The sequence below is a fragment of the Hippopotamus amphibius genome, chromosome 7, assembly GCF_030028045.1.
Source record: "Hippopotamus amphibius kiboko isolate mHipAmp2 chromosome 7, mHipAmp2.hap2, whole genome shotgun sequence".
Lineage (NCBI taxonomy): Eukaryota > Metazoa > Chordata > Mammalia > Artiodactyla > Hippopotamidae > Hippopotamus > Hippopotamus amphibius.
The window spans coordinates 45450900-45595078 of NC_080192.1; the positions used below are offsets into that span (position 1 = coordinate 45450900).

Genomic DNA, 144179 nt, shown 5'->3' on the forward strand with positions numbered 1-144179 from the left:
AAATAAACATGCTTATATAAAAATAAATCTACCTAACAGTCTTTTGGTTTGGATGTATTGAAGCTAATGTAGTATAATAGAAGTTATGAATTAATCCTTCGACCTTTAGTATTTAATAATTTTTCCTCTTATAATACCTAACACATGTATTAAATATGGAATGAGCAAATTCTGTTCTTGACACCAAGTGGGTTGATCCAAAGATAACATAGCTAAAACCAAACTAAATAAACAGGATAATATGTTCCCAAGTTTCTGTTGAGTCAAAAGTGGTTTCAGACATCGTTGCTAAAGCTACCAGAGATACATGTGAGAAGTTATGTCCCTGGACTTAATTTATGTTGTGTCTGCATGTGATTATTACCTTATGATGCACATCAGTTTGAATCAAGTGATAAACCCTCCAGTGAAAAATGTGCACTCACCCAGGGGGAAAAACATCTCGGGTTGCTTACCATCTTTTCTAAGTATGTCCATTGCCGGCAATGGAGTCTTCTTCTGATCTCTGGGCGCCAAGGAGTTAAAAATGAATTAGACAAGCAAACCTCATCTGTACATGATTGCCTTCATGGCAATTTAAGAACTTAAGTTCATTTTCCTTTCAAAATATTTGTAAGCAGTTTTACTCCACTGAGGGTGGAACTGTCTAGTGCTGGCACATAAAATCTAGCATCTCTGAAAATGATGTGAAAGTGAATGAATTAATAGTGCCTTATGTTATCCATTCACAGGGGGCTGGTGACCTGGAAGGATCCTTTCTTGAGGGAAGGTGAAGCAGTACTAAAACATCTCCGCATTGTCATTAAAATGAAATCCTATTGGTCACAACCATTACTTAGTAATGTAGGCCATGTAAAAATTCTTATTTTCCTAATATCTCCAACCATATCTTAAGGGGTTTTCTGGTTTAAAACACCTTTTGTAAGCAAGTGAGTTGAAAAAGAATTCAATAGAAATCATGGAGAATTTTTTGAACATTTAAATCTGTTTTTTAAATATATATATGATTTTTGGGGGGGCTCACCTGAATACTGTGACTGATCTATCATAGCTGAGCAAATTATATAAGCAGCATTTAGACTTATTTTTCACTCTCTAGTATCAATAAGTATCAGCTTTTGGACACTGAGAGGTCTTTTTTTTTTTTTTTTAAATCAAGTTTCAACTCAGCTCTTTTTAGTTCCTGCTCTGATGTACTCAACCTCACATTTTTGGGTTTCCAATTTTTGAAAACTTTTTCTCTCACATATTAATTAGAGACATGGGACAAATGCCACCGACGAAAGATGACAGCTTTCGCTCATTGGATAAGCTGGTGGTGACTCGGAATTGGAAGGCAGGTCGTAGGCTATGCTGGCACTGGTGAAGGTTACCAAGGCTTGAGTTGAGTCACAGGACTGTTTCTCAACATCATCAGAGTTAACAGACATCAGGCTTGCGTGTTTCGATCTTGTCCAGAAATGGGTTTGCTTTCCCAGGCCCCCCAGATCCTCCTTAAAATGGGGATTGAAGAGGATGTAGAGAAGGGGATTGAGACACGCAGGAAGGGGGACAATCACCAGAAGGATAAACTTAATTACGTCAGGGCTGATGAATGTGAGGTTCAGTAAAGAGGAGAAGGACAAGAAAGCCACCGGGCAGTAAAGGATACAGTTGGTGAAGAGCAACAGAGCAACGTGCTTCACCATCGAACAGTCCCAAATGTTCTCCAGGTCTCCCTTTTCCAAATTACAGTAGAGCCTGGTGTAGGCAATGGTCATCACGAGGAAGCAAAGGGAATTGAGCAAGACGAGGGCCACCATGTAGCCCGTGGCGCTGGGCTCCCCGAAGGGCAGCGGCAGGCAGAGCGGGGAGGCGCTGTACTCACTGCCGCCCAGCAGGGGCACCGTGGCGATGGTCGCGGCCAGCGCCGCGCACAGCACGATGATGGCGTTCAGACTGGAAAAAGGAGTTCTCGTTTCGAATTTTGCAGAGCATTGCACAGAGAACCCACGCTCTAGGGCTGCCAGGGTAAGCAAGAAAACCGAGGATTCCGAAGCAAAAATGCACAAAAACCCGACGACCTGGCAGCCGACCCCCTGCTCCCACCACGCCCCGTGCTGCGCAAAGCTGCCAAAAGTAAAGGCATCCACGCCTGCCAGCACAGCACTGGACACCCCCATGAGCATGTCCACCACGGCTATTAGCCCGATCAACAGTTTTACTGAGGAAATGTACACAGGGGCTCTGAACACTGTTGAGGTCACCAAGGCATTACAGGTAAGTGCCACAACTGCTATGGTCCACACTCCAATTCGGATCAGCCAGCTACTGAACAGGTATTCACAGAGTTTGAAAGGGCCTAGAAGTCCAAGGAAGAAAAAGACTGGGTATCAAATTAGGGTTCACAACTTTTGCCAAATTACCTTTTTGTTTCTCTTATTGGGACACCCCAGAGATAGAGGCCAGTAGCAGCCATGGTAACACACAGTTCCCTCACGGCACACTCTACTTTATTTAACCACTATTTAATGTAAAGGTGAGCATACTGGCTGCCTAGGTTTTCAAGCTATACCCGGAGAAATGGAGCCGGGGAGTTTAAATCACTGGATTCAGGTCCCCCAAATACAGCATTGTGGGGGCCGGGGAACAAGCCAGATCTCCTGGCCTTTTTATGATAGTTTTCCAGAATGCTTCAAAAAGGTTCTGTAAACAGGGAAGGAGAATCCTAGGGAAATACTCTGTGGTGTTAGAAGAGGACGTATGAGTCATGTGAAGGTGCATTTCATGAGAATGTTGTTTTAGGCTGAGATTGACATTTGATGTTTAGGAGCAAGGAACCATCAAATTGTTGAAAATAAAATATCTACCCTCCCCAGCTGCCTTTTTTTTTTCAACGGGTCTATCCTATTTCAGAGACTGGGACAAACAATTAAGTAAATAGTATTTAGAGACATTTTTTTACTTATCTCTAAAACTATTATTTGCTTTAACCAAATAGCTATTTAGAGAAGACATAAGAAATCACTGTCAAAAACCAGTGATTGCATGAAGCAAGGCTGTTGCATACCAGTTCAGACTCAATTACTAATATTATTTTAAAAATTACATATACTTCTAACTACAAAATTTGTTCTTTAATTTCCATTAATCTGAATCAAAAGTCTCCTACAAAAATCCTATTTATGGGTGGAGACCAGCTCCAGGGAACGAACATTTGTATTTTAAAGGTCCCCATGGGGTGAGATATTGATGAGCTGCAAAGGTGGCACAGAGTTTGCCTTGGAGTGTAGCCAAATGTCACTGATGGCCTCAGAGTTAAGAGTGGGTACTGCTGCTGAGGCGGTTCTGATGCCTTGCTCACCTGGGGAGGGTGAGCATTGCACTGAATGAAGGGCTTTCAGGTCCTCCTCAAAGTCAAGCAGGAAATCTTCAAGATCACGCTCATCTGCAGGAATGAGAAGTTCTGGAATGATTAGTTCTGTCTCTCTTGTCGGGGACCAACTCCCAGGGAGGAGAGTCCTGGATTGCTCTGGAGACATGAAATGCCACAAAGGGGACTGAAGGTCAGACATCTCACTTCTTCCTGGGCTTTCTTGCAAGTCTATTATAAAGTTGCTTTGAGATGTTCTACTTAAGCTACTATATGACACAGTATTCCAGCAGAACTGGGGACAAGGAATAGTAACCCTGGATTCCCTGTCATAATATTGAAACTCTCTCATTCTGTTCTTGTTCCCTGGAGCTCACAGTGGCCCCACATTGCACTGACTTAAATTAGAGAGAGAGCGTGGGCCTCTCCATTCAGTGGAAGGACCACTTAATCCAATCTTCTAATACTTAGATGGCTATAGTACAAACATTCTGGGCTGTGTTTTCTGAGCACATCAGGGAGAATTAGTAAGTTTCAATCTTTCTGGGGAATTCTGCTTAACAGAGGACAAATCAAGTAACTGCTTGGTACTTGGATTAGCTACCCATGAATTAGGAGTTTTGTGATCTAACACACCTTCCCCAAGATGCTGATTTAATTGGTCTGGTGTGGGGTTTGGGCATCAGTGTTTTTTAAAAGCTTCTGTGTGATTCCAATATATGGCCCAGGGTTGAGAATCACTGTCCTTGAAAATAAACTTCATGAAGAACCTTGTCTCTCTTGTTCACGGTGTGCCTCTAGGGCCTAGAACAGAGCCTGGCACATAGTAGACACTATTTTTTTTTTGGGGGGGGGGTGAATAAATATAGTAGAAATTAGGGTGGGTGAGGCAGGAAAAGCAACATTAAAAGCAAGAACAAGAGCAAGACACATGCTGTAGCCTAAAACAAAAAAGCCAGCAGCCATAATATCAGCTCCTTAATCAGATTTGTATGCAGGAAGGAAAGCTAGTCTGCAGACAGACTGAATTATACTTGCTTGGGAATCAACAAATCATTAACACCCAAAGGAAGAAAAGCCACTCTGTTTAGACTCTGTGCAAACTTGCAAGGTTGGCAGGGAAAGGAAAGTGGGGGCTGCCCAGAGCGCCTCCTCGTTACCACAGGTGTGGTTTGAGGTGTATTGTCGTCTATTCAAGGAAAGCCAAGTGCTTTACAGACATGATCTCATTTCACTTTCCTAACAGATAGCCCTGTGGGGGGTAGGAGGGGAGAATGTTTTAGGATTAGTTGGATAAGAAGTTGGATTCTTAAGCCCGTCTGTTGAAATATGGAGGCATCTAAAATGTCTATATCCTCCACAACCCCCAGGGATATAAGAATAAAAATAGAATTTACTTTCTGGAGACAAAAGCTCAGAAGCATGTTTGAAAAAGGTATCCACAGGGATAAGGCCCCCTTAAAAGTTTATGAAAATATTGATAATCAATATTAATATTTACCCCTGAGGACAATATATGCTAAAGGGATCTAATTATAAATATAAGTATTAAGAATTCTCTTACAGAAAAGACAACGTTTTAGAATGAATCCTGCAGGAGATTTCTCTTTCTCTAAGAATCTTTAAAAAGTGGGATTGGTTCTCGGCTTGCTGGGGTGATTACACAGGGACTTGTCTGGAGTTCAAATGATCTCCCTGATGACTTTTTAAGCCCCTTTCAGACACAATTCCATTACAGTGACATAGCAGGTCTCACCTTGAACTTGAAACATTCCAGCATCTTTCTTATGAAGGTCATCTTCACTGCTGTTGTCGCCTTTATTCCATTGATTAGAAATTTTATAGACATTCTCACACACTCCAAATGCACAGCACTGATATGCATAAGGCATTTCTATAACCCTTTGAATGAACAAAACCAAACAAAAACACACACTTAAAGAAATAGATTGTTAAATATAGTGCATATCTTTCACTCAATAATTCTGCCCATGGATTTTAGCCTTAATAAGTCCTCTACAATTTTAACTATGTGCATAAAGGTGTTGATTACAGTGCTATTTACAATAACAACAGTTATTAAAAATTATTGCCATGAGATGTTAACAGTTGCTGAGGTTGAGTGATGGATATATTATTTTCTCTACTTTTGTGTTTGAAAATTTCCATAATTAAAAACATTAAAAAATGACTGCTAGAAAAACTGTAGCACCATTAAAAAGTGCTTATGGTATGACATAATGTTACGTGACAAAAACATGATATAAGTTTGTATACGTACTGTGATTCTAACAATTAAAAATACATTGGAAACAAAATCTGGAAGGAAATAACATAAAACGTTGTTTAAGGGTATTTGTAGACTCTTTTTCTCTCTTTTATTTCCTAAACTCTCTTATGGGGCTATGGTTTTTAAAGTATGTAAAAAATACTGTGGTTTACTATATATAGAGAATATATATATGTATATTACATACATATACAGTCTTTCAAGGGACTTCGTTATCGCTAATAAGTGTAAGGTTTTAAAAAGCATTACTTCCTCAAACAAATATTAATTTAGTACATTTTATTAGAACATATATATAAGCAGAACAAATTTAAGAATGTCAATAGGAGTACAGTTGTGTTATAATGTTATTTAATTACATGTCCTAGTTTATATCTCATGGATCAATGGTTTTCAAACTCTTTCCATGAACTCTATGGTTCCAGGAGGCATCTTTGAGAAAGGAAGGAAGTGTGGTCAGGAAGACACATTCTCCCACTCCAGGGCTTGTCCTAACAATGGCCCAGGGGTGGGGGACTTGAGGCATGAAATGCAATTCAAAAGAGTCCCATAAATTTTGAAAACCATTATAACACGTCTATTATTTCACATGACCACAAATGTATCTTATTAGTTTTAATGACAAACTCACTTGAGTTCTGGAAAGTTTTCAGATGGTATCAAGCTCTGTAAGGCATGATTTCCTGTTAATTTTAAGTGAGTTAAACCATGTAACCCAGTTACAGGAAAAGACGACAGGCGGTTGGACGATAGGTCCCTGCAAAACATCAAACAACAATTGGCTTTTAGTTTGTGTTAGCATAAAACGATTATGTTAAAAAAGCAACCTAAAGATTATTAAACTGCTCCATAAAAACTTCTAAGCAGGGGCCTTACTCTTAATGGTAAAAGGAACCATTTTGGTTTTAGGTCCTGACAACTTTTGTTCAGAATTGCAGGAGGAAAAATGTTTTAATAACACCCAAATTGTAATTTCTATATTTAGTTTAATTTTGCCAGATGGGGACATCTAAAATCAAGTGGAAGGTGCTGCATGTAATTTGAAAAGTGATGCTGACTGGATGAAGTTAGGGGTGAGGGAAAAGCATTGTTGGGGGTTTATTTTCTTCCTTCTCCCCGTAACTTCTGTCTGACCAATTCCTTCTTTCTCTATGAGAGATGGAAGAGGGGGAGAGGAAGGAGCGAGAGGTGGAAAGGGAGGAAAAAAATGGACAGGAAGATTTTCTATTAGTCAAGATGGTAAACTGTACAATGAAAGCCCTTTAGAACTGAACTAATGTCTTATTCCATTCCACCTGATAGCTCAGCCAAAATGGAAAACTTCATCTCAATAACCAGAACCAGCTGTCGCCCAGATCTTCAATTATCCACGTAAAGACCCACATGGCCTTGGAGGGGCAGTGGGGGCTCCTTTCTGGTTTGACCCAGCTCTCGTGTGGAGGACACTGAGGGCTGGGCATTCTGTGCACTGCAGGCTTTTTCAGCAAAACCAATATTTTTTTATTAATCTGATGGTGCCTAATTATTAAAAGACATGCTGTAAACAAGTCATGAAATACTCACAGCTTCCTTAGAGATGGCAATGTGGAAAATGCATTTGGGTGAATAATGGTAATTTTGTTCCAAGCTAAATTCCTATTGAAAAAACAAAAAGGCAAGTGAGAGGATTATATAAAAGAAGATTGTGTGAAGTTTTACCATATATATTAATTCTTCTAACAAAATGTAATTTCCATTCAGGATAGGAACAATTAACTTACCAAATCATCCTTCACATGCAGATATTAATAGTATAAAATGGTTAAAGAGAGAATTTTAAAGCAACCTTGTTTAAATCAATCCAGAAAAATCCTTCAGGTGGAGATTTTAAATTTTACTCTCTTCTTGCTAAAAAGTTGACTTTAACATGGTTGTAAAATTTTATTAGGGCATTTCTAAGATGAATGGGGGTCGGAGAGTTGGAAGAGAGGAACTTCTGGGGCTCTTCCTCTGACAGGCAAGTAAATTTTAAGTTATAAAATGTCCCCGGATATGTAATGAAGCGCAACAAGGAATTGTGTACATTGTCCATGTATGTCAGACCTTAAGAGAAACACAGAGATACTTTCAAAAAACTTCCCGGTAAAGAGAATGGACCTTTAAATTCTTAACTGGGAAATGAAGAAGAGAGGGGATAGCATACGTCGGAAATAAAACCCTTTAATAACAAAATCTACAATTTATTGAGAAATAAAATTCATTCACCCCTTCCCTCCACAGACGTATATGTAATGAAATGTAGATAATTTTATAGGAATAAGAACTTCCACATTTTAAAAAAAGAGCAATGAACTTAAAATTTGTATTTTTAAAATGCATAATTCATAAGGGGAATTAAAGTGTAGATATGTGAGGAAACTGAAAGAGATCACCGTCAAGTTTTCTCTAGCACAGGTATTTTATTCACGGTGTCCCGTCCGCCCCCCCGCCACCCCGAGTTACCTAGGATAAATGGTATTCACAGAACATTTACATTCTCATTTGAAAGGCCCCTAACTGGGGGAAACTGGAAGCCTTGTTAGTTTGCTCCTTTCATTGATCACAGAACAAAAGAAAATTCCAGTCTAACGAGGGGAAGGAATGGCACGGGAGGAGTGGCGAAGTTACAAATGGGCATCAGGTAGGATACTGCCTTCCACTGAGCTGCTCATCAAACACGTGTCCAGTGAGGGATGCAAGCCCTGCCTCTGTCAGTCTCCTTGGTGGCTCTGAGTAAACACGGTGCCCCAGTGAGCTTCACAGAGCAGCATGTCTGGAATGTAGGCCACGTTCTGCGCTGGGGCTCTAGAGCAATTTGACTGGGTTTTAAGTAAATATGGGAGCATTTATATACTCAGAGGATTGTAATTCCATTCCTAGTCCTGAACCTGTGTGCTGGAAGCCTCCCAACAGCCCTGCAGGCTGCATCCCCAGGGCTCCCAGCGGTCCTCTGTTGGGTTCCCAGTGGAAGCCCCCGGAGGAGAGGGGTCGGGCACTTGCGGTCTGCTCCTTTGTTCGGAATCTTGGCTGGTGGCAGCTGCAACAGTGTCTCAACCCCAGCATCCTCTCTCGGTGCCTCAGCTCTTCCGGGGTTTTGGAAACACCATTGATTCCTCTCTGTGTCTCTTCAGCAAGTCTTGGTCATGCTGCTGGTTTCTGCACACCCATCCCTTGCTTGCCAGCCCCTATGCAGGTGTCCCTTCACTTGAACCATCCGATTCCTGCGAGAACCCTCACTTATAGACCCTAAAAGGATATATACCTGTTCTAATAATGATAAAACAACAACAACGACACTGTTGCATATTTACTATGTGCCAGGTACCAGGTATGGTTATCAGGTTTTTCACACATATTATCTCATAACCCTCTACACAACCCTAAGAAGTAGGTACTATCATTAGCCTGGTTTTACAGGTGAGGAATGAAGCACAGAGTGTTAAGTGATTTGCCCCAAGTCATAGAGTAATCTCAGGACCTGAGATTCAAACCCAAGCATACTGACTTCAGAGGCCCCGATCTTTTGCACAGAATGTGTTTGGAATTCTTAAAGTAAATAATGAGAGAGCCACTGTGCTGGATGCTGGGGATAAGCAGATGACAAAATTCTTGTTTTCACGTAGGGCGTGGTCTACCTGATGGCAGTGCTGAGTGTCGAGTCCTGTAGCAGAGAATGTGTAAAGCACATCAGAGTGGAGAGGGCTTAGACACAGGACATCTTGTTCTTATGGGATGGACAGGGGAGGAATCCAATGGGCGACAGGACCAGGAGAAACAATGGTCCATGTGCCAGGCGCCTGGGAACTGGTGGGTGAGAGGTGAAGGTGTTCCAGGGGTTTGGGATCGGATTCTGAAGGGTGGTACTGGGAAGTTTGGTCTTGGTATTGAAGACAATAGGGGAATAACAGGAGATTTTTGAAGCAGGGAGGTAACATGATTCAATTTCTACTTAAGAAAGATTCTCTTTGGAAAATAACACGAATAGGTTAAGACTGATGGTGGAAAGGCTGGTTAGGAGGGTAATAACAGTGATCCAAGAGAGTGATTTCATGTGTCTTTGGTGAAGAATATTTAAGTTCTGCTCTCTTAGCAAATGTCAATTATACAATACAGTGTTATCAAATATATCAACTGTTGATGTATTTGAAAAAGAACTAACTTTTGGAAACAGCCAGAACTCCAACCTGGTGAATAAGGCAGGTAATAAAAGTAGGTAATGTACAATATTTTTGTTTTACGTTTATTTAAAAATGTTAACTTCACAAGCTGATTTTAGACTGAAAGTAAGGAAAGGGCAACACAAATTCAGAGCACGATGGTTTTCAAAGTAAACTTTTGGGAGAAAGTGATTCTTCAAGGTGAATTTAAAATGTTTTGAGGAGTAGCAGTATTTTATGAGGGTGTATAGTCTCTTAAATATTAAGAAAAACTTTAGGAAAGAAAAGGTCTTTAACAATATACTGCAGTTTAAACATTACATATTGTCACCATTGACCAAAATTACACTGAAATCCAGTTTCAGGGTGGAAAAAATCTGTCACACACACAAAAATCTGTTACTGTTTTTTTTTTTAAACTTACAGTTAATATACGGTATTGTCACGTAGGGTGTGGTCTACCGGATGGCAGTGCTGAGTGTTGAGTTCCGTAGCAGAGAATGTGCAAAGCACATCAGAGTGGAGTGGTATTTTCAATATATATTAATACATATATAATATACTATTATAGTATATAATAATATAGAATATATAATTATATAGTGATATATTAATATACAATAAATATTAATATGTTAATATTTAATATATATTTCAAATATGCGGTATTTTCAATCATAAAATGGAATTTAATATTTACAAATCTTAGGTCGTCTGAGCAACAGAAGCATTTTCCAGGACAGCTGTGCTTAAACCTTAGTGTACCTATTAAAATGCAGATTCTCAGGCCCCACTCCAGAGGATCTAACCCATGAGGCGGGTGAGAACCTGGACTCTGCATTTTTTACAGTTACCTCCGGGTGATTCTTAAACACTTTGAGAGACTCACATTGAAAAACTGTTTGACCAGGAAAGAAAAACAGGCAGGAAGAACTGGTGTGCGGTCACCCCAGTTTTGCAGGCAAAATAATCTCTGCCAATTCTCGGCTGGGAACAGAAACATTTTGTAGGCTGTTCAATAGCTTGGCCTCCTTCCTCTTTATTGAAGTTTCATGTCTGCTGACTGGCAGAGAGCAGATTGCAGATTTACTGCTTTTGAACTTGTTCCTGGAAATGATCATCAGCAAAATATTTGCCTTCTCATAGCAGATACACGTGCACAGGCCCAACAATACACGTATAGAGTGCAAAGAAAATACTAGGGGAAGACCCAAAGAGACAAACTCAGTAAGTGCTCTATGTTGGGGAAGGTGCTGGGAGGCGGTACTCACAGTGATCGGAGGCTAAGCAACTGCTGGAAAGTGTCAGCTTGAATTTCATAGATTTCATTATGTCGCAGGTCTCTGAAATGACAGGTTCCAAAGATTGATTTCAGAGTCACTGGTTTCAAAGTTTAGTCTTCAGAGAACTTTTACAGAGGGATTACCTGCCCTCACATCACAGGAACACATGAACTATGACTACCAAGTGACCATTGAAAAAAATTTCTTTTTATTTAAAAAAGAACATTACGATGTATGCACTTAAATAAATATTGCCTCTCTTTCAAAGCAGCTATGTCCTTTGGGTGAGTCTAAGCTGTATTCCAAATGTCAGCATCATTCAAACACTCTGAGGATGCCTCTCGCTGCCTTCTGAGCCTTTCTTACATTCTCTGAGGGTCTTCAGGAGTGTCAAATCTTTACTGTTCAAAGATGGATCTTTTTCCCTCCCTTACTTGCCTAAAGGCATTCAGAGAAAAATTAAGCAGAAGAGGATAGATGGTTAATATTGCTTTGATCAAAACCAAAGCATGACTATAAAGCAAAAAGGCTGATGTTTTATGGAGAAGGCAGTTTTAGGAGAGGAACTCTAAAAGGTTTCATGCATAAGTAGCATTAATGGCACCTGAAATATGACACGTATGGTACCTCCTCTGAAGGTTACTATTGTGATTTAGAATAATTTTTTTTTTGGCTGTGCACACAGCTTGTGGGATCTTAGTTTCCAGACCAGGGATCAAACATGGGTCCCTGCAGTGAGAGTGCCAAGTCCTAACCACTGGCCTGCCAGGGAATTCCTGTGAAGATTACTATTGTGAAGCAAACATACCAACAAACTCAAGTACCCCCATATTAAAAAATAATACCGTAACCTAGAGACTGTTATACGGAGTGAAGTGAGTCAGAAAGACAAAAACAAATATCATATATTTACACATATATGTGGAATATAGAAAAATGGTAGAAATCAACCCGTTTCCAAGGCAGAAATAGAGACACAGATGTAGAGAACAAACATATCGACACCAAGTGGGGAAAGTGGGGAGGGTTAGGGGTGGTGGTGGTTGGGGTGGGATGAATCAGGAGATTGGGATTGCCATGTATTACTAATAAGAAAAAAATATCAAATTGTACCCTTTAAATACATGCAGTTTATTGTATGTCATTTGTATCTCAATAAAAGTTCTTAAAGGAACAACAACGAAAAATAATACTATACATATGAGCTTCACTTGTGTTCAGGAAAAAACCAAGGCAAAACAAAAATAATGCCACTCACTGGAGGTGTTAAGTTTAGAAAAATTCCAAAGATTAGAAAAACCCAGTTCATTACTACACCCGGTTAGGGGAAAAAAACTATAATAAATGCTTTACTTATAGTATAATGCATGGTAAAATAATATTATCTATGTCTCCCAATTTTACAGCCATCCTATACAGTCGCCGCTCGTGTGTGCAAGAAAGGAAAGCATCACATGTCTCCCCAGTGAACCACAGGGTAAGCAAACCAATGACCCCTGGAAATGTGAGTTTTGGCTCTTGGTTTTTGCTAGGTGACTTAGAGACTCTTACTGACATACATTTTCTGAAGCTTTTGGCAGACTGAGAAACTGGGTAAATCTTCTAGCAGGTTATAAGACAGATCTCTGAAAAACAGAAGGTACAAAAGGGAAAATCTGTTACATATTAATTGTAAGGAAACATGCTTTGCTCTCTTTTCCCCTCCACTATGATCCAGTTCCCAAAGGCAGACTGTGAACGTTTCCCCAGCCCTGACATGCAGCAGGTAGTCATAGACATTATTGGATTAAGCAGTAGATTCAGATGTCGACCGAAATGTAACTGTTATACTCCTTTAATTGATTTAAATAATTTACTTAATGAATTTATTTATATTTTGTTAGTGATGATCTACAATGTTCTAGCTATTATCTTACAGAAACGAGTACAAATTAAATTAAATAATTGTGCCTCTGTTTCTAAGAGCTGCTATATCTCTGCAGCTCAGAGAATCATTGTTGGTTCTTTTCTAATCAACGGAAAAAAATCCCAACAACAATTCAAAACATAGCACTAACTTTGAAATCAATCATTACAAGGGGGAAAATAATCTAAAGAAAGTCTTCAGCCAAAACTCAACAAATTACAGAATAACAAAAACATCTGGACATATTTATAGTATAATATAACTAATCTAAGACAAGCCATGGTAATTTGCAGAAAGCTTAAAAAAAGAAAGCTGGTAGATAAAGTAACATATATATATATATATATAAAAAAAATCTTGTCTCATGTTTTAAAAGTTATCAGCTAATCAGCTAACTCATTTTCATGCCTGATTCTAATTCTTAAAACCAGATCACCACTATGCAACTGAAAAATCCATATTGTTTTCTGAGAGGACTTTATTTTATTCTTATAGTTGATCACTTTATCTTACATTTATTGAATAAATACAATCTAAATATAAATACAGTTCAATTTACTACACATGAATAATTCAGATAAAGCCGTGTGCAAACACAAATTTGTAGTTTACACTAGAGATATGAAAGACCAAACCAAAAAAAAACACACAAAAAACACCAACACCCCACACCTATGCACAAATACACAAATATACCTGGTTAACAATATGGTGTGTAGTTTTGAAAAGTAGTGATTGTGATAAAATGGACACCCACAGTATCAAGTTGATAATAATTTGGTTCACTCATCTCCACAGACTGCAAGGAGACCAGTCTTTTCTGTGTAGCTCTTAGTAGAGGGTACATGAAATCTTCTTCTATATAAAGACAGTGTCAGCTCCTACCTACCTACCATCTAATGATTTTCATGGCTAACATTGATCAAGTACTTATCAAATACAGACACCATGTTTACAGCTTGACCTGAATTATGTCATTTAATCCCTGTGGTCACCTTATGAGGGAAATATTGTGTTGATCCCCATACAAAGCAAAATGACTTGAGTAAGTGGGGAAAGCCACACACAGCCGAGTCATCCCCATGGAGGAGAAGAAATCTGGAGGCAAAATCACTCATGAACAGTGACATTGCCTCATGTAACAGGGACTCAGTGGATGATCCAGCCAAAGGAAGGGAGCTCTCAGACCTATACTTCCAGAACATAAAGCAGAGTGGAGTAAAGGTCACGACCCTAGGTTCTACTCTCAACTTTAATTCTACTTGGTTGATATGCCGGATGAAGCACTGATGCCTTTCTCAATTCTCTTCTTAAATGATGAGATGCTTGCTTCGCTGATCTTGCAGGGTTGTTGTAAAGAACAAATCAATACTACAGGTTGACACGCTTTGAAAATAGCCAGATACTGCTGTTCATGTAGTTGTGTTCTTTCAGGCCTTTTAAGGTTTCCACTCGAGGAAAGAATAATGGTGTAAAGGCAGTGAGAAAGATGAGGATAAGAGTTTACAGTGCTCCAGGGGCTGGTATAAGTGTTTGACCGGTAGTAACTTATTGAGTCCTCATGACGACCCCCTGAAGGAAGTGGCTACATCTCTATTTTATAGATTGGGAAATGGAGCCCCAGAAGGGGTAAATAACTCGCTCGAGATACTGTGATAGCACATAGGGAGGCCGGATCTGAACCAGAAAAGTAGACCCCAGAGCTTTTGCTCTTAATCAGTTTGCCAGCCAGCCTCCGTGTGTGCAGCGCTCGACCCGGGTGGTTTACCGTGCATGTGTGACATGGTGGAGACAGATGCATTTAGATACTGGCTCCCTGCTTATTAGTTAGAGTATGTGAAATCCTGGTCTGTTAGTGAGCCAGCTGTTTCAAGAAATGAGGATAATTATACCTATTCTGGGTGGCAGGCAGAGTTCGAAGGTGGCTCCCGAGATATCCACTACCTGGTGTCTATACGCTTTCTCCCACTTATTCAATCAAATCGCCTGCATTTGGATGAGAACTCTGCTACTTTCTTGCAGTGTGATTTTGACAGATGTACTTTACTCCCCTAATTCTCACTTCTCTCGCCTCTATCTACACCTTCCAGGGTGAGGTGGGATGAAGAAGAGGAGACTTGCTCCAGATCCCCTTCCTTCATACATGAACGACTGACTCCCAGGTTTATTGCAACTCCCATCACTGGGCACCTGAGGGCTGAAAGTGACGTAGGGGGCTGGGGATGGCGGAGGGCAGAATCCCTGAAGAATACTCTCGTTCTTCCACTTAACATCTGTAGAGCTGCTTGTGGTTATGCTACTGGGGAAAGCTTGTGGTGGAATCACAGACACTCGACCGCCACAGAAATCTACCACGTGAGAACAGAGCCATGCGTGAGAGGAAGGGTGCTTTCATTACATTCCCGCAGTGCTTGAGAGGATGGTAACAGGGCATTGAGGGAGAAGGCTGAAAATGGAAGGTCAAAACAAGGCTCTCCCAGTCCCCATCAATGACTGTCTGTAAAATGTGGGAAGGGCAGAGGAAAAAAGCCCCAGGTCAGCAGAAATAACATATGCAAGCTGTTTAGCCATTAGGTGAAACGTTAGAACATGGCACCCACAACTATACCGGAAGAATGTTTGGTTGCCTTTATCAAGGTCTGTGTGGGTCTGATAATTTTATTTTGGCATCCATACTGGGTTTTTGATCCATGATTTTTTTTTTTTTTCTGCTCTGCAGAGGATTTGGGGCGGGGAGAAGTGAACTTATTTTGGCTTGTTCATATCCATTTTCTGAAAGGAAAAGTGTGCCAATTCAAACTCTAACGGGAGACTGTTTGGGACTTGGAAACAAGGGGTGCACTGCCGTTATTACCAGAGAGCCACTTCCTTAGCTCAAAGCAGGCACAGGAGGCCTGACCTCCTGAAGACCTGCAAGGAAAGAACCTTCTCCTCTTTTAAAGGATTACTGAAATAATGTATGTTATTTCACCCCTGTTTACACAACATTATTGCCTTACTGACACGCACAGCACTTGGAGATTAGGTAACTGATCGCAGACAGTTTGAGGAAGAGATGAGATCTGTGCTCCAGTTAAAGTCCTGTTGAAACACAAACCAGACATCATTCTTATATTCAGGCATCACACAGTGACATATTTTGATTCACTGATGTTAAGAGTGATCAGGCTTGAAGGGTAGTGCATGTTCTGGGCAAAGTGAAGAGCCTACTCAAGTACTTACAGACTCTCCAGGCCCGCCGTACCAGTTAAATCAGGAAATTCAGTTATTTGTGAGGCACCATTCAAAGTCCTAGAAGGAGGAGTACATGAATATTACTGGGAAAAGATTCTAGGAAGGGGTCATTTTAATGGCCATTTCAAATGAAATGTTCATTTGTTCTTCACAGCAATCTTGCAAAGGGAAAATGATCTGTAAGAGAAATAAACACTTACAGTGTTCTTAGTTCAGGTAAATGTTGAAAAGCAGATCTCCCAACAAGCTGGATGGGGTTGTCATAGAAATGTCTGAAAAACCCAAACAGTGTCTTAGTATAAAACTTGAATGATCAATGAGTACCTGTTCAAAATTTCAAAGAATATTAAAATGTACTTATGTAATTTTGATTACTTGGTTTCAGGTAAACCTCAAAAGTATTTTCCCTCACATTATGAGACTTACGGTAAGAAATCCATACTATATAAAATTGAAAATTTCTGACAGCAAGGCAGATATGAATGTTAGTTACTGTGGAGAAAATCAAATGAACTGACTTAAAACTCTTCCTCTGCCTCTAACATCTGTGGAATAGCCATTGAGTGACAAAAGGTAATTTAAGGGGCTGGCAGTTAGTTCATTAGCTAAAGAAAGATTAAATTCTCTGTATTTATACAAGGGTCATATCCTCTGGTCAAATCTTCTACACAAAGGATTCTTTAAATTGAGAGGAAATTTGCTACTCTGGGTTTTTGTAATGTTAGATTTTTTAACATTAGTTATTGCTCTAAAAGGTAAGATATTATTAGAACTTAAAAAATATTTTGTTTTACAGATGTTCTCAATGTAGTGGTATTTGAACTGCCTGGTCAATGCAGCCCCACAAATAATTCTTAGCTGAGACATCCTTCCAGTTCAATTGAATTCAACAAATATTTATTGGTGTCTCTTTTGCTCAAAACATGAAGGTAGGTACTGCTTGCATTTAAAGACTGATTAATTAAGGAGGCTGTCGTTGGCTCTCTACTATGTGCCTGGCATTATGCTAGATGCTGGGGATTTGGATAAGAATGATAAGGTGTCCCTGCCCTAAAGAAGCTTGGAATCAGTTGGGATAAAACAAATAAATAAGGGGATATGCTTTCTGGTTGACTAAGCATTCTCACATACAGAGCTCAACGGATCCACCCGATAACTCTGTAAGACCCATGGCACAGACACTTGGACATTATTTTCCTCATTTTGGGAGGAAGAGGCTGAGGCTCAGATGCTTTGGTAAGTTCATTACCTCCCAGTGTGTCACCTTTCTAATTTGTTAAACTGATTTAATAACACTCAGTAGTAGGGTTTGTATACACATTAAAAGAGCTACTGCATATGTAACATCTGGCACAGTGCCTGGGATATAGTTGCCACTCAACATACTCAAATCCCCTTCTGTACTCCTGCCCTCTGACTTCTTATTTTCCCTGGATTAGACAATTGGTAAGCGAAAGGGCTAGAGCTGGACTATAGGTCTTTTTTGTTTTGTTTTGTACATCTTTTTGTTGTAAATCTTAAAAAAAATTTTTTTTCTTGATGTAGGGCTGAATTACAATGTTCTGTTAGTTTCAGGTGTATAGCAAAGTGATTTAGTTATATGCATATATATATGTGTATATATATTTTTTTTACCTTCTCTTCCATTAGAGGAGGACTATAGGTCTTACAATTTAAAAATTGAGTTTTCCTCAAAATATTACATTATCCTTTATCTACATTATATACTTGTTTGTATGTAATGGTGTTCATATACTTGTATGTATGGAAGTATACTGGGTAGCTATGAACATACATGCTTGTGCACCTGAGGCAGAAGTATCACAAACACAAAAGATGAAACTACAGGGTTCTCAGGAGGGAGCTCTCTCATGAGGTCAAGAAACATTCCAGGAAAATGTCATTTGAAAGGGACCCTGGAAAATAAAATTTCAACAAGCATAGTGAGTGGATGGAATCGTATGTAGGAGCAAAGGAAATAAAGAAAGAGCTTTGCTCTATGAATGTAGCTTAGTTGGTCTGGGTTATGGCGTAGGGTAATCGAGGAGAGGAATGGGTCAGGAGAGTTGGCTTGGGCCATGTGGAAAGCTGAGAAGGTCAGGGAAAGGAGTTGACGCTAAATGTAAATAGACAACCTTGACTGTATGTTTCCCATCACAAGAATGACAATATGGATGCTGGGCTTCCAGGTGACCACTCTGCTAGCGGCAGAGGCAGGCAGGTGAGCCTTAGGCTGTAAAAATCTAGAGTTAATGAATGGCTAGCAGAGGGGCTGGAGGCAGAGGGGCTGGAAAGAAGTTATGGACAGGATGGGGACGCAGAGTTAGAAATGAGGCCTGGGTAGCCAACGGGACAAGGAAAGCAAAGAAACTGAGTCAGGGGGAATATGGGTGGGGGGTGACGGTGACAAAAGATAGACATAGAAAGAAGCAAGGAGAGAAGAGTTTCCAGGAGAAAAGAGTCAAGGCCATCAAATAGTGGACAGAAGTGCTAATAAATATTGGGGGCTGTTAGTCCTCTTCAAGGGGTATTAACATATCAAAAGAGTGATTAAGAAAACCAGTCCTGTGGCTTCAAGATAAAAAAGGGGCAAAGAAAGGCAATGCGATCTGCCAACTTCTCAGTATGTAAATACTCCCTAATGAGAGCTAATGTTTATTGGCAATAAACTTTAACCCCCTTAGTTTGCCAACATACTGTCAGAACGTTTCAGAGATGATGAATGGTATTTTTTTTTCTCAGTTGTCAGGGCTAATTGGGATTCCAGCTCATTTGTGACAAATGCTACACGGTTCCAGAAAGCCTCTCAATCACGTTGGCACAGGTCGCCGGATATCTGCCAAGAAGTGTCCCTAGAGTCCTGTTCAAAAGTTGTCCTCACTCTCCTCCTCCATATTTCAGACCCCTTACCCATGACCTCAGGCCAGTGCTATGCCCCAAGCCTGCCAGCTGTTTTTTAATTAAGAGCCAGACTAATACTTACATATTTTCACCTTCCTATATACCTACACATGATCAGTTTTCTGTTTGTGCTAAATATGAAACATAGAATTAACCATACTTTGAAACTGGAACTCTATCATATGCCATTGGGGCATATAAATCCTCATATGCACCCTTCTAGAATTACGTCCCAGTTTGTATGACTATAACTCAGTGTTTGGACTTGAACATGAACGGATGTAGAGACTTAGCATAAAACAGGAGTCTCCTCATCTCCCCCTCCTTGCAGTAAAGGACCTCTATTATATATAATAACGTATAGATGTAGGTATGTATTTGTATTTCAGCTTTATTGAGGTATAACTGACATATAAAATTGTACATTTAAAACTTACGGTGTGGTGATTTGATATATATAGTGAGTGGATTCCTCCCATCTAGTTAATTAACCATTTATCGCATATTTATCTTTTCTGGGGTGAGAACATTTAACATAATAATTTATGTTTCTAGTATACTTGGGTTCAACTTCTGAATGATTGGGTGACCTTGACATGAATGCTCTAAAAATCAGTTTTATTTCTTAGAAAATAGAGATAAAAAAAATTCATCAGATTATTGTGAAGTGAGACAAGGCATTTGAAGATATGAAGCATAAGGCAATGCACATTGTAGGTCCCAAGAAAAAGAATCTTTAATATTACTTCAGCATTCAGCTAAAACCTAGCAAAACATCTCCATGTACGCTTCTCTGTATAGATTCTTACAGTGACTGAGACAAAACTTGGACAAATATGGAACATTTATTGTATTATGTTTAAAAGTGCAATACGTGCTATATTGCAGGATAGGAAGACTGAAAAGAACTATGGCCACTTACATTGTAATAAGAGAAGGGTTGCCTACGAAGGCTTTCTCAGGTATCGACTTGATATTGTTGCTATGAAATCCTCTAGAAGAGAGGAAAAGATAATTTATAGAAAATAACCAGTGGGGTAAAATTGTTTAAAATAGTCCCCTCCCCAAACCCATGGCAATAATCAGCATTTTTAGTAACTAGCGGAGGAGGTTAAATTCCTCTATGCATTTTAAAACTTTTGTGCCCTCACTCTCTAGGAGAAGAAGAAGTCACAAGCTGTCATCTTGAAAGAGGAACAAAGGATCTGAAAATACTAACTGTGCTTTTTGGAAACTTACAACCTAATGTTACAAAAAGAAAATCCATCTGTTGATATCCAATAGAGCATCACGGTATAACAACTTGAGACAGAGGAAACCATCTTTGGACAGAGAGTATTATGATCACTCCTCCTGACCCCATTTGAAGCTAGGAGAAGAGAAAATTGACTTAAGCTGCAGGGAAGTAGAGATTTAAGTAATCTCCTTATGAGGACAAAATTTCATGAGCTGAAGAAAGGTGCTCCAGCTCAGTGAGTCTGTAATAACAAATTGATTCTCATCTGTCGGTGCTAATGTTGTCCGACTGGCAGAGGGGCAGTCAGTGGTTCTCAGTCTATGTGGGTCTGTGGCTGAATGGCGTGAGTGGCGGTCTTGGGGCTGCCTGACCCAGACAATGGTGCCTTCCCAGCTAAGCCATGTGTGGGGTTTCCTGCGGCAGAACCCCATAGAGGCTTTTTCTTATAAACAAGCTCTGCTATCTACCTCCTTTAGCTGTGTGTCTTATTTCTCTCTGCCAAGAGAAGAGGCCCTGTGTTTATTTTCCTTTCCAAGTGTTAGAACATTACATAGGTTATTCATATTTTTAGGTACAAAGAAAAGTAATTAAATTATAATATATAAAAGAAAATATATGCAAGCTAATAGCTGAAAGTTTGCTTTACTGTAATAAAATGGTGGGTTTCTTTAAAAATTAAATAAGATTTATGAAACAATAAAAATATGAAATAATGTATATGAAGGCCTCTAGCACTATACTAGGCACATACGTTGTGTTCATCCAGTCCTAGACTCATGCAACGCAGAAAAGTTTCTTTTTCAAAATGCTCAGCAAATAATGGAATTCTGATATAGTTCTCTACAAACCTACAACGTATATAGATATCGGGAAAATGTGGCTTAGGAAAAGAGTATGATTTGGAGAAATAAGTCTCTTTTTTTCTAATATACATATGTTACAGAAATCCATTATAAATTAAAAAAGATTATCCGCTGTTTGTTGGTGATAGAATCAAATTAAAATATACTTTGGATGTAGTTAATCATTATTTATATGACCTGTTAAGGTTTTCCAGTAAGTTGTATTATGTACAGTCATCAAACAGATTTTAAAATAAATTCACAAAGAATAGTTCTCCCACTAAATTTGTCTTACTTACAGTTCTTTAAGGTTGGAGAGTGTCCTGATTGCAGTGGGGAATTCATCAAGATTATTATAATTTAAATCTCTGAAAATAAGTAAATAGTATGTTCAGTTTTTCACTTAAAAATTCGCATATACTACATGTACAAGGAACGTTACTGTGCTCTCCCAGTGGACCAGTATCACTGGTAACAATTCTCATCCCTTTTCTTAATGAAGAGAGATTTCGTTGGTTTGCTGACCACCATCATTCCACAAGCATCTGCATTAAAATCGTCATCAGACTGACCATGAGAAATTTCAGAGAGTCAAGGGCCAATGGCACTGGGTATTAAAAAAAATCGAGGGGACATATAGCAGTGTGAGTGTCCAAGCGGGAGGGACGCTTGGCCAGGTGTGGGCGGCTGGCTGATGCAGCTCTTCACCTGAACCCGGATCACCAAGCTGCCCGCTGGTCTGTGCCCTCCTTGGGGCTCCTGAGCCACATCCACTTTCCTGTCCCCTCCTCCACTCTCTGACTTTGTCCCACTGCTTTTCAGTCTTTCCTGAGAGGACATCTAGGAGAGTGGCTTCGTTCCTGACTCCGGTACAGTTCTATCTTCCTCCCAGCCCGAGGTCCAGAATGACAGCCTGCTTCTGGAGAGGCTTGTGTGATACGGGGTACTCTCAGGAAGGACCTCAGGTCTAGAATTTCTACACAGTCACAAATAAAGATTCAGATCTGAAAGGTGACATTTTCCTTGGTCTGTGAGGCAAAGCTCTCTACCATTCTTCATGCACAGAGACGGAATGGCCAAACGACCTCAAATCATTTCTCTATCTGTTATGGCACAAATGGCTTTTCAATTCCATTACTCACAAGCGCTTTATAGACTTACTTCACCTTATATCTACATCTCCATATGAAAAAGTAATTGCCTTCTGGTCTCTGGGAATGGCAGATTTCCCAGATGACGCAGAAAAACCTTTTGGTCAGGCAATCAGATGTGGTTAGATCTTCCTCTGTGGGGAAGAATTGCTATTTAATTTTAAGAGAGAGATAATTTGACCGAGTTAAACATGAATCAAGATTCCTACTTGTCTGGCACAAACCATCCTTAAGCTATACAGCAGGCAGGAAACTCATGTCTTTTGTGGACATAAATTTTCTTCCTGTTTGTAAATCTCTCCAGATGCTCTGTTTTGATTAAACGAGGATGGGGTCCTTATAAATTACCGGGCTTTCTAGTGAGGGAAAGGAAGAGGTCGGGAATAAGCACTTTACTGATCCCCTGTAGCCCCGGGCAAGGCGAGGGAAGAGGGGACACTGAGACTCACGTGAATTTGCCCTGGATGCATGAATTGCATGAATTTGCAATCCTGGTCCTCACCTCACACGTGGGAAAAAAAGAAAGGCTATTTATGGAAATACCTATCAAAGCCTGTCTTGTTTTTTGTTCTTGTTGTGTTGAAAAGGACTGGAAGGTGCTTTCCATTGCTAAAATTCCCCAGCCGAGCCCTTATGTACATAAGGCAGAAGTTCTAATTTTTCCACCCAGCTGATGGGACCAGCTTGCCTTTGCCATTACGTTGCCTTCAGAGTCCTGCCTGGACAAGTTCACCTTTGGCATCTGCTTATGAGGATAATTCCTCCCTTCTAAGAAGAAACACAGAGTGACTTAAGTAACCCTGGAAGGACAGCTGTTAGGTCCCTCAGGAAATGGGTAGACCCAGATCTGGTTAGAAGCGAAACTGACCAGGTACAAAGTGCTAAGCTCTGTATGCAAACGAACAATGGGCTCCAAGGCCACAGGAGATGTGGTCTTTGGTCATGTCCTTCTGCAGTTCTGGTCAGAGCCAGTGTTGTAGATTCAGGGGTCCTGTGTGGCTTATTACACTTGAGTGTCATTAATGGGGCTGAGGAGGGTACAGCTGAACCACCTTCCTCTCCCAGCACACACAGTGTCCTCACTGCCTGTCACCGCACCCTCATTAGACCCCTCACTCAACAGGGCTGTGACGAGCTGCTCCTCCCCTGGGAAACGGCTCAGCCCTGGGGAGGCCCATAAGAACTGGGATAGGCTCTGGGCAGTCAGCTGGCTGGACTCTATGTATTTTTATTATAGATGTCAACTCCGAACTGAGGTTTTGACCCACTCTTTGGAAGTAGGATATAGTGGTAAGCACTGGAGTCAAACTAGCGAAGGAAGCAAATCCCGGTTATGCTGCTGACCGGCTATGTCGTGTGGATAAAATAACTTAACCTTACCGGAGCCTAAAATGGGATCTTAGTACCTGCTCTCATGGGATGCTTGTAGGAGTGACTGAAACAATGTATGCTGAGAGCTCAGTACAACACTGGTTAGAGAGACACTCAATAAATGGTAGCTCTTACTATTTTTAGACTTTTGAGTTGTTTCAGCAGGAACCTTCACCCTTTGCTAATGAGATGCCTGTTCCTCTTGGACTAGACAGAGTTTGGCACTTGCTCCTCTGCATCCTCTTGTTCGGAGGGGGTTGGACCAGACTCATGAATAGTGAGCCTGAGTGACAACACAGAACTGACCCTTGACGGAGGGTACTCGTTCCTAAGCAAACAGTCACTGCTCAGTACAGGACATCTCATTTAGCTTATAATGATTCTAACTTATCACTCTTGTTAGATTAAAATAAAATCTCAGTTTTATTGTTCAGTTCTGTAGGGTGTGTGTGGGGGGCGGGGACGGGGGGGGGGGGTAAGATAAAGCCACTGTAAATATCTGTTTAAAGCTCAGGCAATTAACCAAACCAAATAGCAACTTTGACTTTAAGGCTATTTTGATTCTTTCAGAATAGTCATGAAAACACTGAAAAAAAGGAAACAAATAAGGTCAACTCACAAAGTCTCTAGGCTGTGGAGCCCTTCAAAGCATTTCTTTCCCAGGGAGTGGATTCTATTGTTATGGAGATGCCTGCAAGAGAACAGTCACGAACACGGCACATGGAAACTTAGGCACAACGTCTTGATTGCTGAAATCCAAAGAAACTTATGCTAAAGAATGCACTGATTATATTTAAGAAACTCTTTTCGTTTAATGTTTTTGTTTGTTTGTTTGCTGTAAAGGCTATGTGCCCCATTCACTCTTACCATAGATGATTCCGTACCACAGAATTTAATAGGCAGTCACAGTTTTACCTTTTGGGTTTGAGGCATCATGGAGTGTACAATCATCACGGAGTGAGCAACGAGACTGATAAAAGTAAATTCAGGTTGTTCACGATGGGTTTGGGATGTCGGATGTTAAATAGAGATTCCGACCAACATTGACAAATGGAGGATGGAGGGAAGGTCCTAGGTGTTCTAAGCACATTTTCTATTAAAGCTGATGGCTTGGACCTCCTAGGTGGCGCAGTGGTTGAGAATCTGCCTGCCAATGCAGGGGACACGGGTTCAATCCCTGCCCCAGGAAGATGCCACGGAGCAACGAAGCCTGTGCGCCACAACTATTGAGCCTGCGCTCTAGAGCCCGTGAGCCACAACTACTGAGCCCGTGTGCTGCAACGACTGAAGCTCACATGCCTAGCGCCTGTGCTCTGCAACAAGAGAGACTACCACAATGAGGAGCCCGGGCACCACAACGAAGAGCAGCTCCCGCTCGCTGCAACCAGAGAAAGCCCGTGTGCAGTAACGAAGACCCAACACAGCCAATAAAATAAATAAATAAATAAATTTATTAAAAAATAAATAAATAAAGCTGATGACTTATCATGGCTACATTCCCAGGGTGGGGCCACTGGTTAACAGGAAACAACAATTCCAGCCACAGAGAATGGGGATCAGATTTTTTGGCTGCCCAAGGAGATTAGTTATCTTGACATAGTATAAATGCATCTAATTATCATCTTTGGCTCAATGGTAAATCAGTTAGGTCAGGGCTGGTGAGAACAGCTGCGTGCATAGCTGAAAACTGGACCAAGTCCCAGAGGGGTTTTTGGAAAATGGGCTTAAGGAGGATAGCAGGGAAAAGAATAGCTGGATCTCTGTAAATCCATTCCCTCTAGTGGAGGGAAAAATTAAAGCACCTACCCAGCTTCTGGTGAGAGAGAAGCGTCATCTCTGTATGTGAAATTCAATGTAGAAATTTGTTAATATCGCCCCACCTGTCCTATCCTTTCAGACTAAGGTTTTCATTCTCATAACTGTATGTTCGTTTCATGTGAGAGCTTTGTGACATTTACTGAGGATCTTTTATATGCAACACGTGAGGAAAGGGGGTTGAGAGGAGCCTAGAAAGATGGATGAGATGCTGGCCAGCCCTCAAATGAGCATATACTGCAGTGCGAGAGACTGATGTGTCATCAAGAAGCGTGGAATGACTGAAGACAGCGATGGGCTGGTGGGCGGGCATGGAGCAAAGGCAGGAATAGTGCAGAAGACGCTTTCCTCGAAGTTCCCATGCAAGCTGATCTTATAGCCTTTCAAGTAGCTACCGTTGTCCTATATCGGCATTGGCTGACTATTAATATTATACACATGGGCTATGTTGCTACACTCTTGAACTGATTATTTTTCAAACTATTACTTGAGAATCATTTTGATTTACTTGAAATAATGAAATCTAGACCTCGAAGGGAAAAAGCCATACAAATGCAGAGCTCGCTGTCAAGTGTTCATGCCTTGCTTCTGTTCTCTTGGAAGGGGTTCAAGAACTACTTAGTGAGTAATTAGAAGGGCATATTTCAATTTGACCTGCATTATAAATTATTATCAGAAATAAGGGATTTTTTATTAACTTTGGTCGCAGGACTAGCCATACAGTGTGGTGATTACCTGTACAATATACAATGGCTTCGCTAAGACAGAGGTCATATTTTGTTATCTTTGAATGCCTAGCCGTGCTTGGCACTTGGCAGGTGCTCGATAAATGCTGTTTAATTCTTTTACACAATTAGAACATTTATGAGTCATTTTGGGGGGGTTTCCTCCCTTAAAATGTCCCCATTCAAAGTCTGAAGGGCTATCAGTTTAAGGTCAAGGTCTTACAGTGAATTACAAGGTCTTACAGTGAATTCAGAAACTGTTAAAAGAGAGAGGAAAAAAAAAATCAATAAAACTTACAGAACCACCAAGTTGGAGAGGTTTCCAAAGGCATAGTCTGGTATGTGGTGTATTTTGTTCAGGGCCAAGGTCATGGCCTGCAGTGCTGATAAACTTCTGAAAGCCTGCACAGGGATTTCTGTCAGAGCATTGTCATCCAGCCACAGGTGCCGCAGGGAATGCAGGCCGCTGAAACAGCTGGGGGGCACGTAGCTGATGTGGTTGGCATCCAGACGCCTGGGGAAGAAAGTGAGGAAGAGTGGGAAAAGAGAGCAAAGCCCAGGCAGCAGATGGGCCTTGCAGGAAGACCTCAGTATGCTGATGACTAAGGTCCTGAAACAGGACCCCCTGACATCTGGAGCTTCCCGCTCTCCTGGTAGCCTCTCCTCACTCAGGAGTAGAACCGTTGCTGTAAAATTCCACGGTGCTGTGATTCTCTTCCAGGCTCGTGGGTAACACGCTTTCCAGCAAGGAAGTGGCCTCCCTGGGGTATAATGTTTCAGCGTGATGATCTTTTAGCTTTCCTTGCTGACACCAGGAGAAAGACACCTTCTCTCCTCCTTCCCACCCCAAGCCAAACAAATGCTGCTGCTTTCCTGGACTGCTCTGAACGTACAAAACATACTTATTGACTAGCTCTGGGAAAAGATTATTTCAGTATTTGAAAGGGACTGAGTACTGTGTACAAGGCTGTTAGAGATATGCCTCAGGGAGAGGGGAGGCCTTCCCCGCCCCCCGCCTTTTTCTTACTCTTCTGCTGCAAAGCCTAAAACCTGCAGGCGTTCTTGCTCATCCTAACCAGTGGCATTGAGCAGATGCTAGTTTTTCTTGACATTTTAAATGAGTAATAAAATTAACAGCCTTCTCAGTTTTTGCTTGCTTTTTCTACACACCATTTTTTTTAAAATGGGGAAATACATCTAAAAAGAGGTCTAGTTAATAAGCTGTTGCAGCTTCAGAGCCAGCAGAGGGAGTGCAATACATTTATTTCACCCTAATCCATCATAAACAATGGCTGTAATGACAATGCCTTAACTTTTCATATTGAAGTGACCAGACAGACACAAACTGAAATTGTCTGTAAGGTACGTGAATGACAGAACCACCGACGTTCAGCTCTGCATCCAACAGCCCTCACTCATTTTTTCCAATTTCTTCTCAAGGCTCACACATTGGTTTGCATTTTCAAAGCTAAGACTGAAAAAGAGAAGAGCTGCATTTTAAGCAGCGCATGTATTAGGAAGGATTAGAAAATCACAAGTGGATTCTGAAAAATATTTTAGGAAGCATTTACGACTAAACAGATGCAGGAAGCACACGAGGATCACAAAATAATCCCCTGCAGACCAAATTTAAACAATTTAGAAACAGAGAGTTCTCTGTGGTAGCCAGCTCATCTCGGTGGAAAGCAGACCTCCTTACTTTTGGTCACACATGTCACTCCCCTCAGGCTCTGGCCCCTGCGTCCCCTGACTGGATGAGGAGGGATGCCCTCAAGGCCCTGGGCCAAGTTTTGATACTGAGATAAGGTCACTTGGAACAAACAAGTCCGGTGTCACAGCCCACTCACAATTAAATTTCCAGTAGAACAGCTATCAATGCAGGCAGCAGAAACGCAGCTTCTAAATATCTCAAGGTTCTGCCAACAAGTGGAACTGGAAATGTTTAGGTAAACTCGACACCGTCTCTTCTCCTTGTTCCAATAACAATGTGCTCGGCCCATGTTCAAAGAAGGTATAATTTCATCAGGACATGAGGAGGTGCTTGTCTCTGTTTGACTAAGAGTGATGCACAGGGACTTCCCTGGTGGCACAGGGGTTAAGCATCTGCCTGCCAATGCGGAAGACATGGGTTCAATCCCTGGGCCTGGAAGATCCCACATGCCGGGGAGCAACTAAGCCCGTATGCCACAACTTCTGAGCCTGTGTTCTAGAGCCTGTGAGCTACAACTGTTGAGCCCGCGTGCCACAACTACTGAAGCCCATGCGCTTAGAGCCTGTGCTCCGCAACAAGAGAAGCCACCTCAATGAGAAGCCAGCGCCCTGCAACAAAGAGTAGCCCCTGCTCGCCGCAACTAGAGAAAGCCTGTGCGCAGCAACCAAGACCCAACGCAGCCAATAAATACATAAACTTATTTAAAAAAGAAAGAGTAAAGCACACATGTAAACTCTCCTTAATGACTGCACTGATTAAAGCACGAAGACTTTATTTAAATAATATGAATTTCTGAGTTTTAGTTGACATACTGTCTGATGATTACCAGTTGCTTATGTGTTGAAACGACAAGTGGTTTCTAAGTCCTGAAAAGGACTGATCTTCAAGTTCAGTGTAGATGTCGAGGTACGTGTACAGAAAAGGCTCTCTCTGCATTGAGTGAGTCACAGGCTTGTCTTCTTTGCTATTTAAGTTACTACCAAAGTTTGCGATGGATCTTGAAGTGACCCTGGTATCAATTTCCAGTGTTAAAAAGTCCATTTCTCTGGAGAGATGTCTTTTATGAATCTCCTCCCACCCCCTGCCCTCAAGTAAAAAGGATGTAATCTGGCTTCTACACTGTAATCTTAGAACAATCTGCTATCTAAAATGGAATGAGTAGGACAAGGCAATTCTTCACAGTCCTGATACTCCAAATACTAATACATCCAGACCCGGTACTCAGGTATCCCAAGTGCAGCATTAAACGTTTCTCTTTCTCAACAGTTTCTTCTTCTAAGAAGCTCCCCATAAATGATATTCCTTCTCAATGCAGTGTTTTGAAATCCATGTCCACCTGGCTGCAGTAGTGCAAACCTACTTCAGAGTGCTATATTGTTCACGCTCAGAGGTATCATCTGATTCAATCTTAACAGAAGCTTCCAAGGCAAACGGGAGTGTGGAATTCATTATCCAGCCACTCATACAGGTGGTTCTTAAAGAACAAGGTTAAGGCTGTGGACAAAGCAGCTGGCAGGGCACGAGTTGTGCCTATTCAGTGAGGAAACAAAGAGCTCATATTATGTCAACCTGGTCTTGTGGGGCAGCTGGACATTTTCTATTCATATGGTTGAAAAATGCAGTATTTAAGCACTTGAGTGTAAGTAAAACACCAGAACACAGTACATGAAAACACACGTAGAAATGTGGTCTATATTTTCAGGAGCAACAAAAATAACTACGTTATACAGCTCCACTTTTTAAGGGTTTCTTTGTTATTATTTCTATTTCCTGCAAGTCACAAAAGGGTGTGTGTGTGTGTGTGTGTGTGTGTGTGTGTGTGTGTGTGTGTGTGTGTGTGTGTGTGTGTGTGTGCAGTCAGCTCAGAATATGTGAATCAGTGCAGAGATTTGGGATGAGAAATTTCGGGTCCAAGTCAGATAGCAGCTGTATGATCATGGCCAAGTCAACAGACCTCAGCTTTCACATCTGTAAATTGGGGGTAACCCCTCTATCTTATAGGTTGCTTGATGATTAAAGAAAATAATACAGCAAGACTCTGTGAGCTATAAAGCACCTTAATGATTTTAAATTATTGTTGCTTGAAGTGAATTAACAGTTTGCATTTTTGTCTTTTGACCATAGAAACCAGTCAGAAAAAAAGAAGTAAATTAAAATTTTCCCTTAGTCAAGAGTTGGTTAAAATGAGTGCCAGCTTGTCAGTGAATTTCAATTCTGAGACATGCAGACTACTTCTTTCATCCCTCATAATAGAAATAATGAAGAGATATCTGCATTTAGATTTAATAGAAGTTGCCCTTACTTTTCAGCCTTAAGTACTATCATTACATGTATCTGTGGGTATATGTGTGTGTGTATCTACATCTATCTATCTATCTATCTATCTATCTATCTATCTATCTATCTATCATCTATCTATCTATTTATCATCTATCATTTATCTATCTATATCTATCTGTATCTCAGTATCACAAGCGGCAAATAGTTTTGTTCCTGATACATTACTGAACATTACATCTTCACTCTGAAAGCAAAGGAGAAGTGGTGACATGTGACAGATGGCACATCCTCAGAGAAAGTTCCCAGGAATGATCTTGGCATTTAAATATCCATCAATAACGTGGCAGAGGCAGCATAAAGCCTGTGTGGAGTAAGGTGTAGCAAAATAAAACACTTTAACAATGGGAGTGGCCCCACCTTCTTTCAGACCTTCTTTCAGACAAACAAACCTCTTAATTATGATCTTGAAATGCAATCTAAAAAGTAATCACTATATGGGAAATGGTACCCATTTCATGCTCCATATGTTACTTATAACTTACAGAAAATGACAGATAAAATAAAATTTTATCCCACTTCCTATGTCACATGCAACCACCTACATAATGAACATGTGGTAAACTGGAAAGTGCACTGAATTAGAAGAATTAAGACACAAATTTAAGTCGACTGTCGCTTATTAATTCTGAGATTAGGGGGCATCCTGATTAATTTCTCTGAGGGTAGATTTTCATATCTGTAAAGCAGAATCATAACAGGTCACAAAATTGCTACGGGAATTAAATGAGAAAAATGTATGTAGCAGGATTTTCTGAACGGTAAAGCACTCTACAAATGATAGGCTTATTATTTGAGAAAAAGCTTCACATTTAGGAAGTGGTATCATTCCCACGCCCGAAGTTTCTTTGTTTTTTTCTGAAGGATCTTAATTCTTTGTAATTTCAAATCTCTCTATAGGAGATTGCCATTTTTATTTTTATTTTTTGTCATATGTACTGGCAGGACGGCTGATTTTCTACTCACTGTACACCCTTAATACATATGTCCAGCACTACATGTTTTGATTAGTGTTATAAGAAGGCTTCCTTCACAGAGAAAAGGAAAGGTACACATCTTTTGTGTTTTTCCAGCAAAGGTCCAAAAAGGCCCCAAAGGCCAAAGTGGTTGAGGAAAAATGTGATATTATCTGGTGCAAGAAGAGAATTTTTATGAAGTATGAGCCTCTACACTGTTACTTAGAGGACCACAACTGATGAGAAATGGATTTGTCATGACTTTTGGGCATATGCTGAAATAACTCCTCTGGCGGGAAGCCTGGAGGTGGGAGGGCTCCACAATTGTCGAAAGGGATTCTACTGCACAAACTGCTGGGCCAAGGGGACTGTTTCTTAGGGACTTTGGGTTGTCTCTCCTCACCAAGGGCACCTGGTCAGGACCACCCACTTCACCCTGACAGGCTTCAACAACTTTGAGTATCCAAGGTAAGTGTTTGGAGTCTGAATAACTTCACTCCCAGAAAGTTTCTGGCTTACTTAACCTATGAGAAATGTCTCATCTTCCCCCAAGTGATCTTCAAGATCTGCATAAAAGTATTTCTCTGGGGTGGGGGTGTCGTGCTGTCTCCAGAGCGGACATCCAAATAATGGATGTGCTGTGGAAAGGTCACTCTGATAGCTGTGTGCAAGAGGGGCTGGGCGGACAGGAAGTGACCAAGGCAGCGGCAGTCATCTGGATGAGAAAGGATGAGTGCTTTAAAGAAGTATGGGAATGTGGAGGTATGAAGGATGCTAAATAAGTGGGTCTGACCAAACATGGTGACTTGCTAGATGTGACCAGAGGGGAAGACAGGAAGCTATGGTGGCTCAGTGTTCTGGGCAGCTGGGTGGAGGGAACCATGCAGGGATGAACGGTACCCAGTATTATACAAAATAAAGATAAGACAGAACTGCATGTTCACTGTGAACACAGTCCTGTAATATCAGTGTACCTTATGTGAGGAAGAGCTGGAAGGCAACCAGCAAAAAAAAAAAAAGAAAAGATCAATGTTTTATGTCAGCCAATGGCCAAAAAAAAAAGCTTATTTTCTTACCTTTCCTTTGAAGGTTTTTGCCTCATTTTCATGCATAAAAGCTTAATTTTACATACCTATTAAGTCAATACTATAGGTTCAGCGTATTCTAGCACTTGAGAATGTAGAGATAAAAATGTTCTGCTTGCAGGTAGATTTTTTTTTTTTTACTTGAGAGGAGCATCAGATATCATAAACTCATAAATTAAATAATATTTTACATGTGAAAATATAAATATTTACAAGCTACAAAGGAAGAATATTGGGGCAGAATGGTGTGAATCTCTCGTGACTGTGGGATTTCACGTTCATTTAGTTGAAACACGTGCACTGAGCATGGGTTTCCGGTGCTCCAAACTGAACTGGGTTTACCCTGGGCATTCGCCGTGTTCATGCTCTCTTGCTGGAGGTCATTACCTGTGTCAACAAGACATGCATTTCTTCTCTCTTCTATCAGCTCCTTTGTTTATAGACTGAAGTTCCAGGAGGACTAGACAGAACTCAAAGAATTATAGAATTCTACTGGCTTACCTCCCAATTATACTCAGATAATAGGCAATGGAATATCGAATAAAAGCGTATTTTTTCCTTCTGGAAAAAAAAAAAAAAAAAAAAACTTAATTTTACACATTTCCTTTTTTAAAAGAAACATTTTGCCAGGCTGCTCCACACTCCTGAAAGGGATTTTTGCTTTATGGATGGCATTATGGTAGGAATTAGAGAATCTATGAGGTCATTCTTGCTATTGTTTCTCCAGAAAATAGCCCTTTACATACATCCTGTACATGGTACCTTGCCAATGTATCACACAAACTTACATCTTTGTTTGAGAATGTCTTTGATGAGCCCTTAACTACAAGGAAGAAAGCATCGGTGCACAGATAAGGCATCGATCTTGGCTAATTCCCATCTGAGATGACTGTAATATTGTCAATTATTAACATGGATGACTCCAGAGAAAAAAGGCAAAGGTGTGAAGAATGTTGCAGCTGCAGGTATAATACAGCTTATGGAGAGGCCTACAATAAACAGAACTAGGAAGTACAGCATCGACACAGCTATTTTATATTTAGATGAGCATTTTTCTCGATAAGTTCTAAAGAAATGACCCACTTTCTTGTACATACATTTGTACATTTTGTGAGACCGTTTTGAACAATTCCTGAAGAGTCAGACGAGCACAGTGATTTAGTTCATTTATAAAATTTTTAAGAAATGAAAGCAGTTTCAATTATTATCTTACTTTTGCTATGAAATGAAAAGCATGTAGTTCCAAGCCTGTATGTAATACAATTTGACCAAGTCCCTGAGTCTTTGTTATGGTGAAGTTTTACTGCTTGGAAATTTTATTGCACTGGAACCCGTGGATCGCTGGAATTGAATTTGTCAGATTATTATAATAATACTATCGGGATAGAATTTTATCAATATAAACTCTTCCAGATTGAATTCACGTTGATTTATATGAATTCTTCCTAATAACATGAGTCATTTTTATTGTTACTATTGTTTTTTAATATTTATGAAATCACGACAATGTGGGATTCCACCTTCTAATGAAATTTCCCATCTACAACCTAGGAAGATACTAAGCATATGATTTCATATAAACACCATGATTGCTTATACGGGAATTCCTGCTTCCACCTTTCTATTCTCCATCTTATTTACTGCTAAATTTACTGTAAACCAGGAAGAAAAATTATTGCTTTAGACTTATCTGTGAAAAGGTAAAAAATTTTTTTCCATCTTTGCAGCTTGGGGAGAGAGAAAGTCTACAGGTTTATTGAAGTGTAATAATTTAGAGTCTAGTCCCAACTCTAGTTTCTGTAATTACCTACAGATGGATAAATCCACTAATGGTGATTGAGGTCAACATCTTTCACCAAAAAACAAACCCTGGAGTTCTAATTATAACTTTTCTTGGGAAGGGTCAGATATTTCCCTGTTGGAACTAATAGTTATATCATTTATTCTTTCTCTGAGATGATTACCAGGAGTTTTTTTAGGGTTAAAAAATATATTTAGTTACAAAAAAATAATTTAGAGACTCGTCAGCTGGCTTGACTAGTAGCCAGATAAAGTGCCTAACAGAACCAAACCTCTGCCTTTTTGGCATTGTTGGGAAGTACAAGACTCCAATGAGAAATACATTTTAAAGTCAATTTACATGAAGTTGCTCCGTTTCTCAGAGGCCACCACTGCTGTGACTTTTTTAACAGGGAGACGATCTAGAGCCAAAGTAAAACATGAGCATTAACTTCTTTAGTTTCATTTTTCTCCACAGAAAACAAAGACCTACTTTTTGTCAGGGGCACTGTTAGTCTCTCAGCTACCACCAGGGTTTGAAATCCGGGGGTCATTTTTGCAGCTTCCGTTGCTTTCCAGACTATCATTTACCAAGGTCTCTCCATCTATCTTCATCTCCAAGATTGTCCACTTCCACTGCCTAGTTCAGTCTTTTATCTCTTCACACCTGCATTACTGCAACAGCCTCTAGCTGATCCTTTTGCCTTTCATCTCTTATCTCTTCAATTAATCCTGCAGGCTGCTGCCAGACGAGTCTCCCTACAACTGGGCTCTATGTCATGCCCGTTAGGAATCCACAGTTCTTCCACGTTACCATTCCTTTCAGACCCAAATTTTCCATTCTGATATTCAAAGCCTATCCGCCTTATCTAGCCAAACTCTTCCCTTATTTCTGTGTCCCCGTCAAGCCCGTTTTGTAGCTCCTCCCAAAGTACTTTTGAGCCTTGTGTTGGGAACATCCTTTCACTCCTGCCTACCCAAATCTCATCAATTTGAGATTAACATGGTTCTTCTCTAAACCCTATTCTTGAAGTGGGGAGTCCTCAGCTAAGCCAATGGGAAAGCTAAATCTTGTAGATAGATCAACTTCAAAATCCCTCAAGGGAACACTGGGATCCAACTCAGCTCAGGAAGAGCAGGTAGGAAAAACCAGGGTACAGAGATAAGAGCTGGGAGCCAGGGAGATCAGTGAATGCAGGCGACAGTCAAAGTGAGGGAGATTAGCTGAGCCTGAGCAGCTGTTTAGAACATCATTTAGAGTTTGATGCTTTGGTTCAGTTCAACAAGTATTTCTTGGGTGCTTTCTTTGCAGGTACAGTACCTGGTGCTGAAGATCCAGCAGTAAACCAGGCAGACATGGGTGCCAACCATTACAGAGCGTGTTTTCTAAAGGGCAGTCAATCAAATCATTACAATGAAGTGTTAGGTAACGGGAAATGTATGGCAGAAGGCCCTGACCTAAGTGTCACATTTCTTTGAGATCCAGATCTGGATTTCAAGCGGCCGATGTGACATCTCTACTGAGATGTTCCTCCTCAGACAAGACATTCGGCTTTGAAAATGTTCAGGGCCAAACTCATCATTTCCCCCAATGGCATCCTCTACCAGCACTTCTTATCTCAGTGATGGGCTTCAGTATGTATGTGATTATATAAACCAGGAACTTAGGGGTCATCCTCCACACCTCTTTCTCCTTCATTCTTTGTAGCCAATTCATTGCCAAACACTAGTAATTTCATCTAAATATTTCTCAAATCCATTTCCCTATCTCCATCTCCACTGCCCCGATCCTGATAGAGTTCTCCTTTCTCTCCTAGACTATTTCTTTCTTTTTTTAAAAAAATAATTAATGTATTTATTTACTGCATTGAGTCTTCACTGCTATGCGCAGGCTTTCTGTAGTTGTGGAGCGTGGGGGCTACTCTTTGTTGCAGTGCACGGGCCGGACCATGGCTTGAACCCATGTCCCCTGCATTAGCAGGCAGATTCTTAACCACTGCACCACCAGGGAAGCCCTCTCCTAGACTATTTCAGTAACACAGATCTGATCATGCCCTTTCCTGCTCAAAATCCTCCAGTGGATTCTCATTGCTTTTACAATAAAGACTAAAATCCACGACATGTCCCAAATTGCTTTCAAGGGGTCTGGACCCCACCCGCCTCAGCAGGCTCTTCTTGCACTTCTCTCCACCTCACTCTTCCTGCTTCAGCTACACGGATCTTGTTTCTGATCCTTGATCTACCCCCCCCCCCCCCACTACAAGGTTTCGCACTTGCAGTTCCCTTTGTCTGGAAAGTTCTTCCCTCTTGTCTTTGTCTAATCAACTCTTACCTTTGTGAAAGGGACAACAGACTCATTTCTCACCTACAGTTTCCTCATCAGGAAAGTGGAGACAAGTTCCACCCCCCCAGGTAATGAGGGAAGAGACAACCAAATGCAGAGGGAAACACCAAAAAAACCTTACTGGCCCACAGGTGCATATTGTTCTCTTCCCTTCTTCAATGTCTTGATTCCTGTCCTGCAGCATTACTACTCTTCCTCCTTCTTCTAAACCTCCATAATCACATGCCTGGAGGTAACAGGTGTTTCCGTCCGGCTCCTTTCCCTCACATTAGCACGTTCTGCTGTGCCCATTCTCTACAGTGGATTCTCTCAGGGAGGCAAGATGGTGTAGTGATAGAATGGGCAGATTTTGGAGCCAGGAAGACCAGAGCTCTTTCCCCAGACTCACCTCTAGCCTGACTCTACCTCAAGCCAAATGACCTTGAGAGGGTCAATTAACCTCTCTGAGCCTCTCCTTCCTCATCGCTAAGCAAGGGATAATCTCAGCTCCCACCTCACGAGGTTGCTTCGAGGGTGAGATGATGCAGATGAGTTTTAGTAAATATCGACCGCTGCTGCTTTTATAACCATGAGCGTTTCTGCTTTTGTCCTTGTCATATTCCTATAAGTGACTGCCTCTTTTTTTTCAAATTAATTTTTATTGGAGTATAGTTGCTTTACAATGTTGTATTAGTTTCTCCTGTACAGCAAAATGAATTAGCTATATATATGCATCAATTGCTTCTTCATGTGCCTTTTCACAACTCATCAAGACCCCATCTATCCTGAAGAGGGGGAAACACTTTGCCCCATTCACAATGTGCCTTCCCATACCTGTCATCCTTTCAGCTTCTCCCGAGTTCAACCTACTTTGCAAAGTTAACCTTTATTTCACGCCACAAGACTAAAAAAAGTTCATTTTACTTCTCATTCCATAACATCCATGTTCTCTTTTAGTTATCTATCTGATATGACTGTCATGTCTGTGATTTATCACAGCACGGGTATATAACCTGATGCAAGAATATTTCATGCCAGGGGTCTTGTTTAAAGTACTCACTTTTTTTTTTTCACCTGATTCTGAGGACTGTGCTCCAATTTGAGCTCTTTCTTCTTGTGGAAAAAGGGCTTTGCCTTTGAAAATAATTTTCTCCTAATGTTTACATGGGGGGAGGCGGACAAGGCAAAACTCCTCCCCCTCAGAACAATTCACTGGGGGGGTGTGAAATGAACTCTGAAGAGTGCAACAGACAACAGCCTTGGCCTCTAGACCGTCTCAGTGCTCCCCCGCCCCAAGACGTACCTAATCTGTTGGCAGTTTTGTGAAAAACAAAATAAACCAAGACACGTTGTACTTTTATTATGTAAGCTTAAAAGTTCTCTTTCTGGACACTATTTTAGTGGAAGGAATAATGTCACTAATACTAAACCCTTTGCTTTGTTTGTTTTTTCAACCCTTTTGATCTTTTAATCTTATCCTTTTGGTTACCTCCCTTTGCTTTCTTTTTGTCTGCTTACACCTCCTTGTCTTCTGTTACCTCCTTCCCATTCTTTATCCTGGGTCTGAAACCCAGTAGGCTCCTGGATATGAATAGGGGAGAACTGCTGCTGATTCTAGGCTTGCCTTACTTTCTGCTCAGTACCGTAAGCCCTGCCTTTTCCTCCTCACCTCCTCCTCTGGCTTACTCTCTCTTTGGATTATTAGTAGTAAAACCCTACTATGAAGAGTTGAGGTGAAGTTATGGACATTTCACAGGGTCCAGGGAGGGGTGTGTCTGTAGCCCCTAAGCTGATGTCACAGTAAGATGCTTAGGCAGATCTTGTTCCAGGCAGGAGTTATATATTCCTCTTGGCTTTTAAAATAACATCTTGTACTCTAAAGATGATTATTAACCAACTGGTGGGTGAATTGAGCCAGTGCTAAAGACATGTCTAATTCTCCTTTCATTTTCTATTTACCAACTCGTTATTTTTGTGATTGTGCATTTTCCACAATTAGTTTCGCTAATGCAGACTTGGAATGAAAATCAACATGTATTAAATAATATCCTGGTTAATTGGACAAACATGAAGGTGTCATTCTCTTTGATCATCTTGAGTTTCCACTAATGACAGTGAGATGCTTGAATATCATTAATGACTATCAACAAGTGAAGCCACGATATTTCTTCAAAGATCGAAAAATACACCTATTAATATAAAGGCGTGAGGTTATGGGAGGGTTAAGTTTTGAGTTTCCATCAAATCACTGTAATCTGATCCTAGTCCTCAAAAGACTATAATGCCAAAAGTTTCTTGGTGAAATCCAATTCACTGTGAATTCTGATTACATTTCCTATTCCTTTCCAAAAAAGAGACAGGAAATTAAGTTATATTTGATTACATTACAAAAAGGCCAACTGGTGTCTGGGCCGTCATTGCCATGTCAGAAACCTAAGGTACATATTGTACAGGGGCAGGCTCTGGGCTACTGGGCTCTGGCATATGGACTTGCCCTCTTATTTTTAGCTGAGCAATTTGTAAGCATCAGGAGAGAGTTCAAAGAACACAAATGTACCTATGTATTTTCACTGTGAACAAAGCAAAATACTTGTTTACATGGAGTCAATGAAAATTACATCCCTTGAAACATAAGTACAATTTGTTTCTTCCTCACAACAAGGTTACCAATTTCAATACATATCAAGTTTCTTAAAGTTTTATTCAATGAAGCCAAGTCTGTATGGGTGGGGCAAAGTATATCCATGATCTATTTCAGTAGTTCTCAACCACTTTTGGTTTGTAGACTACTTTGTTCACGTCATAGACACTAAAAGTTGTAATTCTCAAGTGCACCGTGCATGTAAATCCCCTGAGAATTTTGTTAAAATGAAGCTTATGATTAAGTTTGACAGAGGTGAGGCCCAGGGTCGGCCTGTCTTGGGAGGTGCTGATGTTGCTGGCCCACAGGCGCATTCGAATAGCAGGATAATCCAGCATGTGGCCTCCTAACTTTATCTGCCCCAGATTGTCAGTAGAACTAATAGGCACATGTGAGCTATTTCAATTAAGCACAGACAAGGCAACTTTTTGAATAAAGAGCCCCTGACTTTTATTTCATATTAGCTCATACTGGAACGTAAAATATGGACTTTGTTATTATTTCAAGTTTGAAAAGAGTTCAGGAGGATATTTGCAAATCATCTCAGGACACTCATCTTCCCAATCTTCATTTAAGAAGCACTTAACTCTATCATTAAACTGGTTAGAAAGCACTGATGTTTGGGTCTCCTACTCAGAGGTTCTGGTTTTAATTGGTCTGGGGTGCAGCCTAGGCTTCTGGACTCTCCAGATGATTCTTCTTTGCAGCCGGAATTGAGAAGCCCCCCTTTAGAAGCTGCAAAGCCAGACATGCATAGAGGTGATGCGCTCCCAGCCCCTGGGGAATGCAGAGTGCTCCTTAGAGCGTGAACGTATAATACAGGGAAAATAATAAAGTGGAGAAAAATAGAGTGAATTCAAGAGAGAGAAAAGAGGAACCATTAGAAAAAGGGCTAAGTGGAGGTCAAAGTATTGACTGTAGTCCAAGAAGAGCTGGATAGGATGCTGAACAGAAGCCTCCCAGGTGTCACAGATGAGACAGGTACCACCCACTTTGTTACTTGCACGGTTATGAAAGTAGCACGGAGGCTGAAGTACGCATGGAAAATGAATGGACGATTGATAAGGAATGCATGTTTGTAATGACCCTTTGACCCAAAACTGTTTTTATTTTTGGAACTGCTTGAAGGAAGCAGAAGAAATACTATTAAACATCTTGAATCTGGGACAACAGAAAAACTTTAAAAGGGCTCACAGTAGGCCAAACCTCCAAAGCGGGTTGGGGGCTCCGGTGGGTGGTACCATACGGAGTCTGTGTGAATGGTAGTTAAGTGTATGTTTTTTTGTAAAATCTTAATGATTGTATCAAAGCAGCACAAAAATGTAAGTGAGACAAAGTGTCATAGCAGCACACGGCCAACATTCAACACTTCACGTGGTCTGGCGTGCTCTGGGCAAAGGGACCCTGGACAAACATTACACAACCAGCCGATACAACGCAGGGGGCACTGGGGGCCGAAGATCTATCTCGATGCCTCAGTTTGGATGCGATAAGCGTCCGACTGGAAAGTTAACCCTTGGCTTTTTCACAGGGAACACATCCTTATAAGGTTTCAAACGTCATTGTTTTTGTGAACCAGACACCAAATGCAAGAGACACCTGGTGAACAGTAAATATCTAGACGGTAAGAAACTAAATCTGAACACCTTGATCAGGGAGGCACCACCCAGTTCGAGTGAACAAAAGATTCATGGTTTTCGCTTTCTCAAAGGGTTCACTTCTGCGTGTGTTCTGTTTGTGATCTTCTTTCAGCTGAGAGTGGCTTTGGGTTACAAACGCTTATCCTTCCATCTTCCGCCTGCCCCACAGCTGTTTAAAGTTCCTATTGACCACTGTTATTATCTGGCTTTTTAATTCAGCTGCTAGACCCCGTGCCCCGACACAGACAACCCAACTCCAGAGTGTTCTGCTGCTCCGGCTGCTTCTTTCCTTCAGGAAAAGGCTTGTGCAACAAAGGGGGAGTGATACTGTGCTGTCATTACAGAGCTCCCGAGGAGGCAGCAGCCCCATCCCTCCCACAAAGGGGCTCTTGTGGGCTTGTTTATCTCTAGGCTGGTGAAAACCTAAGAAGTCACTTTGTTTGACTGGAATAAAAAGCTTAAAATGGGCTCAAGCACAGATTTGCTTTCATTAAAAAAAAAAAAAAAAGATCAAAGGAAGAAAGTATCATCTCCAGATCTCACGTCCCTCCTTCTCTTGTGTCACCTCCGTAAAAGGCATTAGGCAAACTATGGGTAATTATTAGCCGATGGGATCTTTACAGTGACGTTCAACTTGAGTCTGCAATATTTATTTGCCTTTTTTTATGCATTTATCTCCCTCATCATTCTAGGCCAGAAACCAGTATTTTGTTTGACAGATGAGGACCTCCAGTGTAAGTAAGATGAAAGCATATATCACACATGTGTATATGGGGAATCATGAAATATATTGTAAACACTTATATATGCTGATGAGATGAAGATTTACTGATCAAGTACTCACGGCACCGTCTTGCCAAATAGTCACTGTGAACAATTGCTTACAACCCAAGCTCCAAAACATCTAGCTGGTAAGAGAGTTCTTTGTGTGACGAATAACTAATTTTTATTTATTCAAAGGTTTTAAATCAAAGGAGGGTGGAAAGTCCTGATAGAAAAGTTGTGGATTCAGAGTAAGGAATACCAACAGCACTGCTGTGTGTGTTTGTGTGCCTGTGTGTGGTGTGTGAATCTGAGGGGTGTGTGTGTATCTGTGGGACTGTTTGTGAATATGTTTGTAAGTCTGTGTGTGGCGGTGAGGACGCTCCTGGTTTGCAGGCCTGCCCAGTCTGACTTTAAGATGTACTATTAGATCTTAGCTTCCTGAACTGACCACCCGTGGCATACATACAGAACTTAAAAAAGTAAGCCTCTATTTGACTCAGCAAAATTGCATTGCAGGGCAGCTCAGATGATCTAAACGTAGAATAAACCGAAGATGCCAAGAGGTCTAGATTTTGACTCTCATTTTTTTTCTAGATAGAAGGAGAAAGTATTATTCCTGATTTGAATTCAGGAACTAAAATATTGTACAGAGGGGTGTAAGACAAGATACTGGATGTTTTGTCCTGTGATACCAACATATACAAGAGGCTTTTCATTGCGTGTCTTCTGATTAAGTCTCTGCCCTGAAACCTCAAACCCCAACACTGGTCCCTCTCACACATACTGTTTAATGAGGATGCAAAGAATTGTTGTTCTAATGGAAACTCTCACTGGCAACTTATTTAGGTATGGTCCCCAGCCAAGGAATTTATGAAAATGGTCATTTGGACATTTCAATGCTCCTTCCCAAATTGATCCTGAGAACATGTTGGAATTGCAACTATACTTACAGTGACTGCAGGCTTCGCAAATTCTGTAGAGCTTCTGTGGGTACCTGTCTTAGGTGATTATTCTGCAGCATACTGCACATTGAAACAAATGAAGAAAAATGTTAAAGACAGTTAACAGTAATTAATAATAACTGGCTGAGCAGTGTCAGGCACTGTTCTAGGTGTCAGCAAAACCACAGAGCATCAGACACAACCTTGGCTTGTGCGGATAACAAATGAGTATATAACTCGAGACAAGTGATAGGTACGATGAATAGAAAACAAAACATGGATTTGGGATAGATGGTAACAAGGGGTGAGAATTTTATTTTAAAGGTGGTCAGAGAAGATCTCTCTTAGGAGGTGATATTTGAATGGAGACCAGAATGGCATCATGGAGCAAAACATGTGAACATCTGGAGAGTTACTGAGGAAGAGGGAAGAGCACGTGCAAGGGCCCTGAGGCCGGAGCTTGCTTGACTTGTTAAAGGAGCAGCAAAGGATGATTGTGACTGAAGAGGAGTAAGTGAGAGCAAGAGATTGGGAGACAACCTAAGGCCACCTCAGGAAGGGCTTGCAGGCTTTATTTTAAATGTGGTGAGAAACTTGTTGAAGGGTTTAAGTGGGGGAAACAATGTGATGTTATTTATGTTTTAAAAGGATCACTGCAGTGACAATTCAATTAGACAAAATGGAAATAAGGATAACAGTAGAAGGCTATTAAAGATCTTCTCCCTTCTGTGTGGTCATATTTTGATATAAATTAAATGCTTTTTGTGAACTATAGCACTTTTGCTCATCTAGGTTCAATAGTTCTTTTCAGAACATGGGGATTACAAAATGGAAACAGCTGGCAACAGTGAAATAAAAATATATCGTTGCTAGTGGGAAATAGTATGGAGAAATTCCCACTAGATTTCTTATATTTTGCTACCTTACTCATGAATGTTTATAACGCAATAATTTTGCAGCCACTCTCCCCAACCCCCAGCCAGTATTTCATGGTCTATGTAAGCCAGAGGCAGGAGACTATTTTAGGAAAGCATTTTAAAAAGACATTTTAAAGAAATATTTCTACTTATCAGGTCACAAATTTATACTTGGATTTCAGAAACAATTTGCCCGGTTCTCTCATCTCCACCATTGAAGTCTCTTTTCATTAGATGACTAGCTGGGATTCAACGCCAGGTATGTCTGACTCCAAAGCTTGATGTACTTTCCACTGCTGCTTGCAGCATTCTCTTGAGGAATAGATGTACAAATTCTCAGGTTGTATGCCTTTTACAGTATGATTAAGTGCATGGGTTCTTGGATCTGACTACCTCTTCCCTGCCAGTAGCCTCATGGCCTCAGGGAATTCATTCAATCACTCCACGTCTCAGTGATCAGTAATAATACCCACCCCCAGGGCTTACTGTGATGATCTAATGAGCGAAAGTACATAGAACAATACCTGCTGCCTGGTGAGCATTCAATAAATGTTGGCCCTTTCTGTATAAATTGATAAGGCTCTTCTCAAAGCTAACGACACAGTGACGTTTTAATTAATGAGAAAATAAAATCGGCCAAAAAATCTCTATTCCAGTGGTTCTCAAACTTTAGGGTTCATCAGAATTCACTGGAAGGCTTGTTAGAACACTGTTTGCTGGGCCCCACCCTCGAAGATCTTGGGAGGGGCCAGAGAATGTGCATTTCTATCAAACTCCCAGGTGATGGTGATGTTACTGGGCAAGGCACTGCACACTGAAAACCACCCTATGCTCTGTTAAGTATTTCTAAGAATATTTTCACCTGAACTTGAGGGTACATAGAGCTTGGAAATACGGTCTAAGTTTTGAGTCTTGGCGAGCAAACCATTTACCCTTGTTGACCCTTGGTCTTTTTACTGTATGATGGAAATAGAATAATATCATCTGATTGATAAGGTGTTTGAGGATTACAATATGAAGTCATTTATTATACTTTCATATATGCAAATATGAGCTCATATCAAATAAGAGATGAAAAATATCTGGAGATCATAAAATTTATGCTTTTCTCACCGTGGCTGAGATTGTTTTCTAAGGAACACAATTTTGTCACTTGTAATCCAATAGTTTTAAACAAGTAATTTCATTATTTTAAACTTGGATTCAATTGACATTTCCTAAATCAAAAGTCTTAAAATATATTGGTTCCTTAAGAACAAAGTCAAGATTTAGAGAGACTTCACAATTCAATTACCGGTCAGGGAATTGGGAAAATTGCAGCTTGAATGGTATATTTTCCATAATTTACCTAAATGTTAAAAGTTTACATTTCTATGTTATTTTATACCTTTCCAAACAGTTTTCATATATCTTATAATTTTAACTTGACAAAAATGTTTTCAAAGTCACTCAATTGTGTGATAAATTTAAATGATAAGATACAGATAATAGACTTAATTGATGTGTAAACTTAGTAGGTAATATATTACTGGCTCAAAGTGTGTATTGAGTTGTCCTCCAATGCTTTGCTAACCAAACAGTGAAACTCTTACAACGTGGTCTTTCTAAAATATTGGAAAATTGGAGTAGAGTATCGATAAGAGATATTTAAATGGCTTTTCTTCATTAAACACTTGCAAACTTTCTCAGTAGTTTTATATATCTGCCTTCAGAACATGGAACTTAAGCTTTACCAACGATAACTTTTAAAGGTACCCCTGAGCTACCTGCCAGCAATTTAATTTTCAACCACTTCTACCAGTAAAATACCAAAATTAAATTTAAAAAAATCACTTAAGTCTTGATCTCTCCCTAAATAACTTTTGTTTTACTTTCAAATGACAAAACAAGAGCAAATTATCTCCATTATAGCCTTATAATTCTCCAGTGAGTTAATTAGAAAATTCTGTTTTTGTTTAAGATATTCCAGTGGGAGACAAAACAATTAAAGGGTTTACAGCACTATGGAGTGCAATTAAAACACAGCGTTCACAACACGATTGCTGATTTCTTTCATCAATAATACTTCATTCAACGCAGAGAATATAAGCAGAATATGTCACGAACCAAATATGGGTTTAGGCACTTGCAACTTCATTTTTATCATTCACATATGGATAAGAAAAGAAAATGAAACGCTTTTCTCTAGAGGCAAAGGATGACTTCATATTTTCTTAATTTCTTTCCCCGAGGAGCTTTAAAATATTCACAGTCTCTTAAAAAAAAAAAAAAAAATCACAGTTACATACCAGGTCCCCAAACTACTCTAACAATAAATTTTTTGGTTATCCTTTTTTTTTTTTCTTTTTCTCCAACAGGACTAAATAAGATCAGGTACAGGTACAGGGGAGAAGAAATTATATATTGAAAGGGGACTTTGTAACAATGGCTTGATCCTTAGGTATTCCCTCTGCCTACTTGTCTTGTGTTTAGATATCAAGTAGCTATGCAGGCTCTTTTCTGGGAATGAGAGAAAGGCTAACTGCGACTTTCCTATGGTTAGTTTTATCCATCACCTCCATGTGGCTTTGGTTCTGGTGCTGGTGGCAGGAGGATAAGCCATTCCTTGACTGAACGACCTACACAAGAAAATGAACCTTGGTTGAGGATAGCCTCGTTCACAATTCCATGGGACTGGGTAATTTTTTTCATTAGTTATCTATTTTATACATATTAGCATATATATGTCAACTCCAGTCTCTCAGTTCATCCCACCCCAAACCCCCTGCCGCTTTCCCCCTCTTGGGGGACTGGGTATTTTGCAATAATAAACCAATAACTAATTTTTGAGGAAGGCCAATATTTATGGGGATAATCATCTTAAATTTTAATGTTATTCCAGAGCTCACAGTAACAAGATTTCTGATACAAAACAGTCCTCATCAATGAGGGCTGTTGCTATCTTCATTTCCCATCTTCTCTGACTGGATTACTATTCTCTTTCTCTTCTTTTACCAGATGCCCTTCTTATATTACTTGCATATTATCTTTCTCACCATGCTACAATATAATCAGCTATGTCTTTCTTCCGATGATCTTTGGACTTTATAAAGCATTCCAGTCAGTTTCCATAATGGTAGGACCAGGCCTGTCTTGTTCAGCCTTTTACCTCTAGTACTGTGGTTTTCAACCCTATTAGACCCAATTCTCCCTTTAATACCAAATATTTTGTAATGCTTCATCCATTATATTAAGATAAAATTCATAAAAACGTAGCTATTTACACACATCATTTTAAAGAAAAAAATCCACATAATGTACTGCCCTAACTGTATCATAAAGGAGAAATAAAAGTAATTTGTAATAAAGGGATATATGTGTCATTATATATGTGATGCTCAGATGTGACCATCCTAGGAGGTATTTCTATGAAAGAGTCAGATGTTGCCTCCACTTTTAATGACTAAGGCAGGGCATGAGAAAAATCACAGGACCAGAAGTTTCTGTATAAGAACAGGGAAATGAGAGTAGAGGTCTACATGGGCACTAGAACAAGATCTTCAGTTAAGATATATAACAGATTATACTTATTTTATGTATATTTTATGGGAAAGAAGGAAATAACTTTTATTACAATGAAGATAACATGCCGAGACATATAGATGTTGCAGTGGAGAAAATAAAGTGTTACATTCTCACAAATGAGCATGGAGATTCTCACAAATGAGTGTTCCTTATAGATAACAGGGATATCAAAATAATTCTCTCTTTTACAAGATAGGATTGAACTACCACGGAGAACATCTATCCTATCTCAAAGTTTCATCACATGCTCAGGTGAGCATCTGTTCTCCAGTACTTCAAGAGGCCCAGGGGAGCACATCCCACCACAGATAAGGGGAATTTAGGCTAAATTAGAAAAAGAAATAGTCATGATACCACCTTCATAAAAGTTGGGTGGTAGACCCGGCCAGATAGGGGAAGAATAAGATTAAAAATGCAACAGGCTACCCTCAAATAAAGAAATCACTGTATAGTCATCACAGCATAGATTTTGTATGACTGTGCTCCCAATATTTTAAAAGGCTGTAACACGAAATATTTATAAAGCAATCTTTGTTAATGAAATTCAGTGAGAGCCCTGTGTTTCATGTTTCTCTGCTACTTTAATAATAAGTTATTTTTAAGAAGACGTTTTACAACTTCACAGTTACGTATCTTTAATTTGTTTTGTGGTTTCTGAGGTAATTCTTCTACTGCACTAATATCATTTTCAAATGAATATGTGGGTAGAGATCACAGGATGCACAAACTGTGTTAATTATTCCATGATTTTGAGAGACTATATTTATTCCACTTAATTTTTCCTGTACAGATTTTTAGGCTTATGCAGAACTTCTTGTAAAACCTTTCAGTATTATTACCTATGAAAGTATTATTGATTGACGTTTGGTGTGGAGGGACAGCAGAAGTCAAGAGGGATGTGGGGGGATTCTTTCTGCTGGGCTGAGCCACACATCACAGGACAATTTACTACATGGCAATCATCTGGAAAACCAAAGATGCCTCCGCCAATTTCCAAAGCATTCTGCGGCACTCGTGATGACCATGGTCGAGAAGCATTGCTCTAACACTAAATACTTTGCAAATATTTGACAATGAATTTGCTCATTGAATACTAGTCTTGAAGTCAGCGAAATAAAGGGAAGAGTGAATACAATTCCTGGCAGGGGTCTCGCTCCTCTTGAATCTCCCTCACATTGATAGTGATCCAGCTGAAGTGCAAAGTCTGAAAGTGTCATTCCCTTGTTTACATCTTTTTCTTGGCTTCTCATCATGCTTAGAACATAATAAAGTTCATGTTTTTCTGACATGACATACAGGATCCCTGTGACCAGGACCTTTTCTCTCCCTCCAGGATCTTCTCCAGATACTCTCCCCCTGCTCCTGAATGCTCAAGTACCACCTGCGCAGGGCTGCCTGTTCATCCCAGGTTCCTCCTGCCTCTGTGTCTCTATGTATATTGTCCCCTCAGTGGGCCACCTTATGTGGATGGTTAGTCCCTAGTTGTGCTAGGTTCAAGGTTTGGCTCCTAGGTCATCTCTTTGGAGAAACATCTCTCCTAGGAAGTCGAATTTGAACCGTCAGACTGGACAGAGTCCTTCCCAATCTCTGTAGTTCCACAGAATCAGAGTGCTCTGTTTGTCTGTCTTGGTCACATTATCCTGATCCCATAATCTACCACTAGACTGTAAGCTCTTCAAGGGCATGGCCATACTTATTGCTCTTTGTATTTCCAGCAATACAAAGTTTAATGCCACTTTGAGTGGTGCATGTGTGCACAAACACATTCTAGTTCAGTATATCCAATACACATTTTGTCAAGTGAATTAAAATAATTCATTCCAATATAATTTGTTTAACAAGTATCCAAAATACTTAGTGGTACCTAGCTCGACATAGGGAAAACATCTTAGTTGTCTCATCTAAACTTGATTTACGTGATGCACTTTGAATGGTTGCAAATATTTTGCTGGATTCATGGAAATCTAGGCAATTAGAATTGGTGCTATAACCTAGAATTTCACCACATAATGGATTAACATTAGATTTGGCAGTATGACAACTTAAAAATATTTCTACCTAATAGTAAATATAATTCAAAGATAGGGAGATCAAACCCAATCACCTAAGTAGACCAAGACCAAAGAACAGTTCTGCTTTTGAATTTAACTTTTAACAAAACATTAAATTTAAATAAAATTGCTTCTTAAAATAGGCTGTGTACCTCTCAGGCCAACGAAGTGCAGTTTCTATTAAGCAGAAATATATCAAACGCCTTTTTAGAGTTTGTAACTTTTATCTCAAAGGAGATAAAATTGGGTTATATTCTCTGAGATAAAACTTTCCTGGTATGACTTTCAACTTGTGTTCAATCTATATTCTCTACCAAGGTCCCCCCCTTTTTTTCTACACAGAATAAACTGAAAGAAAATTAAACAATGAGTACTAGAAGAAGGCAGTATCAATGATAATGAGTTTTCTGATAGAAAATTAGGAAGTTGGGCATTCAAGAGTAACAAAGCCCATTTTTTTTCATCTCAATGAATTAGCATTTCTCAGTTAAACAACTAATTGTACGTACTGTGTACTAGGCTTTTCTACATCTATGCACAAGTAGAACATAAACTTTATTTTTTTTTTTAGCTATTCAGCGCATCATAGGGAAACAAATTTTGCAAATGGTTTGAGGCTGTGATCTCATTATGTCAGCATAATAGTGATTTATTCAATTCAGTCAAAATAACTCAAGAAACTCTCCCCAACTTCATAGCACAAAAGGAAAGGGAAATACTCTTTTACAAGTTTGAGTTGACAAGTTGGTTATTAGGGACAAATTTTTGATATTAATGTTAGAAAAGGAGAGATGAAGTATTTTCACACACAAATCCAGCCAGGTATCACGTTTCTATGGTACCAAGGAAGACAGACAGGAATTTAGACGAATTATACCACGACTCTAAATAGTTTATTGGAGGAACTCAATCTTTACAAGTTAATTAGCATCCACTTGACACTAAAATCAGAATTATAACAAACAATACCCGGTTTACTTACAGAACTTTAAGACTGTAAAGGCCAGCAAATGCTCCCTTGGGAATGGATGTCAAAGCGTTTCCGGCAAGACGTCTGCGGGTTTCAAGGGAGAGGAGAGAGAGTAAGCATAGCTGTCTTCATGTGGAATTCATTTAGTTGTTAAAAATGCAATATGATTATGTTCAGACCACAAATGCCAAAAGCAACTCTAAAGAACCTGGTTTTGTTATATTTTGCAAAAAATTTCTGTAACTCTCTAACCAAAAAGCTGGCAAAAGAGGGGCTTAGGAAGAAATATAATAAATTACCTATTTTATAATAAATCACTTAATAGCTTACAGTATATATATAAAAAACTATCGATTCATCTGTTGATGCACATTTAAGTTGCTTCCATGTCTCGGGTATTGTAAATAATGGTGCTATGAACATTGGGGTGCATGGACCTTTTCGAATTATGGTTTTCTCCAGATATACACCCAGGAGTGGAATCGCTGGATCACGTGGGAGTTCTATTTTTAGTTTTTTAAGGAGCTTCCATACTGTTCAAAACAGAAACAGGGACTTCCCTGGTGGTCCAGGGGGTAAGACTCCATGCTCCCAATGCAGGGGGCCTGGGTTTGGTCCCTGGTCAGGGAACTAGATCCTGCATGCACTCTGCAACTAAGAAGTCTTCATGCTGCAATTAAAGATCCTGCATGCCAGAACTAAGACCTGGTGCAACCAAAAAAAAAAAAAAAAAAAAAAAACCCAAAACCCAAAACCCACCAAAAACCCCAACAACAACAACAAACCCACAGAAACAGACTCACAGACATACAAAACAAACTTATGGTTACCAAAAGGGAAAGGTTGGGGGGTGGGGGAAAGGATAAATTAGGAGTTTGGGATTAACAGATACACACTACTATACATAAAATAATCAACAGGGATCTACTGTACAGCAGGGAACTCTATTCAAGATGTTGTAATAACCTATATGGGAAAAAAACCTAAAAAGGAATGGCTATATGTGTATGTATAACTGAACCACTTTGTTGTACACCTGAAACTAATACAGCATTGTAAATCAACTATACTTCAACATAAAATAAAAATTAAAAAACCAAAACTCTCCTTTAAAATTTTTTTATACAAAACTAGGCAAGGGGATAGGGAGGGAGCCACGGGCGGTGGTCGTGAGGGTGATGGGCTGTTATCACAGACATGATAGTCGCTGGTTGGGGAAACCTCTCAGCAGTGGACTAAGCCATGCAGGGACCTATGTGAAAGGAACAATAACACAGAAGGCCTGAGGAGGGAGTGGTCCAGAAACTGCAAGAAGACCAGCATGGCTGGAGTGGAATGGCCAAAGGGAGAGAAGGAGCAGGAAAGGTTGGAGAAGTGTGCAGGGTCACTCCACACAGGGCTCTGGAGGCCACAGTAGGGACTTCGAACAGGGGAGTGATGAGATCAGTTTTGTGTTTTAAAAAGGTCTTTCTGACAGGACCCTTTTAAAGGGGGAATAGACTTTGGTGGCAAAAGTGGAAGCACAGGAGGTGACCAGAGCAGTTCAAACGGGAGCTGCTTGTAACACAGCCATGGTGGAGGAGGTAAGTGGTGGGACACGGTGGAGAAGAAAGAAAAATTCCACCTGGCAAACCATTAGTGTCAAGGTGAAACGTAGGGTAGCCAACCTTTCATATTTATGGTTATATTTTATATAACCCACATGCATTTGATTAGTTACAGGAAGTACTATACGTAATACCGAAGGACATGATTTGCGTAGGACTGTGCCATAAAATAATTGCTTATTGAATGAAGGCAGACACAGACTTGGTTGACGACCACAGGTGGCTTAACTATTCAGACTAAAGTGATCAGGAACTGTTATTTCAGCCAGAATATCCTTAACTTAACTATCCTGTTCATAGTCATAATTTCAATAGTACGTTTGAGTTCTAGAACTGAGCCTGAAAGTGGGGGCTTATCACCTCTTAATGCTGCTGTGGGATCAAGTAGCTTGATGATTTCTGAGTCATTGACTTTGGAAATGAAAAGGAGAAAGTAAAAACGTCCTATTTATTTATTTTATTAGTTTATATTATTGTTACATTTCCTGAAACATAGTCCACTTCACATGAATTGTTTTTCTTTTCTGGGCAAGGACTTTCAGAACCGTAGACTGTATTCAGAACTAATCTGTGTAACCACAGACCTGTGTTATCAGGGGAATTTGTCTTAAAACAAAGGAATTTATGATGGGCTATTAGCTATTTGCTGTGCTGGTGGAAGACATATCTCATTGTCAAAAAGTACAATTTGAGGAAATCGTTGCATTCTTCCCCTCATTTCTTTACTATGTGGGATGGTTTTAGCAATTTAAAAATTAAATACATATAAACTATAGAAAAAAAGACTTTTATATAAATGTGTACACAAATAGTGAGAACTGCACACAAATCTTTCCTGTGAAGATTTGAACTAACAAATCTCTGGGCAACTATGTTCCAATCCTATAGATCCACATATCATTTGGCTGGAAGGTTTTGTTTTTTGTTTTGCCCTCTGTTTCTAAAATTATTTCATGGAAACGTCTCTTTCATCATCTTCATTTCGATGATAAGATATAATTTAATAGGAAAAACTTTTGCGTCTTTTTATATGATACAAAAAAGTTTTTATCCTTAAAGATACCTCTCCACATAGAAGGCTCAAATTGTCCTATCATTAGTTTTATTGACTTAACTGCCATAAAAAAAAAATCAGTGTTACAGTAGACACTTTCCTCTTCAAATAAATCAAATAAGCAGATGTTTGGGTGCTGTAACAACCAACTAAAATATTTTTGAGAATGTGTGTTTCTTTGACTCTCTATAGCAATTTGAATCTCTAAAGGAATCTAAGTTTTTGGTTTGTTTTTGGTAGCTTCACTTTGTAAAATGGCATAAGAGCAAAGCAATCAGATGTGGGCCCTGATTTCTCCTCTATGGACATTGGTCTGGAGAGAGAGAGATGTGTGAACAAAATGGGATGAGCACTGAGAGTAGAAGGGGTACTTGACCTTCTTCTCTGATTGGGACTTGGGAAAATTACTGTGCAGGGAACCACTGTCCAAAATTGGTTCCTTTGGCTGAGTGGCATTTTCAGAGGTAAGTGAAAGGGCCTGGTGAGTTTCACCAGGCTGCCCAGGTCATGTCCTCCAAGAACCTGTTTGTCTTTTAACTCTTAGTTTTTGTTTGTTTATTTGTTTTCCCTTTTCCTTTTTGGCTTTCTTTTTTCTCACCATTAACTTGCTGCAAGACTTCACACAAATCATCTAACTTCTTTGGACCTTATTTCTATTATTATTATTATTATTTTTGGCCACACCAAAAAAATCTTAGTTCCCCGATCAGGGATTGAACCTGGGCCACCGCAGTGAAAGCACAGAGTCCTAACCACAGGACATCCAGGGAATTGCCTTATTTCACTTACTTTTAAAAAATGATAGGGTTCTTCCACTAAAGTCTTTCTCCGCCCTACGATTGTTTTTGTTACACATGCATTTCCTCCTGACCGTCATTCTTTTCTCACTTATCCTTCCTCCACCTGCCTTTTTCTTCTTCTTGTTTATCACGAAGATTTCTTTATTACAACACTAACATTTTAAAATCACTTTCTCATACTTTAGATCAGAGATTATTATGTCCATATTTTGAAGATAAAGACACCAAAGTTCAGAAAAGTTTTATGTAAAATGAAAAACATCGTCTCTTTCCTGATTTCATTTGAGTGCAATCTTGTCCTTCCTTTTGGAGCACAGAAGCTATCTACCAGCGGTGCTACGTAAATAATTAGAGCAAAATGAACTTGAATATGACAGTCCTTATAATTTAAAAGAAGACATTTCGGACTACTTAGCAATTCTATGCTCGTTTCTAGTAATTACTGCTTTATTTTCCAACTTCTACAAAGTACATGAGACAGAGGGCAGACACTCTGTACATGTTAAATTAATTTGTATCAGAAATTTGGTGAGGGCTAACATCAGGCTTAATGGTCATAGTTTTCCCCCTTTTCCCATTCTGAAGATCTGCCTTTTTCCAGTTTTCTGGTATTATTTTCCATCTCTGTGGTTTCCAATATTAATTTCAGTGGCTCCGTTCCTATTTCTGAATTTCTTTTCAGTCTTCTGATTTATAATTACCTAAATAATTGTAGTTAAACTATCACTTAAACATAAAATTTCTGAAGTGTCAAAATATTCCCACTTGAAGAAAAATTCTCCTAAAATAAAGTTAGCATAAACCATACTAATATTGTAATTAGTGACTTTCAAAAGACAGAGTGATGAAAACAAATGTACTAGTCAATTCATATGGACCAGTCATAATTCAATGTGAGTGACTAAAGCTTGGCTTTGAGTTCTTGCATACAGGAGTCAACTGTCTGGATCATTGCAGAGTTAGACACAAATAGGATGAAACTCATCCTCCAATGTAATCTCTTAATCTTTCCTCCACTGGCAGAAAGGCACCATCACTGTAACTGACTAAGTCTACCATGGTAGGTTTTCTTTTATAAGATGCCTGTGCTAGTTGGAAGGGCCCAGACAGAGTTTAACCCTCTGGACTTCATCTTTGGTAAGGTTGCTGAAGCCTATTCAGCAGCCTTGAATACAAGGATTATGACAATCCACCAATCTTCCCCTTGTAGAAAACTGTCTTTCCTAATATGCCTCAAGAAATTGCGATTTAAAAAAACCCTTTGTCCCCCAATAGGTTAAGCATATGTAACTGGTCAAATCCAGTCCCAAATCATTCCTTCTTAAACTGTGTATTTATAAACTGTCCACTTTGTTTTCATTATTACATAAGATCAAAAGCATCAGATTTCAAGGTTTAAGGGCTAAGCCCACTGGCCTGAATAAGTGAACTCTTCAGGTCAACAGGGAGATCTTTTAGTGGTTATATGCCCTATGGTTTCTTTAACCACAGACTAATGGAGTTCAACTTTCAACTCCTTTCTGAAGTATTCCTTAACTACCTCAGTCCACAGTCAACTTTCCCATAGGTTATATTCTATACAACACTGTCTATAAAGGTTCAGCTTCTACCATTTTATAGGTAGTCTACTTGATTTGATTACAGGCTCCTAAGGTCAAGAATATTATTGCCTGCCCAGAGCAGGGAGCTGAATTAATATTTACTGATGGATCATTTGATCTTGTTTCCAAAGACAGTTGGCCACAGTGCTAGAGTTGCTTCAGGTCTGGCATAACTATTGCAAGATCGCTGGCTAGCCATTACACAAACAGATCAGAAACAGCTGAAGAATATTCCTTCTTCATTATGCATCAAGTTTAAATTCGGCAATTTATTTGAGCATTTTCAATTTGCCACATACATTCCTTTGGGGCACACACATAGTACATACCTTTTGTAAAACAATTTATAAGTTCTAGGCACAATGTGAAGTACTTCATATACATTGTGTTATCTAATTATTTTAACAATCACATTAAAGAAGTGATATGATTACTCATTCCCCTTTCACAAGGACACTAGGTCTATGAGGGGTTAAGTTATTTGCTCATGCTTACATAGAAAAGTTTACACAAGAGAATTTGGTTCAGCCATAGCATTTGGGCTTCAACATCTGAGTTTTTAAACATTACTTTGGTCAAAAGTAGGTTGGTCTGGAGCTTGGGTTGATCAGGAGCAACCAATCTAAAACAGCAAAAACGCAAGGGTGCTAATGGTTGCATCACTTGAGGAACTGGCCATAAAAAACTGTTGCTCGCTGCCTCTGGCCCCAACTCAGGTTTAGTCAATTCGAGTTTCTGGGGGAAATGACTCAGGAATCTGCAGTTTAATAAGTTGCCCAGGTGATTTTAATATGGGTAGAGACCCACACCGGGAAACAGAGCCTCTGCCCTCTCTTGAGGTCCTCATCTGCCCCAGCATCTTCCACAATCACCTCTTTGTAAACAATTCCCCAATCATTATCTCTAGAACAGGCTCATACTCCAGACTCACATTACAACTTTGTTAGTGACATTTCCATTTGGATGTCCTGCTGGCACCCTGTGCTTAGTGTAACCAGAACCAGACATCCTCTTGCCTCCAAAATATCAGTTGTTCCCCTTGAAGTCCTTGTTTCTATTGACAGTGCCTCATCATTCTCCCAACACCTAATGTTTTTTTAAATTAATTAATTAATTAATTAATTTTTGGCTGCATTGAATCTTCATTGCTGCGGACTTCTCAGTGTGGTGGCTTCTCTTGTTGCGAAGCACGGGCTTTAGGTGTGTGGGCTTCAGTAGTTGTGGCACGTGGGCTCAGTAGTTGTGGCTCATGGGCTCCATAGCACAGGCTCAGTAGTTGTGGTGCACGGGCTTAGTTGCTCTGCGGCATGTGGGATCTTCCCAGACCAGGGATTGAACCCATGTCCCCTGCATTGGCAGGCAGATTCTTAACCACTGTGCCAACAGGAAAGTCCCCAACACCTAATGTTATACTCTTACTCACAGTCATCTCTCACCTTCAGGCCTCCTTTCAGTCCCTAGGTCCAGTCAACAATGAGTGCCTGACTCTCCTCTGCTGTAAAGCTTCCATATATCCCAGCGGGTCTCAGCCCCCAGCAGAGTTTTAAAAAATGATGTGTGGGTCTCCGCTGAGACCCGTTAAGTCAGAATCTCTGGAAACAGGCCCTGGTAATTAGCAGTTTTAAAAATTCTCTGGGTGATTCTAATGCCTATGCAAGGTGGGGAACTCTGAAATAATCCTCACAGTTTCATATTGATAATATCACCCAGGGACCTTCATGGTCTCCATCCCCGGAGACAATGATTCATTTCTTAATTATTGGGAGAATCAGGAGAGGTGATTAGTTAACAAATTTGAACAGTTATCCAGGGGAGACAGTAAGAACCTGAACTAGGTGGTAATGAAACAGAGTGAGCAAATGAGAATGACAATGCAGAATTATGAGCTTTAGGACTTGGAAACTGGCTGATACAGGAGGTGAGAAAGAATGACAGACACAAAAGCAGGGACAGACACAGGGATCACAAGTTTGGATAATAGGAATGCTGATGGTGAGAAGGAAAGGCAGGAGAAAAAGCTGGGGGAGGGTGGTGTGTGTGCGTGAGTGAATTTGGTTCTGCACTTGCTGAGTTTTAAAGTATTGGTGGGGTAGGTGGAGGGGTCACTTAGGTCGTGGATGATTCTCAGAGTGTGGTCCCTAGATTCATAGTATCTGTATCACCTGAGAATTTGTTATAAATGCAAATTCTTTTTAATTTAAAAATTTTTTTGGCTGCGTTGGGTCTTTGTTGCTGTGAGTGGGCTTTCTCTAGTTGTGGCGAGTGGGGACTACTCTTCTTTGCAGTGCGTGGGCTTCTCAGTGCAGCGGCTTCGCTTGTTGCGGAGCATGGGTTCTAGGCACACGGGCTCTGTAGTTGTGCACGATTCTTAACCACTGTGCAACCAGGGAAGTCCAGCAAATTCTTGACATCCTTCCCTTCCACTGTCAATCTGCTGAAGAAACTGTGGCAGGGCCCAGCAATGTGCGGTTTCACAAGCATATAGGTGATTCCGATGTCACTAAAATTTGAGAACCACTGGCCTAGTGTAGCAATCCTTAAACTTCATCATGCATCAGAATCACCTGGAGAGTTTGGTAAAAGCAGTGTTCTGAGTTGAGTTTCTGATTCCTTAGGTTGGGCTGGGGCACATGGGTTGCGGTTTGCATTTCTCACAAGCTCACATGTGGTGCCAGTGCTGCTGGTCCAGAGACCACACTTTGAGAATCACTGGTCTAGCAATCAAAGACCAAAGAGCTCTGAACTAGAAATACGGATTTGGGGGTCATCGATATAACAGACGTAGTTCAAATCTTGTGTCTTTCCCAGACAACTGCAGTTGTCTCCTAATGAGTTTGTAGACTCCTAACAGGTCTCTCTGCTTCTGTAATTCCCCACTCTATTTTGCATACAGAAATCAGAGAAATCTTTATAAATCATAAACCCTATTTATTTTGCTAGCTGCATACAATCTTCCCACGGCTTTCCATTGTTCTTATTTGACTTCTACACATAGGCTAATTGTTCCTGCATGATCTGGCCTCTGCCTTCCTCTCCAACCCCATCCCTTCTCCCCTCCCCTCCCTCTCACTCTGCTTTGGCCACGCTGATCTTCTTTTAGATACGCAAACACATCACATTCTTTCCTACCTCAGAGCCTCTGCTCACACTCTTCCCCTACCAGGTACACTCTACCCCAGCTCTGCAGACCACCAACTCCCCCTCATCCTCCTGATCTCAGTTCAGATGGCTCCTTCTTAGAGATACTGTCCCTCCTTGTCAACCCTTGCTATTTATTCTCTACTTAACCATGTTTGTCTTTTATCACTCTTGTCACAATCAGCAAATATCACATGTGCTTGTTTCCTTGCTTAGCATCTGTCTCCTTCTCCAGATTGTAAGTTCCCCTGGAGTGGGGACTTGTTGACTAAATGAATGAAACTTAGCGAGTCATATTCATTCTTATGTTCCCGCTGGCTCCATAAGTACATGTTTAATGAATGGACTGAAGAGAACTGAGAAAGGAGGCAATCTAGGGAATGTCTATATTTTATAGGAGTTAGGAGTAGAGAAAAGAAGGCTAAGGAGAAAAAGAAGAGGAGGCAGAGAGGTAGGGCACTTTAAGAACAGTGCCCTAATTGCCATAACAATTGTATACACACACACACACATATATAGATACACACACACACATATATAAACACACATACATACACACATATATGTAGATATACATACATATCCAAGGACAGATATCTAAATGTCTATATCCAGCTGTATGAATAGACATTTAGAAGAGAACATAAAATAACAATAGAGAAAAAAGAGTTTTAAAGAGGCAGCATTTTGTTTTCATCTCTTATTTTTTAAATTAAGTCTTTAGGGACTTCCCTGTGCAGTGGTTAAGAATTTGCCTGCCCATGCAGAGGACACGGGTTCAAACCCTGGTCCAGGAAGATCCCACATGCCGCAGAGCAACTAAGCCTGTGTGCCACAGCTACTGAAGCCCGCACATCTTGAGCCTGTGCTTTGCAACAAGAGAAGCCACCACAATGAGAAGCCTGCACACCACAACAAAGAGTAGCCTTTGCTTGCTGCAACTAGAGAAAGCCCGTGCACAGCAACGAAGACCCGATGCAGCCAAAAAATAAAAATAAAAAAATAAAAGTTGTCTTTAAAAAAGTTTTAATATAAATTTTAAAGGTAAAGAGGCAGCATTTATAATCAATTACCAGATCTATGAAGAGGAGAGGTGGAGCACTCTGACAAGGCCAAGGGTCAGGAAGATTATTTATGAGCAAGAAGGTGTTTTCATTTTGCTAACACAATCCAGTAGGTGAAGTAGAGTTTACCAAAGCTCTTTCATCATCAATTCATTTGATCCTCAGACAAAATTCTCAAAAGATAGGCAGGACAGCTTTCACTATTCTTAGCAACACGATGGGGAAGTAGAAGTAACAAGAATAGATTGTGCTTTCAGGAAGTTTGGTGGTATTTCTCATTACTAATTTCATCTGAAATAATAGATATCTACTATTTATATAGAGGTTCTTCAAGGCCAACCCTAATACGAGCAAACACTTCCAGGGAACAATAGTGACTTAAAAACAAACCTCCCTAGAGCATCTTAGGTTTCCTTCCTAAATCAAGTATTTGATTCCAATAGGATTAGAATCTGGGAAGATTTTTAAATAGTACTTGGAAACAAAGGCCCTTAACTTAGTGTTTAAGATGGTAATAATTCATTTTTCCCTCTGGTTTAATGAAGGTACCAATCTAAGTTTGAAGGAACTTGTGCATGTCAGCATTAGGCACGATCTCTTAGTTCCTAACAGCTGAACCACACTCTGATAGACCAAACGCAGGATCTATCATTCGTCCAAATAGCAAACATTAACATGAAGTCCTTAGTAGAACTGAAGAAATAGAACTGGGAGAGAGACTGTGGTGGAGAAATGCGATTATTGCTCAGGATGTTCAAATTTGGTAAAAACTGTACGCATTGGTTGCCTATATCCATTAAACCATATAGTTGGAAGCAGCTTTTCCTTCAGAAAGCCTGCATCCCTGGGATTACTGCAAAATCAAGCTCATGAAATAGGAAAGAAGGAAGTGAGAATCTTCTTGAAAGTGTTTTCATTTCACTAACACAACTCAGTACATAAATTACAGTTTACCAAAGTTCTTTCACCATCATTTCATTTGATCTTCAGAATCTCAAAACACGGGGGCCGCTTTCACCATCATCCCCTGAGGCCCAGGGAGGTCAAGTGGATTATCAGTTAGTAGTGGCAGAGTCAGGACAGGCGTCCTGGGCTTGCTTCTTCCTCTAGGTACTGTACTCTCCGCTCCACACAGTAGGTGAGTAAGCCTAACCTTACTCAGATTTTTTTTTTTTTTTAAGAAAAAGGCTCTCTCTCTTCCTTGTGCTATCACATCACACCAGCAGGGCGTTTGGCCTGTGCACGTCTGGTCATCTTGCAGAGTCATAAGACATAAGTAATGCATAACAAACAAGACTTGAATGTACCAAGACATGGGACACAGGTAGTTAAGTGTTCCAGAATGTCAAGGAGGAAAAGAAGGAAACCATTCATTGTGATGGCTTTAATTTTTCTTACATATTTGCCCCACATAGTCACTTTCTCCAGGGTTACAATATACTAAAAGATATGTCAGTGATACCTCTAGGGCTTTACTGATTCTTAGAGGATTTTGAAATACGGCACCAGTGATGGATGAGAGAGGATGAATCATGACCCTCTATACAGTTTATGATGTAGTTAGACGGATTAAACTAGGGAGACGATAATTGGGCAACTAGAGCTAAAGGGAAGAGTGGTAACTTGGCTTTATTAACAGTGATTTTTAAAAACTGAGTTTTGTGGTGGGAATTTTATTAATATCATTGAGAAGATCAGTTTCTGAATGAATGAGTAAAGAACAGAGCATAGAGATGAGCTCAATATGCTGAATGAAAGAATACTTTCAGAACAGTTTAACATTTTAACAGTTAAATTGTCATAACAAAAGATACCCCCCCACACCCCCACAATAACAGGTATGCAAACGTCTATATCTAGCTGTATGGATGGTCATTTACTAGTTCAAATAGAATGCTATATAAAACATGCTGCTTAAGTGTATGTATGCATGTCTAAAAATCATAACTAAGGTTTTGTTCCTGTTGAGTCATGTGAAATTGGTGAAATTCTGCATCTGAAAATTATGATACTTTTCTCAGAGCCCCCTGACTATGAGCAAAGTGAATGGATAAGCTAAATATCCAATCTCTCCCTGCTGGGTAGACAGCTCTTTCTTGCATTCTCTCTTTTTCATTCCCTCACATACACCCAGACACAGACAGATGAAGACACCTATGGTTTCGAAACTCAGTTTAACAATAGTTTAAAGTGTTCAGCTGGGCAAATCACTGTACTCGGTACTAACGGGGAAGAGAGAGGCACAAATGAATTATGCACAATTCCAAAGCCTCCTTCTGCTTTCTGAGTATGGCTTTGAGAGTAGGTTTTTTGTTTTTTTTTACTAATTTTTATTGGAGTATGGTTGCGTTACAATGTTACGTTAGCCTCCACTGCACAACAAAATGAATCAGCCACACAGAGAGAGATATCCCCTCCCTTTTGGACTTCCCTCTCATTTAGGTGACTACAGTGCATTAAGTAGAGTTCCCTGTGCTACACAGTATGTTCCCATCAGTTGTCTATTTTATATATAGTATCAATAATGTGTATGTGTCAATCCCAGTCTCCCAGTTCCTCCCACCCCACCCCTTTCCCCCTTGGTATCCATACATTTGTTCACTACCTCTGTGTCTCTATTTTTGCTTTGCAAATATGTTTGAATCTTAGTTCCAACACTCCATTATTTTGGGTAAGATCCTTGTTTTCTCTGTACTTTTTTTTTTTAATCTTGAACTGAAAATAATAATAATAATATCTACTTTTATGGGGTTAAGAGGATTCAGTGGGATAAAGTGTATAAAACATTTTGAACAGTGACTGTCCCAGAGTAGACTATTATTGTAGTCATTATATTATTATTTCGAAGATCTTACACTCCAGAACAGTATATAGACTTAAACATAGCTGAGTCTAATAGACGCAATCAACACATAACAAAGGCATAATCAAAATGCTCTGCTAAATGGGTGTGTGTGTGTTTGTGTGTGTGTGTGTGTTTAAACCCACAATACCCCAAATTTAGCCTTGGGAAGAAAGGAATAAACCAAGCAGAGTTGATCATTTTTCCAGGTTCTATAAATATTATCCCCTTTTGCCACTAAATGAATAATGATGTTTTCAAAACATCAGTTACATGCAGCACGGAATTATATATAGGAAAGTGGTCTTGCTTTTAAATTCAGTAAGTTGGCCAGCTCAGCAGAGGAAATTTCAGAACAGAAGGAGAAAATCGAACGAGTAGTCTTTAAAGGGTCCCCTCTACTTCTGAAATTCTATGATTCCACAGTCAAGATACTTGATGGAGTTTCCAGAGACATAAAAATAAGGTAATTTGGAAAAATAACCTTTTCAAATGGTAGTTCCCTCCCCTCTTCCCCTCTGTTTTTTCTCTTGATTATCTTTTGAAGAACTGGTCTTGGATGAGAATTAATATTCACCTCATGAAGAAAGAGGAGTTATTCTGAATGAGTTGGGTCATCAAAGGAGGAATTCTATTAAATAAAGTGCTTAGGGAAGTGAATTAATTATTGATTTGGTTTGTGGTCCAAAGCTGAGGTGTATGTTGAAGGAGAAAGGAGGCCTTCTGTCTTTGCATATTATAAGGAAATTAAAGAGAAAAGCACTGAGAATGCATATTTTAGAAATATGGGGGTAAACAGGACAAAGTTTTGTATATTAATTATGGTGAGAGAGGGCAGATAAGAAGAATGTAAATAAGAAAAAAATGCTGATGTTTGAAATTTACTCAAAATAATTTAAAAATATTGGCTAATGTCAACTAAATTTGTTACTTTTTTCTAAGGTGGTGAACAAGAATAAGAAGCTCCTTTTATGTGTTTTGCTTTCTCATTTGTTCCTTCACCCATTCATCAAAAATGTATTGATTATTCATTACATACCAGCCGACACTAGGATAGACACGGCCCCAATCCTGATGAGCCTTAACGTTTTAACAACAGAAACGGCCAGAGAAAAAACAGAAGAGGAGAAAGAGGAGCCTCAGCAACCCAAAGCGAAAATCCCTTTTTTGAATCCTAAAAACTTGCCGTACAACCTAGTAATCTAAGCTTCTCTACCATACTCCTCGATAACAATCTGGGCATATTCAGCCCATTTCAGTAGTAAAACAATAGCATTTGCGACAAAGATAATGCCATCAAAATTAAATATAGATCCAACTCTAAAGGGGAGAAACTTGAGAATATCATTCTCTCGAAAAAGATGATTGATGTAGCGTAATTTGGTTGTTACGGACGGTTCTTTCCACCTCCCGAGGTGGATCGTGTGGTGCATCCACAATTTAAATTACTCCCCAGATTGGACCCTGACTCTAGGAATTACACAGGAGGTATTTTCAAACGAGGTCATTGCCTAAACAATTCCTTTAATCAACAGTCAGAGGATTTATTTAGTTGATGGTGCCAAACCTTCTTCATGAAGACTACGACGGTGCATCCCTCCCCTAAGTCCCCGTTCCTCAAAAGAGTAAGGGGATCAAATGAATTTTTAAATGCAGATTTTGGTTTGTAGAGTTCTTTTTCATCTTCTGGAAAGTGATTACCAGACTTAATCAAGATTCCTCTGCGTATCATTAGCTAATTTTAGCTTCCTCCTTTTTTAAAAAAATGAATTTTATTTTTTTACAGTGAGTTTGGGAGAGACCAGTGTTAAGTCCTCTCTGGATTTCATGGTTTTTTTTTTTTTTGTCTAAGCCTTCAGGGAAGCTAAATTTAAAAGTAGGAAAATAGTAATTAAAAGTGATTAGGACAAGAAGTTTCAGTGCTATGAAACGAGGACTCCATTCTCCCTGTCATAAGCCGAACCAAGAGGCAGATTTTGGTTTTGATTATGGCTTTACTTGCTATTTTAATAAACATGAACCAGTATTCAAACTTTTAATATCCTGCTGCTTAACTATTTCCAAAGAGCCATCCAGCTCTTTTAAACAGGCTTTGTTTTAAAATTTTAATTTGTTTGGCTCAGTCTCACCTTAGAAAGTTGTAGCCTCATGGTAAACTCTTTTATAAGTTGATTTCCAGAATCCTAAGCAATTCTTTCTTTTCCCCGCCCAACTAAGTGTTTCCTCATGTGCCAAAATCGTTGGTGCTGACAGCTTTCCTGCCGTGTTTTATCTGGTTCCCACAGTAAGTATGAGAGACCAGTACGAAAAGGCGTTCAGCGTAGACTGGACGCATCAGGACGCCGGTGATACTTACAACTCCTCCAGGAAGCGGAGACTGTGCAGAGGATTCGGAGGCAGCTGACTGATGTTGTTCATACTGAGGTCTCTGGAGAGGAAAAGAGGCAGTGTGTGAGGAGCGGCGTTTGCCACCACAAGGAAATCCAGCTGTTCAATTCACACATTTTCAAGCAATACAACCAAAGGAACTCATTCTTTTGCTTGACAAATGAATCGCTTTTTTTGTAACTTAAATATATTCCTTTCCTCCCACTCTCCAACTCCCTCCCCCTGCCCCCAACATCATGGGCTCTCAATCAAATCAGAGACCCTAGGAGGAGCTTATATGGAATTCAGAATGATGTAGACCATTCACGGGCATGGTCGTAATTCTTCATGTTTAAAATGACCTGAGTAGACCAGCAAAGGGAAGAGACGTAACTCAACCCTAGACATAACTCAACGTCGGGTCCTGCTTGAAATTTTGTGACAAAGAGAAATGTCTTCACCGTGCAACTCTGGGAAGTCCTGTTTCTCTGGGACTATAAGCACCTTGTAAAAACAAATGTTTTGATTCAAAGAAACTTAAAAAAACAAAACAAAACAAGACAAAAAGCCTATTCCCTCCTTGGAACATGTTCCCTTTGCAGGTTCTCGGATTGCATTAAATAAGTGAAATGAACCATAAAACAAGGGTGTAATGTGATCCTGCTCTGTAGCACACTTCCTGCAGGGCCTGCACAGTAGCTCCTGGCACAGGAAACAACAAGCCACTTTGGGCAGAACTCAATCAATTTTTGTTTTAAGTGAAACTCTCTGTAATTAGATTTTATTATTTTTACTTTTCTATTTCTTTATTGTCTCCCGCATAATCCTACAGCATCGCTGGTATATGCCATCTGTATCTCAGAGGCCAAAAGACCAACTGATAGACAGAGTCTACTCAAGACCAACTAAGACCACGTAACAGTCAGCTGAAGGTTGACAAAAAATGACTCACTCAAACCCGAAGACTCAGAACTAATGCCATTATAATCTCAGACTGGGTCTATATACTTAAAATTTGTCCTGAGATAAGGAGCTTAGTTTTATTTATTATTTTTAAAAATTGATTTAATTGACATATAACATTGTATTAGTTTTAGGTGTACAACATAATGATAAATGCACATACTGTAAAATGATTACTGCAAGTTTAGCTGACATTCATCACTGCATAATTATAAAATTTTTTTTCTTGTGATGAGAATTTTTAAGATTTACTCTCTTTAGCAACTTTCAAATATATAATACAGTATTATAACTGCAGTCACTATACTGTACATAACATCCCCAGGACTTTTATTTCTCTCATAACTGGAGATTTGTATCTTTTGACCATCTATGCCAATTTCACCCAGGAGCTTTTAAAAAAATTCTTGTTATTGAAGTGGCCATACCTATTGCACCTAACCAGCAGATTTCAGTATTGATAGCTTGATGCCTTTATCAAATATTAACTTTTAATCAGTGGTGCCAAGAATTAAGGGATCATTCACTCTGTGCCTTTAAAAAGTCACGAGCATGTACAGGGAAGATAAAATATTTTGCTAAATGTATTTGACTAGGGCAAAAAACTCAGAATTATTAATTTTAATATATCAGTAAACAATGATGTAGCTGAGTAAAATGCTATATTCTCAAACTAAAACTAAATAATGCTAAAAATATAGGCTAAGAAAATTTGTATTGTCCATATATTCAAAATCTGATTTTTTTCCTGGCCTTGTCTAGATAAGAGAGCCAAATAATTGATTAGCAATTTTAATTCCTCGTGCAGAAGTAGCAAGTTTGTTTAGTTCACTGAAGAGGCATATATTAAGCTAATCAATACAGTTCCTGGATTCCTTACAGTGACTATATAATCTCTGCAAAGACTTAGTATTTCTAAAGGATATTCACTTACTTTTAACTGATATCCCACTTATTTCCTAAAAGGGTAGGGTGGTTTGCTTTCAGAGCATGTTTATTAGTAACTTAGATCAAACTAGTCTCAAGACAGCTGGTGTGGAGAGCGCTGACATTCCTCTCCTCTCGTGTTTCCCTGTGTGATGTGCAAATGAGTTTGAGACAAACATTGATCTTGTCTATGCGCAGAAGGCTCTAAATAGAACAAGGAAATTTACATATTAAGGAGATTCATAAGCACTCCACATTATTTTACTCTTTATTACCCTATTTCCAATGCCTGCAAGTGAAGCTTATATCAGCATTCACTCTCAGGGTTCCCCCTGCAGCACTTTTTATGGTGGAGCAGCAGAAAAAGCGCAGGCATTGTGAGAGGACAGTGTCTCGGGTTTGAATCCTGGCCTCCCCATACAATAGTGGCGTGATCTTGGAAAAATGAACCTCCTTGTGCAGGCTTCCTTGTATTTAAACAAGGGTGTCTCTACATTAATAGCTCCATACCCTGTGATTAGCTGTTTGCAATCAAGAGGGAGTGACTTAATTTGATTCTTGAAAAGGAGAGTGCCTCCCTTTCCCAACAGGAGTTGATATCGTCTCCCTGTTACCTGACATTTGTGGTTCCTCTCAGAAAATGAGCTTCTACAATTGTTGGCCCTCTGTATTCGTGGGTTTCACATCTGAAAATTCACAGGGCTGACTGTATTCATTGAACTACATCATTTTATATAAGGGACTTGAGCATCCTGAGATTTTGATATCTTCGGGGGGCCCCTGGGACCAATCCCCCCGGGCACACCAAGGGACAACCATTGCTAAACCAACACTTCACCACTTGTTTTCTAGTACAGGCTGTTTTCTTTTAAAGAGCTGCTAACAATGCAGATAAACCTATAGCAGAAAATAACTTTTAATAATAACAATCTAAAGTAAAATGAAATAGGCCTTTAAAATATACATTTGAAGTGGGCTGGGTAAAAATTAACTTGTCTGCATTCACCTTTTGCACTGATATTAAATGTAATACTGGTCTAGCTCAGTGCTTCCCAAGCTATCCACAGTAAAAGACCAATTAAAAAAAAGTTCTCGTTTGCCGCAGACTTTATAAAATATCTTTATAAAATATAATATAATTAATAGAAAAGTGAAATAAAAACACAAAGATGTACAAAATATAAGCCTCAATATTTTGTTATATGACTTGACAGAGATTATTCAATCACTGTGAAAGTGTCTAAACCTTTACTCTCAAATCCTTATCTGCTATGGATTGGTAAAAAATAACCCTGGCCTGGGACGAGTCCTCAGACCACTCCTTTTGGTGAGCAGTGCTGTTCTTGCCTTCGTGTCAAGAAGGGCAAGACTTAAATTACTTTTAGCCAGTTCAGTTTTGAGTGAAACAGGATAGAATGAGAATGTTTGAATGTCAGAGAGGACTGGCACTCACCAGGGCGCAGACATCCGTTTATAAAGGAAGAAAATGAGGTTCACAGAGGTGAGAGGTCTCCAAGTCACAGCGCAGAATTTACTGGGAAAGCCCCTGGGCTGGAGCCTAGATCGCTACTTGTCCTAGTTTTTTTGCTTTTCCTTTTTTTCCAACAAACTCTGCAATCTGTACAAGAATATCCTCATTCTTCCTCAAACTATTTTTTAAACTTTTCCTTTTTTTCTTTTTCTAAATTATTTGATCTTTCTGATCCCCAGAACACATATAACCTTAGCAGAATGAAGGGGTCTTAAAATAGTTTCCAAATCTCTGCATTATTTACTTTTTAAACTATCATTTTAAAAAAGTCCCTATTTTGTACCACATTTGGCCCATGGTTCAGTTTCCTAAAACCAGTGAAGCAATGTAATGCATTTCTTTAATTTTTTTCATCTTTTGCCAAGATGTCGGAATTAATCTTGAAGAACTGGTCACTAGGTAAAAAGATTTCATCAGACATGGAGGATTCACTGTGATAACATGGTCAAATATGTTAAACTATTCTGCCCTATCTCTGGCCCAGCTCTTGTTTTACGCTGTGTTAATCACCACATCTAGAAATCTAAAACAGGATTTGCAAAGTTCCATGGGAGCAGTTGACACTCTGTTGGAATCACTGCAGGAAGCTTTAAAAAAATATAGATACCTGGGTCCCATCCCCAGAATTTCTGAGTCAGTCCAGTGTGGGCGCTGGGATTTTAAAAACCTTCTCAAGTTATCTGAGTGTTCGGCCAAGGCTGTGAACAGCGCTCAGGAGTAACGCTTTCAAAATTTCTAGATGGGTGTCTGAGTTCTACAGCTCACTCAAAATTTCGGAGGCTCACTAAAGATACTGCTTCCTCTGGGTAGAGTTCTACCCAGGCAGACAGTGTCTTCCTCTCAAAAATGTCTTTGTTGCTTGCAACTCTATTATTTTTTTTCTTCATTTGACAAAATACTAATTGAAACTTAATCACGGTCAGGGCTGGGAATACAGTGGAGAACAACTCCGAGGCATCTTCAGCTCTTCCCTCTCCTGCTGTCCCTGCGTCCCCAAGGCGCCCAGTGTGAATTCTGCTACAACGCTTGCTTCTGGACCTGCCCTCACGTCTTCCTTCTTGGCTACTCCCTTTGGTCAGGTCCCTGCTCTGTTGATAACTGTTCTGCTCTCCTGTTTACTGTGCCTCCACATTCTAGGTCATCTTTCACACCGTGGCCAGAGAGATCGCCCTGAAAAGTCCATCCAGTCATGTCACCCTACTCAGAGCCACTGGTAGCCAATAAGAAAGGCATCCCCTCGGATGGTCTGGAGAAACGCTTGCCCTCTGGGAGGGGAGGGTGGTAAATTAAAGAAGAGATCGTTCTCTTCCTGCTGAAGCACACGGAGCAGGGTGAGTGGCTTGGCAAAGAGAGCTTGGCTTGGAGTTCAGCCCCTCCGTGGACAGCTCAGCCCCTCCGTGGACAGCTCAGCCCCTCCGTGGACAGCTGCTGTGCCGGGCACAAGCTGCACAACCTGCTTGGACTCCCTGTCTGAGAACTTGGGCTGACTCCAGGCCTCTGGGCGATACCAATGTCCCTACCTTCGTAGGTGCTTAACAATCTGGCCTAAAGCACGTTTCTACCTTGACCGTACGCCACTTTCCTCTATGCAACATATGTTCCAGGTACACTGAAATTCTTTCTGTTCCTCTTTGCATCTGTCTTTACACGTGTGATTCTCTTTCCCTCGAATGCATTCTCCTCTCTATTTCCAAATGACTACTGCTGTGCTTAACAGACCCCTGTGTTTCAGACACAACCTCTTCTCTTTCCAGCTTCGTTGTTCTCTATTTCAACCTCTAGTCCTTTGATGCTTCCAGGATCAAAGCCTTGTCTTAGCCTAAGATCACACGTTGATCTCCTGGACCACTATCTCACCATCACAACCTCAAATGTCTTTTTGTTTCCCTCTACTGGCAAAACCCCAGCTCTGGGAGAAAACCATAATTCATCTTCTCTGTTTCTATCTCAGTGGGCTGAGTGCTACTAGAAAAGAAAAACTCACAAATGTGCAGATTAGTTACTATAAATTCATGGTCTTTGTGGGCTCTCAACACTGCCGCACAATCCTGATATTTGTTATGGCTCAGTTTACTCCCGCAGGGACTGCTGCCAACCTTCCCCGCTTGCCCCAAACCTCTTAATCGACAGCCACTCCCATCATGGGCACCTTCCCTCTGACTTCATGGAAATAACTGGGATTCTTTAGCCCAAACATGACGTAGGCCAAATGTTTGTTCTTTTCGTCCCTGCTTAAGATACCCGTCCTTTTCTCTTGCTCATGGGTTCCCCGCGCCACCCTCCCCCCCCCCCCCCACCCCCAGGATGCTATAGCACATTATTTCATGAACAATTCCTTCTGTTTCCTTCATTTTCAACTTCTTTATCTTCCCTTTCAATGTATAAACATAGTCAAGTCTTTTCCAGGAGTAAAACAAACAAAAAAACAGGTCTTTCGATCTCCTGTCTTCCTCTACCTGCTACCCAATCTTTCTCATTTTCTCTGGGGTTGTTTCTAGTCTCCAGTTGTCATCTCCACCTCCTATTCCCTTTCCAACCCGCAACACACAAGCTTCCGTCCCTACACTCCAACGAAACTGCTCTTGCCATAGAAACAACGACCCTCCATGTTAGCAGATCTAATGAACACATGACTTACTGGACCTCTCTCCTGCACCAGACCCTCTCTTTCTGGAAGCTCTATACTTTATAGTTTCCAAGGCATCATTCTCTCAGGAATCTTTCCCAACTTTCTACTTTATAGACTCTTTGTGGGATTGTCTTCTATCTAACCCTTCTACAGCAGTATTCTCCGGAGCTCTACCCTTGGCCTGGGGTTCTGCAATCTCTACCCTTTCTTCCTGGAGACTGTTACTTACTCTCGTGGGTTTAGATGCCCATAACCCCCAAAGCCTTATTCCTAGTCTTAATCCTCCTCCTTCAGAATCATGTATCTAATTTCCTTCTGGATAAGTCCGTTTAGCAATCTTGCAGGAATGCACTGTGTCTAAAACGGAAATAATTATTTTCTGTTCCAAACTCATTTCTTTTTCTTGGGGCCAGTTTTCTAGTTAATGCCACCACCATCTTCCTGTCAAAAAGCCCAAAGCTTAGACACTATTCAAGTCTTCCTGTTTTTTTTTTTTCATCCTCTCTGCCTATCCCTTTTTCTCTCTCCTAACTCTGCCCTCACTATCTCTGACCCAGTCATCTGAAACTGCCTCTCAACTCTGTGGCTGCCTGCTTCCAGAAGCTTCCTGCTTCTTATCCCTTGGGGCCCATCCTCCAAATGGCAACCAGAGCAATCTATCCAAAAATGCAGAATTAGCCACCCTACTTCAAACTTTTCAGTTCCACTCTATCACCTTCCAAACGAAATCCACATGTGTGAGTGTTGCACACGAGCTCTGCTGGGGAGCACACCAACCCTTTGTCACTCTGGCATATTGATTCTAATTCATCCTTCAAGACTCAGCTCGGGTGGGTGTCATCTCCTCCAGGAAGCCTTCTCCCAGCTCTAAGATTAGTGTTAGGGATTTGCTCTCTGTCCTCCTGCGTCACTCCGCATGATAAGTAATGACGTTGTTTTGAAATGACGTGTCCATGTGTCTGTCTCCTGCAGTAGCCTGTGTTCCTCATGGTCAGGGGCCTTTTTCTTTCATCGTAGCACTTCCAGTGTCTAGCCAAGTGTTTCCATATAGAAGATACTCAGTGAATGTTGAACTGAACCCTCTTCTACTGCCTCCATCTTATGAGTGAGTGGATGAACTTACCCAATCCACTTAAAAAAAAATCAGGTTTCTCATCAAATGGCTACATAACTTCTCACTGTGAGGCATGTAATCCTTCTGGTATAAAACACTTTTGGGAAGAAGACCCACTTTGTGTTGTGCCCACCTTCCACAATGGTTTTTGCTCACAATTAGGGTCGTGGTTTCTCTTTTCAGTCAATCCTATTTGTTTCTGTCCTAGGGATTCCTCAGAGATTCTCCTTCATTGAAAGTCCCCTTCTACCTCATGCTCTAGTACCTTTATCTGATGCTTCTCCTCCCCTCCCCCTCCTCTCCTACCCTTCTGCCCCTCCCCATCCCCCTTCTTTTTTTCCTCCTTCTTCTTTTTCTTTCTCTCCCTCTTTCCCTCTTCTTCTTCTTTTTAAAAACATTTTTTATTGGAGTATAGTTGATTCACAACGTTGTGTTAGTTTCAGGTGTACAGCAAAGTGAATCAGTTATACGCATCCATCCATCCATTCTTTCTTAGATTCTTTTCCCATATAGGTCATTACAGAGTATTGAGTAGAGTTCCCTGTGTTATACAGTAGGTCTTTATTAGTTATCTATTTTATATATACTAGTGTGTATATGTCAATCCCAATCTCCCAATTTCCCCTCTTCTTCTTTCCTTCTACTTTTCCTTTTCTCCTCCTTCTCCTGAGACAATATTTTATCTTTCTTATCATCTCTGTGGTTTTGTCGTGGGAAGCAGGGCCGCAGTAAGTATCTGGTGCACCATCTTAATCCGGCCATACTGTCTCTATTTGAGACTTGATACATGAATCAGTGCCCAGAGAGGCCATTCCTTATAGTGTGACTATTAAACAAAGAAGCAAAACAACAACAAAGAACTTTTAATCTCTGCCACAGTTGAAGACAAATATTTTCTTCTTTGGTAGCACCATGCAATTCCTATTTCTTCTAGGTACAGTCATGTTACATTTGTCCTGGGAGACCCAATAGCATTTCGCTTTTTGCTAGACACCTTTGCTAACAGTGGATCCAGGCTGGAGCCATTTCAGCAGTTTTTAATTGATCACTTTTAAAATACATTTCTAGGGATAAGCCCTCCTGTGAACTTCAAAAGGAAAGGCGCAGGCTTGAGAAGCATTATATGACAGTATGAATAATGTTATCTTCGGATACTTTTCTCACGTTATTGTTTTTAACTCCAAAACAATGTATCTTTGAAAAATACTTTTTACTGAAGTGTAACATATATGAGGAAAGGAATAAATCCTAACTGTCCAGCCCACTGAATTTTCACAATGTGAACACACCCTTGTAAACCAGCACAAATCATGAACTAACACCCGGCCACCAACTTAGAAGAAGCTCATGTTTCCTTCCACTCACTGCTCCCCACAGAAGGAACCAGTCTGCTGACTTCTAACACTTTATATTAGTTTTGCTTGATTTTTATCTTTCTACAAATGGAATCATAGAGTGCATTTTTTTAAAGAATTTTTTTAGAGCATTTTTAGGTTCACAGCAAAATTGAGAGGAAAATACAGAGATTTCCTATATCCCCCCCTTCCCCCCACATGTGTATAGCCTCCCCGTTACCAACATAACCCCACCGGAGTGGTACATTTGTTACAACTGATGTACCGACTGACACACCATAATCATTCAGTCCGTCGTTTACATTAGGTTTCACTCTTGGTGTTGTACATTCTGTGGGTTTGGACAAAGGTATAACGACATGTATCCACCATTAGAGTATCATACAGAGTATTATCACTGCCCTAAAAATCCTCTGTGCTCTGCCTATTCATTCCCCCACCCCCTGCCCCCACAAGCACAATCACTGATCTTTTTACTATCTCCATAGTTTTGAATTTTCCAGAATGTCATACAGTTAGAATCATACAGTGTGTAGTCTTTTCAGATTGGCTGAAAAGCTTTTTGTGAATAGCTTTTCAGAGAATAGCTTTCTGTGTTTTTCTAGCTTCTTTTCCTCATTTATGAGATTTATCCATGTGTTGCATGTAGCAATAGTTAATTCCTTTTCAATGCAATATGGGTCTCATTTTATTGTTATACCACAATTTATTTATTTGCTGAACTACTGATGAACAGTTGAATTCTTTTCAGCTTGTGGCTATTATGAATGATGCTGCTATAAACATTCTTAGACATGCCTTTTGTTGAACATATATGTGAGTGTATGGCTGCTGGGTGTATATCTAGGAGTGGAATGGCTGCATCTTGGTGTATACGTATTGTATGGTGTATATTTATTGTATAAATCCTGCCAAGTAGTTTGCTAAAGTGGCTCTATTGATTCATATTCCTACCAGTAGTGTATTAGAATTCCAATTGTTTCCATTGATTATAGCCAAAGCCGGTATTATTTTGCTTTAAATGTTAGTCATTTTGGCTAAATGTACTCACAATGATATCTCACTGTGGTTTGAATTTGCATTTCCCTCATGTCTAAGAGAGTTGAGTGCCTTTTCATATGACTGTGACCATCAGGATATCTTTTTGTTAAATACCAGAAGAATATTTTATTTGATAACCTTCAAATTAAAACTTACTTGTTGTAAAAAGTGAAACTATACATTGATATGTAAAGAAATAACTAATAATCTCCTTCTCCTCTTCTAATAGTATTATTCTTTCTGAGGTTTCAAAGTTGTTCTTTGAAATAGCTGAGGTGTAATAGTTAGGAGCATGTATTCCGGAACTATTTTGCCTTAGTTCAAGTCCTGGCTTTGCTGTTTCTAAACTGAGTAACCTTGAGTAAGTTCTCTGTGCCTCAGTTACCTAATCTGTGACATGGACTTAATAATATTATCTGCTTTATAGAATTATTGTGAGAAATAATTGAGTTAATGTATGTAAAGTCCTTAATACAGTACCCGGCATGTTATAAGCACTACATATTTGCTATCATTATTATTATAAAATAGAATCTCTTTTATGTTTTTACAAATCAGAATGCTTACCTATACAGATGTATCAAGAGTAGAAAAATGTTAGCTTATTGATGTTTATGGTTACCTTGAAAAAAATCTCTTTAAAGTTACAGGATAATTTTTAAAATGTTTAGAGACAGGAGGCTTATGTTCTACTGGCCCCTTTGCTTTATTAGTATTGATTTTTAATGGAAACTTTGAAAAGACAGAGCCTTAAATCTCCGTCAATAACAAGAGAAGAGACAGATACAGTTTTTGTGAGATCACTTATCTAAAAACCTCATGTACTCAGAACACACCCTCAAATAGAAAAATAAGCAAGCAGAGAACAAAATAAAACAAAAACAAATGAACAAAGGAAAAAACAGCAATAGCACACCAAACCTTTTTGAACAGTCAGAAACAGAAGCCCAGAAAGCCAGTTGTGAACGTTTATGTACTTTTCTCAGAGGAAAAGGTCCCAATTAGAAAGGAAGTATTCTTTATTTGGGCAATCCTGTTGTTTGTTTGTTTGATTTAGTTTTGAAATCCATGGCAGCACACTACTCATGGGAGTCAGACTCAACAAAGCTGGCAATGATACAGGAAAGTAGATTTAAGAACCGAAATCATCATCAAACACATAGGTCTTTGTTCATTTAGTGTAGTAGCTCTAGATATTCCAAAAGCTTTCAACCCAATTTGGAACCAATTTCCTCCTGAAGATAATGTAGAGCTTTATATGTTCTAAATCATGGTATAATCACCAAAAATCATCAGAAAAGTTTAAGAATCTAGGAATACACTCTATCTCTTCTGCTTCTCTCTATTCTCTGTGAACAATTTCTAGCCCTGAACTTGCACCTGCATGACAGATCTTTAACAGCTTTATATTTGAACTTCTCCATGAGATTAATTGACCAGTCATCTAAAACTCAACACATTTCAGATTGGACTCATTGTTTTCTCTCTTTTTCCCAAACCAGATTTTTCCCTTGTGTTTCCTCATCTTGAGTGATGCATCACTGGTCTCTCGAGCAACCAAGCTGGAAACCTCATGTTTATTGTTTTTTTTCATGTCATCCTATCATTCATGTGAACCCTCATCTAAATGGTCATTAGCCCTATTGATTATATCTCTGAAATGTTTCTCGAATAATAACTAACATTTATCACACACACACACACACACACACACACACAGTCTAATGAATCTTCAGATAACAACCCATTTTATAGATGAAGAAACGGGGACACACAGAACTTTAGCTTTCCCAAGACGACACGGGCAGTAAGTGGCAGAACCAGGGTCTGAAACTTGTCTGACTGCAAATCTTGTGGGATCAGCCCTTTCCAGTAACACTGAATACTACAATCCAAGTTCTAATTTCCAGTTTTGGCTGCCATAGCTTAAGTTCAAGTCCTAATATTTGCTTGACCTTCCTCACTCTTAAGAAGTACCACACAGATAAGAAGATAGCCAGAGAAAGTCTGCTCTCTACTTTTCTAACCTGGTCATACATTGGTGGCATCTTTGGCTGCTTTTACATCTTGGCCAGCACTTTTGGAGTGACTCTATTCAGACCTCTCTGTACCACTGACTCTGTTTCCACCTAGCCTTTTGGGTCCTTCTTGGCTCCATGGTCTGTAGCCCCTGGTCCATCTCTCTCCCATCCCCAGATCCCAGAATTCCAATCAGAGCTCTGGGCTTCACACTTATCTGGGAGGGGAGGTCAAGCAACTGTAATGGGATCTTAATGGTCCTCTCTACCTTCATGCTTAGCTCCTTCCCAGTCCATCTGGAATTATCTTAATTTTTTTCCTGAAGGTAAAGGAACTAATATTTTATACTGTGTTTCCTTTTTGCTTTTAACAACTCCATTTATTTGTCTAGAACTGTACAGTTTACAAAGCTCTTTCATGCTCACAAATTTGTCTCTGTGTGATGTATCTGAATGTGAATATTTGCAGAGTCCAGACTAAGATTGTACACTTCACAATACTAACGTTCACCTGAGGGGTATATTGACTTTCTTTATGCTTTAAAAAAATCAAGCAACTGGCTTTGGAATTAGAACAGGGTTTCTTAGTCTATTGACATTTGGAGCTTGATGATACTTTGTTGGGGAGGCTGTCCTGTGCATTGTAGGGTGTTGAGTAGCATCCCTGGCTCTACCCACTAGATGCCAGGAGCACCCCTCCCCTAGTTGTGACAACAAAGAACTTGACTGTTATGGACTACATTAAATTCTCCCCTGCCCACAAATTCTTATGTTGAAGTCCTAACCCTCAGGGACTCAGAATGTGATTGTATTTGGAGATAGGGATTTTAAAGAGGTAATTGACTTACAATGAGGTCATTAGGGTGGAATCTGTTCTGATATGATTGGTGTTATTATAAGAAGAGGAAATTCGGACATAGACAGGTACAGAGGGAAGACTGCGTGAAGACACAGGGAGAAGATGGCCATCCAGCAAGTCAAGGAGAGAGGCCTCAGAAGAAACCAACCCTGCTGACTCCTTGGTCTTGGCCTTCCAGCCTCCAGAACCATGAGAAAATAAATGGCTGTTGTTTAACCCGCAGCCTGTGGTACTTTGTTATGGCAGCCCTAGGAAATGAACGCATAGACATCTCCTAAGGTCAAGAGAATCAGTCGACTAGTACACATGAATCACACACAAGAAAAAAACCTATTAATTTTGCTTTTTGCGATGACAGAAAAAGTAAGTTTCCAACGACCTTTTTCTTCGAAAGAGGGAATTTAGAAAAACCTTCCCTCTCTACTCCTCTTTCATCTCATAAATCCCTTTTAGTAGATAATTTCATTACTTTATTATTGAACAATGAAAATATGAAACAAAGAGCAGAGCAAAAGATTGTAAGATATGGTGTGTATGTAACCCAAAGAGTGACTCTGAGGCTGTGTCACTGAGTCTTTTAAACAATTCTGAGACTGTGGCTGCAAATGCTTCCATAATAATTATCCAGAAAAGACCCCCAAGGCAATACTTCAAAGAAAATCTTCCAAAAGCTTTCAAAGGAAATCTTCCAAAAGCTTTCCAAAAACTAGATCTATTTTATTTCACCCAGGCAGAAATTCCCATTGTCTTCCCTGCCCTGTGCAATATGTAAGACACTGAAATATCGTGCAGTTAACATGGAGTGACCATGAGATCCTTTCCATGCCAACAAGACGAAGTCTCTCTCTCCCATCCACATTCCCTCCAATATCCCGAAGCACACACAAAGGCTCTGAGCTATTATTAAAAAACGCAGTTCTGACCCATCATCCTACCGCATCCCATGGGTTCAAAAGGCCTTTACTAGTTGCCCATAATCTGCAAAGCAGATCCCATGTTGTTCTCCAGCTGTGGTATGAGGATGGCAAAATGGGCTACAGTCCTAAAAAAGAGGCCAGGGTCTCAAAAGAGGGTTCTGCCGCCAACTTGTTTATTGTCAGTTTTATGCTTGTGTGGTCTTAACGTCCTAGCAGGTATTGTAACACCTATTTCATGCTGCCATGGCGGCGAGGACTGAATGAGATAATGTAGGTGCACACCCTTATCTGAGCATCTGGCACTTGAAAGGGCTTTACTGGTTGTTGGCCAACGTCTCCAGGGTCCAGTCCTGATCCACTGGATTAGGTTTACCTCCCTTCCAAACCGTCTACATTCCAGTCACACCAGATTGCCTTTTATTCTCCCAAGGTGTCCTGAGGTTTGGCCCTTTAGATTGACACAAGATATAATTCCAGCGAACTTTCTGTTCAAGGGAAGGGATTTGGAGGAATCTTGTCCTGTTGTTTTCTGCGCCCAGGCTTTGCTGGAGTCACGTAGGCTGGAGAAGCTGCACGTCAAGTGCCTGTCCCAAGGCTCCGAACAGGAAGCAGCTGTCATCTCCTCCTCGTCATGTCAGCCTGCCTGTGGCCCACTCATTCTTCATTCCTAAATGCTCTTCCACTTCCTGCTTCTACGCCTGGCTCTTCTATAGATGCTCCACGTGGCGGCCAAACGTTTTCAAAGCAGAATTAGATAATTCCCTGGCAGAGCCTGAAATTCCCCAGTGGATTCCTGTCTGCTCTTAGGTTAAATCCAAACGCCTTAGCATGGCTGCCAAGGTCCTGGATAACCAGCTCCTGCCTCACCCTCCATCCTCATCCCGACTCACCGTCCCCTCACTCACCTGCTCAGGTTATACCTGCCACTGGGCGGGTCCTACTAGACCTCGAGTGCTTTCCCTCCTCAGGTCTTTTCTGTGGGTTGACCCAGGCCCACAACACTCATCCGCACCTCACTCTCCCTTCCAAAGGCTGCTCCTCGTCATTCCTGAATGTCACTTTTTCTGATAAGTCTTCCTGATGGTCTAATCTAGAACAGGTCCTTTCCCGTATCGCCTTGCTCTTCTTCCTGCCTCCCTCTACTCCCCTCCCTCTGGCACCCGCCCTCACCCCCCACCCCGCCACCTCCCACCATAATGCTTTTCACTTAAGAATAGTGTGTGGTCACATCTTTGTTTACTTTCTTGTCCTCCTGTCTTGACTGCTGTGAGGGCTGGGGGCCGCCATCTTTTAGCCCAGCGTCTGGCACGTGGTCGACTATCAATAAACGCTCTTGTTGGGTGACTGACAAGCTGAATGCATGTCACATTCTCTGGCATTATTCCCTTCCTTTCTTATTTCCAGGAGGATTATTTTTACTAAGGATGATTTCGTGGGTCTCAGAGGATAGTATAGCATGCAGATTAAAGACTACTCTGTCTACCTTGTTTTTCCTTTAAATAGTTGGCTGAAGTGTACTTTAAAAAAATAACTCTTTTGTAAGTGCTAATCTATTTATCAAAAAGGTACTGACGAACAATAGATTCAAACAAGAAAAAGGAACCCAATAAACCTCACTAATTTTTGAGTTGGTTTCTGGGTGAATATGAAAGATGTAGAAATGATTGTATTTCAAAATCAAATAGAGAGGGCACACATTCTATACCTATTTTGCTATTGAACAGTATAGAAGCCTGCATAGACACATACCCTTCTCTCTAAATTGAATTTCTTCTCCAATTAAATGGAACAATCTTTACTGCTCTTACCGCAGCGATATGGAGAATGTGAATGCAATGTTTATAAAATGCAGTCTGAGATCCTTTGAAGTACTTACCATATATTAATGAACTCTTGTTATTTTTGCAATGCTTTAAAGCATTTAAAACTCAAAACAAAGTAGTAAAAACAGAAATGTAATTCGCCAAAAAGCCAGAATGCTACAAGATTTGAATTGAATTAAACTACCCAAGAGTTTGATTTAAACATTCCTTTTCTTTAAACTAAAATAACCCTAAGCACTGACTTGCATCAGAAAGATGAGAGAAAAATTTCTCCGTATTGCAGTGGAACTTTTCAATTACGCTATGGGAATAATATCCTAGCTTAATGTTTCTCTTCATTTCAATCTGGGGCCATAGACAACTGTTTTGCCATTCAATTTAACCAAGATTCCAGTAGAGGGAGCAGAGTCAACAATTAGAGAAGAGAGACTGTCAAAATTCAGACACTCAACAAGGAAAAGACCAAGGGCTGAATTAAGTTGAGAAATACATAAGACAATTTTAGCTACCAATAACTTGGCTTATCTATCTCTACCTTCCAAACTATTGCTGTCATAAAAGCAATTGTCTGCTTTTCCTTAACAACTGCTACAGAACATTCATTTACAGGCTTCCAAGGGCCTCAGGAGCCAATAAGTCACTGATGAACTTTTAAAAACAACCAAAGGTGTAATCATTCATTGTTATTGGTTAGTGAGTTGCAAAGCTTGAGAGAACATAAAAATAAGTGTAACCTTTAGAGCCTTTTAGACTAAGTCTGACTACATACACAATCAGAAATTCAAAATAGTGTAAGCTATATCAAATGTACAATTATTAACTGAGAAAAAAAATGGAAGAGACAAAAACCAGGGAAACCTTAAAAAGGTAAAATCTGTGCTTGGATCTTTATAATGAATCTTGTTAAGGGAACTGAATCAGATGTGGGAACTCTATGAGGGCGTATTGACCATGAAGCTAAAGGAGCAACATAAGTAAGGAATTGTACCAACCACGAGGAAGTGCGTTTACAAATCTTACTACAAATTGAACAGTGAGAAGTAGAGCTCTAACACTCATGGAAACTTACCATTAGTTGTCACACTGCCAATTCCAGTTGCCCTGGAGTTGGGACATACACAGCTTGTGTGGCTGTGTGTGGCAGGCCTACTTACTAGGTCCCTGGCAGTTCAGTGTCATGAAAGGAGGCCGTTATTAAAAAGAAAAATCCCCAGGGCTGCCTGTGGAATAAATGATCAGTAACAAGATAAGGATTTTATGAATTAATACAACAGTGTGTAGTTTTAAATGTGTTTTCATGAATATATAACTTTTTATTCTTCTAGTTCACTTCTTTAAATTATAATTAAATTTAAATTTTATTTTAGGTCAAAGTGATTATACACACACACATATATTTGTTCTACCTACCTATATATATATCAAACAACAACAAGCCTTATAACGTTCAGGCTGTAACTTTCCAGTCTTCTACAAAGGTTATTGTTTGCGGTGGGAGTTTGGATCGTGAGGAGACGGTTGTCTGACTGTGTGAGCTAAGGAGATGTTTAACTGCTTATTATTAAAATTTTCAATGAATCTCCCTATTTTCAAAAATCCTTGACCTTCAAAAGAACTCTTTTCTAGGATTTTGTACAAGAATTGGCTTGCTTCTTGACTTAGTCCGTGCCATTTTTCTGCTAAGTCATTTCACAAATTTGTTAACACATCCTGCCTATTATAATTTTCTCTCCTGTTCTCTTAGTTTTTGTAGGTTTATGCTTTTTAACTTGCTTTTCTGCCACTTGAAATAAACGTGTTTAATCTGCTTTGTGTTTCTGACATTTTTCTGAAGCTGAAACCACATACCAATTATTCAAATATTACTTGTTTTAGGCATAATGTTTTACTTTTCCAGTCCATAATAGCCTGATTAAAAATAGTGATGATACATTATTTACATGACTTTTCTCCTAATCATACTAGGGAACTTTAGTCCCCAACTGATTTTCTTCCCATATCATTCTGGAAGTTCCAGCCTTGGCTGGGATGACTCATCTGCATGCCAAGAACTAATTTCTTTGACCATAGCGTGATATCTTTGTTTACCTCTTCTTTTGCCCTGACTTGCTGTGGTGATGTGTGAAGATGTTATCAATGATGAGTCAACTGTGCCCCAGATGCTCAACCCAAGTATTTTCTACCTGAGACTAAAAAGTATCCAGGGCTCTGTTGCTACCACCATCACCAATGCCACCACCACTGCTGATGCCACTGCTTTTGACCCAAACTTTCGCAGGTGGGCACAACTCCTTTCACATCCTTCCTCAAGGGTCTTGGGTCCTCCATGTAAATAAACCCTTCCTGGGCTTCCTAGGTGGCGCAGTGGTTGAGAATCCGCCTGCCAATGCAGGGGACATGGGTTCGATCCCTGCTCCAGGAAGATCCCACATGCCGCGGAGCAACTAAGCCCGTGCACCACAACTATTGAGCCTGCGCTTTAGAGCCTGTGAGCTACAACGATTGAGCCCATGTGCTGCAACTACTGAAGCCCACGCACCTAGAGCCCGTGCTCCGCAACAAGAGAAGCCACGGCAATGAGAAGCCTGCGCACCACAACGAAGAGCAGCCCCCACTCACCGCAACTGAAAAGAAAGCTTGCACACAGCAAAAAAAAAGACCCAACACAGCCAATTAAATAAATAAATAAATTAATTAATTAAAACAAAAACAAAAACAAAAGAACCCTTCCTCAGTTATGCTTGAATCCCAGAGTAGATACAGCTTGGCTGCAAGTTGAGTAACCTACCTAGAGTGATTCCACTTGCAAGTTTGTATGCTTCCAAAGAAATGTCTTTAATTACTGCATGTCCCAAAAGCTGTCAACACATTTTCCATTAGTTGGAAGAGCTTCTTGAAGGAGATGAGTTTTTAATAGCTTTTTTTTTTTTAGTGTCAAAAGAATAGTAAGGTAAGGCAGGCATTCAGAGGAAGTGGCTGGAGTTCCAATGGATGGGTTTGTGTAACTTTGCTGTCCACCTACTGATCTGGGTGGCGGACAGTGTCCTCTTCTTCCTTCATTAAATATGTGAGTACCATCTGACTGTCTGCTCAAAGAAAACAACCTTCTTAAATAGAGGAATCCTATGTTTCAATCATCGACATATTGGTGATTTTTCTATCCTATTAGCATCTCCAAGCTGACTCTCAAGGTCCCAAGTTAGGAGTAAAATGACCAAGGAGGACACGAGATGTACAGAATAAAAGCCTTTATTTTCTAAGGAAAATAAAAATGGTAAAAGTTTCTTAGTCCTATGAATCTAATATGAGACCCATCCCCCCATAAAATCCCTCCCAGACCTTAGCTGGTTGGAAATTAATCGCTTCCTTCACCAAACTCTTAAAGAACTTTCTTTTTCTTGCCCTGTCACTGGGTTCTTCAGTACCATTTTTTTTAAGATTCCATATATATGAGTTAGCATACGCTATTTGTTTTTCTCTTTCTGGCTTACTTTGCTCTGCATGACAGACTCTAGGTCTATCTACCTCATTACAAATAACTCAATTTCATTCTTTTTTATGGTTGAGTAATATAAAGATGCAGATGTAGAGAACGGACTTGAGGACACAGGGTGGGGGGGGGGCAAAGGGGAAGCTGGGACGAAGTGAGAGAGTAGCATAGACATATATATACTACCAAATGTAAAATAGATAGCTAGTGGGAAGTTTCTGCATAACACAGGGAGATAAACTCCATGATGGGTGATGACTTAGAGGGCCAGGATAGGGAGGGTGGGAGGGAGTCTCAGGAGGGAGGGGATATGGGGATATATGTATAAATACAGCTGATTCACTTTGGTGTACCTCAAAAATTCGCACAACAGTGTAAAGCAATTATATTCCAATAAACAGCTTTTTTTTTTTAAAAAAAAAAAAAAGAACTTTCTTTTTAGTTACATGAAACAGGTAATTATGTTTCTACTACCACAGTCCTAAGAGGCATCCAACACTTACACTGTCTTGGAGAGACATGTTGGCTGAGATAAAGGGAAGGGTGAGAGGGGAGAGCATTCTGGGGGAGGCCAGCATGCACCAAAGCATCAGGGCAGAAGAGAGCAGGCTGCTCTCCAGAAATTACAAATAGGCTGGCATAGTTGAGTGGAAGTGCTTGTGTTGCAACATGACCCAACACAAGACCTGAAAAGTGTCAAGGGCAAGAACCAGACCCAGCTGGCCTCATATGCCATGTTGAGAAGCTCAGAGTATCCTGGAGGATTTTAAGCAGAGAAATGACATCATGTTTGGATTTAGTAATTCTCTTGGGTGGTAGTTCCTTTTTTTCATTTAAAGACTTTTAAAGGGGAGTGATGTTTTGCTTTTGGAGATTGTGTAGTATACTTTCTCTATTTCTTGATAGCCAGCATTGAATATTTTGTCATTTTTTGTGCATATTCCATATTAATTTTGAATTAGACTAACAGGCTTCAATTAGAACAATTCTTCACACGTTCTTTCTTTTGTGGTCAAGCAAGCTTCCTAGATGCATTTTAAAAAGGCTTGCATGTCTGCTAGCCTCAGACAGGCTGTAAGACTCTTCTTGAACATTACTTGCAATTCCAATTAGTCATAGATCAAAACATTAATGTGGACAGATTAAAGCAGAAGCTCTCATGCTTTATTTCCTAATATCATCTGTCTTTGCTTTGAAAATCACACCAGCGGAATCTTCTGCATCTGTACACCCCAAAGGCAACTTAATCTCCCTTGGCCAACATTAAAGCTTTAAAGTAACTCTAAGCTATGATGTATTTTTCCTCCTTTTCCAAGTTCAAGTATTATATAATTCACTTTTTATTAGTCTCATTCTTGTAGATGGTCAGTTGCCATACTGTTTAAAGTTTTTACATCATCTAAAAGAAAACTTGAAAGCTTAAAGTTAAGTAAATTGATTTTTCCAGACATTGTCATGTGAACTGAACATAGGCAAGGACATAATCTAGAGTGTAGTAACATATGTTGCTTTGTAATATTTTTATTAATCCACTATTTTAAAAGATCTTGGAAGTAAACCACTCACTTATAAGCCTTCAATGCAATGATGAGCAATTTCTCCCCATTTACTGGACCTATTTTAGAATACGTATTCCATAGATGTGGGTTTCCCACCTAAATTGAATCTTTTTTAAAAAAATATATTTATTTATTTATTTGGCTGCATTGGGTCTTCGTTGCTGCACATGGGCTTTCCCTAGTTGCGGCGATCAGGGGCTATTCTTTGGTGCGTGGGCTTATCTTGGTGGCTTCCCCTTTTGTGGAGCATGGGCTCTAGGCGTACAGGCTTCAGTAGTTGTGTCACTCGGGCTCAGTAGTTGTGGCTCGCAGGCTCTAGAGTGCAGGCTCAGTAGTTGTGGTGCATGGGCTTAGTTGCTCCGCAGCATGTGGGATCTTCCCCGACCAGGGATTGAACCTGAGTCCTCTGCGTTGGCAGACGGATTCTTAACCACTGCGCCACCAGGGAAGTTCCTAAATTGAATCTTATCCTTTAAAATGCCTGACTTTTTTTTTATAAATATATTTATTTTATTTATCTATTGGCTGCATTGGGTCTTTGTTGCTGCACACGGGCTTTCTCTAGTTGCTGCGAGTGGGGGCTACTCTTCATTGTGGTGCACAGGCTCTTCATTGTAGTGGCTTCTCTTGTTGTGGAGCATGGGCCCTAGGCGCGTGGGCTTCAATAGTTGTGGTACATGGGCTCAGTAGCCGTGGCTCACAGGCTCCAGAGCACAGGCTCAACAGCTGTGGCGCACAAGCTTAGTTGCTCTGTGGCATGTGGAATCTTCCCAGGGCAGGGCTCGAACCCGTGTCCCCTGCATTGTCAGGCGGACTCTCCACCACTGCGCCACCTAGGAAGTCCTAAAATGCCTGACTTTTTTAAATGTTAAAATTCCACATGTAAATCCTGAATTTTTTTTATTCTATGATGCCTTCTTCAGAAGAATTAAAATTTTTCTTGATATTCACTGTTGCCATCATAATGGCAGTACCTGCGCTGGAACATCTTTTCATTATTGAGTGAGGCCTGTATGATTCCTTGTTTGGACACCAAATGATGGTAGATGTTTGTTTTATTTTGAGGATCTAATCTGGGGGTCTACCTTCTGCTGTTGATTGGATTATCAGTTGATAAATCTTGCAGTTACCAGTGAAAAGCAAAAGACGACTTGGTGTTTAGCTTTTATGTAATTGCAATTTATACTCAACATGCATTCAGAGTCTAAATAATCAAGCTTATCAAGATCATATGTAAAAGAAAACAAACAGGATATGGAAGAGAGTCAAAGGCTCCTTTTTAAAAGAGGCTTTAGTGTATGGGATTTGTACAGTAATATTTGACACTCAGAGTCCTATTACATTTCTTGGTTCTGTTTTAAGAGCCTGAAATTGCTAGAAGACTGACCTCTGGGAAAGGGAGGCCTTATTCAGCTGGCTGGTATGACGCCGACTCTTTAATGGTTGCAGGTGAACCCAAAGTGTATCACTGTGGGGTCTGAAGATGCACATAACTACTTTATAATTCGTTTGTTTCACACAATAACATCAGTAATCTGATAAACTAATAATCATACTCTGAAAATTAAGGGTGACTTAGGTTATCACCCCAAATTTACTCTTGTTTTTAAATCAAATCTTAAAAACATTTTTAAATGAACTAGACAGGACAGTGGAAATTAATGGAAACCTTATTGACTTTTCTGTCTCTTTCTGAACACTGAGCTTGTCACATTAATTCATTTAAAGTTCATTCATATATCATTCAACAAATTAATAATGAACATTTTAAAAAGTGTTGAATAAATGTTCATTTATAAACACATTATGTAATTTCCCCCCAAGTCATAATTGACTCCCTCATGCATTCATTTATTAACTCAACCAACATTTATTGAGAACCTTTTCTGTGTCAGGCCCATGAAAAGTGCTGGGAATGCGAGATATGGACATTGTTAAAATCTTTCCACCTAGATTGTTAATCTCTTCGAAGGCAGAAATTTAGTGAGAATTAAATACTAAAATATGATTATGCTAATATATGAATTATTTATAATACAGTATATTTGGGCTGAAGCCTTGACCAATGGACTCATGAATGCTCAATGAGAGAATTTAACCCAAAGTCATAAAGTTTGCTCCCAGATGTTCCAAGTGAATTGCGCTATCCACTTAGGATTAGTTTTGCATTGCCCTTTTTGATCATTGGATGTGCTTCATACAATCAACTCTTGCTGCGGTATGCATATGCCATGTGTAACACATTTTTTGCTACTGACTGCAATGATTGAAGTCAGATGTTATAAGGACTTGTTTAGCCAGTATTCTTAATAGTGTTATAATGCTGGTGTTGAGAGACAAGGATCTCACCTGTGTGGTACAGACCCCCCAGGTCTATCCTTTCTCAGGTTATATTTGTTTAGCAGCATTCTTGAGACAAAAGCTCTGCCTATTTTCCATTTCAAAAGGATATTTCTTATTGTAAAATCTCAGACAAGACAGGAGGGCTTGTTGTGGCAGTTTGATGTGGTAGACGTGTTTAAATAAGGAAAGCATTGTGGAGCCCGTCACATCCATTCAGGCAGTTCTGTCTATGGGCCATTACCCTACTTGTGGGGTATGTATATGTGGGCACACTTGCACACGGGAGAGCCTGGTGTGCCAGAAAGGGCACTGACCTGGGGGTCAGATGCCTCCTATTCTGCCACTTACAAGCAAGTTACCCTCAGCCATAAAAAGGAACGAAATAATGCCAATTGCAGCAACATGGATGGACCTAGAGACTGTCATATTGAGTGAAATAAGTCAGACAGAGAAGGACAAATCATATGATATCACTTATATGTGGAATCTGCAAAAAGGGTACAAATGAACTTATCTACAAAACTGAAATAGAGTTACAGATGTAGAAAACAAACTTATGGTAACCAGGGGGTAAAGGGGAAGGGATAAATTGGAAGATTGGGATTGACATATACACACTAGTATATATAAAACAGATAACAAATAAGGACCTACTGTATAGCACAGGGAACTCTACTCAATATTCTGTAATGGCCTATATGGGAAAAGAATCTAAAACAGAGTGGATATATGTATATGTATAACTGATTCACTTTGCTGTACATCTGAAACTAACACGACATTGTAAATCAATTATACTCTAATAAAAGTTAAAAAAAAAAGCAAGTTACCCTCTCTGTGTATCCCTTTCCTTGCCTATAAAATGGGGATAATAATAGTTATCTCATAGGGTTGCTCTGTGGATTAAACTGTAACATAATGCGTGTATATGCACGCATTTTATTATGAATTGTCTGTAATATATACAAGGTGATTTATTAACCAAGAATATTATATATGCTACAGGCACATCACCATTTGTGAAAGAACTAAGAGAGTTAATATTACAAGTATGTTAAAATATGCCATATATCCCCCCTCCCTGATTCAGAATCCACTATGTAATCCTTTAGCAATAATAGTAGCTATGGACTTCTGTGGTGGTCCAATAATTAAGATTCTGTGCTTCCACTGCAGGGGACATAGGTTCAGTCCTTGGTCAGGGAACTAAGATCCCACATGCAGCGCGGCTAAAAATAAATAAGTACATAAATTTCCTTTAAAAAAATAATGGTAGCTCGTAGTTATTGAGCGCTACTATTTCACAGGCACTGGGCTAGGCACATGCAGTCTTCACAATAATCTTTTGTGGTGGGCACTGGTGACAGATGAGAGACTGAGTCACAGAGAAACTAAATACCTTGCCTGTGATCACTAGCTGGTAAACTGTGGAGGATTCAAAGCTAGGTAACCTGATTTAGAGCCCTCACTTAAAAAAAAAAACCACACAACTTTGTTGAGATATAATTCATATACTGTACAATTCTCCCATCTAAAATACACAATTCAATGAATTTTAGTATACCCAAAGAGTTGTGCAACCATCACCAAAATCTAATTTTAGAATATTTTCCCCAGCCAAAGAAGAAATTCTACACCCACTAGCAGTCATTAACCATTCTATTTTCTGTCTCTATAGACTCATGTATTCTGGACATTTCCTATAAATGGAGTCATAACAAGGTTTATTCATGCTATATCATCTATCACTACTTCATTCCTGTTTACTGCTGAATAACATTCCATTGTATGGATATACCACATTGTATTGATCCATCCATCAGCTGATGGACATTTGGGTTGTTCCCAATCTTTGGTAAAGTCCACATTCTTACCAATTAAGGTAGGCTGCATTATTTAGAAATCATTTACTGTATAATTATTAAAGTTTTGGCTATGAGATATTCTGCTTGTTTGCCTTCCAGGTAAAAAGAATTTGTTAATTCACAAAACGTTTATTAAACAAATACTGTATTCCAGATGGGTATGTCAGGAACTGGAACAAAATTCCTGTCCTCATGGGGTTTATAGAATGGGAGGAGAGATAAATAATTAAAGAGTTACATAAGTGATAAGTGTTCTAATGAAGATGTAACCAAGATGCTGTGGGACTCGATGGAAGGGACCTGTTCAGCCAAGGAGAGCACAGGCAGCGTGGGTGAGATGATGCGGCGGAGGGCCTGCCTGGAGGGTGGCCTAGTGCTGAGTCTTGAGGGATGGGCAGCAACCATCTAGGTGGAGAAGAGCGCAGAAGGCCATCCAGGCAACAGGAACGGCACATGGTCTACAGGAAACCCAGTGTGTGTTACGCATGCTTATGGTTTGTTACCAGGTGTACATGAGGCTGTGGAGGGAGCTAAGCCCGCTTGGAAATAGGGGTGGGAGTAAGACTACAGGGGGACCTACAGGTCCTACAAGGAGTTTGGGCTTTATTATTTCATAGCTCTGTGTTTCTCCCAAACTACTCATGCATTATTTTGCCATATAAGGGCAGTAACTGAATTATTATTTTATTTTTTCTAATATTCTTTTATATATCTATATATTATATATATGTGTAAATGCACCTATAGATGTATAGATATATATTGACTCAAATTACATATGAATTTAACAAAACTGAAAATTTTCTGTTACTACTTATAAGTAGAAAACCAGTATCACCTGTCATAAATAGAAGGACATTGTTAAAGTATACACAGTGAAAACCAAATGATGTTATTAAATCCTAGTTAGATTCCTAGTTAGATCTGCCAAGTCAAACTGAGCTGGAAGGCCGTCTTCCCTTTGATAAGAAGGGAGTGTAGTGGGTATAAGAGAGGCGTTGAAGACAAACCAGCCCTCATTGAGACTTTCTTGTTTGTTGATAACGCCATAAGGATGAAAGGGGATGAAAAGGGAGTAACTTTCCCACTATATGATGAGATGTTTTAGATTCTGTGACCAAGTACCACTACTCAGGTGGTATGGATACCCCGGGAAGTCACTGAAGGATTGTATGGTATTAAGATCACATTTCCAGAAAGATTGCCCTGGCAGTGGCCTGCAGAATGAACTGGAGGATGGTCAGCTCAGAGGGGCCATTCCAACAGCCTAGGTAAGAAAAGAGGGATGGAAGGAGCCCCTCTTTGCTGGTATATGTCTCCTGCCATGCTACCCTGGTTATGAGTGAGCCTTTATTAGAGTCTAGCTTTTAAAAGAAAAGCAGGAAGCGGACTGCTAGGCCTTCTAGCTACTGCAGGGAGGGATGTGAGGTTCATGTGTCCAAACCCAGCCTTCACGGCACTGGGCCTTCAGTTGTTGCCAAGACAGTTAAGTGGCAGCATTTCTTCCTGGGCTGGGTTGGGGCGGGGGGTGTGGTCCGCTGAAGTGAGCCGGGAAACCGGCTCTGAGCCTTCATGTGTTTATCCTTTCAGCTTCCACTTCACTGGATTGTCTCAGTTTCTCTACTGTGACCTCACCCCCATCTCCTGCCCGTCTTGGCTTCTTTGTGCTGGTGTCGCTTTCTGTCAGATCACTGTCAGCGACCCGGGGAAATGGGCAAACACGGCCGGACCAGAGCGCCCGGGATCTGCCAGGCCGCGCCCGGCGCACTGACTCATCCAGCGCTCCCGGGATCCGTCCAAAGACAGGCGGAGTCATCCTGCCTGTGAAATCGCCGCAAGATCTCATAACAGCGAGTACAAGAAGGATGACAAAGTGTGAAGTGGGGCCAATTCTCATCCACATTGTGAGTGGGTAATACTTTAAAATTGCATGCAGGTATTTACCCTATAGAGAAACATTCTGAATATAATCTCTTTGGAAATGGGTTACTCTTCAGGCTGAGTACATTTTACCAGGGCCAAAAAACCAATGGCAAGATGCACAGAAGAATGAATGTGGAAAAACAATGATGCCTATATTCATTAAAATCTGATTTATAATGTGTATGTGTCTGTGACATTCTAGAAGTCTAAAGTAATTTATATATTGACATAAAAACAAAAGAAAAAATCTCAACACATTTCAAAATCTTTGTGTATTTGAACAACACGGCACTAAACTTTCAATACTGGGGTGCTATTCACAGCCCTATGTTAATAGAAAGGTAATTGAGAAAGATATTCTATGTGCATAATTGCCTGGTAAGAGTTTGTCTAATTCTCACTGACAAATATATACATATATGTATATAGGTATCTTCTGAACACAGGAATATATTAGAGGAAGGCTTACTGACTTCTTTTTCTGGGCCACATGTTGTTGGAATTCAGCCAAGATGTAGGAAAAAAAGGCAGGAAAGAGAAAACTCAACGACATCTACACACCTAAAAACCAGAGGCTACCGCAGAGATCCTTCACAGTCGTCTTCTATAGTGGGAGGATTTCCTTTAAATCCTTTTCAAAAGCATATGGCTGGCTTTGAAAGCTTAAATGGCATTTGTCAACCATCAGTAAATCTTTAAAATTGTTTCTGAAAATAGGCCAACTCAGTTTCGGCTTTTCCCATTAATCTTTAGGTAGGACCACTGAAGACTTTTTCAGAGCCTAGATAATGCCTTGATTAAAAGGCTCATTCAAGACGGAAGGCTTCAGCATTCACCTTGGGTACATAGTCATTTCTCCAGGGTATTCATGCGCTGTTATTTCAACTCTGCAATTGTGCCCCAAACAAGACATTTTTGCCACAAAGCTTTGAGCAGAGACATTCTTTAGTGAATTACTGAAATCTTGCCCTTCTATTTGTCACAGCTTGTTGTTTTTTTATGAAGTGCAATCAGTTCAAATAGGAGCCTTAGACTGACAACTTTACAATTGTTACTATTTAAAACAGACAATGTTTTATGTTCTTTTTCCACGTGCACCAGTGGTCCTACTCAAACTACATGTACATGTCTTGGGTACTGCTCTAGTTACCAGTTCATCATTTACAGCACAGCTTCTGGCAAGCAAACATAGAGATGAAATAAAATAGATGAAGGCTAAAGCATGCACAATATTTGATTATCATTTTTAAAAATTAATATGTCTAGTGAAAGTTAATCTGCTTATCACACATTACTATTACATCATGTTCCTTAGTCTATATAGTATTTTTAAAAATATAGAAAGACTATGAGAATTAATAAGAATTCACATAAGGCTCTGGGAGATCTTTGGATGCAGTGGTGCTATAAAGTTTAAATAATAAAATACTTCTTTGGATTTTCATGAGGTTGAAGTACACCTAATTAGGGACTTCACCTGAGGTTCATCTCTAGAACTTACAGCATCGTCGTGGAAATGACATGAACAGAGTAAGTAGTTTATAGGCACAGTATTCAGAATTATGGCAAGTAAAATTTCTGTCCATGTCATCTTCACGCAACCTGCCAAATTGGTGTCAGTTATTCTATTCTTTCAAGTCCAGTGGAAAATATCAGCTTTGACTCTATCATCATTCCAAATATTTTTTGATGTTACTAATTACACTGAAGTGACATGCAGATAACACTCTCCTTAGGAAACAGCACCATTAAGTGGCAAACAAACAAACAAAACCACTTTGATTACCTCAGGAAAGATCGTGATAGAGACACAGCTGAAATGACAACCAGCCATTCCTGATGCAGATGTAAAAAAGGACAGTAAATGGGAGTGTACAGTATCTTCTGTGCTGAGTCCCCAGGCATTTATTGTGCCACCATTTCTTCAGGCCAAATTCACTCCAAAGGTACTGCCACACCAGTGAAATCTTGAACAGTTCCTTCTCAAATATACAATTACCAACACCACCTTTTAAAGTAACTTTTGTTAATTAAAACTTCAGCCTTCTGAAAGCTAGTTAAAAACTGTCATCACAGCTGATCTTCTAAGGCAAAGCTCACATTTGGAAATTCTTCTTGGAGTCCTGGGGAAAGCACTGGCTTTGGAATCAGACAGGCCTCTTTTCAAGTCCTCTCTCGCCACTATATATCAGGCTTGTGACCTCAGAAAATTCTTTAACTGTTTTGATTTCTTTACTTATGGAATAGAAATAGCAAATCTCTCTGGTTTAATGTCAGGAGTAGTAAATAAGTTAACATATGGGCAGTCTGGCACATCATAAATGGTGGCTATTTTTGTGGAAAAAAAAAAAAAAATCTGGTCTCCATTATTTTCCTTTTTGCCTTCCTCATCCTCCAAGTATTCAGACCCTGCCTCAAATAGCTATTTTGGTAACTCTCACTATCACTCAAGATTCACTGCAATGTTAAAATCAGTTGCATTCTCCTTAATTCCAAGGAGGACATATTGCCAATTTCACTAAATTATAGCTCCCCAAAGAGCCATAGTTACGTTCCTATCTCCTCAGTTTCCTTAAATTTGGAAAATCTGAAAATGACAACCAGACCTCAGATACCCAAGAAAATCTTTTAATTTTTCAATTCCTTATAATTTGCCAGATCTTCCTTAGATTCTACCCATAGAAGTCCAGGGCAGACAGAGGAAACTATTAATCACATGTAGAAGCTGTTTTGGTTTTTTTGGCAGGTAACCCAAATGCAAAATGGTATCATGATGAAGAATCATAGATGCAGAACATCTTTTGTATTACCTCCGTTTTACTCCCCAAACAACTGGATGATTTAAAACTTTAATCGGTGATATTTACTTTTCATTTCTTCACCAGCTTCCCTTTTAGTTTAAAGGTGTCAATGCAAGATGACTTTTCTCTGCATGATACCCTCAATTCCACACCACCTAATATTTTACCAAGCAAGAAGTCCTGAATTACTGCAAGCTTAGTAAGAACACCTGTACTTTTTAAAACCCTATTTCATAAAAGAAAAACATTGCTAAAATGAAATGAAAGAATGTTCAGCCCTTTCAGGGTTGATGGTACAGAAGTAACATCATTTCATAATCCTCCTTGCTCCTTCAATTCTCTTCTTGATTCATAAAGAAGGATTATACAAGTATATTTTGTCCTCATTAAAAAAATACAAACAAAAAACTGTTCTGTTCAACGGATAATCCTCATAGCAGTCTGTCTAGGTGCTGTAATTCATGACTTTCTGCTTGTGCATAAAGGCACAGGAATCACTCAAGTACACCAGCCATCTAGTTGGTGGCAGCCTGCCAGTCTTCCCAGGTGCAGTGTTGGATAAAAAATTATCTCATTCTGTTGAGTTCTAACAGTGTGCTAGACATTGTGCAATGGAAAGGAGCATGGAACAGGTGCAATTACTGCCTTTCAAGAGTTCACAGTTGAAGACCAACAAAACGTCTTTGCTGCTGTTGTTTCACTGAATTATTTTTATTCAGATTTTTCTGAGTGGTGAGGAAGTGGCCATTTCATAACCTCTGTGCTGTGGATTACCAAAGACTGCTTGTATTCTCATTTTCAGTCAATCAGTTTCCGTTACCTGGAAAGGGGGTTCTGGGGTAAGTTTCTAAAAGAGGAACTGAGAAACCTACTTTTGCCAGGTGCTAAGTGGCAGGAGGCTTACCCAATGGACCAGGAGAATATAAATGTAGGAAGAGAGGAAGTTTACGCAGCTGGTTGGGAGATGAAGTTGGGCTAGTCTGGTAGTATTTTGAGACTCTCTTGTAACTCTCTGAGGAATCCTAGGAGACAGAGTTTTGCTTAAAAGACAGGTGGAGAAGAGCCTGAGAGCATAAACATTCTTTGGGACAGTGGAAACGCACAAGTATGATAAAGACAGGAAAGGAACTCGCTAGAAGGTTAAAGGAGTCTATGGAAGAGAAGAGAAAGAAAATGGAGAAAGAGGAGGAGAATTAAAACCTGAAATAATTTCCAGGATCCTGTCGAGGGCTGGTCATTCTCAGAGTAGCACTGCCTCATTGTGGTAAGTCAACTCTGATACTTTCCTAAGAAACATGGCAGCCTGACCGGTTCCCTGCCTCTTCCAGACTAAATCCTTCTGGACCAGTTGTAGGGGATGTTATGGTATGCCGCTCAGATGACCCCCTTCAGGACTAAGCTGCTCTCCAGACAGCTAGAGCTCCAGCCGCACCTCCCTGCTGAGTAATTGAAGTGAGCCTCCTTGCTCAAGGTCACAGTCTGGGGATGGGCTGGGGTGGAAGGGAGAAACCTACATCTAATAACTGGTCAGTGTGAGTATGAAGGGACACTTCAGAAGGGCCACCTCCATGGTAGAGCTCCCTGGAGGCTTGGCTGAGGGCTTTGCTGCAACCTCAGCCCTGTTCAGCTTCTTCCTCTGCCCAGTTCTGCTGCCTTCACTTCCCTCCTCTTCCTACAGGTGTAATCCAAGGGCATGCCCCAGGAAACTTTCTGTACTCAAATCTCCAACTCTGAGCCTACTTCCTAGGAAGGCTTTTCTTTTCTAACCTACACTCCTGTTTTCTGAACATAAAAATCTCATGCCAATTTTTAATGCTCAGAAAATTTCAAATTAAACATCACTACTAGAATAAATCAAAACAACTATGATACTGAGTGTACTTAAACAACATACATATCCTCATGCTGTCTAGCCTGTTGAAACTCACCTTAATAGGACTTAGGACGATTTCCCGCCAGCCTACTTGAGGGCTATAATTGCAGCTTATGTGATATAATTCTGATTTTTCTTAATTCGGCTGTTCATTTTTCTGTCTTTTTCACTCCGGAGTCATACCTCTCATCTATTTATGTTAACTCTTCTGGACATTCATCTTCCTAAAACAGTTATTAAGTGTACTGGATGGTATGTATTTCCGAATATGTCATATGCCCCTAGCTAGACTGTAAACTTTGGTGGGTTGAGGTTGACTTAGTCTTTTTTGTACTTCACAAGCAGTTCAAAGTTTATTCTGTGCACTGCTCCTGGTTCTGTAATAACCACTCTATGTGGGAGTGTATAGATTCATCCCTCCCTTTCTCCCATCTTCCTTTCTTCCTCTCACTCAACAAGTCCTTACTGGCACTTTCTATGTGGCAGGTACTGTGCTAGGCTCACAGGATTCTACAGTAAACAACGCAGACATAGTTCCTGTCTTTCTAGAGTCTGACATTGAGATATCTGTCATGGAAACAGACATTAAACTAATAACAATGCAAATAATATTTAATTACAGCTGTAAATGTGAAGCAAAATAAGATATTTTGACACAAACCATGATATAAATAATCTTTTTAAAACGAGTATTTAAGTCTACTATTATAGTGATATATTCTCACAGAGGTTTCTATACCACTTTGGCCAAAGATTCACACATCAAAGGGCCATTGAGTAACCTCTGACACAGTGCTTTTTTTTTTTTTTTTCAACCTATGCCAACAAAGGCCCCCAAACACTTTTGGCTTAAAAACCAGACAAGGCCAAAAACTTTTATATGGTCACGTGATACACTAGAGATCACACACGCACAATCACACACATACACACATGCACACACGTGTATTATATACACAAAATACAATTCATATATGCTAAAGTGTATTCTGATAACCTACAGAGAAATAGTAAGAAATGCAAGAAAGATACTAATCTTTTCAAGTTGAGTAGTCAATTAACTTGTGCTAGTATTTTCTTCGGTACTACGTGACTTAGTCTTGAAGCTACTCAGCCAATTAGAGACTTGAAGAGAGACTGAAAAATCATCGTTCTCACCACCACAGGTGACATTTATTGACTGCACTCCATGAGTCAGGTGCTGTCCTGAGTGCGTTGTTGATTAAATCTATTTTTATCTTCCTCTAGAGTGACTACCATCATTGTATACAGATGTAGAAACTGAGGATTTGAGAGAGAAAGTAATTTGCTCAGTCCCACATCTAAGTGACAAAGCTAAGATCCTAACCAAAATTTTTTTCTCTATTTCTTTTAGTTGAAGAACAGTTAATTTACAATGGGGTGTGTGTGTGTGTGTGTGTATGTATACTATATATATATATATATATATATATATATATATATATATTCTTTTCCATTATAGGTTATTACTAGATATTGAATATGGTTCCCTGTGCTATACCGTAGGTCCTTGTTGTTTATCTATTTTATATATAGCAGTGTGTATCTGTTAATCCCAAACTCCTAATTTATCCCTAAGCTGAATATTTTTGACTAAAGTCTGGGTAAAGCTCTTGACTGAGGTTAAGAGAATATACAGTTAGAAGTACTCTAAGTTGCTGCCTAGGGCTGTGCGGACTTGTACTGCACAGTTCCTGGGGTTGTATGATCCAGTGATTTTGATCACCTGTGGCACTGTTCAAAAAAGGTGCCCAGATTCACTTTCAGATCTACCAAGTTACAGTGTCTGGGGTGGTACCAGGGATGTGGACTTAAAAAAAATCTCCAGGAGTGATTCTGATTTTTGCCCCAGTTATGAACTATTGAACTAGAGTATAAAGGCATTCAAATATTTATGGAATTTTATCTCATCTGTTATTAAGTGGCTAAATTAAGTGTGCCACCACCATAATACTGTGATCAGATTGTTAATAAAATATCACCACAGTTGATGTCTTTTTAAGTACAATTTTGCTTATTTGCTGATTTTATACTAATTTGTAAATGCATAATTCTAGTCCATGACACAATTAATATTAAAAATTCAGGCCTCTTACTTACAGCACATTGGCCTCCACATACAACCTCAGCTACATGGGCTTAAGTTTGCCCTGAAGAGTGGTTGACAGGTGAGAGAATTAAAGTTATCTGGGACATTTCAGTGAAGTGTTCTGAAGCCTTGGATAAAGACGTTGGCTTTGAGGCACTGGGCAATGTTAAGGCAAGGTGGATCTTTAAAGTAAGGAGTGGCACAGCCAAAGCTGGCAAGAGGAAGACAGAACTGGCCAAAGTGCAAAGGTGAGCCAGTAGAGCAGGGGAAAGCGCGAGCAGAAAATTGCAGTGGTCCAAAGGGGACTTACCGTGAACGCATCATAAAAGAGGATGATTGGCATGCATCGTGGGGGACAATTACTCCTGGCCGTGGAACTGGAGATGGCACTTGAGAAGAGCCTGAAGGAAGGATTTTCACACATAGAGATGGAAAAACAGCCAGTCCCGCCAGAGAGACTGGTTAGAGCAGAGGTACAGACACAGGAAAGCAAGGAGCAAGTTAGGAAAATGGGGTCTGGTCCAATTTGCCTGAAGAACAGGAAATGATGGGAAAGTGTGGAAAAACAAGGCTGAAAAGGTAAAAACCATAAGAACTGTAGAGCTAGGAGGAGCCTCAGCTTTAAATTAACCTAATATCTCAATTTGCTAATGAAGACACTAGAGATAAAGATATTAAATTAAATGACAACTAGAAGGAGGCCAATCTGACTCCAGGGAACTGTCTCCGGCTGCTCGGTCTTGCAGGGTTCCTGGTGTGGCTGGAGCACAGCTGGGCATGATTGGAGCTGCTGCGGAGACCTCGTGTGTGGGGCGGTGGAACTGGAGCTTTCCAGTCTCTGGGTGTTGCTGGAGCTTCCTGAACAGGGAAGTTTAGGAAGATGAATTTGGCAGCAGGGCACGTGTGAGAAGAGAGGAAATAAGAAGGACAATTAGGAGGCTGTCCGTGTGTGGGCCAGACACAGATAATAGGCTTTATCAGCCCCATTTTACAGATAAGGAAACTGAGCTTTGGACTGTGGCCAAACCCAGGCCTGGCAGATTCCGAAATGTGTGCATGTGGAGGCTGGAACTGTGGGGAACTTACCCCGCTGAGGGAGGGAGGAGCAGATGGTCAGCAGAGTCCACTCCAGCAGAGCGGTCGGCAAGATTGTGGGCTGAGAAAAGACCATTTGGACTTGGCAGTAGGAGGTCCGTGGTGGGGTCTACGAGGGTGATTTCAGTTGAATGGTGGGGGTGGCAGGCTGACTTCAAAAGGAATGAAAGGGGGAGTGGGTGGTAATGAAATGGGGGCAGTGAATGTAGCCTCCTCATTCAAGAATTTTGGCAGTGACAGGAAGAAGAAAGACGGGAAAATGGAGGAAACAGCAGCACGGAGGCAGGAACCCTTCATTCCACCCAGAGAAAACATTTATACAACACGTACAGGTGCCAGGGACTGTGTGAGGCGGTGGGGAACGTGATGATAAAGAGGCTAAACAGGGAGAAATAGAGGATGCCCTCATAACAACGACCTTGACGTGGAAATCCTTTTATGAGGTAACAGGCCAGGTTACCAAATTTAATCTAGTATGGAATAAGACCAACCTTTCGATTTCAAACTTCCAGAAGAAAATGAGCTGGTATTGTCTTTATCTTTGCGTCCTCCCAAAGCATCTTGCGTGGCACACTCTCAATACATGTCTGCTCAATACATAACCCACGGGTCCCAGGAGATAAGAGGGCAATCCAAGATGGGGGTGGCTTTGGAAACGAGGCAAGATGTGTCCCTTCTGAGACATGAGGCAGAGAGAGGTGGGGTGCAGAGGACGCGTAGGTTACCAGAAGCCTGGAGGTCTAGATAAAGCTAAACTGTGGATTCCAGCTGCAGTGCTCAGAAAAGCTGCAGGAGTTGAGATTACGGCCCCCAAATGAGAACTGATAAGGCGCAGCTCCAGGGGCAGATCCGTCCTCCGCAGAGGCAACAATGGCCTCCGAAGTGGGTGGGATTGAGTTTCAAGACACAGCAGAGTTGGGGGCACCATCCAGAAATCATTCATTCATTTACTCTTTTTTTTTCCTTTAAGAACTTTTATTGAGATGCAACTGACATACAATGAACTGCATGTATTTAAAGCGTACAATTTCATTTATTTATTCTTATTTCGAGGGGTGGGAAAAGATGTGGAGGAGGAAGGAAATTAACCCTCTTTTATGACTGGAAGTGGTACTGGAGCCTAAGGCAGCTTGGAATGAAAACCACAACAGAAGGGAGGAGGAAGAAGTGGAGCCGGATGACTCCTGAGAAAAGATGCTGGTATGGAGATGGCCCCGAGTCTGGTTTCCACAGGTCTGTGGACCTGCAGTGCCTGTGCATTGAACTTGGCTGGGAGCACTAATCTGCAAGTCAAGCATCCCATGCTGTACGTCAAGTTAATCCAGGGTGATATTGGCACTAAAACCGGCACTGGATGGATTCTCTCATTTAGCAGATGACAAAACAGATCAACAGATCAGAGAGGATAAAGGGTAGCCCCCAATCATATAATTAATCAATTGTGAGGCAAGATTACAACGCTGGGCCCTAGAAGGTTGGTCTAGGAGGGCCCAGTCATGTGCAGACCCAAGACTTTATCTGGCAGGCATCAGCCGTGATTAGAGCTGTACTTTACCAAGTTTCTCCATGCTAAACTGAGTCTCTTCTCGTGAGTTCTTGGGGCCACTCCGACACTTTCTGTGCTCTCTCGCTCTCTCTCTTCAAAGCTCTTCTCATGCCCAGTTGCTGTTGCCTCTTGCCCAGCAAACCTGAACATTTCTTTGCATGTGCTTCCCCAGTCCTGTGCCTCTGCTGATGGGGTTCCCACGTTCTGAAGGACATGCCCCACCCACGTGGTAAAAGCCTCCCTATCCTTTAAGAGCAGGGCCAACACGACCCTCTCTGTGAAGTACTTTGCAACTCCAGGTGGAATGAATGATTTCCTTCCTGTTTCCGCAGGACTTTACACTGACCTCTATAATATTTATTGATAACTAACCTTACCTTGTATTTACTACCCGCCAGGCACTGTTCTCAGTGCTCTGCAAATAATAACCCTCAGGAACAACCCTAGGAGAGACGTTCTGTTTCACAGATGAGGAAACTGAAGCTGTAGGAGTTGAATGATTTGCTCAAGGTCATAAGTGCAGTGCTGGGATTCCAACAAAAAGCCTCTGACTCCAGGGTGAGGCTCTCACCCACTCTACTGTTTTGGTTTGCTTGTCTGTCTTCCTCAACCCAATTGTAAACTCCAGCGAGCAGAGGCTATTCCTTCATTCATCTCTGTTTCTTAGGCTTAGTCTAGGACCTGCCTGACAGTACGTACCCAGTAAATGTCAGGTGAATAACTGAAAGAATGAATAAATGTGCACACTTAGGTCTGACCAGGTCCCCTCCGTGAGCAAAAATTGGAAGAGTTTACTGTGAATGAGAAGGACAGAGGGAAAATCTTGCCTTCTATTTCTTGGCTTCCCATCGAATCTGGGAAAAACAGACATGTTACCACCTGTATACAACACGTATATGGTAACATGCAACATGTTACCACCTCCTCTCTTCAGGTTATCATTAGGGGTGCGAATAAGTGAGTTCATAATTGTGTTTCAGCAGGACTGAAAATGAATTTTGATGCCCAGCAAACTAAAGGCTAGTAGTAAAGCAGAAGGTACACTTATGAAAGCAGAATACAACTATAGAGCCCCTTGCCATACAGATCTTTGTAATATATTCCTAGGCGAGGGTTCCTAGTAATGATAGGTCAGATCTCAGAGGAGGATCCTGACGCCTAGGAGTAACCGTGTGAAGACCTCCCGAAGTACAAGGTACTTACTGGTGCTTGGCATTGTGCTTTATGTTACAGATGCAGAAGGCATAGAGGAGAGCTCAGCCAGTGCTCAGACTTAAACAGGAAAGTCTGTCTAAAATGGTCTTTCCCTCACTTCTGGCCAACTCCGACTTGTCCTCCAAGTCTCAGATTAAATGTCACCTCCTAATGGAAATCTTCCCTGATCACCAAGACCGTGCAGGTTCTCTTTTCGTGCACTCCCATTGTCCATCAGAGCGCTTTAATTATCTTAGTAATATACATTTAAATATGCTTTTCTTAACGTCTGTCTTCTCTCCAAAGGCAGGGATTGTGTCCATCTTGGGCACTGCAGTACTCTTAGCATGTAGCACAAAATAGGCAATCGATAAACATTAGTTTTGAGAATGGATGAATGAATGTGGAGGAACATGAAGAGGAACACTATTAAGATCTCCTCCACAGCCAGAGATTGACTTCTTAGCCCTTATAGTTGGCATCTTTTCTAGACCTTATGATATTTAGCCACAGTGAAAACAGACTTATTTGCATTGTTAAACACTTCCATTACTAAGAACTTTTAAGACAATGATAAAAGAATGAAAATGTTTGTTGATGGTAGCTTCCCCAAACTAAGGGGAAGACGTGTAAAAAAGTAAATCAAATGATTTTGAGTAATTTTAAAAACAAAGGTTGAATAGTGCTCTTATTTTCTAGTTTCTTTTGGAATTACTGTATTCTGCAACAATAGTTTCTGTATAACTTTGAAACTTGGTGAGCTCCAGCCTCACAGAGAGATCCTTTTAAAAGATCTACTTATTTTATAAGACACAATGAATGAGTCTGACATGAAATGCACACTTTGGTATCTAAGAACCCTAGCAAAGGAGATTAGTAGCCAAAAAAGCAATTAAGTTTACAGTAGGGTTACAGATACCGTATCTAGTACAACAGCTTAGAAAAGGAAGTAACGCAAAGGTCATATCCACAAGAAAAAAAGTTACACTAAATGGTGGATTTTTTTTAAGAAACAAAATCCTATATTCCAAAATCTTTCCCGCTCATCTAATAACTACATGTGTTTGGGTGTTTAGAAAAAAACAGGCGAGGAGGACGCGGCATTACTGAAGTTGGCAACTGGCACAAAACCCGGTGAACCAGCCTGTGAAATTTAATCATCTGGGGAGTCAGGTTCCTGATTAGCTTTTTCAGTTTGATCTCAGATCTCACTCTAGTATATCCAGGATGGTAGGATCCCAAGCCGCCTGTGCCTGTGTGCTTTAGAGGAGTAGCGTTTTAGGGCTCAAATAAACACATCCAACCACCCCAACCACTTAAACAACTTAAATGCAGAGCTTTTGGAAAAACCAACAGTGTTTTCATAGCATGAGGCAATAATCGTACCTTTTCACACGAAGGTAAAGGTCTCCCCACAAAAGGACAGGGCTATATGACAGATACCAATTATAAATCACCCTTTGTAATTCTGTTTAGTTACATGGCATTGTAGGTCCCAGGATTTACAATGGTTGTGCAGCCCATGAAACTATCTTTAGCCAGAGTTCCTCTTCTGTGTCAGTATCCTATTTTGAACTAACAATGCTCTCAGATGAGCCGAAAAGATGTATTTAGCTCCCACCATTGCAATTTCTGATCCTCTTTACTTTAGCTCTTTTGAAAGAACATGAAAGCTTTGGCTTGCTAATTACTTTTATCCAGCCCATAGAAAAATTAGTTTATCTTCCTGATCAAAGCAAATGAGGCAGATCATGGCTGATTAGAATGCAACAGTAAAATCGCCATACTTTCTCTTCCATCCCCTTTCTCTCAGGAATAGGGCCTGTGTCAAATATGTAGGTATTTCCCACGGCCAGGCCGGACTCTGTTTCCAACAGGGACTGCGGCTTGGACAATGGTTCTTACACAGACACTAAAGTTCTTTAGTTCAGTCATTGTGTTCGAAAAGAACGAGTCACCCCTTAGCTAGCATTTGATGAAACATCTAGATTTACATATTTCCTTAATTGCATTTTTGAATGTGAGTGAGATTTATCTGACCAGAGTTAAATGCCTCCTTTATTCCCCTACTCAAGGCAAAATTCAACTCCATGCTCTTAAAAAAAGTGAGGTGGGGGTGTGTGTGTATGGAATCTTACTCATTTCTGATCTGAATGAATTTTAGGGTTTCAATAAAGTGGGACGAGGGAGTTATATTACCAAAGACAGGAAAGATAGACCTTTCCCTCTCAAAGTGGAAATGTCAATTTCTGAAGCTTCGGCTTCCTCAGCTCCTTCCAAAAGCCTAGTTTGATTTTAATAATGAATGTGATTCCTTGTTGCCAAATCCCTCCAATCCGTAGCTAAAAAGCTCCAAAATTATGGTGCTTCATAATTTCTCACGAAAATTTCTATGTGACCATAAAAACTTGAAAGTTAGGTTTTATTTTCTTTGTTTATTTACTATAAATTAACAGTAAATCTTGTACTTAGCTCCATTTAAACCTCCCTCTGCAGCTGCCCATTTGAAAATTAAAATGGTTGCCTTCTTTCACTTCAGTGGACACAATACAAAACATCCATTGAGCTTTCTCTTTACTGCAGCTGCCAATGCCCAGCCGACCGACTTTTAGCAAACCAACCAAGCGGAATCACAATGCAGCTGCAACATTTTATGGTATTTCTGTTGGTTCTCTTTTGAGACTGAAGGTGTTAATTAGGAATCAAAGAACACAACCCTGCCAGCTTTCTTTCACAAACCATACCCTGGTCACTGCAGTTTTCAGAAGAAAATAAATCTAATAAAGGGATAAAAATGTTGTTTGTCACACCAGTAAAGTGTACTTAAGACCCTTTGATCAAATGCTTTTTATGTAGTCTTGTCAGATGGGCTGGAAATATTGTATTTTCCCCTTTTCTCTCCCTTCTTCAGGCAGACTTCTCTGAGTTTTGAATTTAATTTAAGATTGCCTGGAAGGAAAAAGGATAAGTACAGACATATGGAGGATTCTTTATAGGTGATAACCGGTCTCAGAGAGTAGAATCATTTTGTTTCTTAGAAAATTAGTCATATTCAAAGGTCCGTCACGTTACAACTTCACACAACAGTAGGCCTTCTATTAGCTCTAGGTTCTCATGCTTATACTTTACATATGCATCTGTCAATACCCTGTTTAGTGTAAGGATTACTTATTAGATGAATCTCTCAGTGTTTTAGAGGATCCTTTTTTTACATCACATAACTGAGTATTTTCACAAGCATATAAACCGTATATGTACACATACACACACACAAGCCAACATATAATGTTAATTTATCAAGTAGTTTGTCATTTTGTTTAGTTTTTTTTTATGCATCCTGAGTATCATGCATTCAAATGTAACAGCGTGAAGTCATTATCTTTAATCTTCAGTCAAAGTTAAAAGCTTAAAGTAAGTTTATGAAGTTAGCACTGCTGGGAATTAGTCAAGCCTGCTAGCTTTCTCAGCACGAGGTTTTGCTGCTAGATGCACAAATCATGCCAAAATCCATTAATCCTGCTTGAGAGAGGCAGAAAGAAGGTCTGCTTGTTGATTTAATGTTAATGAAATGAATGGGCTCCTGAGGCTACCTACAGAGGCCCTCTAAACTGTAAAACAAATAAAGTCATTTTAAGTAACGCTCACTGCAGGAGGGTAAACAATGCTCCCAGATTTGCTGCACAAAATAGGTTTGACTGTGGGTGTGGAGAAACCTCCCATTTTCTACAATCCTGCTACACCTGCCCTAGGACAATACCCACACATGTCAAGCTGATGGATTCATAGAATGATCGAATTAGGAGCGATCTCAGAGCATGTGCTCACCTCTCTCACTTTACAGATGTGAAAATTGAGGCAGGGAGGTTCTGCATCTTACAGAGATGCTACGGCTGATTAGTGGGGTAGCTAGACCTAGTTCAGGGGTTCTCAAAACTTGACTGCATTTTGCATTGGCCTTGGGGAGTGAAAAATCACTCTGATGCCTAGCCTTTTCCCTCAGAGATCCTGATTTAGTTGGTTTGGTGTGTGATCTGGGCCTCAAGATGGTTCACAAAAGCTCTCAGATGGAGCTGAGATGCTGACAAGCTTGAGAACCATGGGTCTAGACTTCTAACCTAGAGCACTGCTCCTCTGCATGTTTTGGTTTTCTTTGGTTTTGCTGTACATAATGATTTCCCAGCTCCTAGCAGTATGCCAGTTGCCTTATAGATAGAATAGATACATGTATTTCGAGATTTTGAGGTTGTTTCCAAAAGGAGTTTGCATTGTGTAAATGCAGAGATGTGCCTGTGTGTGTGTGTGTGTGTGTGTGTGTGTAGATCCTTGAAGGACTGAACTCTACCTCTTTGGTGAGCCAACCCCACAGTGGAGACAGTAGCCAGGGTCTGTGTCACACTTGACAGCTTGTCCTCTTGCCACACTCTTCTTTTGATCCTGCAGTTCACCTCACCTTTGAGTCTCTCTTGATACTTTCAAAATTCTTTCCTTATTGGCCACAGTCTCCTTTGGACTGTCACTTTCCTCTTACTCCCCTTCCACCTAAAGAACTCGCTTTGCGTGAGAGACAGAACCTTATGAATCTTCATTTGAAATTGTTCGGCTTTTGCTGCCTTCTGATCCCCCTTGGTTTAGTGATTATTTAAACTGCTTAATAAAGCCGGGCTGATAGATCCCACTTCTCCAATCTGTGCTGCTGGATAACACACAATGTCTGTCTGGAAGTTTCTTTAGTTTTGGCTTTAAGGCTGCAAAATAGATCAGCTTCCTACTTTAGTAATTCAGTAGGCACTTGAGAATTCCACAATCATCTTTTCACATATAGTAAGAGAAAAAAGTATTTCCCTCGTCCTTTTCAGACCTGTTCTCTTGATTTCGTTGGTCATGGGTAAAGCAGCTTGCTTCTTCTGCAAAGGGGTGCCGAGAATCTGAAGAGATGGTGACACATCTTTTAACTCATCCAGCAGAGTTAAAAGACTGTCCAGTCCAATAACCACCCACCCATCTCCCCTCTCTGCTGGGGATCCATTGGGCCTAATTCCAGAGGCCGCCTGCTTAAATACAAGCCTAGCGGTACTCTGACCTCCTATTTAACTCTGAATCCCTCCCCCAATCCCAGATTCAAGTCACTGGTATCTGTGATTCCCCAGGAAATAATTTTAGCCTCACTGTCATCACTGGCTGCAAAGATCCTTCCTGCAGTTGCAGACAACCAACTGCTTCTTTACCAAAACAGCTACTGAGATTCCTTGTGAAAGTTCAAATCTTTTGAATGTATTTTCAGATAGATGTAAGCCTATTCCTTAACTCAGTTTTTGTCCTTAGAGTATAATTATTTTTTCAGTTGTTAAGGTTAAAAAAAAAAAACCCACTTTTTTTTTTTTTTTTTTTTTTGCTGAAAATTTGTTTTTTTCCCAAGTGTACCTTTGGCTCTAAGGAAAGGCTGGGTTCCTTATCTCCCTCTTATTCCCCTTAAATCTATCATTTCCCGCCTGCTGCTATAGCAAGTCAACTGCTGAGACGGGAGCTTCTAAGAGCCCAAGAAATTACCAAAGTGAATTTTCCCCACATACTCAGGAAAAAGGAAAAATCGTGGGGATGGGTAAGATGAAAAATGAGAGGACGAAAACAATTCAGGCCCAGGACCACAAATTATGGGCCATTCATGAAATCAGGTCTGAGGGGTGTACTCCTAGCACTGGGCCACCTGCCCACAATCTGTGACAAAGCCACCCTGGGGGTTTGTGCAGTGTCCCCACAACGCTATACACACACGTGAAAATAAGGAACTTCATTCAATACACAGAATCTTTTATCTGTTTGATACTGAGGGTAGGAGATGAAAGTTAAAATTATTTTACTTGAACAGGTGGGAGATGCTTTACTCATTTCAAGCTTCCCCTTCGTCCCCTATTCCTGTACCTAGAGGGCATCTTGTTCTCTCGTTTTTCACATTAAAAAACCTTGTTTAATGAAAATTGCATTTACACTTGTAGAGTTTAAGGCAATTGATTTAGCTGTTTGGGGCGGGGGAACAACAAGAGAGGCAACACTGTGTATTTGAAAAGCATGGGTTTAGTATTATAACAACTGTAACACCATGGCCAACAAAACCAATAGCACTTAACATTTCATGCATGTCCCACATACGAGGTACTATGCAAAGTTCTTTACATGCATTATCTTACCAATCTTCACAACAATCCAGTGAGGTAAACGTCATTATTATTGCCATTTCATAGATGAGAAAACTGAGACGCGGAGGAACCTGCTAAGAAAATGGTGTTGACTCTCCCTCAAGTGTGCCCTGGCCATAACCGCTCCAGGCACAGGCGTGCAGGGGCAAAGGGTGTTGAAGAAGTAGGCTTTAATGTTATTCAGGTATAGTATTGCCATAGAGCAGAAGATGACTGCTAGTGAAAAGATAGTCTGTCACTCACAGTTGGCAAGAGCGGGGGTGTGAGGGGAGCATATCTGGCCATGCAGGACCACACGGGGAGGAGGAGGAGAGGGAAGAAAGCAGGGGAAAGAGCCTTTGTTGTGGTTTTCGAGGGAAGGAATGGGCAGGATAAGCAGACTTGGAATTGGCTAGTTTGAATAATGTCATTAGGCTGGGGTGTAGGTGTTGCCCCGAGTTACCTAGTACCTGGCCCTGGGGTGATTAGGACAGGAAATATTGACCTTGAGTGTAAGAGTCCTGCAAGAGCCCGATAAAGAAGGTGGTTGGGGGTGTGGGCTTTGGCTTACTTGGTTTGCACACAAAAGGCGCCCTTGCTGGGGGGTAGTTCCTATCTCCAGGGATAGCCCTGCGGAGGCAGTCCCTCCTGAGTAGGCAAGGTCCCAAGATAGCAAAGCATCATAAAATACAGAAAATGAAAACCATGATTGGTACATTGGGATTCTGTGTTCTAATCCAGGGAGACTCCTTTCTTCTTTGGTCCAAGAAAATCTACACCCCGAGGGGTATATAGAGTCCAGCAGTGAAACAGACAAGCAGATCAAATATGGTGATCATGCGTGGTGAGTGCTGGGACAGAGCCAGGCTCAGCATGATGGGGGAGCATCAGAGACTGGTGCTTTCTTTGGGTCACAGAAAGCTTTCCAGAGGAGGTGATGTTTGAACTCAGTACAGAAAGACTCACAGAAGATGGAAAGATGAAAAAGAAGAAAGACATTCCAAGCAGAGACCAACACGTTAACATTTGGAGGCCTGAGACATGAAAACTGCAGGATGTAGCTGGATATGGCTGGAGACGAGAGGACGTGAGGGGCCGGGGAGGGGAGACTGGCAACGGGGTTTACAAGTTGGGGATGAGGCAACACAAGTTGATTTTGTGAGTTGAACTAAGGAGTCAAACTTTACCATGAAAACCACAGGAAAGGATTGAATGTAAGGGAGACATGAACAGAGCTGCACCCCGGACAAACTCATGAGGTGGCAGGGAGTGTGTTTCTTGCGGGTCTGTGCAAACCAAGAGAGGAGATTGCTACAGGTAGCCAGGTGAAAAGTGAGGAGAGCCTGAATTAATGCAATTTCAGTGCTGGGGAGAAAGGGAACAGACACAAGAGATGCGAAGGCAATCTGAATTTGGTCAAATTAAAGTCCCAAGTGAAACTTAAATTACGATAAAGACATGTTTAATGACTATGAACTGAAATTTGAGAGGGGTTTTGCGGAGACTCGGGTTCCAATTCCATCTTTGCCAGTTATGTGGTTTGGGGGCATGTTGTTTACCTCTTGTGAGCATGAATTTCATCATCTGGGAAAAGGAAGGTGTTGGATTATGTCATCTCCAAGGTCTTTTCTATTCTAAAGCCTATGGGTAGACATAGCTTTTGACTCATCAAAAACCTCTGTAACCCATCTAAGTGATTTTAATTCCGTTTATTTGGGCAATTAGGGTAATGCTCTAGCAATCATGATTAAATTTCAGTAATGTGACCTTAGGTATACAGCTTAGTCATTCTGGTAATTTGTGGATAAAAGATTATCATTTTAGTTCTTTATAGTAGAACTTACTCTAAACATAGTTAGCTATTAGCGCAAGCTCTGAATTGGTTTGACATAAATCTACCAAAATTAGCCTTTCTTTTCCCATTATACAATTAACTATGTTTTGAAGAGTTTCTACAGCTAAGGCAAAGGGGGCTTCAAATTACTACGTTATAGTCATTGGGGATCGGACCATATCCACCTAACACTTCTCATGATTACAAGACCCTAGGGCAGTGGACGTTATGCTCAAGGCCAGCATCTGTAAGGTGGAAGCTGGATCCTTGCTGTCCGTTAATCCTGTTGCTAAAACTTCTGAGATCGTCAAATGAGACAGGCTTACACCCTGGGAGAACCTGGTTTAACTAGGATTTCCTATTGCTACCCGTGCTTGAAGACTCAATGAAAAAGGATCTTGAACTTCCTCCTGTACTCCGCTGCCCTGAGCCCCAGAGAACAACAGCTGCTGGGGGATGGGGTCTTTGGTGAGTTCAGGTCTCCCACCACAGGGATAGTAATGTGGCTTCCTCAAGTTAAAAATCAAAGACCCCAATTTCAGTGTGCTTAGAGTTGATAACTTTAATCCCCAAGACTCTTCTTTCTAAATTTCCCTTCCTCTTGTAGATTGAAGCCCGGCAGGGGGGTGGGGGGTGGGGCGTGAGGATGGAGTTGGAGGGGAGTGTCTGAGATAAGGAAAATGCATCCTTCCAGTCCTCCTCTGATACTGTCTGGAGCAGAGGGATGGAGAAGGATAAGGAGAGACATAGGAGAAATGTACCAACAGGGGCTGAATGCCTAGTGGAGGTCTCACCGTCTCTCCGTTCTGCTTGTGCTGTTTCTTGGGTGGTAGATTTCCCCACTTACCCTTTCCATCTCTCTTGCCATTTTTTTCTTGGCTTTACTCTATTAGGCAGGTAACACTACTAATTATAGACTACATCTACGGCTAAATGCAAGCAGGTCTGCTAAGGGTCCCTTCGGGACAGGAAGTATGAAGAGAAAATAAAGAGGAAGATTTCTTATTTCAGTCTTCCCCGGAAGACTCCAAACTCATTCTTTAGACATTCAACAAACATTGTGAAATAAATGTTTATTGTGAAAGTCTTAACATATACACATAAGAGATGATTAAGGAATGTAGCTCCTTCCATGGAAATTTTTATTTGGTTTTTATAACCAAATAATCTTCACTGTGTGTATATAAAAAATGAAAGGTTATTTTTGTGCTGATAGATTTAAAGACCAATTGATTATGTAACAGAATTCCTTCAAGTAAGTGCCTCACAAGAAAATTTATAACCTAAAAACTTCAAGCGCCATGTGGTTGTTTTGTGTGTCGAACCAATAAACTCATTAAAATAACATTGGGTAAACCCAAACACAACACAATGAAAGTTCTAACACAGCCCACATTAACCAACCAACTTTAAAATAATATCTTTGTTATGTGCTAAGGTTAAAAATTCAGCAAATTCTTTATATTTTTTCCACTTGAGATCATGTGTGGTTTTCTACTTTCCCGAGAAGTACACTTTTGTGGCTTTTTTGATCAAAGGAAGGTTATTTTTGCAAAGAGACATCTTTTGTAGAGGTCCCTGTTCTACTTAATCAAGATTTCAAGAAAAAAAGGCGCACAAGAATATTTACTAGTTTTTTTAGTGAAACATAAAAATTCTCAGATTCTCTTCTTAGTGTGGACTTTGGAAAGGAAGGCATGCATGTAAGGTTAGTCATCACTCTGTGTGTGTGTGTGTGTGAGAGAGAGAGAGAGAGAGACAGACAGACAGACAGAGACAGAGAGAGAGGGACAGAAAAGGAGGTGGAAAGAGGAAATAAAGGAATTTGGCTGCAAAATTGAGTAACAGTTTGAAACACTTGGCTTCCAGTTGTGAAAGATGAGCAACACTGGGGAAAAGGCTGGGCTAACAAGGGACCACTTGAGGAAAGCTTAATCTCAGCTGGCAGGCTGACGAGGAAGGTCAGCTCGGTGCACGCGTTCCCAGCTGGAGTTGGGCTCCCATTGCCAGGACAATTGTCTTCTGCATTTCAGCTTCTGAAGCGAACTGAAGGTGCCTTCGCAGCCAGCTCCTCAGTCTCTCCCCTTAAAAGGGTTGGCTTTCCACTGCCAGGCCCTGTCAATCTTACGTATCATTTCCAGCGAGCAAGTGGCACAAAGGAAACTGTTTCTTATTGATGTGTTGCTGTGTGCGTTAGTGTGTGCATGAGATGGCTTTCTTTCCCCTTGACCATCACAGTCTTTGCTGGAAGATGGAATCAAACTTCTTCTGAAGCCAAGAATGTAAAAAACGTGCATACATTAAAAATGAGACATTTGAAAATGAGGGATTGCTGAATACTTTTTTTACTTATATATTCCTTTTCATATTCTTTCCCACTATGATTTATTACAAGATACTGAATATAATTCCCTGTGCTATACAGTTGCATCTTGTTGTTTATTTTATATATAGTATTGAATACTTTGTCTCTGCTATAATTTTAAATTATTAATGTTCACGGAAAACTAGAGTTGAGCGTACTGTTGTAAGAGCTTTTAGAGATTATAGCACAGTGTAACCTAAATTCTCTAAACATCAGTTCTTACTTGAGGAGGTGTTCTTTACATTGAATATGCTTTATAATTAATTGGTCAGCTATTGGTTTTTCATGTCGACTTTGTAATACAATAAATGATTAACACATAGGTTTACAGCAGCAAATGAATTGCAGAACTGAAGAAACTAAATGGATAGTTCAGGAAAAGTTCTTCTTTGTTTGAAGAAGAGGACTTTTCTCTGACTTATCCAGATTTCTAATTTACAAACCAGTCTGTATCACTGGCTTAATTGTTAAACCATGCAGAGCTTACAGAATGATCGATAAGTAGATAAAACTTTGAAATAATTCTCTATTCTGAATCGATGTGTCAATTCATCTTATCTCATCAGTTTTAAAGGTAAATACAAGCTTAAATAAAATTGGTCTATTAAGAAAGTTCATGTCTCTCTGAATTGAGAAATAGTTCCAAAGATTTCAGCTACTTTATCTGACACATAGATTTGGTCACAGAAAAATGTTTCATTTTTAACTTGGAATTTATTAGTCTGTTTATCACTCTTTATGACACTTGGGCACTACCACAATTTATCTTTGACTTGGAGACAAGAGAAGTAGTTTTTGTGGTAGTAAGAAAATGAATATATGAAAAGGTATCTTCTAAACTTAAAATCTTGGCCATAAGCTATATAATATTATTCTCATTTTATTGAAAACTAAAAACTGCATTTCCCAGGATTCCTTGAGGAAATATTTCTGGTATTGGGGCTTCATAAACTGTGTTCCTAAGAAGAAAAATGTGCTGAAGTATTTCAGCACCAATTACAATCACTATGAGGCATAACTAAACATTAGAAGGCTGGTTTTCTTGTGTTTCTGGTAAACTGGCCCTGAAGACAATTTCAAAGGGGCCCCAAAACATTTTGAGCAATGGAAACATCCTTGTAATAAGCTAACATGCCTCCTTAAGACAGGGATGATAACAGTACCTGTGTCAAAAGGTTGTCATGGGGCATAGGCTTGAGTAAGGCAGCAGCATGCCTGGCACTCAGGAAGAACAATATAAACATCAGCTGTTATAATTATTGTTGTTACAATAAGAAAGTAATTTAGACATGCAAATTCTGGTGTGTTTGTTAAACAACTCATGGCATCATTTAAGCTAAATACAGTTTAATTGTATTTCCAATGGGGCTGAGCCATAATTGTGGGATACCAGTAGCCTTGTGTTGTTTTGTTACTTGCAGACGAGTAGTTTTCATCTATCTTTCTCTGAGCGCTTTTAGCCACTGGGATTTCAGCAGCTGGTTCAGCCAGTTCTATTCAATTCAACATTGTAAGTATTCAATGAACATCCCTTAAGTGCCAGGCATTGGTGTGGGCACTTGGGAAATAAAGTAGAAAATTTCCTAGTCTGGCACAGCTCACAGTCTAGCGAGGAAGATAAACCCTGAAGGAAAGAAAACCCATCGTTGCCTCCTGGAGAATTATTCCATCTGATTTTAAGCAAGATGGTTTCCTGGACAATACTTGGTTCTTTTACATGCTTTCAAAGTAAGTTCCAGCTTCTCCAAGCCCAGATTTAAACATTGAGAATGAGGGTTTGAGAAAGGACTCCTGCTTAAGAAGCATTTTAGGGAGGGACTTCCCTGGTGGCACAGTGGTTTAGAATCCGCCTGCCAATGCAGGGGACAGGGGTTCAATCCCTGGTCCGGGAAGATCCCACATGCCGCGGAGCAACTAAGCACATGCGCCACAACTGTTGAGCCTGTGCTCTAGAACCTGTGGTCACAACTGCTGAGCCCACGTACTGCAACTACTGAAGCCCACGTGCCTAGAGCCTATGCCCCGCAACAAGAGAAGCCACTGCACTGAGAAGACCGCGCACCACAACAAAGAGTAGCCCCCACTCGCCACAACTAGGAAAGCCCATGTGAAGCAATGAAGACGCAACGCAGCCCCCTCTCCACAAAAAGAAGCATTTTAAAAATAGTTAACCCAATGTGTGGTTAATGGATGTTAATGAGACTTATTGTGGCTATCATATCACAATTTGATACAAATATTGTATCATTATGTTGTACACCTGACACTAATGTTATACATCAATTATATCTGAATTAAAATTAAAGATTTTTTAATTAAAAAAGAAAAAATAAAAATAGTTAACCTACTAATTCGAACACCTTGTTAACCGTCTTTTAGCATTAGTACTAGATAATGTTATTCCATCTTTTGAAATCAAATGATCAACTTTCTTCCACCTACCACTTTCAAATAAGGCATTTCCATTGGGCTCAATCAGTGTAAAAAAAATTAACTTGAAGAGGTCGGAGAAAATGCCGGAGATTTCAAGAATGAGCCTGCTTTCTACCATGTCACCTATGAAGAACCAAATTAATTTTGAATTATGAAAATTTTTATGAAAAATTCCACCACACAGTATATGTCATGTCTCCTTTTTTCATGGCTAAAGGGTTCCATAGGTGAAACTGAGCGTGTAGTTGGCATCTATAATGACTGAATGAAACTGAATTGAAGCTGACAGATCTGGGAATAAAAGAGTTGTGGTAGGTTGGAACTCATGGATAGTTTAACAAATGAAATTCTAAGATACATCAAAAATAGCAACAGGACTGAATTATCAGCTTGATAAGTAACCATCAGTGGTGGCTCTGATGGCAGCCTGATCCATCTTCCTGCTACAAAATAAGACTCTATAAAGGAAAACGCTGCAGCAGGAGTGAGGAGGTTGAATCTCATAGGAAGGAATTTGCCTTCCCATGAAGAATTCAATTTACCAGAAATATCCACTTGTGGGGTGTTTACAAGGAAATGTGCCATTTAGCATTATTCTAAATTTATATAAATAACTGAACAAAACCAAAAGAATTACTTCACGAAATTGCTCAATGCAGCGCTCACTACTGTTTTTCATTTCTATCTTATCATATGGTTTGGTTTAATTGGAAACATACTTAAATTTATAGCTAAATGACTTAAATGTATAAATTCAGTAGAAGAAATATAAAAAATGCTTTGTTAAGGTAAGTAGATATTAGGTATCTGTTGTAAAACTATAAATATTCTGCAATGTCTTTATTTTATGATAGTTAATTGTTTACTTGGATATTATGTCTATGCTTTTGACAGTTACGTGTTTTGAAAATCAAAAATAATCAGTTAAAAACTTGACTGAGAAATTATAGAGTAGTTTTATATTTCTGAACTTTTAAAAGCACATCCAAGTGGGAATGGTTTCATTATTAAAATATAATTTTATTTAACTACAAAGGTAATTTTTTGATTTGAACCTTCTAACTCATTTGTGGTTGCCACCTTTTGTCGCTGACCAGAACTCCACCTTTACGTATGAGGAAAACGCGTGAAGAGAAAAAGGATTGAAGATCTGATTGAAGATCATGCTTATTACATGTAAAAATTCATTCGTGTCACAAAAACTCTGCCATGCACATGTTGAATATATTCAGTGAAATACTTATTCTAAACCTACATCACAAAATTGTTTGAATCACAACCACTACTTAAAAAAATCACTAACTCAGTCAATTAGTTTAAATAATTGCCCCCATAACAAAAACACCACTAATAAAACCGGGGCATCCTGAAGAAAAAGAAAGAGCTTCATTAAAACGCAGAAGAGTCACTGATATTATTATATCTTAAACGAATTTTGCAAGTAGGTTGTAGAGCAAACTATAAATTTTGCAACTGACCTAAATTTTAAGACTGCTGTAACAAGCCTTTTGTAAACATCTCTAAAGTACAAAATTTTCCTTCATTTAAAAGTTTTCTTTGCTTGAAGGGAAGTAGAAATATATTAAACAATTTTCAAGGAATGTTCTAAAAAGGTTCTTTAATTTTGAAATCATATCTTAAATGCTTAGAACACGTGTATGACACCAGGGCATCCTTAATTAGTTATAATTGAGGTTTTTGATTGGTTTTTATTAAAACTAGTTTTACCAATTATGTGTAAAAATTAAATTTTGTTACAAAGTTACATATGGAAAAGTAACCAAAGTGCATAAAATTAAAAAAAAATTCTTTCTCCTGCTTCCTTTGGTTTATGTGACATAAATTTGCCTGTGGATGAAATGTTCATGTCTTTAAGCAATAGCAGGGAAAAACTCAGTTTTCGTTTAAAAATAAAATGGCTGTTCTAGATCAATAAAGAAAAGTATATGTACTATATTAGGATGTTCATTAGGATTTAGTTTTCTATTTGGATGCCACACTAACTGGATGAAAGATACATCAAAGTAGTATAGGGGGCTTACTTTTAAGACCCTATCAGCAAAAATGTCCACATCTGATGCATTAAAATAACCTATAACAAGATTAGATGATAGAACTACTTTATTTCTGACAGATCACTACGGGTAGGTTGAAATGCATTAAACGTTGGAAATAATTATTGTCTGCTTTTATGTCTTAACCTTGGTGTGTTCTTTATTTTCTGCTGAGTGAGCTTTATTAGCCCCTGTTGTAAAATCAGAGCCCATAAGCACTAGAAGAGAGAAACACAGAGAGAGAGAGAGAGAGAGAAGATTAAGATTGAAAATTTCCAGTGTTTCTACCATGCGTATTCAGTGGTCCAATTACAGATCATTGGAGAATGCAGTTCAGTAAGAAAAGAGAGTTAATGTTTGGACTGGCTTAAGATTTAGCTTTTCTGAGGAAGAAAGATTATAAAACTGTACATAAATAGCTCTAGCCTTCTATGAAGAGATTTAGGAAACTTTCTTTACCTACGAGTTGGACTAGCCAGTTTTCAGATTGTGGCAAATCTATTTGCCAAATGTGTACAGCTGGAACTTGCCATCATCAATTTGTTTGAAGAAAATGAAATGCTTGTTCTTTTCTGGGGAGGGGAGGAAGATTAAGAGATAACATTCTGACTCAAAGAAATGGTGGTAACTTCTACAAACAGTAAAAGATAGTAGTTTGGCCTTTCACCCACATCAGTCTTTGCACACTGCAACTTTCTCATCAAAGCTTAATTACCACTGGGCCCCAGTGGAGCAGGGCTGTAACTTCGCGTTCGCGTTCAAGAGCAAAAAGAATTTCTCTCTTAAAATAATATAACCAGTAAAACACATGCTTATTTATTCAAATGTGAGTAAAGATTTCTCTTTCAGGCTGCAAGTGTACAAGTGAAGGACAAATGGTCACTTAATTCTAGGTGTAACCAAAAGAGGGCACCATCTACCCTTAATGTCAGCACGGAGTTCCTGAGGTTGTCAAAACAAACCCCCCAAAACCTCAAACTCCTCAACCTACCAAGGCAGGGCATCCGATGGCCTCTGGCATTTTGTATTCTACAAGCAGACCAAATTCGGAAATTGCACATTATAAAGAATATCAGTTTGGTTATTGACTTCAGGGCTGACTTCTACATGTAGCACTCATATTCCTTGAAATGTTAACCATTAGGTGGAAGTATTTGACATTCACTGTGACACTTTTCACAGACACTCTTGAGTTTAATATTTTATAGGACACTGAGAAAATTTCCCCTTAGGCCGGGATACAAGCTGTCATCAAATAGCACAAGAAAAAGCTGACAATTAACTTCCTAATGGTATCTTAACTCCAAGGGGTTATCTATAATGATAGATAGGGAACAGTGGCAGTCAGATCTCCCCAGCACATGGAGGATGCAGTTAAATGCATTTGAGTTATGTGGGAAATGATTTGAAGCAGTATTTTATGCCAACTTTTAGTAACAGAAGCCTAACAAATGAGTGAGAGAAAAAAAAGTCCTGACATTTATTTTCTGTATCCTTAAACAAGTTTTCTGGCAAGTGTATGATTTAAATAGGTAAATGTTTGGGGGGATGCAACCTCCCTTGTATATGGCCAGTTTCCTCAGGGTGATATGGAAGAATAGTTCCAGGTTCTTAAGTGCAATTGCCAACCGCTCTCAGAAATTCAGGATACAGGAGAACACGTGTTTCTTGAAACAGAGTTTAGCAGTTAAACCCAACGACTGGGGATGAGTAATACAGATAGTTTTGCGGTACAGATAGCTGTTTAGGAGAAAGAAATGTGAATTCTTAGAGAATGATCACTTAGGGGAGCAGACTTCCATCACCATAAAAATATCGCTACACCATGCCATAAGTGCCACTGAAGGGAAACCTGGTGGGGAAATAGATTAATTTTATAATCTTTTCAGATAAGGAAAGCAGCCAAAATAGTTTTATGGTAGATGAGGAAGGGACTGCCATCTACCAATACTAAATTCTAGCAGGATAATCCCTCCCTTTCAATGCAAAATCAAAGCAAGTAAAAACGATTTTTTTTTTTCCGCCTCACTCTGTCTCTAGAAAAAGAATCACTATTTGGTGTAAAGCGTTGTGCAAGCCTCTTCATGTTTCTTCCCTCCAGAATCAACTAAACAGAGGAAAGACCGAGTTCACAAACATCCCAACTCGCTCCTGCCAAGGTACATCAGAGAAGCCGAAACTGAGATTGCCAGGGTTTGGGGTGGGCTCACCGCAGTGCCTCGAGTTAAATCCTAAACGTGCAACCTTGTGGTCACGAGTGCCCCTTTCCCCGAGTCGTCCCGACCCCTGGTCTCTCTGCCCAAAGGAAGCAAGCCCCAGATTCTCCAGAGGGAGATGGAGAGTTGTCGCCTTGGTTCCCAATAATTGGGTTCCACCTGGGTCACCTCATCCACCTGTCAGCCTCCGGGCCTGGATTTTCCAGAGACAAAATTATGAAAGGAGCCGCTGCCTCGTCTCCGCAGTTCGGGCTTTGGAGTCTGTGGCGGGGGGAGACGGGGTGGGAGGATCTCCGAGGGATGACAGAGGGCTTCAGGTCTCCATTTGGGTGTCGGCGCCGCTATTTACCCGCCCCGCCGCCTTCAGCCCACTTCCCTTTCCTCCCCGGGAGGCGGAGATGGTTAAAGATTACACCGTGGCCGCGGGCACTTCAAAGGGCGGCTCGGGCAGCCAAAGGTAAAGATAACGTTCTGGAAGCTCCAATCGGGGTTTGTGGTTGCCACATTTTAATCACTTCATTAAAAAGGGGGGGGGGGGGAGAGAAAGAAAAGAAAAGAAAAAGGTTACATCACGCGACCGTGAAAGGGATGCAGAGTAAGTTCCTCTGGAGCTTGACGAGCTGGAGTTCTCCTTTGGGGAAAGTTTTTACCGCCCATCTCTCCGTGGAACGCGACAGGACAAGGAGGAGAGGTTGCGGCAGGGGCCAACTGGGCAGCCTGCCCTTGGGTTCCAGGCTCAGGGGCACAAATGTCCACACTGCAGGCAAATGCCTACACTCGGAGGAATTCGCGCGGCGACCTGCCTAGAGCTGGACCGCACAGCTGCAGCGCACCCGCGCTTTCCTGGGTTGCCCTTGAAGACGTTTCTCTGCGGGCCCAGAAAGTGCGGGCGTGCTACCCCGAGACACGTGCATTTCCCAGGGGCCCAGACACGCTGCGCCAAGACGCCCTTTGCAGACTCGCCCGCCCCCTCCAGAGCAGGCGGGAGGCGAGAAGCCCCCAGCCTGGTCTAGGGCCCGCCTCCCTTCATCCCTTCCTCCCTCTGCCCGCTGCCCGGAGCGGCGTGGGGGCGCACTTACAGGTAGGAGGTGAAGACACTGAGGTTGGAGGGCAGCTCCGAGAGCCCCAGGTCGGAGCAGTCCACCCTGAGCAGCATCCTGCCATCCGGCTCGCACTGACAGTGCGCGGGGCACCCCCGCGGCAGCGCGCCCGGCCTCGGCGAGCCGCCCCCGGCCGCCAGCTGGAGCAGGACCGGCAAGGCCAGGAGCACGCCGACCCAGGAGGTGTCCATGGTGCCCGGGCAGGGGGCCGCGAGCGGGGCGCGGCGGGCGGGCGGCGTCGGGCTCGCGGCGGAAGGTGGCACGCCGGGCGCGGCTCCGCGGGCTCCTGCAGCGCGGGCCGCCGCGCTCCCAGCCCCCGGCGGGGGCGCCGAGGAGAAGCGCCGCGGGGGCCGGCCGTGCCCCTGCCGCCACGCGGGCCTCGGGAGCGGCCCTGGCTGCAGCCGCCGTGGGGGCCGTGAGCGCTGCTGCGGCAGGCGGCCTGCGCGGTGTGGAGCAGCATCTCCGCTCGCACGCTCGTTTTTTAAAGCGCTCCAGCCCGAATCGCGCGCCCAGTGACGTCAGCGCAGCCCGGCTTCCCAGGCACCCCCCGCCCGGCCCCGCTTTCCCTCCTCCGACCCCCTCCCTCCTTTCCCGACTGCTCGGCCGGGAGGCGGCTGGCGGCGCGAGGTGCCGGCCAGTGCTCAGCGCCCGGGCTTTGCCTCGGGGACGCGGATGCCGGCGCTCAGCGCCGCAGAAGGGGCAGGGGACCCCCCACCCCCGCTCCCTCCCGCTTCCGGGCGACCCCCAGCTCAGAGAGCCGAAACGGACCAGCTTCAGACGGACACAGACAGACGCGCAGCGGCCGGAGGATGCGGCACGCTTCCTCTGAGCCCACTTCAGATAATGGAGGGAATACATGGAATGCTTTAAAAAACAAACAAACAAAAAAACAACTAAAATCCAATCCAGAAAACCAGTTACACTAACAGGGTAAGGAGGCAGGCGTCCCCAGGCGAAGGATGGGTGGCCTTTTTGATCCTTACCTCAAGCCGCCCTGTCTGGCTCGCTTTTGCCTTAAAATCGAAACGCTGGGCTAATCGCTAAATAAATACAGCTCGTGAGCAAGGACTCCAGTTTTGTCTGACCCATGGGGTAAGAAGTCAAAGTGACTGTTTTTTCTCTTTCTTTCTTTCTTTTTCTTTCTTTCTTTCTTTCGTGATTTAGGATCCTCTGAAGTCACCTTTAGTAAAGCAGTGCGGGACAGACAGATAAATGGGTGTTTGCTTTTGTTCAGCGGCTTTCATCCGAAGTGTCCCAGGGTTTTCTAAGTAAGTGCAGTCCCACCCAGGTGTGAGAACCATTGCCAGTGCAAAATGCATGTTCTCACATTCTCCAAAAGTGTCCTACAGTGAACCTGCAGGAGAAAGGAGGAAAAGGACTCAGGGCTTTCTTGGAGAGAAGGCCTCAGTGAGGAGCAAGTCGACGTCTGCAGATCTGAGTGAGTGGCTGAAAGAAGTTAAGGCCCAAGCCTGCCACTTCAACTCACAAAAATGCACAGTTTTCACTCTGGGCACAATGCCTCCTTGCTTAAGGCCTCTCTTAATCTTCTTCTACTTAGCCCATCCTGCTGAGTTTCCCATATAAATTTCTGAATTTTACAGTTGGGAAGATTTTTTTTCTTTGTGTGTCTTTACTTTCCTTCATTTAAGAAGTGATCCTCAAACCTGGCTGACCACCCGTGGAACTATAAAAAATACAGAGATTCCTGAACCTAAATCAATATTCTGAACATGCTCTTTTCTAGGGTGAATCCCACCATTAGCAAGTTCGTGATTCTGTGGGTTAGATGGAAGAAGAGAGTGGCTAAGCTTTATATACCCCATTCTCTTCATTTTGCAAAAAGATCCTGCAGCCCAGAGATTTTGGAAAATTTGACAAATGGCTACTGAAAACTGTGAGTTAACCCTGGTTTTGGGGTATCAGTGCAGTGCCTAATTCTATCCTGGTCCTTCACGTGTCCCTTTGCACTTCACATCCACTGCAATCCCTTTGCTTATTCTCATGTTATTCTTGCTTCTCCCAGCCTTTCCTTCTACATTTATAGAATGCCTACTAATTACCAATTTTCCTTCCTTTTAAAAAACCTATCCCCAGATTCCTTATTTTGCAAGTAAGCAATTCAAGACTTACTCTCTCTGTAAAACCTCCCGTAACCATAGTCTACATTAATCACCAAGCAATAAATCTTTGTAGAACAGCTACAATCATGATATAACCTAGGGAGGCAAGTTACCTCTCTTCAGGGAGCCACAGACTCTGCACAGGAAATCCCAGGAATCTCACTGAAACTGTATGTTATAAATACCACATAATTGAGCTGTAAAGTTTTCTTGAATGCTTATATGTTTTGTTTTGCCAACTTTATTGTGATAGCTTTGGAAACAGGAACTAGGCCACTTGTCTTTACCTGTAGGACTCATATGATGGACTCATGGTAGTGGGAACTTAACGAATATTTATTGACTGATTTATCAACACAGGCATCCAAATATGGTTGTGTCCACCATCTTACTAAGGACTTTTGTCAACAGTTTCTAGGACTTCAGGGTTCCAAAAAGAGCATAGCACTTTAGTTGAGGAATGAACCGGCAGAATTGGATTTGAATTTAGGTTCTGACAGGTTTAGGTGTTTGAGCAGAAGCATAGAATGAGCCTGCCTGGGTCTCTGTAAAGTAGGATTATTATTTATGGAGGTGGTTCTAAATGTGAAAATGTCTGGAACTCGGCCTAGAACAGGTTAGATTTTCCACCTGTGTTAGTTCCTTTCCTCTTCTGTTCAGGAATTGAAGGTTGTTAAGTTCATGTAAAGCAGAGGGATTTCTGATTCAATTACAAGGGGGAGAGACAGCTATGCTGGGTGAAGCCAGGTGTAATGAACATGTGTTACTTTCTTTCTTTCTTTTTTTTAACATGCCCAACATTTTTCATCTTTCTTTTTGGTAAGAGCACTCCACACTTTTCCTTTGGGAAACTACCTCCCAAGACTTAGGTGACTGTGGTAGGGCTGTCAATCATGTGGCCCCACTTTCCTGCCCCCGGGTAAGTATATGACTGAAGCGTAGCAATTGGAATCCATCTGGGGGGCTTGTCATAGACTTTGGGGTGAGAGGCTCTTTTCTGGCTTCATGAGTTCGAAGGACAAGGAAGCCTGGAGCTCAAAGGAGCTGTCATTCTGCCTTGTGGAGAGAGCTCACCAGGAACTGAACATAACCATTAACAAGGAGAGAAGCAAATCCTAAGGTCCTCTTTTAAACATCTGGATTTAAAGCTGTTTCTACTCCATCACCTCTCAACTGGGTGAACCAATCAATTTTGTTTTGTCTTGTTGCTTAAGGTAATGAGTAAGGATTTATCTGTGATCACTTGCAATCAAGGATGCTCAGTAAAAACCTGAAAGTCCAGGAAGCAGGAATACTTGACTGTGACCTGATGAAATTCAAGATCTTGTAGACTTGAAAACATAGACAATCATATGGGTTGAAAATAAGAATGGTTCTTCTAACAGTGATTTTATTGTCTGAATGCATATATGTTAATTACTTTATCTTAGCTGATAAAGACGAAAATACAGAAAACCAGGTTCCTGGTGCACTACAAACACAAAAACAAAAACACAAAAACAAAAAGAAAGCTCTAGTAAGGCCTCCGAGTAGTGGTCTCTCTGTTTTGTGGCAAATAACATTTAATTTATAAGATCAAGTTATCAAATTGCATGCTAAGGATCGTAAGCATTGACTCAACCCTTTACACATTTACATGTTCCCACTCAGTCCTCACCTCATAACAACCTTATGAGGTCAGCATTATTCTTACCCCAAATTTAAGGATAAGAAATGCAAGTCGTTTTCCTAATGGTGACCAACAAGGCAGTGATGCAACCAAAATGCTAACCTGAGTCTTTTGACTTTAAGCTCTGTACCCTTTCCCAAATCCCTTGGGAATTCTAGACATACAGAGACTTAAACTGGATAATATCTTGGGTTTACTATTGTTTTCTTGAGAAAGAAATTCACATATTTTGGTAAAGAAAAAACGTGTAGTCTTTTTGCACTGCAGTGGAACCGTTTGGGGCAGAGAATGGTGGTTTTTTATGTGACAGAAAGGACAAGTATATATTCAACCTTTTCCCCCATAAATATAAATATTTCTAGTTTCTCTCGACAACCAGTAACTCACAGGAATACATAGTGGTGAGATGTCACAGAAAAACAACTCCACCCCTAAGGTTAGTAGGTTAAAGTAGATTCATCTGGTATTTTGTCTGGGTGAGGTGTTCATATTATTTATGATTTTGGAAGGTATCTGACTGTTCATGAGCTGGTGTGTAATGGGAATATCTCATGCCAGGATTGAAATCCCTTTTTACTTCTTAGACTCTGAGATTGCAAGTTCCTAAAATCAATTCTGGTAAAGTAACAGTCTAGTATGTGTTTCTGGGCTTGCTAAACGGATGATTTCCCAATTCTTTAATCTTTGATAAAAGTCCGCAACTAAAAACATTTGTGTACACCCCATGAATTACTAATAAGCTTAGCTGAAGCATGCCAGGATAATTTAAGTTAACAGGTAAGTCAATATTTCTTTTACAAGTATAGTGAAATAGTGTTTACACAACTGGTGGGCTATTATGGACTTATTTAACTTGTTTGAAAGAGTATAGAGCCCATTATTTGCCCTGCTCATTTTACATTCATGATATAATCAGGCTTATGCTGAATTTCTTAACTTCCTTTTACCAACAAAGTCTAATTAATTGAGAAAGGAGGAGGATTTAAGAATAAAGATCTATTTTCTTTCAGAATTATTTATTTAGCAAGAAAGCATTAGTTCAGCTAATTCATTACTTTGAAATAGCCTATTATATAATATCAATCGGATCTGTCTTTGATATTATCCAACGTAAAGGAAACTTTTAAATATATCCACATGTTCACAACATGTTAAAAGAAAGGACAGTGGTACATGATATTAATTCTTTAGCTCATTTTGATCTCCTTGTTTTATTTCATGTATGATAATGAACATGGTTCTACTGGTATGCAGCCTGCTTCCTGGGAACATGTGTCCAATCAAACACATGTAAATCAGGGAGAGGCTTTCTTTTCGAACTAAGAATAAGATTAATGAGAAAAAAAATAATAGGACACTTAAAATAAAAATGATCTTCCTGCTTATTCCCATGCTTTTTCAATTCCACCAAATATCACCTTAGTATCTAGACAAACTCTTCCATATGCTCATTGTGATGGATCTCTTCATGGTTTCTTTAGAACTACACTTTTAGGATTTTTAACTGTATATAATGACCACATGCTCATATTTAAATGTCAGGGTTCAGACAGACTATGCACTTTGCTCCAAAATGATGAGAGGCTAACAAGTTCCCGCGGGCAGAGATGCTTCTCCCAAAGTCTATTAGTAGCGTACATTCAGATCTACAATCTCTCAACTGCAATTCTAAAATCCTAAGAGCTCTGAAAAAGGAAAGTTTTCTGAAACGCTCTTGGTGGCACAATGTGAACTGAACGGGCATGAATCTGTTTATAATCTTTTTCTCATTTCATGTTAATATTTGCTCAGTTTGCTGCAGATATGTTGAGATTGATTGCAGGGTGCTTCCTGAGACTCCAGTGGGGGTTTTAGATAATATATGGGATATCATTCTCAATATAGTCTATTTTTAAAATCCTCCAAAATTTTGTATTTGCAGCATCTGTGACCTTGACATTTTTTGGCAAAGGGAGTATGAACCTGTAAACACCAGCAAACTTTGAAATATTCATCTCATGAACAATTTTCAGAAGAAAGACAGAAAAAAGGGGCATTGGAACTTGCTGGATGAGCAAAGGGTGGAAAGTACCATTGAGAGCAAAACTCAGAGAGAGGAGAAAGGAAGTGGTCAGCTCAGGTGAGTGAGCGGCCATCGCTGGACACATCCTCCTTTGCAGAGTTCAGGGCAGAACTTCCCGTCTCTTCCTCTGGGCACGTGCCTGTAGAATAGCTAGTAAAAGCCAATTCTGTAGTTAGGAACGAGCTCTCTCTCGAACACTAGAGGGTAAATAACAATTGATGTACATATTTCAGGAAAGAAAAATCAGAGGTGTTGAGCAGAGAGTAACAGGAAAAGTAAGGAGAAGGAATTGTACAGCGCACTTAGAAAAACAAATTTATGGGTTTTGTTCCATGGACATGCAGGATTTATACAGGAAAGTAAACAAATACAGAGCATGCTATTTCCTCAAATGCTTTATTTTGGTAAGTCTGGTGTATTTTAATTGAGTATGCATAGTAGCATTTCACTGCAATTGCAGTCTCATAAAGCAGGGCAAAATATATTGCACAAACACTGTGGCTCAAGTCAATGAGTCATAATAAAACATTGCCCAGATTGCTGCAATTAAAATTTACAGAAACTTTTTGTTGCGTGTTATTAGGTTTGTGGATTAATAAAGTGAGCCTGTTTGTTTTAATTTTTCTTTAACAAGGACTAATTTTGATTTTTAACTTTCTCAGGTTTTTCTTCTTTTGCATAGATTTTAGATTGTATTTGGTAGAAAGAAATCTCATCGCAGCTTTAAAAATATATATATTCTCAATACATTTTCTAAGAGGCGATCCCTCTCTTTTTCTTACCATCCTTTACTCTCCTTTGTTCACATTCTCTCTGTTTTTCCCACTCCCATTTTCTCCCTAACTTCCCATCAGGATTGCTGGGAGCAGGTGGAATGGCGTGAGGGTCACTGGCTTGGTCACCTGTGAGAAGTATGACGTAACAGTACAGTACAGGTTTTGAGTTCTCACAGACCAGGGTTCAAATCTCTGCTCTGTCATTTACAAGTTGTGGGACTTGGAGGAACTTCATCTGTGAGGCCCAGTGTCTTCCTCTGCAAGATGAGGACAATTGTACCAACTTCGCAGAGCTGTTAGCAGAACAAGTCCTAATGTGTTACAGGGTCTTCCATGCAGTAAGCACTTAATATCTGGTAGTCATAAGGGAATTTCCATTCTTTTCTTGAATTTTTTCCTTGAGAAAGTCTATTCAACTCTATAGAGAAAGGAGGACTGAAACAGGCAAATAGATCTTTCACTTTTTGCTTTTGCTACTGACATGGTACTTTGAACATTTGCTGTGGTTTTACATGAAAGTAGTGTGTTTCACAAAATTTTGAGATTACCTTAGTCCGGAACATTTGCTAGTGAAACAGTCTGAGTTACATTTATCAGGCCTCAGTTTCCAATTTCAGTAAAGCTTCACTTGCCAGTTTTAATTAGAATGTATTTATCTAAAGACAGCTATTGCACACTTAATAGATGTCATGCACTGGAAACGGGGATAAAAACATGTGGCCACCTGCTTTCAAGTAATTCATCATGGAGTTGAGAAGACAGACATGAAAAACAGAAAATTAAAATGCAGGATAATAACAGGGATAAAAATATGCTGCTAGGGTAAAAAGGAAGGAGGAACTAACTCTGCCCCAGAGAAAGGCTTCACAGAAAAGGTGATGGTTGGAGCAAGTTCTTAAAGTCTCACCAGGAGTTTGTTAAGGGAAGAGGAGTAGAAGGCCAACCCTGGGAGTTTAATGAGGACAAAAGGTAATTTTTAGACAATGATTAGCATGGTGCTAGCTTAGGGTGAACGTTGATGCTTGGGAGACTAGCTTAAGGAGAACACTAAGGCAGAGGGATTGTGACGAGGGTATCATATGCCATCTTATTAAGCTTGGGCTTGGTCCTGGGTGCAATAGGGGGCCAGGGCATCTTTAAGCAGGGGAATGATGTCTTTTATCTTTGGGAAAAGAGAACTTTAGTGTCAGCATGGGGTACTGTGGGAGCAGGAGTCAGGAGTTATCACTGATTTTAGTATATGCATATTTGAACAAGAGGTGAGAAACTCTCCAAACAGTACGTAGCACTGGACACGGCGAGGTAGTAGGCGTGAGATTCCTGAGATATTTCAGGGACAGAATTGGCACAACTTGGTGACTAGGATACCTGCAAGGGCCAGAACGGTTGTAATGTCTTTGTTGCCTTTAGCCTGGGAGACTGGGTAGACGATGATTATTTACTGAAAAATGTTGTTACCATTTTTGAGTCCTTATTTGTGCCAGATGCTGTGCTAAGTGACTTAAATGCCATCTTTTAAAAAATTTATTCCTCTCAACAACTTGTAGGGTAAATGTAAGTATCCTTTTTTAAACAAATAAGGAAAGTGAGGCTCTGAGAAGCTAGATAACTTCCCAACGTTGCTTTGCCAGTAAATGGCAAAGTTGACATCTAATCTGTCATCCAACGGGACTCCAAAACCGCACTTTCTAGCCCTGGCAGAGGGTCAGGCTTTGAAAAGAAAGCACTAAAATTACCTTTGGACGTGTCAAGTTTGCAGTTGAAAAAAATGTTCAAAATCATAAAGGGTGCTATCACATGGAATTTTGCAGCTTCAAATCTTTCTTGATGTAGAGTCTTTGATTTCAGCCAGACATAAATTCTTGATCACAGGCTGGATGCAGTGGTCTCTGTGTTTGTGTTGCTCTCTCCCAATGGTAGATCGCATGCAGGACTTAAAAAACCCAAAACTCAGGAGTTGTGACAATGTCCTAACCGATTATGATGGCAAATATTTTTGGCAAGTGACTTCTAAGGTTCTTTATTCTACTTGAGCTTTGCCCAGTCACATAATGGCTGAAATTTAATGCATTTTGAAGACATAAATGCCTTTCCCCCTTTTATGAATGATATTACCCAATTAATTACAATTTTTTTCCTCATAAGCTGTCATTTTTCTTCATCCTTTTTGTTTCATCAGGCCATAATGTAGTTTCCGAAGGCATGCTATAAATGTTTCTTTGATGAGTCAGTTGCAAGAGGAATACAAGCTAGTTGTAGAAATATTGAAAATAAACAATTATAGAACAAAATTAAAATCATGTGCAACCCTGGCACTTGAAGATAAGAGCTGTTAACATTTTACTTATTTCACTTCAGTGTTCTTAGTACATATATGTATTTTACCCAATTGTTGTAGTTTTCCACTTATAATGGGAAAATATCCCTCATTAATAATATTTGTAAACATCAGTTTTTTTATGTCTTCATAATAGTTTATTCTCCCCATCCCACAGATGAGGAAAATGATGCTCAAAGATCTTGAAAAACTTACCTAAGTATGAAGCAGATTTGACTCTATTCCATACACTACGTGAGCTCTCAATTTGGCAAGGAGGATTCAAGATTTAGAGAAATAACCATACTAGAATGCAGTGTATGGGAAGTTTGTTAGAAGAAGTTCAGAAGTTATAGGAGTTTGGAGGCAGGAGGGAGTATGTCCTGCTGGTAGAATCAGGGAAGGCTTTATGGAGCAGACTGCATCTGAGGTGGGTCTTAAAGAAAGGGCAGTAACTTGACATTGGAGAAAGACATTTCAGAGCCAGGTGCAGTATGAACAAAGGGATGATGGCAGAAAAGCTTAGAACCTATTTGGGAAATTGTGTTTAATTCCAATTTGGTTGACTTTTGGGCTTTTAAAAAGTTCTTGTGTGCAAAGCTATAAAATTGAAAGTTAGGAGAAGACTGAAGTTCAGGTGCTTTGTAGATGGATGCGTAGGAAAGGAATTATGCCTTAGGAGGCTAACTTTGGCATCGGAGCCTGGGGCTGATTGAAGGGAGAAGGTGGCAGAGAGACTACTGATTCAGTGATTCGTAATCTTTTTGCTGGTGAAGGGTCTTGCCCTGTGTTGATGGCTGCTGACTTGTCAGGGTGGTGGCTTCTGAAGTCTCGAATGGCTTGTGGCAATATCTTAAACTAAGACAACAGTGAAGTTTGCTGCATCAATTGACTCTTCCTTTCATGAACAATTTCTCTGTAGCATGTAATGCTGTTTGAGAGCATTTACCTGCAAGTAGAACTTCTTTCAAAATTGGAGTCAATCCTCTCAAATCCTGCAGCTGCTTTGACAACTAGATTTATGTAACATTCTAAATCCTTAGTTAACAATCGACTCAATTCGCTTTCTCATATGGGCACGGTTCATGCACCCAAAACAATTATGATAGTAACATCAAAGATCTCTAATTAAAGATTGACATAACAAATATAATAATAATGAAAAAATTTGAAATATTGTAAGAATTACCAAAATGTGACACAGAGACACGAAGTGAGCAAAGGCTGTTGGAAAAATGGCACTGATAGACTTGCTTGACACAGAGTTTCCACAAACCTTTAGTTGTAAAAAATGCAGTATCTGCAAAGTGCAATAAAATGAGATATGCCTGTACAGATGAGGACACCGAGGCCCACGATCACACAGCTGGAGAATGTTATATCTGGGATTCGACCTCAAGCAGGCTGACTCTAAACCTATGTTGTCAGGCTCTCCTTTCTGCTTCCCAGGGAGAAGAGAGAGAGAAGACAAATCTGAGAAAGCACAACACTTCGAGGAGAAATCAGGAAGAGGAGTTAGCAGAGACCAAAAAGGACCAATCAGAAAAGGGCATTGGAAAGAAACCCCAAGAGGCCGTCACCAGAAGGAAGGGTAGGCACAGTGTCTAACACCATAGGCACATCTGTTGAAAGGCACATCATTGTGGGTATGAAGCAGTTGTCAGTGAAACACTAAGGCTGCATCTCTGTGGCTGGAAACAAGATTTCGTTCAGTTACTTAGCCAGGAAGAATATTCAGAAGAAATATGGCTATTAAGCAACTGGTACCTGGTGAGTTGATCATGGTCTATATTTACATTTACATATTCTTAGTTTTCAACACAAAATCTAATCACTTATCAGTGGAAATCTGACATAGCCTTAACCTCTAATAACTTTGAATAGCTGGGGGAATAACTCATTTGAGGGAGGGAGAACTCTGACATATGCTTTCTGCTGAAAAGAAATACGTTTACTAATTTAGAGTATGAACAAAAAAGAAAACTACAACTGGAATTGGGTTTAACAAAATTGCGTCAAATTAAGCAGATGCCTGAAGGAAAGTTACGAATGACTTACAATTATTATTTCAGTGGTTTTATGAGTAAATTTGTAATTCCAAAACCACCTTCCTTAAGGCTGTCCTCTTAATTTAATTCAATAAGAATTTATTGACCACTGTTACAGATTTAAGCTGTGCCAGGCACAAAGAGTGCTATAAAAGGGATATTTACATACTTATTGAATAAATATTTACTGAGAACTTACTTGGTTTGGCCCTGTGTTTGGTACTGAGGATAGAATGGTGAGTGAAATGGAAATGGTCCCTGATGTCCTGGAGCTTATGTTCTAGTGGGAGTGTCAGACATTGATTAAAAACAGACACTCCACAAATAAATATTTGTTTATAAACTGATCTGGGTGCCATGAATGATCTTTTTTGGAAATAAGATTTACCAATAAAAGAATAAAATAAAATGACATGCAAAAATGAGCGACATTGCCTAGAATTATTTTCATACCATTAATATCTTTAGTAACGTCTTCAGTAGTCTCTTCACGGATAAAGTAAACACTATTCCAAACGCTATTAAAACTATTATCCTTCTCAATTAGTGCGAGTACAGTTTTACTTCCATTCACCTTTTTCCTTTAGGAATTTTTTATCTCTATTTTTCCTTTGCTTGTAAAGCTGTAAATTGTTGTGGCAGCTCGTTGGTTGCAGGTTCATGCTAGTGGCAAGTGAACAAAGTGGAGGAGGAGTCATATTAATGAGTTTTAACACCTCAATTTTGAGGCTGCTTTGAGTGTTGTAAAGGTGTGTGTGTCATCTCCAGCAAGGGGACAGGTGGTTACACTAGCTGAACTTTCTCAGACGCTTGCTCAGTTGAAGTCTCTTAGAAGTGAGATCAATATTTTCTATGGTGTTAAAAAATTTCTTGAGTGACCACTTCAATGCCAAGTTACTGTGGACAGTCAATTGTTGATCTACATTAATGTTGACTTCTAATGTTGGCTTGTGCTGTTGGTTTGTCTATATATGAAATGTCAGAAGAGGTGGTGTTTTTCCATGAAATTCAAAACCTTTGAGAATGTGCTTTTCATTTCATTTCCAAATGCTTTTCAACCTTCGCACTGAGCTTGTACTCATAGCCCGGGACAGAACATGTGGCAAAAATCTGGCAAATCTTTTTCAGAGGAAGAGGTGTATTAGTTACAAAGAAAGAAATAGTGAATATCACAGATTTTGGAAATGGAGAAAACTAAAAGAAGAGACCATTTTGAAAAGAAAAAAAAAAGAACTTAGCTTATTCTGAGATATAAATGGAAAATATAATACAATTTCTGAAATTAACTTGTCTTTCCTTAGAAACTGTCAAGATAGGCAACTTTTTTTTTCACTAAAAATCATTTAAAATGTGAAGTTTTTATTTATTTTACATACTGTGGATAAGACAAAGGGAATTTTTAAAAAGCTGTAAAAAGTCTATGGTGGAAGAGTATTAAAAAGAGCATTTCCTTAGGTGGTAAATTTAGAACAGTACAGGAAGATATTTATTCTAATAATAATATTTAGTTACCATCTCTGGCGGGTAGAACATTAGTTCTTGTGTTAATTTACTGGCCGTAACTCTAGGATGGCTTTTTATAACAATCAGGATTTCTTGACATACTAGAGGCTAGTAAAAACAAAAACCAAGCACTGAAACCCAAAAAATGTGGTTAACAAAAAAATTGTGAAGGAATTTCACATGTCCTGTGATTTCTTCCCCTGTTGGCTATTTCACTTAAGGTTCCAGGTTCTAGGATGAAGAAATATCTTTTCATTTTATTGAAAACTCTTAGGGAAAAGGGGAACTGCTCCCTGACTTCTAATTTAAATTCTTATGTACATTAACTATAATTCCCCCAAAATGCTATTTTGTAACACGCATATTATGTTGTCACCCCCAAAGAGAAGCAAGAATGGAGATCTTTAGAGGAAAAACAGCAGTGTTTCACTAGGTTTTAAGTTCTGGCTTGATGTGTAAAATAAACTTAGTGAGGTGCTGTGAAGGAAATGTGTTTACTTGGTAGCATATATTTATCTATGAATAAACACACACACACACAGTATATACACAAACAGAGGATGTTAAGGGACCAACTATTATACATGTTATATAACAGATTTTGTTTCATATGCAAGTTTTAAAAATTTATTATTTTTTTTAAAAATTTATTTATTGGCTGCCTTGGGTCTTCGTTGCTGCACACAGGCTTTCCCTAGTTGCTGCAAGTGGGGGCTACTCTTCATTGTGGTGTGTGGGCTCCTCATTGGAGTGGCTTCTCTTGTTGCGGAGCATGGGCTCTAGGCACGTGGGCTTCATTCAATAGTTGTGGCACATGGGCTCTATAGCTGTAGCTCACAGGCTCTAGAGCACAGGCTCAATAGTTGTGGTGCGCAGGCTTAGTTGCTCCGTGGCATGTGGGATCTTCCCAGAGCAGGGCTCAAACCCATGTCACCTGTGTTGGCAGGCGGATTCTTAACCACTGCACCACCAGGGAAGCCCGCAAGTTTTTAAAATTTAAAGTTGATCAACTTAAGTGCCTTAAAGCTTTAATTATATTTATGAGGTTAATTAACATTCTATTCTTGGCCTAGATAAACTATCCCTTCATCATTTTCACTTATTCAACAAATAGTTATTGAGTGCTTGCTATGGCAAGATGGAGTTCTTGGTTCTGGAGACACAGAAACCAAACAAAATAGACACAAATTCTTGCCCTTTACATTTCAGAGTGAGTTTACATTCTAGAGAGGCTGACAGGTTAAACTGATAGCTAAAATAGGTAGAATATCAGGTGGTAATTAGTGAAAGCAAAGCAGGGATGGGAAGGTAGGGAGTGTGAGGGCAGGGAGGGTGAATTTCAATTTTAAGTAGAATGACTGGCGTAGGGCTCAATGAGAGGTGACGTCTGGGTAAGACCTGGAGGAAATAAGAGAATGGGCCGTGCAGGCATCAGTGCAGAGAACCTTTCTGGGAAGAAGAAATAGCAAATGCAAGGCCTCTGAGTGGACAGGAGCAGGCCTGCCATGTTTGAAGGACAGAGTGGAGACCAGTGCGGCTCGAGTGCCCCGAAGACAGAAGGCAAGGTAATGTGAGTGATGGTTTGGGCCAGGGTAGTAGCAGTGGAAGTGATGACAAGTGGCTGGATTTGGGGTTAGATTCCGGAGATGTTCTGAAAATAAAGCGGACAGAATTTGCTGATGGATTTGTGAGAGGGAGGGAGGAATCAAGGAAGAATTCAAGGTTTTTGACCCGAGCAACTGGAAGGATTGAAGTTGCCATTAACTGAGATGGGGAAGACTGTCGGAAGGGAAGGTCTGGGGGAAAGAAAGGAAGGTTGGAATTGGACATGTTCATTTTGAGAGCATATAATATGTCTGAGTGGAAACACTGAGTTTGTCGTTGAATGTATATGTCTGGCATTCAGAGGAGAACACCAGGCTGGGAATTTAAAGTTGATAATTGTCAGAACATAGGAGGCATTAAAAACCACAAGGCTTTTTGAGATTATTAAGGGGGTAAGTGCAGATAGAAAAGAGAAGAGATCTGAACACTGAGCCTGAAATATTCTGAAACTACCTTGTAAAAGGTCTACAGTGGAGGTTGGAGCACTGAAGCATTACCAGCAGAGGTTAGGCAGGAGGATGGCCAGTGTGGGAGGAGGAAAATTGGGAGGAAATGGTGTTCCGGAGGCCATGGGAAGGAAAAATTTCAAGTGGGAATGAGTCTTCGACAGTGAAATATGATCCTAATAGATTTAAGATGAAGGGGGAGAATTGTCTATTGGGTTTAGCATAGTGCAGGTCATTAATAAATCTTAGCAAGAGCAATTCTGTTGAAATGATGGGAAGTGTCTTCTTGGAGTGTATTTATTTAACCTATTTGAAACAGAAATAGAAGTTTCCTAATCTATATGAGAATATCTGAGATAAAACACTTGAAAATATTCTCTGTGCAAAAGACCTAAAACAGGCTTTCAGATATTGAAGCAAAAAATAACTGACATTCATTCAGTGCCTACTTGTGCCAGGTACTATACAAAAGTGCTTTAGAGGACCTATTTTATCTGACTTTCACAATAAATCTATGAATTAGGTGCTATTACCTTCATTTTATACGTGAGGAAATTCAAGTTTGCCAAGTTTAAGGCGTTTTTCTAAAGTCATGTAACAAATAAGTGATAGAGCTGAGGGGTTGGAAGTATTTTCATAATACCCTTAAACTGACCAATGATTTTGTTTCTAAGTTATATCTATTGCTTTCAGAAATTGATAGTCTCATTCTTTAGAAACTATTATTCTTTCATTTTGTTCATTCCATTTATGTGATGTATCTGTATTTTCCCAATAGCTAGCACTTCTGTAATATTGAAAATTTATAACCAGTTGCTTTGGTAGTTGTTTGATTTTTTTTTTGATGCAGAGAATTACCCCCAATTTTTCAATTTATTGAATTTGATTGACATGGTCAATCATGTTAAAGTGTTATTGAAGACCTATATGGGAAAAGAATCTAAAAAAGAGTACGTATATGTGTATGTATAACTGATTCACTTTGCTGTACACCTGAAGCTAACACAACATGGTAAATCAACTATACTCCAATAAAAATTTTTAAAAAAGTAAAACAAGCCAAAAAAATGTTATTGTGTTATTGAAGAGAATGTAATTTTCTAGAATGATTTCTATTTTTTTGTACAGAAGTTTTATTTTGAGGAACATGATTAAATTTTCAGAAGTACATTCTTTTTTTTTAATCGAAGAATAGTTGATATACAATAGTATATGTTACAGGTGTACAATATAATGATTCACAATTTTTAAAGGTTATGCTCCATTTCTAGTTATTATAAAATATTTCTGATATTCCCCGTGTTGTACAATATATCCTTGTAGCTTATTTTATATCTAATAGTTTACACATTCTTAAAGTAATGATATGGAAAGCCATTGAGCATTGAACATGCTCATTTCATGTTCACGACCTCTCCACGAGGTGGACATTATTATTATCTACACTTTACACGCAGGGAACCAGATGTCTGGGGAAGTTGAGTACATTGCCAGAGATACGACTTGTAAGTGGAGGGGTAAGGACTGACCCCACGTACTCTGAAATTACATTCCATGCTCTTTCCACTACAACATGCATGTAAATTTAGTTAGTTCCAAAGCTTGGCTTGAAATATCATATCTTCCCTCATCTGTGTGAAATTGATTACCCTCATTTGATGCACCATTGTACTTCTAACAGCTGGTGCAACGAGGGCTCGCAATTTTAGGAAGCATGTATACATTTTTAAATTAGACGTGTTTTCTCTGGGAAACGTGTGTCTGTTGATTTTTTTCCTTTATCAAGAAGGACTCTACATAACTTCAGAGAGGGAAAAGCAGCGTTACTGTTTGCTGGGGTATGCCTTTCACAGTTGCGGATTCTTTTTGACGATTGGTGTTGGTCGAGAACTAGGGTAAACACAGATTATGCCGTGGATTCTGGAGGCTGCCATGAAATGGGCCTGGGAGTATGTCATTGTTTTTCTAGAATGACTCTTACAACTTCCCACCGCCCCTGAACCTCACATTCCATTCACAACAAAATGGATGGTTTCTTTCAACTAGCATACCTTTCCCACTTCTGCTTTTGAGACTCGTTAATCAAGTTTCCACTTTATGACCAGAGTGGTCTAATAAAAATGCAACTCTGACAACCCACTCGTGTGCTTACAATTCTTCAATAGCTCTGCATGACATTTAAAGCAAAACACAACCCTCTTCCTAGAGCCCACAAGGCCTTACATGACCTGGCCCTTACCCTTCTCTCTAACCTCTTCTAGCACCATGCTCTCTCTGCTGGTTAGGCTCCAGCCCAGGCCTTCTTGAAGCTCCTTCAAGTCTTTCCCTGACTCAGGATGCACATAGTACTATTTCCTCCACCTGGAACATTATGTCTTTCACTGTCAGTGTAAGTGCTAGCTCCTCAGAGACTTTCCCTGACCACCAAATCTAAGTTAGACATTCCTGTTATCATTTCTCTAATTACCTTGTGCTTTTCCTTCAAAGTACTTACTATAATTTAGGATTGCATCTTATTTATATGTTTGTTTAATATCACCTTTCTCCCACCTGAACATAAGGCATGAGGACAGTTTCTACACCTGCATTTTTCCCACCACTGACTGGCTTATAGTAGATATTCAATAAAATTTCTTGAATAAATAAATACTCTTTCAAAAACTGTTTCTCAGCCTGGAATGCAACAAAAATAGCTAACATTTACTTTGCACTAAAATCCTAAGCATTGTGATAATATTACAAATCAGTTGATCCCAGAGCTGTGCCGAGACGGGAGGTGCATCTAGGTAGCGTGTAATGGTGAGGATGTTCTATGGATAGGATGTTAACTCTTTGTTCTTCTGCTGGATTTCATTGGCTGTCTTAAAAGCAAGTTATAGGGGAAGAGCACAGAAGTATTGGGTCAAACATCACATTCTATCCTATTATAATTTAGATATTCTTGTGTCATGGAGAATACTATGTAATTGAAAAGCTGAGATGTGTACGAAGATTGATGTGGGTTTGTTTTAAAGAGATGAATGTTCGTATAAACTTTTCAGTCCTTTTGGTGGGGATGAGTAAGGATAAAACTCAACCATCTATTATTTTCTCTAAATTTGAAAATACTCTTTTTTTCTGTCTTGACAGCGGTTTGTGACAGGGAGCAGAGAACGGATAACGCTATCGTTTGAGCTCCCCCTGCTGGTGGTGAGTGATGCTTTTCTCAGAAGACCCAGGATAGGAGTGTAAGCAGTATTGCTAAAAGGTGGGGGTGAAAGACAATTCCCCTCGCTGCTGCGCTCCCTGTGGTAACGGTAGGAAGCACACATGCTAATTTTACAACAATTTTAAACAGCCATGTTGAGATGTGATTTACATAAATTTGAGATATACATTTCCATAATTTACATAAAGTTCACCTGGTTAAAATTTACAGTTCAATAGTTTTTAGTATATTTACAGAGCTGTACAACCATCACCATAATCTAATTACAGGACCTTTTCATGACCCTCCAAATAAGACTTCTATCCATTAGCTATTATTCCTTATTCCTCACTCCACTATCCCCTGCCCTTAGTGCCTGGCAACCACTAACTAATCTTTCTGTCTCTGTCGACTTACTGTTTTGGACATTTTGTCTAAATAGGATTATACAATATGTGGTCTTTTGTGACTGCTTTATTTCACCTAGCACAGTGTTTTTGAGGTTCACCCATATTGTGGCATGTACCAATATTTCATTGCTTTTTATTGCCAAATAGTATTCCACTTTATAGACATACCGCACTTCATTTATCTAGTCATTAACTGATGGACATTTGGATTGTTGTTTCTATTTTTGGTGTATGAATAAGGCTGCTGTGCACATTAAACATTCGTGTACATGTTTTATGTGCACATGTGTTCTCGGCTCTCTTGGGTGTATACTTAAGGGTAGAATTGTTGGGTTATATCTGTTTAACGTTTTGAGGGATTGTCAAATTGTGTTCTGAAATGGGTGTACCATTTTACCTTCTCACACACATGCTCTTTTGGATAGATTTTAAAAGTAGTACTTCATAAGCCAGAAAGAGGAGAACAAATACCGTATGCTAACGCATATATATGGAATCTAAAAAATGGGTACTGATGAACCCAGTGGCAGGGCAAGAATAAAGGTGCAGATCTAGAGAACAGACTTGAGGACACAGGGTGAGGGGAGAGGGAGAAGCTGGGACAAAGTGAGAGAGTAGCATTGACATATATACACTACCAAATGTAAAATAGATAGCTAGTGGGAAGCTGCTGCATAACACAGGGAGGTCAACTTGATGATGGGTGATGACTTAGAAGGCCGGGACAGGGAGGGTGGGAAGGAGGCTCAAAAGGGAGGGGATATGGGGATATATGTATAAATACAGCTGATTCACTTTGTTGTACACCAAAATCTGGCACAACAGTGTAAAGCAACTATATTCCAATAAAGATCTGAAAAAAAAATAAAAAAAATAAAAGTAATACTTCAGATAAAGAAAACAAATTTAGTAAATGCCCTTTATCGATTACGTCTTCTTCTATTGTACTTGTGTACTTTTGCATTGTCCCCATTTGCTTTTTTATTGTTGCTTCATCTCTCTCTTCTTCTTCATTAGTGCTGTGAAATCTCTCTAGTTCTCTCCCCTGTGACGATGGGTGATGAGATGATGTCCAAGTTCTTGCTCAGCTCAGAAATATTAGGTCAGGATGAAAAACCAAAGTACTGTCTTGATTGCTAGCTTCCTCAATGATATTACGGGAAACCTTCTGGAGAAGCATATCACAGTGGCTTAGAGTGTTGACTCTGGCGTCAGACCATTGGGGTTTAGATTTTTGGTCTAACACCTTCTGATTGCCTAACCTTGGGCAAAGACTTAATTTTCTAACTCTCATGCGTGAAATGGGATTACTAATGGTTGTAATCTAATGGGATTGTTATGGAAACCGAGTGAGAAAAAATTCTTCACAGAGTGATACATATATCGGGAGCTCTCAGTAAATACCAGCTATTATTGAATCTATGTTATTCCTTCTCAGCTCTGTGAACCTGGCCCTGGAACTACAAATAGGTCTGTAGGTGTAGCGATTGCTCCTGGAATGGGTACTTCATTCGTTTGAGGCTCCTTTAGAAAGCAGGAAGACAACAGGCTAAACAATCAAGACGGCTGCTATTATATCAATGTCTACAATCAATAGAATCTTCAAACTCTATCTCTATCTTCAGAGGCAAAGTGCTCAACCATGGCAAAAATTTTGTGACATTGAAGGGCTGAAAAATAGTGTGAAATGGGAAATTTGCACTTCTTATTAATTTAACTCCTCTAAAACTTGTTTTTGGGGGCCATCTATCATATTTAAAATTTTATAAAAGCAATGAGCCCTGTCTATACAAAATACTAAAGTGTGTGTATACCCTAAATTTGCCTAAACGTTCAGGGTAGTCACGTACTGAGGCATTGAAGGCCATTGGAGTCCATGTTAATAAGTGCTGCATTAGACATGAAAGTTTATTTATGTAGCTTCCTTTAGGCATTCTGAAATTCTTTTTTACTTTGAAAAGTTTTTATTTCCATTCTTCTCAGAAAACTTGGAAAAATGCATGTAAATCACAGTGCTTGCAGCATTAAAATGATCATTCCATCCCCCCACCCCATACTTTAAAAAATTATACTCATGGAGTTTAGGGAAAGATACTATGAATCTTAAGTTCTTGGCACAATAGAGACAAAAATGATACTCAGAGAAAAATGCATAGCTTCCACGTATGTAAAGATTTTTGAGCTCAACTGTGGGAATACTAAGACTGTGCTATGACAGCATGTACATGAAGTTAAGAGAGTAGAATGGAGAATGTGACACCTTTTCTCCATGCTGGAATGGACGGGGAGGCAGCACTGAGTGGAACCTGTGGCCCCTTCTGAGATTTCCAGGGGCCTGGAGATCTGTGAATGGTCCAAAATTGTCTCCCACATCTTGGAGCTCTGTCAGATTCTTGGAGACTGTGGGGACAGAGGAGGTGGAGAGTGCCTAGTGCTTTGGGATTCATTCCTTTACGGCTGAGAAATTCCCACCTTATCTCTAGAATTTGCAATATAGGGTTGAGATTAGATGTAGAATGAGGCACTCTTCATCTTTACATAGATGCTGGTAGACGAAGATGGTACCTCAAGATTTCTCCTCTCTTCCACCTTCCTCTTGGACTCCTGTTCTATTACCTCCTCAATTCTTCTCTGCTTGTTTTTCTCCTGCCCAATTTCCAGCCCTGGGTACACAACACAAGACTTCCCCTTCCTACACCCAGGATCTCTTGTTGAATCCACTGTCTAGTGTCTACTGTGTGGAGATGCAGCCAAGTTTCTGCTCTTCATTCTTTTACCCATAAATTTAAAATAAATCTCTGAATTCTAAATCAAGAAGCTGAATCTCCAATATGGGAGCTGATAGAAAAAGTTGTGTGATCATTTATAAATTGGAATTTTTATGGCTAAATATCTTACATTTACTCTCAGGAAATTGAAAGTTATAAACTGCAACTCCAATCTGCTACTATGAATAAGACGATAACCAAAGGTTTTATTTTATTTTTTCATGAGGGCTCTTTGGACCTGTAATGCAAGAGGCATTTCAAAGTTTGGATCACCCTTAGAAAGAAAATGCCAAGTATGTTAAATTGTGCACTTAGTTTTCAATGTGGAGGGATGAATCCCAGATTCAATGAACTAACACAATTTTTCAGAGCTCTAAAGAGCATTTGCAATTAAGACACTGTACTTGCTGTGCGCTGGCTGATTCTTTCTCCTGGAAAGCTTTGCTTCTCTGTGAAACTGAAAATCCTGCCATTGATCTGTACTCACAAAACCCTGTTGATTTAAACAGGACTCCCAGAGGTGGAATGACAGCAAAACCAAGAGACTCAATTTACTGAGCTTGGGTTACAGGAAACATATTTAATAGCAGACAGTTCCTGTTTTCATTGTTTTCCATCTAAGTTCCTACAAAATCAGATTGTCTTTAAATAGATGCTGCTGCCATTGGGGCAAGGTTCAGTTTCACATCCCTAAAGAAATAAAGAGTTTTGTAAAAATTCACTCTACCTTGGCCTCACATATAATGGGCTCAGGTCAAGCCAAGAGGATCAAGATGGATATCACGCTAAAACAGTGATAGAATAATGACACCAAAGATGTGAAACATGTACTTTTTTTAGGCTCTTTAATGTAGCCCTCAATAACCAAGGAATGAGTGCTGGCGGAAGGAAGTGAAACCAGATTTCATTTGAGAGCAACCTCATTTTGTCTTGTTTGGAAGCATAATACAGGTTGGTTTTAAAGACTTCTAAGGAAAGAAAAGAGGGGAAGTTGAGAAAACCATCACTTAGTGATTGATCTCATTGTTTGGAAAGATGCTGGGTTTGGCAGGATTTCTGGAGTTTTGCTTTGAAAGAGATGAACTTTGACCAAACAGTGATAATGCTAATGCTAATGATGGTGATGATGATGGTGATGGTGATGATGATGGTGATGATGATGGTGATGATGGTGATGATGGCGGATCATATTTACTGAGCACATAGTATGTGTCACAGGTCCTATGCTAAGCATTTTCTTTCTATATGATCTCACTTAATATAATAAAATTCTTAATGCTTGGATTAATGCTCTACCCTGGGTGGCTGCATAGTATGAGAGTTAAGGGAAAGGTACAGGATTTTAGTTCTTCTCCCACCTCAATTAAGTGATCTCAAGTAAGTTATCTCTGAGTCTTTGTTTCTTAATCTGTAAAATTAAAATCTGTTTTCAGAAGGATTAAATAACACAGGCCAGCAGTGGAGACAAACTGCCTACAATTTGAATACAGTGAGACCCATGGGATGTGGATTAGAGCACTGGGAGCAGCTTGTGGGAGGATTTTCTGTTCTCCCAAGACTTTGGGGATGCAGGACTCCTGGAGAAGCTACCCTCTAAGTGGAGCCTGGATTATGGATGGGAATAAGTCAGGAGAAGATGAGGGAAGGGTTTGCTGGGTTGAAGCGTTAGCGTATTCATGGGGAATTTTGTGATGCTGAGCAGCCTTGATGGGGGGAGGGGGAAGGTTGAGAGACCAGCCAGAGAAATAAGCTCACCCAGGTCCCGAAAGGTTTTGCATGGCATTCTAGGGAGTTCGAACTTTCTCCTGAGGTCAGAGGGTAGCCATTGAAGAGTTTTAAATAGGAGATTGGCATGATTAGATTTGCTTTTTGTGACATTCATTCTCTTTGTGACTAAAGATAATGTCTGTTGGGACTTCCCTGGGAGTCCAAAGCCCACATATGGGGTGGCACGGTCAAAAAGAAAAAATAAGATACTGTACTGTCTGCCTTTCTTGACCCCATGTTTGAGCAAATTCATAACCATGACCTCTTTGGTTTGGGGATTGTCATCAAGTGAACTAACAGGTGTTTGACTCCTGATGCTCTGATTTCTATTACAGCCTCGTATTGCTTTGAATTGTTTCCTTATCTAAGTGGGGTGGTTCAGAGGATGGAAAGCAGCATCTCTGTTCACAGACACGGCTGTGGTCCATGGGGTGGGCCACCCGAATACATGTTTTCTTTTTTTCCCTTTGACCATGCCAAGCGGCTTGTGGGATCTTAGTTTCCTAACCAGGGACCGAACCCGGGCTCCTAGCAGTGAGAGCGCTGAGTCCTAACCACTGGACCGCCAGGGAATTCCCCACTTTTTTCTTGAATTGCCTTGTTTGTGGATTACATACTTACTATATTACACGCAGCTAATATTTAATCTCAGATTGACTTTCAACTGCTTTCTTCTGGATTGCAACCATTTCTGAGAGGTGGTTAGGCAAAGCAAATCATTTTCTAATGTTAATCTAAGTAAAACAATAGTAAAGAACATTTGTAGACATCCTGTCTCTTCTTACCCTCAACGTGGCTGCTTGTTATTTGAGTAAAACACACAAAATCCAACTGCATAAGTGATTTTTTTGGAGTGGGGAGGGTTATCTGTGCTCCTGTTCGCCTTGCAAAGAAAATGGACTCCATTTTATGATCACGATATTATATTCCCTGGAAAGTCCAAGGAAATAATCTTTTAAAATAAAATTAGGTAGTAATGTCTTTCTAGGTCATATTTTATTAAATGATTAGCAATTACTATTTTATAAAATATTTGTCAAAACATCAACTATTGTATAGTTACAAGGTTAAAGTTAGATAGGACAAAAATAAAAAGTCACATTAGACTGTCAGATTTCTGGTGAAGCCAGCATTTAAATATTGGAATCGGGTGAATGCTTATTTAGAACTCTCTGTATTCTATAATTGTGGTAAAATTAAAACTTGTTAATATATCCACAAATAATAATCTGCGTATAGTGTCTGAAGGGTAAATAATGATAATTTAATTTTAAGAGAAAGTAAATGTCAGAGGACTGTGATAAAACTTTTATTGGAAAAATTTAGAATTTCTTAAGAGAGAAAAATATGTATAATGGAAATCAAATATATTTGCTTTGAGTTGTTCATGAAGTGACTTAGCACTCTTGGAGCATTTTGTGTTTTACTTGTGCTGTTAAAATCCCATCTGTTGTTTGTAAAGTCTTTTACTATCCCCTGCTGGGACAAGCAGACATTGGGTTGCATGACTGTGTGTTCCCAAAATATTTTTAAAAAGTATCTAGTGGATTTATACCAACTGTAGGAGGATGATAGAAGACCGCATTTCCATTATAATATCTTCAGAAATGAAGACAAATGTCATCAGGTCACAAAAGATCCATCAGTTTTACACTGTGTGACATTTGAGGAAAAATGTGAATGATTAGTGGTTTTCCAAAGTTGTTTGGAATTCAACATCCTGTGTAGATATTACTTGAAAAATATTTATAGGTTCTGAGTCAGTGAGATGCAATTTATTCCTCCATGGAATTCATTCTAGAGTGTGTGGAATATTGCCTTGAACCTTAGTTGTTCCAATATATTCCCTGGAAATATCATTATTGTCAATAAACAGGTTGTTCTGCCTCCTTGAGTGATTGTTATTGTATTATGA

At 40.1% G+C, this 144179-nt stretch overlaps 1 protein-coding gene across 1 annotated transcript; it reads right to left on the reverse strand.

Moving 5' to 3' along the window:
- Positions 1-1173: 1173 nt before the first annotated feature.
- LGR5 (leucine rich repeat containing G protein-coupled receptor 5) lies at positions 1174-120057 on the reverse strand. The gene is made up of 18 exons (XM_057741853.1): positions 119566-120057; positions 64425-64496; positions 49975-50046; positions 42470-42541; positions 26581-26796; positions 24362-24433; positions 21520-21588; positions 20064-20135; positions 16441-16512; positions 16229-16297; positions 16016-16087; positions 12660-12725; positions 11089-11160; positions 7206-7277; positions 6274-6399; positions 5109-5254; positions 3344-3427; positions 1174-2341 (listed from the first exon to the last, which is right to left on the reverse strand). Exons 1-18 carry the CDS (start codon positions 119775-119777, stop codon positions 1254-1256), a joined length of 2724 nt encoding a protein of 907 aa, XP_057597836.1. The 5' UTR covers positions 119778-120057; the 3' UTR covers positions 1174-1253.
- Between the last annotated feature and the right edge of the window lie 24122 nt (positions 120058-144179).

Bases quoted from the DNA above. Each gene is read 5' to 3' on its own strand.
- LGR5 (XM_057741853.1), bottom strand. From the start codon at position 119,777: ATGGACACCTCCTGGGTCGGCGTGCTCCTGGCCTTGCCGGTCCTGCTC. The intron at 24,434-26,580 runs GTAAGTTTTATT...GTTCTCTTGCAG, and splicing joins CTCTCCAACTTGGTGGTTCT to GCATCTCCATAACAATAGAA. The intron at 16,298-16,440 runs GTAAGTGTTTAT...TCCTCCTTCTAG, and splicing joins TTACCTGAACTAAGAACACT to GACTTTGAATGGTGCCTCAC.